Below are 114610 nucleotides of genomic sequence, written 5' to 3'. Positions count from 1 at the left end.
TCTTTTTGGTCGTTTCATGTCTCTCTCTGTTGCGTCCTGCAGATGAACTCTTAGATTCTGCTCTCGGTTCAGTATTTAGTTCACGCTGGAGATGAAGAGAGGCTGACTCGTGTCTAAAGCTCCAAATAAACTTGTCTGTAACAGCCTCAGTATGACGTGCAGCTGTAATATGAAGGGAAAAAATAACCAAAAAGAAATATGGGATTGGATTTGATTGGCAGATACTCAATACTTAAAGACTCTGATCAGGATCAGCAGCAAAAACATGTTGTTGTGACATCATGATCGTCCCGTCGGAGACCCCGTCAGAGATCTGCTTTCAGCGTGTTTGAGAGCACAAAGCTAAAGCTAAGCGCGATGCAGCAGGCAGAGGCTGAACGAATGGAGCCGGTCTGTTGAAGAGGAGGATCAGCTCTGTCCCATACGAGCTGATTTTTAAAGGCTATGAACCCTCAATGGATCACGAGCTATATGTTGTGCGTCTTTGAGGTTGTGTGCTGATGATAAATTACTCTAATTGAGCATTTAGATATGAAGCCTGCAGCAAACTGGCTCCAGACAAATAAGATAAGATGCCGCCCTCGCCATGACCGGCCGTGGACCTATGTGCTGCCTGTGTTTGTGCGTTCTGGATGCTCTCGCCTCAGGGCCGACCCGTTCTGCTGTGTTTGTTTGAGCAGAGCTGCAGTAATCTCTTAAATCCCAGGTCTGTTTACAGTGAACATGATGAATCATACGAAATAGTTTGCACCGCACTCAGATACGATACGCTAAGTAGAAAAGTACAAAGTATGACAGGATTTAATGAAACAGCCAACAGAAAAAGTTCCCTGTGCTACTTTTATCCGGCTTTGCTTTCAGTGTGCAGAATTTTCCTGAAACCTCACTTAAACTGTTTGACATCTTGGGAAAATCTGAAGTAAATCTGAAGCTACAGCCAGGAAACCGTTAGCTTAGCTTAGCATAAAGACTGGAAAGAGCGGGAAATGGCTCAGCTAGCTGTCCAAAGGTAAAAATATCTGTCTGTCTCGCTTATTAACTGTTCATTCATTCACGTTGTCTGCGAGTTATGTGCATGTTTGTTTTAGGGGGAAAATGCGCCGACTCTATTTTTATCGGATGACACATAAAACTGCACAGAGCAGGTCAAGCCAGACAGGAAGTGGACACAGGAACCATGTAGAGAATCCAATAAATTTTCAAAATAAAGCCCCCTGTGCAGACTCCTGATCGTACATCAACAATAAACACACTTAAAACAGACGACTAAAGCTACTTAGCCATGGTGGAACATTCTGACGTCAGCATGCTAACATGCTCATGCTAATATACTGATCCTAACCCTAATCCTAATTAGCACTAAATAGTATTAGTTTTTGACCATAAACCAGAGTTGTGACCTGATGATGGTGCTAGAGGAAGAGCCAAGGGGTCGCTGAAGTTGTAGTTATAATATCATCAGTGTTACTCGACAGACAAACACAGTCTCTTTCGAATGGAACGACCCACTAGGTTTAAGTTATGCCGCCATTTTGAATTATTTTAACTGTATTATCTTTATTCCACCAGTGTGGCATGACGCAGCGAACAGCAGATGGACACACTTAGAGACGAGATGTGGACACAGCGCAGCATTTAGCGGCTAAAGAGCTGCTTCAGGAGCTGGTGGAGACCAAAAAAGAATATTGAATATTAATGAGCTGTCAGTGACACGTTAGCCAAAACAGGTTTCCATGCGTGTCACATACTGCACTTTTGTTCTTTCTTTGGTTCTGCTTTGTACTTTCTGTGCGGTCATTATCTCCCTGAGCAGAGCCGTAATTTACAGCTAAAGTGGCTGAGGACACACACACACACACACACACACACACACACACACACACACACACACACACACACACACACACACACACACACACACTGTTCCTGGCTTCTGTCCCAAAGGCTCTGATAGTGATTCAGTGTTTAGTGTCTGCTTTGGACGAGCTGCAGGATTTCTGTGATGCATCAGCACAAATGCTCATAACGCCTTCACCTGCACTGCCAGATTACCTGATCTGACATGATCTGTGTTTGATCCCCGTTTTATTGCGGAGAGCGGCGGCCTCGGGGAGACTTTGTAAGCGGTCTGTGCTGGACTCATGGAGACAGAACAGCCTGAGATCCTCAGTCTGCCGCAGCAGCTGCTTAACCGAGCGCCGGTAAAGGAACAGTTCGACCTTTTAGACTTTGTTTGTTTTCAGGCAGAGTTAATGAGAGGACTGAATCATCTCTCATGCCTGCAGGTAAAGCTTAAGATACCACAAGCAGCTGGTTAGCTTAGCTTAGCACAAAGACTGGAAACAGGGGGAAACAGCTAGCCTCTTCAGATGTCTTCAGTCCAAACAGTCCAAAGCCAAAAGACATTCATATGAAACAGAGAGAGGAGAGATTTATCACATTTTAGGAGCCGTAACCAGATTATTTGCCAGTTTTCTTGAGTAAAAATCTGTATCGTTGCCTTCATCGCGTCTGTAACATCATCTCCTCTCTCTCATGATGCCACGCAGACACAATGAGCTTATAAATCTTACTCTTCGTCTGCTGCTCCTCCTCTCCGTCTCTTTCCCTCCATCAATCACCTTCATGTTACACAATCCGCTTCATCATGGCTCCATTTTAATGGGCTCAAACCTACAGAACACGATCATCCATTAAGATAATGATCTGTTTACGTGCCTCCATTATTGCCTGACGTGTGTACAACTGCATCGCTAATGAGTCGCATCATTTGTTGGGTTGAATTCAGATTTGAAGGCTGCGAACAGACTGTCAACCATTCGCATGCTAACGAAGCAGCATTGAATCGTCTGCTAACGAGTACGGCCCGAGGAGTTTAAGTGGTAGATTTCAAAAAGTTTTCTGGCCACAGCCTTCATGTTAGTGCAGTCAGAGCTCAGAGCCGTGTTTGCAGTAACAGAGGTCAGCTGTGGTGAATCAAACCTTTGCACAGTAAAAAACACATAGAAGTGAATTAACACAATGATGAGAAAACCAGATTCACAAAAACATAAATATGGTTACATGGTGCTTAGAAAATAAATGCATGAATGGACTGATACCGCGCTCATATCAGGATTTTTTCTGCAATTTGGTTTTCACACATTAAACAAACGAGATGAGACAAACTAATGAGCTTTAGAGATGCAGCGAGGACAGCTTCAGGCTAGCTGTTTCCCCCCGTTTCCAGTCTTTGTGCTAAGCTAAGCTAACTGTCTGCTGGTTATAACTCTTATAACTCAGATGAACTTCTTCACAGGAAGCACTCACACATATACATCCACATCAACTCCACCTGCAGACGCTTATAAGATTGCTACACATTCCTCGAGCTGACCTCGCCATCAGATGCCTCCATAAAGGGGAAGAGAGGGAGGAAGAGGACGACCCACAGAGAGAAAGATAACTCACACTTCTAAACAGAAAAATAAAACTGCTGGAGTTCATTCCTCTCCTTCAAATTACTACTGGTGCCTCTCAGAGCTGCACATCCTCATAAACACATTCCACACACATTAACAACACACACACACACACACACACACGCACACGCACACACACACTCTGTTCTTCCACTGGTGTCTGGTACAGATTAGGAGAATATAACAAAGAGAAAGGAGAGATTTTCTGTTTTCTATTTCTTATTTCCTGGTAGAAAAAGACGAGGAACCAGAGGCGACAGAGGAGTCGAACCATTCTGTGTTGATTCACCAGAATCAGCTGAGTCGAGTCATTTAGTGGTTCAACGTCTGCTGGCTGGGATGAATGTGAGGGGTCACAAAATGATTTCAGTGACAGGAATGCAGGGAAAAAAGGAGGACGTTCAAACATTGTTAATTCAATATAATACACAACACATATCTCATATGTTCCAGTAAGAGAGAGGAAAATATCTGCTGACAGAGATGAGACGCAGGACTCTAAACGCCTCACAGAAATAAAAATAAAATGATAAATTACATTTCAGTTTCAAGGTCACTGCTCTATCCATAGGAGAAAAAAAAACTGATTGATTGATTGATTGATTGAGCCCAGATCAGTCAGACTGCTCATGGAGAAACAGCATCAGGTGGAAGTCCTCGTGTTTGTCCACTAGGTGGAGACAAACAGCCATGGACGGAGACTCACTTCACCTTCTTTATCAAAGATGTGACCCACAGAAAAAAAGTTCTGATTCTTTTCTATTGATTTTATTGATTTTTATCTGATCTTTTACTTCTTTGGCCCTCAAACTGTTGCTCTAAATGAAAGTTTAGAGGAGACATGTCTCTTTGTGGACCTGCTAACAGCTCACAGACATCAGAAACCTGACGTGGAGCCACTGGTCAATTATGAACTCTGGTTTAATCCTCAGCAACATGTTGTATTTTATAAACTTTTAATGTTTCTCATGTAAAAGTATCTTAAAGTAACAAGTCTGATGACTAGCTGTAAAATAAGTGCAGTAAAAAGTACAACATTTCCCTGTGAGGTGTAGTGGAGCAGAATTATGAAGTAGCATAAAGTACAAGTACTTCAAAGCTGTCCTAAAGTACAGAACAGTACATAAATGTTCTGAGTTATTTTCCATCACTGCAGTTAATGGATGGAAGAAGCCGTCCAATCAGCAAACAGCAAACATTCTTAAGTTATTTGTTTGTTTGTTCTGCAGAATGAATGGAAATAAGTCAGAATTTAATAGAACCTCTTGTAAGAAAAGAGCGTCCTTATTTTAATTAAAACGCTAAAAAAAATCAGGGTTTCTGTGGCAAAGCAAAGTAAAACCTTGTGTCAGTTATAAAAAGTGGGACAGTTAGTGGATTAATCAGTTAGCTGATTGAAAGAGGCATGAAATGTGCTTGTTTCTTTCTTACATGATGCTGGTCTGATCATTTCTGCTGTTCTCAGCTGATAACTGGATGAAACAGGCTGTTTGAAGACAGGAAAATGTAAATCATATTTGGAGAACAAACTTTTCTCCATCACAGTTTAAGGTCCTCGCATCAAGTAACACAACACACATGAAATATTAGATCATGAAAACACGTGTTCAGTAATGTTTGGATGAATGTAGGTGATAGTAATATAAAGCTAACATGGCTAAATCCAGCTAACAACAGTGAAGATGCATGAAAACATGCAGTAAAAACATCTGTACGTGATGAATGGTTGAATATATCCAGCTGAATTGAATCAGATGGTGGTGATGAAGACTCCGTGGCTCTTCATCATCACCTTCCTCAGCTGGAGACCACGAACAGGCTGTTTCGGTGGTCAGACCTCCTCTGATCCTCTTGAATGGACTTCAGCTCCTCGCTCGTGCATTCATTAATTTCCAGGCTGCTCTGTGGCTCACTGGTCCCCTCGGCTGTCAGTCACGCGCGTGGTCCCGCCTCCAGCGCGGACACACCCATTTCCTCACCGGCGCTTCATTACCGTTACCGGCTAATGGCACGATGTCCACGCGCGCGTGCCGGACGGTCCGCGTGTGCGCGCGTGCGTGAGTGAGTGCTGCCGCGTGTGTGAAAGGTTACGGCGGGGTGACGATAACATCACACAGCGAGCCTCAGCGCGGTGTGCGCGCGTGCGTGCATGTGCGTGTGTGTGGTCCATCGCATTTGTACCTAGTGGGCGTGTGCCCGCTCCTCCCTCCCTGCAGACCGGTGCCAGGGTGCGTGCGTGTGCGTGCGCGCGGGTGCGATCGCGTGTTCGCACGAGCGACACGGGAGGAGGGGAGGTGTGATTTTGTAGATTTTATTTGATTCCTTCATGAACAGGATGGTTTGTGCGGGTCCTCGCGGCGGTCACGAGTGGGTAATTTCTCTCTGAGCGTGCGTGATTTTTCACGCGCGTGCCTCCCCCCGCCTCTTCCTCCTCCTCCTCCTCCTCCTCCTGCTCCTCAGCGTGGAGGTGCGGGGCCACTACTGGCTGTGTTGTTGCGGCACTGGATGGATGTAAGTAGCATGTTCGTGGGTGAAGCCTCGGGCGGCGCACACGGAGGGAAATAAGGCGGATTTTTGTGTTTTTTTCTGCTCACCTGCTCATCGGTCACCTTTCCTGTGACGACATGTCAAACTCAAACAAAAGCAAGAAGGACAAAGAGATCCTCGCGGAGTACGAGAGCCAGGTGAAAGGTAAGATGGTCATTTTTAACGGGAACACCTCCTGCGCCTCTGCACCCAGTGCTCGCAGTCACACCCACCTTTCCTCACCTATGCACGCACACACACACTCACGCACGCACACACACACCTGTCTGCCAGCATGTGCAGCCCTCGTGCCCGTGCTGGATTCAGGCTGTGCAGGGTGTGTATGGGAGCTGACACCTCACCATGAGACGTCAGGATTTCTGGGTTCATCCTGAGTGCTGCATGGCGCCTGAGGGGGGAGGAGGGGGAGGAGGATGGCTTGTGTGTGTGTGTGTGTGTGTGTGTGTGTGGGGGGGGGGGATCTGTTCTGCAGAGCACCTTGATCTCTCTGCTGTGTGTGTGTGTGTGTGTGTGTGTGTGTGTGTGTGTGTGTGTGTGTGTGTGTGTGTGTGTGTGTGTGTGTGTGTGAGCAGGTGGGTTTTACGCTCAGTCCTGAGGTGAGTGTGTCCTCGTCTGGGGGTCTTTCTATTGGTATTCCTCTGAGGCTGTGACTGCAGCAGTGTGTGTGCGTGTGTGCGTGTGTGTGTGCGCGCGTGTGTGTGTGCGTGTGTGTGTGTGTGGTCTCCATAGATCACCTGATGGCATGATGCTGAACTGAACACGTTTAAGGTGATGATGATGATGATGACAAACTCACTCCTGAAATAGTGGTTGCCATGACCGTGGGACAACCCCCTCCCCTCCTCCTCCTCCTCCTCCTCCTCCTCTTCTTCCTCCTCCTTCTGGCGCCATGGTTACCATCATCCCCGCTACGCCGGGGCGGTTACGGACGCGTCAAATGACCTTTTAGTGAAACTACAACAGGCTGCCTCATTTTGTGCAGCGGAGGGGCGATGGGATGCTCGTGAAGCCGCCTTGTTGTGCACCTCCTCACCTGCAGGACACCTGCTGAGGAGCCACGGTTCAAAATGTCCAACCTTTATTCGTTTTGCCTATTTGGACGCCTGCAAATACCGCTAGAGACGGCCAGGGCACCACCTTCCTCGTCCCACCTCTCTGACGAGATCTATTCATCCTCTTCCTCCCTCTGCCACGCAGCTCTTCCCTCGCCACATGGCTCTTCACACTTCCACATTCACTTGTCACCTACGCCCACGCCATCACCATCAGCGGCGCCATCGCTTTCAGCGTCTGAACGAGCCGCTTCCGCCACCTGAATCCGCGGCGCCTCCTCTGAGTCTGAGGAGGAGGAGATGTGTGTTTACTCCACGGCAGATTACCTTTTGTGTTGAGTTCAAATCGTCTAAATTCAGGCGGCTTCATTCAGAAATAATTTCCTCTCCTTCCTCCTCCTCCTCCCTTTCCTCCCTTCCTTCCTCCTCCTCTCTCCTCGTGTGACATACCTTCCTCTCAGCCCTGCACACAATGAATCGACGGAGTTTGAGTGATTAGTTTTAATGGAGAGGAGTGGAGAGCGTTACAGCCCCCGTGTGAGGAGTGTGTGCTTGTTTACACGCACTCATCCCTGTTTGTGTGTGTGTGTGTGTGTGTGTGTGTGTGTGTGTGTGGCCCTTGCTCTGGCGCCCTGCCAAAACACACTCGGGGATGCCCTGCATTGAAATGACCGCTCAGATAAAGCCCCCGCTCCCCCGCCGACGGGCCCTCGCTGCGCCTCCTGCCGCGAGCCCGGCATATAGATCTGCGTTGTAACTATGTGCTTTCCAAGTCTGCCTCCCTGCTCCGGCTCCTGATTGGCCGATGCAGGAGGTGGTGTGTAATGTATACACAGGAGGTGGCGGCCGCTCTCTCACGAGGGGGTGGGGTCTGCTCGCCGAGGTGAGGTGAGCCTCGCGGAAAGGTAGTGGACAGATTATGCACAGTGCTGACGGCACACATTTGTGTTGGGTGGTGTTCGATCCAGCGAGCGCGCTCCTCGCCTCTGTGTGACACCTCCTCTCTGAATGAGATGACGGTCGCCTTAATGAGAAAATGCAAATGGGAAAAGGGAGAAGAAAGGAGCTCTGCAGGGGAGAGAGGAGAGCCAGACGCGAGGCAGAGATGAAGCGTTTCCTGCTGCATGCGGCGGCCATCGCTCCTCTTCCTGCCTGCGTGTGCACGCAGGTGATCAGTGACCTCACATCTGCATACCTGCAAACAGGAAGGACGGGATGGAGAGGAGCAGGTGGAGATAGTGAGGCGACTGGAGGGCTCAATCAAAGGCCTCCATCAGCGCGTTTCCCTCTGCGCCCTCTTCCTGTGACATCACACACATGTACAGTGTATGCACACAGACACAAGTGAAGATGTTTGAATGGATGAGATGTGCGTAATGAATCATCTCAGAGGACTGTGAATGAATTAGTCACGGCTGGAAGTGAAGACTCCCTCGACCGGGATGGAGGGGAGTCAGCCATCCGAGAGCAGCCGATGCAGCTCGCCGTTACTTTCAGGATCAGCTGATTCGACAGCTGCTTGATCCGTAGAAAATGTCAGAGAACGGTGAAACGGTTCCCGCGGGCTGAGCTGACGTCCTCTGATTGCTTCTGTTTGCTTTCACCCCAAAAGTGTTCAGTTTACCATCATAAAGACGAAGGAAAGCGACACATCTTCACATCTGAGAAGCTGGAACCAGAGAATGATAAATGATTCAGTAATAAAATATTGAACTAAGACTTTTGTCTCCAGCTGATTTTCCTGTTTTTCCATCGTCTCGTGCTGACATTGTTCTCTTTGGTGCTCGGTGGCGTCGAACAGCGTCGGCTCGTCAGGTCAGTTCGACGAACCTGCTCCAGAAGTTTAAGCCTCCTTGGTGTTTCCTGTCCGGTGTGATGGACAGTTGAAGCCCTCAAAGGTGTGGATGGAGGCGGAGCTGCAGGTTGAATCATGGGTCGACCTGAAAGATGCAGAGCTGCGATTGGACAGTCTGGTTCTTTGATAAAAGCTCGAGGGTCTGAGCCTCGTGCTCATAAACACTTGTGAGGGAGAAGTTATTAGTTCACGTTCAGTTCATGTTGGGGTGAATTCAGCGTCGTTTTTTACTCAAATTCAGCGATTCTCACTTGAATTCACACATGAATTTGTGTCGTTTTTGCTCTGTTTTCTCCTCGATCTGTCAGGCTGGATGTCGTTGAATCACCTGGTGCTCACGGTCGGGTCTTCTTTCACTCTGCTTTAAAATCCTGAATCGACCACAAGTTGAATGATTTATCAAACATGATTTATCAGATGATTTCACTGACGGACAGATCAGTGGTTTTCATGCGATCGGTTTCAGAGACAGAGCAGTTCGCGTCGCCTCCCTGCTGGAGCTCAGACCCTCTGAAGAGGAAAGTCTGGCCCCGGCGTCTCCAGGTGCTCATCACATCGAGCTTTCTGGCACCGCGTTCGTTTGTTTCTGCTTTAAATGCTTCGTTGTTTTTATTGCGGCACATTAAATGCTTTTTGGGATCTGATCCAGCTCTCTAAGCAGCCTCAGACCTGAGCTGTGTGCACATAATCTCTCTAATGTGGAGTAACGGAGGCGATTGAAATGAACCTCGCTGCTCGGGGCTTCGTGGCGACGATGTAACTGATCCAAATTAAAGTTGAAGGTGTTCAGAGCTGAAAATCTAAATGATTTCACGTGATTGAAACCAGCACAATGAGCTGTGTTTGGATGAGAATGTGTCTCTGCGAGCGTCCTCCTCCTCTTTACGCCCTCATGCTTTCACCTTTGATGACCATCCCGCCGGCTGAGCGACAGAACGAGCTCTCAGATAGAATCAGTGCAGAGATTTCAGCAGACAAACGCTTCACGCTCGCCGTATTGTCTGCACGCTCTTCTCCATGTCGGTGCTTTTCCTCATTGTGCTGTGCTGACTGGAGCTCCTCTGATCAAAGAGGCTGAGTCTTGTCTTCGGGGGTGTTACGAGGACACGCGAGGAGGTTTCTAAGAAGAAGCATTTCAGACATCAAACGCTAAAAGTGCGGCGGATGTCCTCCTTTCACGTTCAATCGACTGTGATCCAAGCCGAGGACTTCCATTGATACAGTCTCGCCTCCTTTCTGCTACAGCAAACCTAATCTATGTCCTCCTCATTGGACAGACGGACACAAACTCCTGTGGAACACTTATTGTCCTCATCTGACAGTAAACAGACAGTTCATCTGATTGTTCTCCTGATTACTTCATCCATTGTTTGGTGTCTAAATCAGCAGAAAACAGTGAAAAATGCAAATAATGATATCCTAAAATGAAAGATGACATTATGTCCAACTTACCGTCCAGAAGACAGATACTCAGGTACAAATAAAGAATTCAGAAACAGAAAGCAGCTTTTAGCTCAATGCTAACACCTGCATACACACACAGTGCCACGCTAACATGCTAATAAGTTTAACATTTTAGCATGCTAACATTAGCTAATTACCTCCTGGCGGGTCCATCTGACAGTTCAGTCTCTGGAGCAGCTCTGATGGACCGAATGCAAAGAGTCTCACATCGTTTTGGAGGCAGGAGAGTTTGGATTCACATCCTGTGAGTGGGACCAGCAAGAAAAGCAGAAGGAGTCTGTTCCTCTGAGCTTCACTGGCTCGTTTGCTTTATTCCACAATACGTCACAAATACGTCTCCTTTGAGAACGTTTGGTCTCTACGTTGACTTTTGCACAGGAAATGCAAAGCGTTGGGGGGGGGGGGATCCAACAGTCAGTGAAACATCATTGAAACCCTGTCAGACAGTCAGATAATGAAGTTCTTCCAGCTCAGCGCAAAACCTCATAAAGAACAGCATAATTAGCACCCTAGCTGTTTCCCCCATTTCAAGTGATTATGCTAAGCTAAGCTAGCTGCCGGCTGTGCTAACGAACATGAGAGTGGCATCGATCTTCTCGACTGCCTCGACAAAAAAAACATCCAAATGTTCCTTTAACTGTAACGGAGCATGAAGCATCAGCTGTGTTGCCGTTTTTACGTGCAGCCCAACGAGACTTAACACCAATTTAGAGGAGTGATTAAGCCGCCGACTGCTGGGATGCTTCAAGCCATACTTGACATGTCCCGTTTGGCCAACTGGCCAATCACAGAGCAGTATTTTGCCCGCTTGGGGTAAAATGTGTTGGAGCCATCGGGGACTCGGAGCAGCAAAGCAGACATTCGTTTATATGAAAGTGTTGCAGCTTTACAGGCGCTCAGAGCATGAGCGCGTCGAGAAACGGCAGCCATTTTAAATTAGTAAGCTAACGGCAATCCAGGATCAATGTCCACACGAACGCGGACAGTAAGAGACGCCTCATGGACCTGTGGGGACAGAGGCCACGGCAGCGTGTCTGCAGAGGCCTCTGAAGCATGTCCGGCAAAATGTGTGTGTGTGTGTGTGTGTGTGTGTGTGTGTGTGTGTGTGTGTGTGTGTGTGTGTGTGTGTGTGTCGATGCGGCAGATACGAGCTCTCGTCTTCACCTTCCTCATCACATGGTTCACACACAGTGTGTGGTTGCCAAGACAACAGGTAGTGGAGTGGATAGGGTCCCCCAGGGATTGGTTTGTGTCTGTCTGCGTGTGTGTGTGTGTGTGTGTGTGTGTGTGTGTGAGAGAGAGAGAGAGGCGGGGTTATCATTGTGTATTCTGTACCCGCTCTCTTCCTCCTGCTGCAGATAGATCGAGCTCTGAAACAGCACGACCGCTGGAGCGTGCAGCCAGGCATCACCATGCCGACTGATGGTGTGTGTGTGTGTGTGTGCGTGTGTGTGTGTGTGTGCGTGTGTGTGTGTGTGCATGTGTGTGTGCGTGCATGTAGAAAGTGTTTGTGTGTGCAGGTTTTTCACTGCGGTCAGAGGATGTCGTCCAAGGTGACTGAGAAAAATGGACAGTCTTCATCAGTAATTATAAGAGATTAAAGAGCGAGCGGAGGAGGAAGAAGAGGGAGGAGGAAGAGGAGGGCGGTGATCAATTATCAGCTGATTTAATTGATTAGTCAACCCACAGAAAATTAAGCAATTTAAATTAAGCAGCTCGTCAATTTATTGTCAGTTATCGAGCAAACACGCTGAACTCTGACTGTTTCCAGCCGCTCAGATGCGATGAGATGTGATGTCTTTGGTTTCTGTGAGACACGACGAGCAGCTTGAAGACGTTCAGATGGACATTTTTCACTGCTCGTCTCATACATTCATAGACCTTTAGCCTTGCTGGACACGTGTCTCCACGGGAAGCCATGCTGGTCCAGACTGAAATATCTGATTACCATCACAGTCTGCACAGATGTTCATGGTCCCCGGAGGATGAAACCGTCTTTGGTGATCCTCTGGCTCGCCCTCTAGCGCCACCGTGAGGCTGACATTTATGGTTTTTGAGTCGAGTGTCGGGTGGATTGTCTTGGCCATCATGAGGCCACATTGTCCAAACTAACCACATTCCCACCAGCCTAAATGGACTTTGTGTTTCTGTGCTAATCATGCTAGCAAATGCTAGCATGCTAAACTGAGATAGTGAGCATGGAAAACAAGCGTGTTAGCATGCTGCTGTTGAATCTGAAGCACAGATGTGCAAAGACGAGTGCGAGGCGGCGGCTCTCGGGGCTCAGACTGCGTGGGCGCTGCCGTGCACACCTGCTATTTTCATCCATGTTTGTGCAGCAGCACAAAGTGCAAACAGGACGGATGAGGCGGAATACGGATCAGAGGGTCGCTGATTGATAAACACGCTCGACACGATGTGAACGCACAGCATCACAAACCTGCAGCTGGAGGCGCACGGTGGCTTTTTATTCAGTTATCAGTCTATAAAATGTGACGTCAGCGTTTAAAGCACCAGAGGAGAAACTAACAGCAGATACAGTTAAAGATAAATTCACCGCTGGTCCTCACTGTGCTGCGTCATGTGACTCAACCTTCCACCTTAGAGTGTTGTTTTCAGCGCAGGATGAATGAACTGAGCGCAGCACAGACAGATGATCTGCCATCTTTGTGGAGGTAAAACCAGAGATTAATGGACGCCACAGTTCTGTCTGCAGACGTCCTCCAGTTATTCTGCTGCCACCAATAAACAAATTACCAAAGTGTCTAATTTACACTGACATCCATCTGTGTGTGTGTGCGTGCGTGCGTGCGTGCGTGCGTGCGTGCGTGCGTGCGTGCGTGTGTGTAGATGTCAGGGCCCAGTTGGTGGAGCAGCAGCGGTGTCTGGAGCAGCAGACAGAGATGCGAGTCCAGCTGCTTCAGGACCTGCAGGACTTCTTCAGGAAGAAGGCCGAGATCGAGACGGAATATTCCAGAAACCTGGAGAAGCTGGCGGAGAGGTTCATGGCCAAGACACGCAGCACGAAAGACCATCAGCAATACAAGTAGGCCTGTGTGTGTGTGTGCGTGTGTGTGAGCAGTGTATCAATGAAAAGTCATTTTCTACCATCAAATCAAAGCATGTTTTGAGTAAACAGTGCAAAGTTTGAGGTGGCGAACGCCTGAAAACACACCGACGTGCCGCGCTGTTGTTAGCCAGCTAACGACCGAACCTTAGCTCTGTGCGGCTAACAGTTGAAGATCGATCAAAGTGTGAATATCATGATGTTATTGGTTTGAATTGGTTGTTTCGAGCTCACGTCAGCACATGCTTTGTTCTACAGGATGAAAACAGGACTGAATTTTGATCTAAGAAAGTTTAAATGAGCGTAAATCACCAATGTTTGATGCTAACTGTTAGCGGACATGTTCAACATCTTTATTAAAGTCAGCAGTGTGTGAAGTCATTAAAACCAGCTCCACCTTTAGCAGCTGCAGCATGAACACATGAATGCATCAGCGATGATCTGATTATGTTTTATTCTGAAATCAGCCTGATGAGTACTTTTACTTTGGATACTTTCAGCACGTTTTGATGCAAATACTTTGATACTTTTGAATGCAGGATGTATTTTTTCACTCAGTACTGCTACTTTTACTGCAGTAGATTTGAGTATCTCTTCCACCTCTGCAGTACATCCCAGAGGAGTTGTTGAACGCTCCAAAAACACCTGTTTGGATCGTCCCTCAGGTGAACAGGCTGACTGGTCTCTTTAACGTGTCTCTCGTCTCTCCTCAGGAAGGACCAGAACCTGCTCTCTCCAGTCAACTGCTGGTACCTGCTCTTGAACCAGGTCGGTTGAACGTGTTTGCGTTTGTGCTCGAGACTCTTTCATTGTGGGAAACGTGACATCATCGTATCCCCCCCCCCTTCTCCAGGTGAGGAGGGAGAGCAAGGACCACGCCACGCTCAGCGACCTCTACCTGAACAACGTCATCTCCCGCCTCACGCACATCAGCGAGGACTCCGCCCGCCTGCTGAAGAGGGTGAGCTGACCCCCTTCACTTCCTGTTTGCGCCACACATTCTTCTTCTTCTCCGACGCTGACTCAGGTGACATCACAGAGTTTTCCCGCCTAAACTCTCCAGACCTCCGTATGTTTCATGTGTTTTATCGGCGCTGAAACTTCCTCCTGTAAATCCTCCGTCGGCGCCGCCTTCTTTAAATCTGTCGCCGTCGGCAGTCACAGATTGTGAAGTGAAGCCTGAACGTCGAGAACGAGGAGAGACGAGAGAAATCCAATAAATCCTGCAGGTTTCTGCATGTGTGTCCAAAAAGAAGGCCATTAATTATGGAATCGCAGAGCTGCTGCAGGAACTCATGTCAGATCACATCAGAGCGTGTTTCAGTGAGGTTCGTATTCAGGAAGTAGAAGTACTGCATGATAAAAGTACTTCAGTACAAGTGAGAGTCTGAAAGTGCTGCGCTCAGCCAAATGTACTGAGAGAATCAGTTATGTCTTCTTCAATGGTGTTTTATGATGTGACTGAGTTCTAAACATCTCCAATCTTTAATTTCCCATTAAACTTTATTGAACGGCTACAAAACAAAACAGCAGTTAAAAAGATCAAAACATTGTTTTCAGGTCAGATCAGCGTTCAGATCCTTTTCAAACGGACGTCCACGATCTCATAAAGACGTTTTTCTGTCGTCCTGAAAGCTTCATTTTACCAAAACCTGTTTTGATTTTTAGTCAGCCTGCTGATGAAAAGCCGCTGCAGCTCACAGCCTGAAAAACTGAGACTTATTTTTAGAAAATAAAAAGCAGATTCTTTGGCATTAGACGATAAAACACAGACTTCTTCTTCATATGAATGAAAAGTTGAGCTCACGATCAGTGAAACTCAAACTGCTCAGTTCAAACGTTCTGCTGCGGCTGATGTTAGCAGACGTTGTGTAGATGTTGTGTAGATGTTGTGTTGCAGCACAGACGGATGAAGGACTCAGTAGATTTCTCTCTCTGTGCAGAGCGGCTGCTGTCGGTGTTACACGGCATCAGTGTTAATGTGTTAGTGGTACTGTAAAGATGTTGGAGCTTATTTGAACTGTTTGCTTTGTAATCTTAATAATTATGACTCTTAATGCAGTGAAGAAGAAGTAGAAGGTAGCAGGAAGTGCTCTAAAGTACCGCCATGTTGTCCTTGAGCGGCGCTGAGTTTTCCTCTCCTCAGACCTCGAGGCTCCTTCATTTTTTACGCCTTCTTTAAGTACAGCAGCTGATTCTAATGAAAAGTAAAGTCGGCGCTCCCCGGAGGTCTTCAGGCCGCCTCGGAGTTTAGCAAATTAAACACACGTGCAAGCGCACGCACGCGCCTCGCCGCCTCCGTCTTTAGCTCGCCGTGTTCATTATTAATCTCTGTGCCGGCTCGTCTTTTATTCATGCTAACTAAAGTGCAGCGCTGCCGGCAGCCATGAGCAGGAAGACCTCCATCACATCCAGTCCAGAGCTCTGAGGAGGGACACCGGAGGGAGACGGACGGCCAGTGGCCATGACAACGCTGACAGCCCCGTGGCCATGGCGACAGGCTCAGCTGATCCTTTCTCAGCGGGCGCCATGGGAACCGGATTCATCCATCCTGGGATCCCACAGTCATTTAGCATAATGTAATATTAATGTGGCGCCCGCTGCCACACAGCTCCTTCAGACTGAGGGCTGTTTAATGCATGAGGCAGGAATCCAGAGCGAGTGTGTGTGTGTGTGTGTGTGTGTGTGTGTGTGTGTGTGTGTGTGTGTGTGTGTGTGTGTGTGTGTGTGTGTGTGTGTGTGTGTGTAAGAGAGCAGAGCTCGGCTCGTGTGTTTGTGTGGTCATTTATTCATCCGCTCATAGTCGGACAGGTCCTTCACTTAAAGAAGTTATCAAAGTTTTTGAAAGCTGTTGCTCAGAAGTCGAGTGAAAAGCCTAAAAAACGACCTGAAGTACGTTGTTGATTTAAATATACGAAGCCGCTGCTTCCTCGACCTCCTGCTGATGCTGTCCTTCTTCTTCTCCTCTTTCAGAGTAAGGAGATCATGTTTCAGCTTCAGGAGGACCTCATGAAGCTGCTGAACGAGCTTTACACCGTAAGTCCTTCATCGGGGGAGACGGCGGTTTTGTCTTTGACATCCATGAGTCTTTAAAAAGTCTTTAAAGGACAGTTTGATCCAGCTGAGGTTTCATTTCATTACGTCTCATCGGTCGACGCGTTCAGCTGCGACTTTGACCAATTTATGTGCAAGAGAGCAGAAAATGCTGAATGAGGGCTGAGTTACAACAGGAAGTGAAGGCAATGCTTGCCTCTGCACTGACCCTGACGTCCCATGTCCTCTCGTCCTCTCGTCCTCTCGTCCTCTGGCTTTATCCTGAGGTCCGACGCTTCCCTGCATCAGTTCTGATTTCTTTATATTTGTTTTCTAAAAGTCTTGAAATCTGCAGACAGAACTTCAGCTGAAAGGTCATTAAAGCTCCGTCTGTTCGTACAGAACGGATTAGAAACTGGGCCAAAGAGGCGTCTTTGACAGGAAGTCCTCGCTGCCTCACATTTTCACTCTGCTGCCATGAATTCGGCTTTTTGTCTCTTTATTTTCAGGTCTGCAAAAAGCCGCAGAGCAGAAAATCTGCTGATTTCTGTCAGCGCGCTCGTCTTAAAAGCCTCCTGTCCAAACTCTGACATCACGTCAGAGTGGACCCGACAGCCTTGAGCAGTAAAAACGGTCGGTGGCCAAAGTCTGATGTTGTGTTATTATGGGCTGCTGTTGCCTAGGTGATGAAGACGTACCACATGTACCACGTGGAGACGATCAGCGCGGAGGCCAAGCTGCGGGAGGCGGAGCGCCAGGAGGGACGCGTGAAGGGCGTGTCGGGGACGGGCGGAGGGGGGGAGCCCGTGTTCGGCCTGCGGATAGAGGAGCGCCACCAGAGACGCAACGCCGCCCGCAAGATGGAGAAGATGAGAGAGAAGGTACGTGAAAAGAGCGCCAGCATCAGGTGTGGCTGAACGGAAGCAACACGATGGATAATTTAACGTGTTTCTAGCTGAAGACGAGTCCTCGCCTCTTCCTCGCTTTAACATTACTCATGAGACGAGTTTAAAGTGGAAACGTGGACTCTGGCAGCGCCGCTCTATCCGATGTTTCATCTTCTCATGTGTTTCTTTCTCCGTCAGAGGAAGGCGAAGTACTCAGAGAACAAACTGAAGACTCTTAAAGCCAGGAACGAGTATCTGTTGACTCTGGAGGCCACCAACGCCTCCGTGTTCAAATACTACATCCACGACCTGCCCGACATCATCGACGTGAGTACACGCCTGTCCGTCCCCGCAGTGACACCCGCATGTATTTCGTAGTAAACAGTGACAAACATGGATCCCAGTGCCTGTAGTGACAACCATTAAGATTAGAATACATGTTTATACGACAGACAGCAGCCAGAGGGCGAAACACAGAAACCCTGTGAGCGCCGGCCATGTTTTCTACAGTCTGAGCAGCTTATGGTCCCAGGTTTGCTCACAAATTTGACGACAAACTTTTGATTTTCATTCATGCCTCTGACTGACTTCCTGTCTGTTACATGAGCAGGAGAGGCTCATGGGTATTGTAGTATCTTGAGCCCATAAACAGACAAACTGTTGAAGTAATTAAACCTCTTTAGATAAAGCGTCAGTCTCCTTCCTCTGTGTCTCAGTGCTGTGACCTAGGGTACCACTCCAGTCTGAGCCGGGCTCTGAGGACCTACCTATCGGCCGAACTGAGCCTTGAAGCCTCCAGGAGGGCGGGTCTGGAGGTGCTGGAGGGGGCCGTGGAGGGCCTGGACCCCGCCCGCGACAGGCAGCGTCTGCTGGGCCTCTACCCCACCGCCTTCTGCCCCCCACAGCGCTTCGGCTTCCAGGCCCACATGGGCGACACAGTCAGTATATCGACCAGGTGTGTTTGACGGAAGCTCTCTCTGGAGAGTCATTTCCTCATTGGCCTGTTCTTGTTCCACTTCCTGTCAGGTGACCCAGATTGGCTCCCAGCCGCAGGTGCAGGGCGAGCTCAGCCTCCGCCTCACGCAGCTCCAGACTCGCCTGGCGTCTCTGAAGATCGAGAACGAAGAGGTCAGACACGCAAATACCCACAACAACCGAAGTGACGCTCAGAATCTCCAAACATACTGCAGACATCGAGCCCGAGCTCACAGCCCATTGGCTGGACCGCTCACATGATCAGCGGCTGTCCAATCAGTTAGCACGAAGCTCCGTATGCAAAGAGTTTAGGTGGTTTTTAACCAAAAAAGCATGTTAGCATGCTAATATTAGCATTTAGCTCGTGTTTTATCTGATCTTACTTGTTTCTGCCTTGTTTATTATTTTTGTACCTTTGTTTTAATTGATTGTTCTGGTGAAGCACGTAGTAACATTAAGAGTTATGCAGCTCAACTTTTGTTAGATTGTTCTGCAGCGTTTAGCGTGTTAATGTGCCATTAGAGGAGGGCGATACGGCCCAAAGATAATATCACAGTATTTCAGGGTATTTCTGCAGCAGTGATGACAGACATGACAGATATCCGATGATGCTATGCTAAGCTAATGTTGCTGTCGAGCTCTCCTCTCGTGCTGTCGCTCCTGCAGTGAGTCGCACCAGCTACGCAAACGTAGCCTAGTAGCCTAAACATCACTGACCACGACACTTCGTCCTGTCGTACACGTGTGTTTGCTGTTGTTTGGTGATTGACGTTAGCGTTAGCAGAGTCCCCACATTCATTTGGATTCATCCCCTGAAGACTGACGTTCCTGGCAGTTTGTCCGATGGTTGTTGAGACATTTCACTGTGGCCAAAAAGCTCACTGATGACAAATGAAAATGTTTTTCTGACAGCTCTGAACTCTGCACAAACTTATGGTAATTTATACTGCTGTAATGGGCGATGATGGAGCAGATGTAGCCTCTAAAAATAAATTTGTGCCGCCCGAAAGCGCCGTGGTGCTGCAGTCCTGGCGTCCTCGCTGGTGCTGTGAGCAGACGGGAGTGTTGTGTGCACAGAGGGCAGCTGTTAACTCGCCCTGAAGGGCATAAAAATGCTGAAGGAGTGTGGATTAATGAGCTGCGTCTGCACGTCTCAGCAGCTGACACACACACACACACACACACACACACACACGAACACACCCTGATTATCATGTGCAAATACAAACGCTTTCACAGCCATTATCTTTGCTGTAAATACAAACACGCTTTGCATACGTCGCGTACACAAACTGAGCGGTTGAGCGCCTCTTTGGAAAATGAGACCTGAAGTCACTCATTCTTAGCTTGTGGTCCGTGAAGTCTTGAGCAGGGATGACATTTATCAAGACGTTCAGTCGGAGCTGGAGGACGAGTCTGGAGGTCAGTGTGGTTTCACATGCAGCTCTGGGCCTTTTTATCAGGTGTCTCAGAGCAGGAAACAGTCCTGGAGTTAACGTTTGTCAGGCTGATGTTCACAGTCTGTGCTGGAGTCGTTTGGGAGTGACCCTGTGCAGGATACACGTGCACTTCCTGCAGAGATCAACAGCAGCTGATTTCTTATTATTCTGATTTCTGGTTGTCTCTGAGCAGCATCTCACTCCCCCCTCCAGGTGAAGAAGACCTGGGGTGCGACTCTGACCACCCTGCAGGACATGACGGTGCTGGACGACTACGACGTCTCCCAGAGCTTCACCCACAGCCCGTCCTCCGAGTCGGTCAAGTCCAGCGTGTCGGACGGCTACTTGAACAAACCGAGTCTGGCCAAGAGACGAGCCAATCAGCAGGAGACGGAGCTCTTCTACTTCAATGTGAGCCAACGGCGCGGCGTAACGTTCAGAAACACATAGCAGCAGGTTCAAGCCTGTTTCACCTGTTTCACTACTGGGTGTGGTCTGCTGCACCTGTAACCACACCCACTAGTGATGTCACAGGGTCCTGGAGTACACCTTCAGCCAGGTGAGCAGGTAAACCAGTGGAGGTCAGCAGCAGCAAGATTGACAGGCGGCTGGTGGCGGTTTAGCTGGGTGGAGCAAAAACACAATTGAAGCACAGCCCAGAGCCAAACCAACAGGTGGCGCTGTGACCCTAAAGCCGTCTCGGCCAATCAGAAGCCTTGACCAGAAGGCTATCTGCAACTAGAGGTCCGACCAGGTGTCGACAAGCCTGCCAATGTTAGTGTCGAGGTCTTTGCATGCTGACTTTGTATTCAGTTTGTCGCTGATGCGCCGCCTCAGGTGCGCCGCCTCAGGTGCGCCGCCTCAGGTGTCCCGCCTCAGGTGCGCCCCCTCAGGTGCGCCCCCTCAGGTGCGCCCCCTCAGATGCGCCGCCTCAGGTGTGCCGCCTCAGGTGCGCCCTCTGTTGGAGAAACACTGAACTGAACTTGTGTGTTTTCGACCCTCAGAAATTCCGCGAGTACCTGGAGGGCAGTAACCTCATTTCCAAACTGCAGGCCAAACATGACATCCTGAAGAAAGCCTTAGCAGAGGGTAAGAGCACACGAACTGTCTCTGGCTGTCTTCTGTCTTCTATTTTAGAGGACAGCCGTGATCATTACTCCCTGTCTCTTTCCTTACAGGATATAAAGCTGAACTGCTGACTACCAGGTATAATCTCAGCGCACATTTTCTCTTCATGTTAATAATAAATGTTACTTCCCTTCGCTTCGGTTTGAGCTCCGTGAAGCCGAGACTCTCTTCTTACTTTCTCCTCTCTCTGCTCATTACAGTCGTGGGCGGAAGAACTCCCACAGCAAGCACCAGGTAGAGTTCCACTTCTTTCAGGCTGTTTCTCACTTTCATCATTCAGAGTTCCTGAAATTCAGATGAGAGGAAGCAGGAGCTGATAGAAATCAATCTGAGCCGCCTTCAGGTCTCAGCTGCCCTCAGAGCAGCCACTTTAACATGCAACTGTGAGCGACTTCGCACGCAGTGAGCCCCGAGTTTCGCCTGTCAGGCTGCATGCAGGCAACCTGCAACCTAAGAGGAGTCCTGCAGACTGAACTCAGGGCTGCAAAAACATTTTATCTGTAGTTTTTCAGTCATTATTATTCTAAAAGATGCTAAAAATGATCTAATGTGACTCATCGTGAAGATGTGCTTACAGTAATTAATTTTACCATTAATTTTTGTATGAAAATTAGATGTCATAATTAAAGATTAAGGACAATATGGAAAATGCAGGAAGCAGCATCCAGTTTATTTACTTTTTTGACTTGTTGAGCTGAGAAAAGCCTCCAATAAACGTGCTGTTTGAGTAATGTCTGATAATAACAACAGTGGCCGGCTGTTTCGGGAGTTATTGAGGCTTTTCTGAAAATGAAACTGAGATGGTGAGCAGTTATTTTATTCAAAGTATGGAGGGATGGACGAACATGTTGTTGGTTCTTGTCTTTTCCTGGAATTTGTTAATGTAAAGAAAAACCACAGAAAAATCAGACTGTGACTGAACTGATGAGAGAAGAATGAGAACCAGTCTGGAGGTCTGACTCTGACCGTGCACCTGATGACTGTGTTTACAGGATTCAACCAAAGCCATACCTTTGCTTGTGGAGAGCTGCATCCGCTTCATCAACCTGCACGGTGAGTTTCAGCTCAGGCTCGATGGGCTCGGCCGGCGAGGAACATGCGCTGCGCTGGTTTCACCAGATAAACCCAGGAGGTCTGCAGGTCTAACCCCTCTGCTCCAACAGGTCTGCAGCATCAAGGCATATTCCGGGTGTCAGGGTCGCAGGTGGAGGTCAACGACATCAAGAACTCCTTCGAGAGAGGTGAGGTCATCGCCGACGGACACGTGACGGACGGCTGCAGGGACGTGTTTGACCCCCTCTGTCCGTCTTGCAGGTAATGACCCGCTGATTGACGAGGAGAGCAACCATGACATCAACTCTGTGGCCGGAGTGTTGAAGCTCTACTTCAGGGGTTTGGAGAACCCGCTGTTTCCAAAGGAGAGGTTCAATGACCTCATTTCCTGCGTCCGTGAGTACCGCCGTCCGTTCGGTCTGCTTTACAGGCTGCTGCTGGACTTTCTCTGGCTTCTCTCTGCTGCTTTCAGCGTTTTAAACTCCCATCAGGTCTTCAAGGCTGCGAGTGCGAGACGTGAGGCGAAGTTTCTGCATGACCTCTGACGTCCATCACAAGACAAGTCCAGAAAAAAGAACTTGCCTGATTATTTTCACATTTTCAAGTTTTCTCCAGGATCAAAGTGATCCAGTAACAGCTGTGTGTGAATCCACGAGGACACCAGCTGCTAACGGCTAATCCGGCAAACTTTTAATGACACCAGTGAACCTGGAATTGATCAATTGTATGTCCAACACATTAACTACAGACAGTGTCCACCAGAGATTTGTCTTTACATTTTTGTCACAATTCTTTAAAAAACAAGCACATAACATAAAAAATATTGCTTTTAGTCTCAGGCTAAGCGCACAGCGCTGGTTTGGCTCTGAGGTGCAACGAGGCCTCGCCTGCACGCTCGTCTTAGCTGGAGAACAGTTTCAGAAAGAAAAGATGGAGTTGTCTGAGTGAATGTGGAGAAGTTGTTGAAGCTCACCTCCTCTGTTGCCGGCGAGCTCTCGTGCTGTTTCCTTCTCCCTGAAGTGGAGATGCAGACTGAATCTCCGCCCACGCGCTCGCCTCCCCTCTCGCTCTCTTTGTCTTTCTTTCTCTCTCGTGTCTCTTTGTCTCTCTGAAACTCGTCCCCTCCACAGCAGAAACGCTGCGTCTCTGTCTGCGCTCTTTCTGGAGGTGTCACGCCTCGTCGTCTCTGTCTGCGCTCTCTGATGCTTATTTCTCACCGCAGGAATCGAGAACATGTACGAGAGGGCGCAGTGCATCCGTAAGATCCTGCTGGGAGTCCCGAGGGCGACGCTGGTGGTGATGCGTTACCTGTTCGCCTTCCTCAACCAGTGAGTGTCCGCTCGCCCTCAGCGCTCGTGACAGTCCCACTGTTCCCTCATCCTACCTGATTTCACAGCCGAGGATAAACCTCTCTTATAGTGAAGAGGTTAGGAGTGTGCACTTAAAGCATGTAGAGATGATAAAACAGAGCTCGTTTCATCTCTGCAGCCTCTCAAATAAATATAGACTGAGAGCAGCAGGATGGAGAGGTGTGATGTGCAGGTGTGATCCGCCGGCTGAGCGCATCGCCGCGTTTCTCATCGAGTGCTCTCAGCTTCGCTTTCACTAAAGTGGGAGCTTCGCTGTCGAGGAGAGAAAATGTTTCTGTTTCTGTCAGGATTTGACTTCCAGGTCCTGAAGCTGGTGGCACCAAGAGACAATGATGGAAAACTGAGTGAAGGCGTTTTAACGTCAGCCTGTGGAACAAGAAGCTCCTTCAGGCTTAATGAAGCTCTGTCTCATCTTACATGAGGCTGATGTCAGTTTGATTGAGTTCACGTTGTGGGAATGGCGGACCCCGCCACGAACATTCAAACTGCTCTACAGGAGGAAATGACAGAACTACATGTATTGAATGGCTGAAAACATAGTGACCGTAAATCATTTAAAAAACAGGATTTAATGAAGGTGCTGATAGATTATTATTGGATATCTGGGTCCTAAGGGAGCCAATGGAGACCAAAATGTTGTCAAATGTCTCACTGCTTCCCCGTCACGCAGCCTTTCCCAGTACAGCGACGAGAACATGATGGACGCTGGGAACCTGGCCATCGTGTTCGGCCCCACCCTCCTGCCCACGCCGGACGCCTTGGACCAGGTGGCCTGTCAGGCGCACGTCAACGAGGTCATCAAGACGGTCATCCTGAACCACGACAACATCTTCCCCGACACCAAGGAGCTGCCCGGGCCGGTTTACGAGAAGTGTATGACCGGGGACCAGTACTGGTGAGACTCAGCTTCAGCATGTAGAACCTTTCATTCGCTCGTCAGTCGCTAATCGAGTTCATTTCATCATCATGTCCTGATGTTACTGCTCCTCTGCGCCCTGATTCCCACTTTCCATGAGATTAACCTTCTGAACTCTGATATTCCCTCATGAAACACGTTCTCATCTCATCACACGTAAAAGTCCACACATCTGCTTTGAAACAGACGCTGCAGAACTTGCCTGAGAAATTTCATGTTTTTAAGTTTTCTTCAGGATCAGAGTGATCCAGTGAAGCTGTCAGTGCATCCTGAGCGCGCTGCAAACATCAGCTGCTGACGGCCGATTCGGCAAACTTTTAATGGTGGTAAACATGTAAACAAGTCGCATAGCTCACTGAATCCGTACACTTCCTGTTCACATCGCCCAAAGCATCATGGGAGCTGCGGGGTGGGGCCCACGGTGTTTGAAAAGCCCTTCCATGGAGCCTCTCTGTGGTTGTGGCGTTACATCAGTGTGTGGAAACGCTCTGTCCGTCAGACGTCTTCCTCTTTTCCATCCACGCTGACGTTCAGCCATCACGTCGTCACACTCGATGTGCAGCTCGTCTCCATCTGTGCATGCGTCCTTCTCCCTTTGTTCCCGTGTTGAATGGACAGTGTGTGTGTGTGTGTGTGTGTGTGTGTGTGTGTGTGTGTGTGTGTGTGTGTGTGTGTGTGTGTGTGTGTGTGTGTGTGCGCGCACGCGGCGCCTGACGCCTCTCGCCTTCCTCCCGCAGCGAGAGTCCGTTCAGCGAGCCGGGGGCGCTGGAGGAGACCGAGCCCGACGGCGGCACCGAGACTCAGACCAGCGACGAGGGTATGCACGACCCCTGACCTTCACACAGTCGCCCACACTCCCATCCCTGTTTCCTGGTGGAGAGAGGTTGCCACGGCAACAGCAGCCATGGAGACATCTCACCCTCCACCCTCCCTCCTCCACACCCCTCCCGCCCCTCCCTCCTCCCCGCTCTCTCCATCTGAACTGATAGAGACTTAAGCCCTTAACGTTTTGTAATGCTCTCGTCTGATTGGCCGAGCCGGGGGGGAACAAAGCCGCAGAGACGGCAGACTGACAGGTTCAGGTTCACCCCCGCCTCCACGTCCGGCTCTGATCTTCATCTCTACCCCCTCCTCCTCTGTTCTCTGTGTCCCCGGCAGAGGGCGAGGCCGTGGAGGCGGTGGCGAGGTTCGACTACGTGGGCCGGTCGGGCCGCGAGCTGTCCTTCAAGAAGGGGGCGTCGCTGCAGCTCTTCCAGCGCGCGTCACATGACTGGTGGGAGGGGCGGCACAACGGCAACCACGGCCTGGTGCCTCATCAGTATATCGTGGTGAAGGACAGGCGAGTGCACGCGCACGCACGCACACACACACACACACACACACACACACACACACACACACACACACACGCTGTGCTTTAATGTGATTTTAAAGTACGTTCCAGGATTTTCTGCCTTTTTCTTGCTGTCATCAAACTCTTTGAAATCGATTATTTGAAGCGTTTCGGTTCTGCAGAGCTGATTGATCGTATTCTTCTGCCTCAGAGCAAATTCATTTTTACACACACACACACACGCACACACACACTCACACACACACACACATGCTCACACACGCACGCACACACACACTGTGGATGTATTGATTTTATCACATTATTCCAGGCTCGTGTTTGGAATTGTGGAGTGTTTCATCTGAAGGTTATGACGAGGAAAGTGAGCCAAAAACAAGCTGAAACATCGTTAATTTGAACGTTCAGATAATAAAAGTAAATAAAATACGTTTAAATCGAAGTGTTTCGGTGGATTCAGGTCACCTGTTTATTTATTTAGACCCGACCCCACAAACATTAGAACACCAGATGTGGATTCATCCGCCGCTGAAAATAGTCCCCAGCAAAACGGTTCCCTCCTGTTTTAAAATGAAATGATATATTTTGGACGACTTCTTAAAGATTCTCTGTGGACGCCGTCCTCGATCGTCAGTGTTTGGACGGCGGCAGGCAGCAGATTGAAGGCGTAAGTGGCCTCGCTGACTCATCGACGGGCCGCGGTGACGGATTTGAGGGATTAGTTTGTCGCTGGACTTCACGCCGTGTTGATTAACTGACTGATTGGACTCACTGACCGCATGCCATTGATCAGTTAATTGATGATTGGTGCGTTGTGTTAGTTTGTCCTGATGGAGTGTGTGTGTGTGTCTGTGTGTGTGTGTGTGTGTGTGTGTGTGTGTGTGTGTGTGTGTGTGTGTGCTGTCTGTGGTGCGTTCAGGGCCGACGCCATGTCGGACACGCTCAGTCAGAAGGCGGACAGCGACGGAGGGAGCAGCAGCACCGACGACAAGCGGTCCAGGAGCGAGCTGAGCTCCCCCACCGACATCAGACCCCCGGAGACCTACAACAGGTCTGTGAGCAGACGGCGTCTTCGTCAGCTGAGGACGAAGCTGCTTCCCACCTTCCTCTCTCGCCTCTAAAAATACCTGCGCTCTTCATCCTGCTGTCTTCACGCTCTGTCGTGTGACTCCACGTGCTGTCCACAGAGGACACGAGACCAGCAGGGTGGAAGACGCACTCACATCCGTTACTTTAGTAAAAGTACTAATACAACAATGTAATCATACTGCATTGTGTGTACCTGAAGTATTCAGAGGTAAAGGTACACATTATTAGATTGTTCATAGTGACGCATCGACGTCAGAGCATTATTTTCCTGTTAGAGATACTTTCAAATACTTCATGCACAGTGATTAGTCCTGTGGTTCTCAACCTGGGGGTCGCGCCCCTCCAAAGGGTCACCAGATCAGTCTGAGGGGCCGAGATGATTGATGGGAGAAAAAAACTGCTTCATGAATCTGTGACTGTGTTTTGTTATGAGATGTTTGAGTTCAGAGGTGAAATGTAGTAAAAGTGCACTTCCTGTCGACAGCCACAGGAGGAAGCGGACCGACGGTTTGTTCCGCCGCCCCCTCGGCCGCTCCAACGACAGCCACTGCCACGGGAACGGGGGGGTGATGGAGCGGAGCTCTCCACCTGTAACGGGTCACTTCAGTCCCCGGGAGCTGCTGCTGGGACGGGGGCAGGGCCTGACCCCGCCCCTTGACAGCCCGGAGCGCCGCCGCCGCTCCGCCGCCGTGACCATGACGGTGAGCCGTCACGACTCGCTGCGGAGGCCGGAGGACACGCCCATCCGTCGCTCAAGCAGCGGGCAGCACGGCTTCAGCGAATCGCATCGCTCCAGAGCGCTGGACCCCGACACACTGGCACAGGTACACACACACACATGCACACACACTCAGCGCTCTCATAGCGTCGCTTTCAGAGAAGAAGCTGTAAAAAGCCTCTGAACGCCGCCTGCTGAGCAGTCAGAGACGAGCTGCTGGACACAGAGCAGAGGAGGAGGTGGAGGAGAACGCTGGACTGAGATTGTCTTTGCTCCTGCAGGACATCGAGGAGACAGTGACCGTGGCTCTGGGGGAGTTGAGGCAGCTGGAGCGGCAGGGCTGCCGGCCGGCTCCCGACGTGGTGCTGGACACTCTGGAGCAGGTGAAGAACGGCCCCATCACCACCTGCTCCTCCGAGTCCCCCAGCCCCCACAGCACCCCCAGCACACCGGGAACCCCCGGCACCCCCGGGACCCCTGGAACCCCAGGCACGCCCGGCACCCCGAGCCCCCTCAGTCCTCTGAGCCCCATCAGCCCGCTCCCCGGACCCCCGCCCGGACCCCCCAGACCGGCCAACCCTTCCCCCGACACCCTGGGCTCCTTCAAGCCCGTGGCAGCTGCCCGCATCGGGGCTCCGCTGCGGCCCCCCGCCCTGAGGCCCAAACCTATGGTCCCGCCCAAGAGCAGCACCCCGCCTCTGCCCCCGCCGCTCGACAAATCCTGCACCATGTGAGCCAAACCAGGCCGATAAGAGGCCAAATCAGGCCGACCCGGGCCAAAAATGGGCCAGAAGAGGAGATCAGGGTACTGCTTAATGTTTATAATCAACATGAGGGTAGAAACGGTAGGAAAGAGAAAAGGATTTAATGTAGTAATAAACTATCATATATGACATGACCTATGATATGATATGCCATGATATTTATGTGTTGTCAGGTTGGTGTGTACTCTCTTGGTGTGTAGGAGTTTCCTTTCTCCATGTATCGAAGCATTTATCAAAGGTTAGCTAAAAGAAGTGCGAGGAGACACGGGAGCGAGCGCAGGCAGAGCTTCCTGTCCCGACGTGGGGGGTGTAGTCCAGCTCCAGTGACGTGTAGTTTCCGTGACGTGAATGTTGGCTGTACTGTCATGAAGGTAGGCCTGCGCGAGCCCGAGGGCCTGCCGCCCACCGGGCCGCAGGCTGTTTGAACACTATCCCGATCGGCTGCTGCATCTGTGAGGACGGACCGGACGTGTTGGAGGGACGAGGACGCGGCAGAGTGAAGGCGCCGAAGGTTCGATGACGTCTGCGTGACTTATAATTTATTTTTTTAGTTTCCACTCGGTTCAGCTGCTAAGCTCACTTGCACCTCAAACCACGAAACGCCTCTTGAGGTCGTCGGTGACACCAAACTCACGTTATTTAACCAACGTCCAGCTATTTAATGAATGTTCGCAGTATCCAACGACTGTTCAGCCATCTATTGAATGTTCAGCGAGCGGCCTCGGACGCTCGCTAAACTTTTTAACAGCCTTCTTGTGTTTTCGGAGGGGGGACCCACGCCCAGCCCGGAGCTTCAAACAGGGTGCGATGGTTGAGTGGTGGAGGGAGCTTGGACAGAACTTTTTCTGGGACGGGGGTGGGTGTATGCTTTTGTTCTTGTTTGTGTGTGTGTGTGTGTGTGAGGGGAGTGCGTGTCCTGCTTGCCTGCCCTTGTTCTGCTCCCTTGTAAGTGCAGAAGCACTAGAATAGTGATAGATGATAGATAATTCATGCCTGCCCTGAGTGCCAGAACACGCAAGTGCAAGTTGGGGGAAACGAGTGCAAAAAGCATGCCACTTTCTGTGTGTGTGTGTGTGTGTGCGTGTGTGTGTCAGAATAATGGTTTACCTGCTTGTGAAGTCACTGAAGTCACTAGTTAACCTTAAATTCACAATAAGCTAACAGGGTGGGGCTCTGTGTGAAAACGCCCAAAAAAAAAAAACCAACACTTGAACAGCACACTGAATGTGGCCTCAAGCCGGGCTGGTAACTGATGTGTGTGTGGCGACTGACATGAGACACGACGTGCTGAGACGGGCTGCGGATGCACGTGTGTGTGTGTGTGTGTGTGTGTGTGTGTGTGTATGTGAAAGTGCCTTTTTTTTAATCCTTGTCTTTTTTGGGGAGTTGTGAATCCACTCACGCATGTCCTGAACGAAGAGCAGCAGCACTCTGAATGAAATAATAATAAAGTGTTTAGTAGATTACTGAATTATGAATTCTAGCATTAACCCATTGTGACATTGCACTTTGATGTATAGGATCGTGTACTTGGCATGTAGCATCATAACATGTTGGTGCATTTTAACTCAACGGGAGGTTCCTTTGAATGTGTTTCATAATTAAGGAAATGGTTTTTGTCTGTTAGTGTTGCCGTATTTGAAAACTGAGCTTCCTAAAGATGAGCTCATATAGCCAAATGGATTGTATCAACGTGTTGTATTTATATTATAAATAAATCGGAACAAATTAGCACTCAAGTCATTAACCGATTGACCCTTTCTTTACATGAAATGTGGCTAAATGTTTTGGTTGAACACTCAATAAACCTCCAGGTGTGTTCTGTACGTCCGTAAGCTGTATGTTTCATTGTTGTTCAAACCCGTATGTCCGACAGGAAGTGAACGCCTCACCATTCAAATGAACTCACCTCTTCTATTGAGCTGTGACGTTTAGCAGCTAAGGAAGGTCCGCTCTGCAGGACCCTGAACGCATCATGACGTTTAGGGCTCCAACAATCAGACCAGTGTCTTTGAGTATTTACTTGATAAAAGATTTTAATGATTCAGCTGATGATCAAATTTAAACTTTGTGGGTTTTTGAGGTTGAAACTAAAATCAGAATTTGAGGTTTTACGACGTTTGCTGATCAGGAAATGAGGTCGGCTGTGTAATCATCTCAGAGCTTTATTCAAATTGCATCAAGAACAGTAAATACAAGCTAATAAAAATAAACATTAAAACAGTAATTAATGCAAATTAAAAATCTTAAATAAAGGCTTTAGGAGTCAGCAGCTTCGTGTTCGTTGAGCCTCAGAAGCAGAGAAACATTAATTTACAGAGGAGTTGAACTGGTGCGTCTCTTTGGTCTGGAACTTTTTTGGCAAAATAAGATTCAGAGCAACAGGAGGAACAGCTGTTGGACCACAGGAAACAGTTTCCACGAGAAGACGAAGCACTTCAGTCATCCGAGAGATGATCTGAGGTCAGCTCAGCCCTTGGATCCGGGTTTGAGGGTGCTGAAGGGTTTGGAGTTCCGCAGCGAGCCCGAGATCTCCTGCAGGAAGGCGGCGATGTGCAGATCTTTCTCGGACTTCCTGCCGTCAAAGATCACCACCAGAGTGAAGTGCGGCTCGGGTCGCGTCAGGTAGTACGTGCTCTGGACCTTGTCGTCGTAGAAATGCACCACCTTGTCCAGAGTGTTGAGCTCGGCGGCGCGGTCTCCCATCATCATGATGACGTTGGGCCAGTGCGTGAGCGGCCGCTCTCCGGACGGCAGGGACACCACGGCGGGGAACTGCTCCACGCCCTTCGGCGCCTCTCGGTACGAGTGTGGGTGGTGGTAGCCGTGGCCCTGGAAGCTTTCTGAGCCGCGGTTGTCGAACACCAGAGACACGTTGCTGGCGTCGTGTTTGCGGATGAAGGAGCTGATCTTGCCGTGGTAGTCCGGCGCGGTGCGGGCGGTCAGGGCTCTCATGTCGGCCGGCGCCGTCTGCCGGCTCAGCGCTTCGTGGAAGTAGAAGCTGAACTTGGCGAGGAGCGCCGCCTGGAAGCGCTGCAGCCACACGTATAGGTGCGGAGGCTGCACGGCCCTCTGGGACTGACCTCCGAACAGGTGCTTGCGGGTCTCTTTCTGCCGCTGGAAAAGCTGACCCCAGGCGGTGAGCTTGGAGTTGGCGCTGTGCAGGCTGAGCAGAGCCGGCAGGAAGCTCCACTCTGACACCTGGGCCTGGCAGCGCAGCAACTGGGTCACCACGTCCACCTCCATCTGGAAGCCCTCCTCCACACGGCACAGGATGGGGTGGTGGAACCTGAGGGGGCGAGGAAGAGGAGGTTAGTAGTAGTAGTAGGAACAAAAGCAAACACATGCAAAGACAGCGGCTGACCTAATTTGTGGTGACCTGAAAGTAGCTGTCCTGCTGAGAATACATTCGCAATTAAATCTGAGTGTGGCAGTCACACGCACCGCAGACATGCACGCACGCACGCACGCACGCACGCACGCACGCACGCACGCACGCACGCACACACACACACACACACACACACACACACACACACACACACAGTGTCTGGGGTCCATATATTCCTCCAGGTCTGCAGATGAACATCACCTTCACCCTTCACTGCTCGCTCACATCACTGCCGTGTGGCGTGTCGTCCTGCGACCTGCAGCAGCTCCGCGGCTCAGCCTGCACTCTGTTCACTCTGTTCACTCTGTTCCTGCTGCAGTCGCAGGACACATTTTCGCTGACACGTCTCGGGGGAAAAGGTGGAATCCTGCGCTTGCTGGATTAAGCAGAAAGTTTTCCTCCTCCAACCCCAATCTGTCATTCCCTCCTTTGCATGTTTCTGTCTTTTACCTCACAAATTCAGTGGTGGACGAGAGGTTCAAGCCTTAATTTGGCTAAATACTTGTTTTCTTAGAAGAACAGGATTAAAGAATGTCACTTTAGGAAATACTACACAGTGAAAACACTTGTCACACACTTGGTGCTGTATTTGTGCAGGATGGCCTCCAGCGTGGTGACCAGCTCCTCAGAGTTGATGCTCTTCTGGCTGCCCAGCGAGTGCATTTTCTCGTACAGGTCGGCCATCTCCATGCGGGCCTGGGTGAAGTGGCACAGCTGCTCTGACAGGTGCGACAGCAGGTCCTCCAGGTAGGAAGCGGAGCCCGGCTGGCTGTGACGCCCCATCGTCACCACCTTCCTGAGCTCGTTGTACAGGGAGGTGTAGATGGTTCGGATGGAGTCTTTGCGGCTGAAGAAGGATTGGCCGCCTGAGGAGGGAGAGGAGAGGAGGAACTGCTGCTTAGAAACAGAGAGTTGAAAATGGTGCTTTTAGCGTCCATGTGCAACAGCGCCCTCTGGTGCAGGAAATCTGTAGCTGTGCCTCAATCTCTCTTAATATCAGCTAAGATAATGGGAAATATAAAAATTTAACGCAACTATTTCCACATCAGGTGGTGAGTGGTAAGGCGGGAACACAGTGTGACCTCTTGAAGAAGCCACCCTGAGGAAGATATCTCGATGATAATAATACTTCACTCTTTTGGTATAAATACTTGTTAAAGCATCACAAAGCAGTCAGTCCCAGGTTTAGAGCCTTCGTAATGGGTGGCTTATTAAGAAGCTTATTATTTAAGATGAAGGAATCGGACAATCACGCTATTATTGATTATTGCTTTTCTCCTCATATATTAAGGCATGACAATAACGTTAAGATACAGACGAGGACTCCAGCTGAGAAGAGGTTTAAGCTGTTTCAGGTGTTTCTCACCTTTTGTAAGAAACAGATTAAATTTACCCATTTTCTGTCCGAGGAACGTCATGTTGTGATACGCCTTCTCCGCCGCGGCCAGGTGAGCCAGAGCGGCCAGCAGGGCGGCCCAGATGGCCCCGGCGCTCTTGCTGTTGTCCTTCTCCTTCTCCACGTAGTCCTTAGCCCGGTCAAAAGAAAACATGCCGAGCTGCGTGAAGAAGCTCTCCAGGATGGCCCGCTCCCGGGGAACGGGCCGCAGCTCTTCCACCTCCGTCATGGCTCAGAGACTCTCCCCCAAACGGACCGGCTGCCTACCGGAGCGAGCTAGCGGTGAGCTAACCGTGTTAGCACAGTGACAGGCTAACGTCTGAGCAAGAAACGACCATTTTTCTAACCAAAATACGCACAGTCTGCCGACTTTAACACAGCCTGGCCATTGTTCCACACTGTAGCCCTTCGTAGATATGTAAACAAATGTCTTCACCCTGTACTTAAAACCACAATTTAAAAAAAAGTGCCCGTACCAAGCTAACGACCTAACCGCACGACGCCATATTGGCTACATCGGATGTAAATACTACGGAAAGGCAAGAGTACCAAAATAAACGTTCGGCAGAGTTTACAGCAGATTATATATATTATAATACGTGTGATACACATGTGCAATTCTAATCTAATCTAATCTGAACACACATCTACATGTAAATTTCCGTTTGGGATGAATAAAGTGTCTATCTATCTATCTATCTATCTATCTATCTATCTATCTATCTATCTATCTATCTATCTATCTATCTATCTATCTATCTATCTATCTATCCACACATTCCTTTACTCATTCACAAATCCACTGAGACACAGCTTCACAAGCCTCCACACACATTTGTAAATAATATTTCCGCAATAATACTGCATGTATTTTTTAAAGCAGTACAGCTCAGCTGTAATCACAGCTCTGACGGCGCCATTCATGTATGTGTATGTGCTTCTCAGACATTCATGGTTTTCTGGCATCTTTAGAACCACTGAGATTATTTCTGCTTCACTGAGGCTTCTGTGGAGTTAGAGGCCCCAGGCCAGAGCAGTTAGTCAGGGTCTAGCTGGATTCCTCCTCGTCCCTCCCTCAGTGTGTCCTGTTTGTCTCTCTCTGTTTGTGTGTATGTGAGTGTCTCTCAGGGTGTGGCAGCCTTCTCTCCTCCGCCCACCTACTCACCTGCACACCTGGCGAGTTTTTCTAAGAATATATATAAAATATAAAATCTTTCAGCATGGACCATAAAACCTTAAAATTAGCATTGCTTGATGGACTGCGGTCAGTTTGTCTGGTTTATGGTCAAACTCTTCAGCAAACGTTAATGTGCCCACAAGTTAAGATGATGAATATCGAGATTATTATATCTGATAGATGTCAGCAAGTTAGCGTCGTCATTGCGAGCGTGTTAGCATGCTGACGTTAAAATGATCTCAAAGCTCGGTCTCACTGTGCCGCTGAAACGAATGGAGACAAGGCCTGTTTGTCTTTGGGATTTCCTATAATTATTAATTATTAAAAGTGTTGGTTATTAATCTCAGGGTGACACGGTTTCCACATGTCCTGACTTTTCTTTCCAGGCTGCCAGCAGGCTTCTGGTGGAGTGTCTAAGATGTTGAGATATTGCAAAGATTTTCATGAACTCTGAGACATTTCAAGTCAAGTTAGATACCAACAACTACATTTCCCATGAGTCTTTGACACATGCATGCCCCCTCTCCCTCTCTCCCTCTCCCTCTCTCTCTCTCTCTCTCTCTCTCTCTCTCTCTCTCTCTCTCTCTCTCTTCTCTCCAGGGGTGGATCTCAGCTGCCTTTAAAAGTGTTCACTGTTTCAAAATGAGGACAAATCATATTTACTCTCCTCCTCCACTCCTCCCTGCTCGGTAGGTGACATTATCTTCTGTGTGTGTGTGTGTGTGTGTGTGTGTGTGTGTGTGTGTGTGTGTGTGTGTGTGTGTGTGTGTGTGTATTTCAGTCATTTCAGTAAACTGCAGTAAATGTTCATTTCATATTGGATAGAAACAGTTTGAGGTTTGTGTCTTCTTTAGGTGTCACACAGTGTTAAATGACGCCTCACTGAAGTATTTACATTGGATCTGTGTGGAGTTTGTGGACAGATTAAAAAAGGTAAACACCTGCTGGAAGAGAAGACGTAAACACTGAAGAGACTGAATTAGGGTTACAAAGTCCTGCATGATGTTGAAAATTATCATCAGATGAGAAAAAATGTATTAAGATTTTTTTCTCAGGTGGGCAGTAAAGAGAGCATTACAGTAATCAGTTTGGCTTGAAATAAAAGCATGAATCAGTCTTTCAGCATCTTTTTTAAATTATAAATGGTCACACTTTAGCTGTTTCTAATGTGGAAAAATGAAGATTTGTAACCTCAGATTTAATTCAGGGAGTTCATTTCTAAACAGCATCTCTTTTTGTTTTAGTTTGAAGAGTTTGGTTTCAGTTTAACCACATTTGACTGAAGAAGTTATTGCTCGTCCACTGATTGATTTCCAAAACACAGCTGGTATTTGGGTCTATAGCAGCAGCATCATTTGGTTCAGCACAGCGGTGTGTCATCTGTGTAACTATGTAAACATACATTTTGCTCTGTAATGATGGGACCAAGCGACGGCATATTATAGTGAGAACAGTAAAGGAGGCTAGCTTGTCAAACTGAAAACAGATGTTATGTTTCTTTGAAAACCGTAGCAAACAACCAGTCCGCTATGCCTTTAAGTCCTTCTTATGTCCCCAAGGTAAACAAAAAAAAGAAAGAAAAGAAAATCCAGTCAAAGTCAAATTACTCATCTCATTTTATCTCATCACTCTGACTTGGAGCCGTTGAGCTGTGATGAAGTAACACAGCTGAGCTTTGAGGGACGGACAATAACACGACAATGCTCACTTTGCTTCATTCATGTCAATTCACCCCCTTTAACCTGAAATATTCTTGCAATTAAGATTCGAGATTCAAGATTCTTTATTGTCATGTACTTGTAACAATGTAACATCGTCACCAGTAATTAAATTTTTTTGTGCTTGGTGCCAACTCAACTTCATGGTGCAATAATCGCTAAATTAGCCTGAATATCAGTTTAAATAAGCCCTTATCTTTTTAAAAAGAATCCAAGAAAATCTGTAAAAACAAGTCTTCAGTCTTCAGCCGTGCTGGCCGTCCTGTACTCAGGCACTTAGTGGTTTAAGCTAAATGCTAACATTGTCATGCTAACATGCTCACAGTAGTAATGCTAACATATGATGACGAGCAGGTATGTTGACCACATTCACCAACTTAGCTGAAAGTGTTAGCATGCTAATGTTTGCTAATAAGCTCTAAACAGCACATCTGAGGCTGATGGGATGTCGTTAGTTTTGCAGGTATTTGGTCATTAACACATTATGCCTGTATTAGATTTAGTTGCAATCCATCCAACAGGTGGCAGATTGTTTTAATAAAAATAAAAAATCTCTCTAAGATTTATCCTCTGGGTATCATCAGTGTGTGCACAAAATGTTATGGCAGTCCATCTGAGAGTTACCGAGATATTTCAGTGTGGACAAAGTGGTGGACAGACAGACAGACCTTTAATCCACCTTATTATTATATGATTAAAAAACAAACACAAACATCAACCTCATGCTGGCACTGAAGGAAAAGTCATGGCCACCAAATTAAGGAGGATTCATCCTCTGAGTACCATGAACGCAGCGTAACCCACCTCTTCACCGTCCATCTGTATTTTCAGTGTTTTGCACGTTGATGATTATTTAGCAAGTGACTAACTGATCCATAGGATGTTACATCAAAGATGACCTGATAATGAAAGAAAGCTTGTGTTCATGTGGACGCTGTATGAACAGTTTGAGACAGAGACCTGTTTGTGCTCTCAGTCTTCTTTCAGGGAGGAAGATGTTTCCATGTGATCACAGTTTACAGTCAGCACCTTGTCCACAGCTTTATAATACATGACATTTACAGGAATTATATGGGGGATGATGACCCTGGTGGTATGATACAAATCTTTCCAAGAAATTATCTGAACTAATCATGTAGCAATGAAGGCACTTGAGTTTAGTGTCTGTGGTGTAATGTAAGCATAACACTGATTAACTGGGTCAGCTGTCCGTGAATTCTGCGAAACTGGATCCATGTTTGATTCGACACTGACTGATTCACACCTTTGACTCTTCACCATAGCAACGCCAGTCGAGGCTCGTGGGTATTTCAGTATCTTAGACTAGTCCATATCACCAAGTCAGAATTACGATCAGAAAGGAAAGGAAGAAGTTTTTCATAATTTATCGCTACATTAAAAAGCGATTATTGTCCCAAAACATGTGCGGAGTGTTGCCTGTTATTTCCAACACCGCTGAGATTTTAAACAGGTTACCGTCCCTTTAAGAATTGTCAACGGTTTGTTTGCGGAAGTCGGTCCGTCAACTAAACCTTCCCCTCCGGTGCTTGAGAGTCAAACACGGTGCCTCAGCTGAGCAGTCAAGTTGTTGTATTCGTATGCTACCTACTCAAACATAGTTTTTCAGTTGATGTAGTTGTTTCGTATAAAGAAAACATTTTGGTCCACGTCTGAAGAGAGAAATAAACTTTCGTCTCAGCCGTAAAAGCTGTTCAATTTAGCGAACTTAGCTTTCAACGAAGGCAGACGGTCGTAACTCACGATGGCTCCGGAAATAACAGGTGAGTTCACGTCCACTCAGCTGTGTGTAATTAAAGAAGGGCTTACATTTTAGCACTGTTGAGATGTTAAATATAGCTCAACGTGTTATTTTTAATACCTTAAGACGGAACATATTAGCACATTTGCTAACGTTAGCCACCGTTGTTGCTAGCTAACGTATGTGGAACCTTTCCATTGTCTCCTCGCCAACGTTGCTGTTGTCGTGTGTAGTTGTTAGTATGAACGATTTTACAGCATAAATGATGACGTTTGTCAGTTTCTTAAGGGGAAACTCATCTCTCATTTCACGCCGAATGCTTTAAAGAGCTGTAACGCAGGCTTAGAGGTGAGCGGACAGCACAACACGCAGGTGCAGCGGTCCTTTCCTTTTCACGTGTGGAAGAATGAACGATGATGAAGGCACTCAGCTGTGCCAGAGGAGCAGAGTGATAGCACATACACAGTTAGAGTATTGCTCCTACTGCAATAGTCTAATATTCCCCATGTTCATTGTAAGTGTAAGTGACTGGAGGCAAAACAAGGACAGTCCTTGTTTTGTGCCAAAATGCGCTCACAAGTTCATCTGAAACGAATGTTTGGCATCTGCCTCAGCTCAACAAATCAAACGGGTACCCTTCAGAGTTAGTGCCCTCAGTGTAGAATCACCTCTTTGTGCTTCCATAGACACAGTTTCCCTGTTGAGCTGCAGCAAAGGGATAAACAGAAGCAAAACCAGTGGATTCTGTACTGAACGGCTGAAAGCTCCACTGTGTTCACCAGCTGCTCTCCTGCTGGGTCTGTGTCACGTTCGAGGCCGAGCAGGTGGTGTACTGCACGATTTTAGGGATTTGTCTCTGAAAACAGCTGCTGCGGCCAAAAACGGCTGTGTGAGAGCGCTGAGGGTGAACCAACACAATGAAGCTGGGAGCTGGGCAGCTAAACGATGATCTGAGACGCACTGTAAAGCCTCAGAAACCTGAGGGGACCTGCCAGCGTAGGTGACAGAGTGACTCGGCAGGTTCACACCTGGCGCTGTCACCACGTTGAATAAAAGGTAATCAGTCGCTGACCCTGTCTCCTGTCTTTCAGCTCAGTGTTTCTGTCAGCATGGAGTCTGAAAACGAGGTGCAGATGAAGGAGTATGTGAAGATGATGACTGACATGATCGTGCTGTGCGCCACCCTGGCGCTCTCCCTCTTCTTCTGGGTGGTCTCTCTCACCATCAGCACCTACTACGGTGAGTTCCTTTCAGTCTGAGGAACGCTGACGCTGTCGTTTTTAGGTGTGGATTTCAGATGCATGAAAGTACTTTTTAGTTATGGCCCAAAATCTCGTCTGTGTGGTCACATTTACCTTTGACCCTCGGACCTTGAGCCCAAGTGAACGTTTGTGCCACATATGAAGACTCAAGGCTTTTGGTGATGATGTGTTGATGAGAATCGGATGGATGGACAGACGGACGGTGAACCTGAAAACGATGCGGTCGGCCACAGATGTCATGTTGCAGAGGCATGAGAATATCCTGAGGGAGGAAAACTGAGTCAAGCCAAATCATGTGCTCTGTGCTGAATAGTCCCCAAATTCCTCAGCCTTCACACTCAGTGTGTTTGTATTTTTGCTAGAAATGAGCATTATATGTGCACTTCCTGTGCAAGTGTGAAAGTAAATCTTTCATTCACACAGCAGGCCGTCACACAGTTTGACCCATAAATAAGATTCACAGCTGGCGTTTGGTCAGGAAACAGCTGGAGAGGCTAAAGGTTTAAATGTTTCCTCTTCTCAGTGGAAAACTGAAGGTTTGCTGCTGCTGTCAAAAGATCCCGTCATTCACAAAATGTGGAAACCACCAGAAGCTTCTCCGGTAGAGTGATGTTGGTGATTATAACGCTGCGTGTGTGCGTGTGTTTACAGGGACACTGCAGCCCGTGTCGCCGTGGCGGTGGCTGTTCTCCATCTTGATTCCTCTGGTGATGACGGCCAGAGCGCTGAAGAGACGCAGCCTGGACCGCTCCGGAGCACTGGGAGGTGAGCGCATGTCCATGAATCAACCCTTTTAAAGCAGCGCTGGCGAGTAATTTTACTCGATAATGGATTGAGTGCGTTATGAAAGGAGGCCATTGAAGCGACGAGCCCACAGAGAATTAGCGCTCCGCTCGGCTCTGTGGGATGTTTCTGTTGAGACATGTGACACTTAATTGTTCATTGTGGGCATTTAACGAAATTATGTTTGGTGCTTGTCAGAGAGCAGCAGATGGAAAAACAGCAGAGTAACATGCTGAGACGTGTCTGAATGGCAGGTAGACAGCGACGTCTTCAGGGTGGAGGGGATCAGGGCTTCCTCGGCCCGTTAGATCGAGCTTCAGACGACCTACAGTTCTTTAACGATAAGACTTTATTGATCCCACAGCGGGAAAATTTAGTCATTTTTGGGTGACATCCTGCCCGGAGAGCAGTCAGCAGGGACAGAATAAATCCTTGTGGCCGAACCCACCAAAAGGAATCGATTGGACGTGTGTGAAAGTAAACATCTTAAAAGAGGCATTGATGGCGTCATTGGGCGGCCGTTTCAGGAAGTGACTGTGGGCGTTTTAATGCGTGAAGCGGCTGATTTGTGTTTCTGTCAGTTTTTGGCATTTTTAAAGGTTAACAGGAAGTCACGTGATCTCCGTTTCCTCTCAGCTCTCCTCGTCGGCTTCGTGTTGACGATGGCCAACTACAGCTTCTTCTCCTCCCTGCTGGCCTTCTTCATCACCTCCTCCAGGCTGACCCGCTGGGGAGGAGCGCAGAAGAAGAAGATAGACGCCGAGTACAAAGAAGGTGAGAGGCGGGAAGGAGCGGCGTCTGTTCGGATGAATCCGAGTTCAAAATGTCGTGTTTTACGTGTGTGTGTGTGTGTGTGTGTGTGTGTGTGTGTGTGTGTGTGTGTGTGTGTGTGTGTGTGTGTGTGTGTGTGTGTGTGTGTGTGTGTGTGTGTGTGTGTGTGTGTGTGTGTGTGTGTGTGTGTGTGTGTGTGTGTCAGGGGGGCAGAGGAACTGGGTCCAGGTCTTCTGTAATGGAGGAGTCCCCACAGAGCTGGCTCTGCTCTACATGATTGAGGTGAACACACACACACACACACACTCTGATCCAAAAGTTTCTGTGACACTGCTGCTGCTGGTTTCTGATTGGCTGTTGTGTCTCAGGTGGGTCCAGGTGAGATTCCCATTGATTTCAGTAAGCAGTACTCGGCCTCCTGGATGTGCCTCGCTCTGCTGGGAGCGCTGGCCTGCAGCACCGGGGACACCTGGGCGTCAGAGGTGGGGCCTGTCCTCAGCCAATCACAGCCAAGACTCATCACCACCTGGAAGGAAGTCCCAGCAGGTGATAGGCCACAGGGAGCTGGGGGGTGGGGAGTTGCATTGTGGGTAACAGAGGCGGTATTTCTGGCTCTGCTGTGTCAGAGGAGTCTTTTCATCGCTTAAAGTCACGTTTGGGAAACTGGATCCAGTGAATGTTTGCAGCTCCAGATCTGATCTCAGATCAGCTGAACTGACAGAAACGACACAAACACTCAGTTCATCAAAGTTTATCCCTGAAAAAGAGATGAGAAGGCCCTGTTTTAACCCCACAGCGGGTCATAAGTTTGGAGTTTCTGCAGATGTTGTCGATCAGACCTTTGATTGTTGTCTGTGACCCAGTCGATGACCTGAGGTGCTCGTTCGAGGGTAAACAGAAACTTTCTTTCATGACATGAAAGTGTGAATACTGTATATATGTACGGACGAGTGTTCGGATGAATGGATGTGGTCGAAGGACGAGCTCCTCCTCTGATTCTTCCTTCTGTTCTCGTTCCGCTGCAGGAACGAACGGGGGAGTCACTCCCGTCGGATTGGTCGCCAGCTTCCTGGGCGGCTTCGTGGTGGGCGTGGCTTACTTTGTGATGCAGCTCCTGTTGGTCAGCGACCTGCACGCGGCCGACCCTCAGTGGCCCATCATGGTGTACGGCGGAGTGGCCGGCCTGCTGGGATCCATGCTGGACTCCTTCCTGGGAGCTCACATGCAGTATTCAGGTAGGAGCAGCAGTGTGAGGGAGGATCTGGCTATGTGCTGGAAGACTGCTGTATCAGCTGATCTCTATACATCCATTGATAAATGGAAATACTTCTCAGAGGAGACATGTTGAACATGCATAACGAGCTGCCTGTGCCTCGTTAATTAATGACGATACATGACGAACGAACGAACGAGCTGCATGACGTGACAGCAGAGAGCTGAAACCATTGATCCATCGACAGGAAATCGACTTCTTTGATCATTTTTTAAACAGCTTCTCGTTAGTTTTCTCTCTGTTTTATTTTAGAATGCAGCTGAATGTGATGACGCGTGTTTCAGTGTTTTCTGATGTTACAGATCATACGATTCATTGATTAATTAGTGATGGTCAAAGTGATTGAACGGTCGCGTTAGCCGTTAGCTCCAGCGTGCTGACTGAGTGCAGTTTGGACCTCTGGAGACGCGCCGCTCACCTGTCCGTCTGTCCTCAGGCTTTGACTCCAGCATCGGGAAGGTGGTGAGCTACGAGTCCGCCACCACCCAGCGGATCTGCGGGAAACCCATCTTAGACAACAACGCCGTCAACCTGTTCTCCTCCGTCCTCGTGGCGCTCATCCTGCCCGGGCTGGCGTGGGGGATGTGGCCGCGATAGACCGCCGACAGGTGAACGGCGTGGAGCGACGGACTGATCCGAGGAGACATCTGAGTACTAAACATTAAAAGAACACACACTCACACACACACTCTGCGTGTATTGTTATTCTTCATCTACTCCACGACGCCTGACTGAACGTAGACGAGGTCGCAGCTGAGGGACAGACGGACGGACGGACGGACGGACGGACAGTCAGTAACTCTAAATATATAAACAGGTGTTTTTATTGGCGATCTGAGTGAGCGTAGAAACCCTAAACCTGAAGGCGTCGGCAGGCGAACACAAGGCTGAAGGATCCAGGATGGATGGCCTGTGGACGCAGGACACGTCCCAGCGTGGCTGCTGGACAACACGTCCCGCAACCACGCTGGACACTCAATGAATAATCTGAACTTTGCATCAACGGATCAGAACCATGAGCCCGAAACAACAATCTGCGTTTGACCCCTGAAGAACTCCGAAACAAGTCAGAAGAGACACAAAAAGACGATAATAATGACGAGAAGACATCGTTTGGTGTCTCACTCTGTGGGGATACTCTGGATTCAGGATATTCTGCTGATGTTCACAGTGAACAAGCGTCAGTCAAAGAGCTTTAACAGTTTTGTCACTGAATGAATAACATGCAGTTTATCACTGCAGAGGATCAGAACCCATTCAAGAAAAAAGTGGAATTTTCCAATTAAATCTAAAAAAAAACACAATTTAGAAACTGTTCAGTGACTTTGTTCCACGTTTTTCATTCGAACAGTTTGTGCTCTGAATGTCGTGTTTCTGACAGCGTTAAACTCATTTCATGTGCAAATAAACTGCTCGTACTTTTAAATCAAAGGTGTGTTTCTTTTGTTAAAGTGTGTGACTCAGCAGATTCGGCCGGCCTCCATCTACAGCCACGTCTCACCTGCCTGTCGCACACTTGACCTTTGACCCGGTGTGTGAGGTGGGAAACAGAGTCCACAGAGAGCGACGGCTTTCCAGAGGTATTACTGTTTTTATTTCAGAGTGTCTGAGAGAAAAGGCACTAAACCAAACCGGGAGAGTGACATTGACTTTGAATGGGAGAGAGAGAGAAGCAGAGGAGTCAGGTTTAAATTAACATATATAAAGTTTACACAACACACACACGCGCGCGCACACACACACACACACACAGCTTCCTATCTACACACTTCCTGATTGATTGATTAGAGCAGGCTGAAAGCTTTCGCTCCGTTAAAGGACGATTCCCTGCAATTTGTCTGTCAAAACATCTGAAGACGCCAGGACGTCACGTCTTACCCAAAATGCAAATGTGTTCATTTATCCTTTAACCAAATTCTCCTGAAGCTCCACCAGCGTCTGACACCACCCGACAACAAAACAACCATCAAACTCTTAAAGAAAATACAAATAAAGTTCCTGCATTCAGCTTAAAATGTTGAAAAGACATTTCAAGCCCCATTCAGACGAGATTAACACGACAGGCGGAGGCGAGGGACCAAACTGTGCTTTAACTCATTGTTCAAAGCGCTGAGAAATGAGGAGACGGTCTGTGGGGGACGTGGACATTCAACAGGACAAAGACGCTGCGTGGAGACTGGACATGAAAGTCAGTGTGACCTCTGCGTCCTGAGGACATCCGGTCTGAAATCTGCTTAGAAATCTTAAAAAGAAGCCCATTCAGAACTTGCCTGAGAATTTTGTTTTTAGGTTTTCTTCAGTGTCAAAGTCTCCAGAGACGCTCGTCTGTACGTCAGTGGTGACGCCGCTAACAGCAGCTGCTAACAGCTAATTCTGCACACGTTTAATGGCAATTAGCCGACACTAATGTTAGCATGTTCACATCTATCACATCAGCAAATATTTTGACTCAATTTCACGTATAAAAAGGAAGAAGAACGAGCAGCTCTTCAATAAACACGCGGAGGGGATTTAAATTAAGGCGGAGCAGCGAGTTCACGGGTAAACAGCTGTGATGACGACGTGGGTGGAGTCACAGTCAGGTGATGTTAGTCACCCCACCTGAGTGAACCCAGTCTGAACGAGGCTTTGAAGTTTGTTTGATTATCTTTGCATCCAGCTGTACTTCCTCAAACACCTTCGACCGCCTTCATCCTTTTCTACAACATAACCTACGATTGAACACAAGCTTGTACGCGTTTCATCCTGTAAACAATAACTGATTGTTTGCTCTTCGTTTTAACTCCTTTGAGCCACTAAGAGAAAATATCTGCGATTATTATATAAAGAAAATACAGAATGAAAATGTTTCAGCTTGAAGAGAAAACCTCTTGTGTCCATCTGAGTTAATATTACACCTTTATTCCCTAATTTACTGATTGATTTTATCCAAAATTTGATGAAATGTGACATTTTCTTGTCAAAAAACGTAACTTTTCTTGGGGTTAGTGTTCACAGTTTGGATGTTATTGGGATCTTTTTTATCTCCAAATACTTTAAGGAGTAAATCTCAGATATTTTTCCTCCTTCGCTGCGGCTCCATTGATCTCAGCCTTGTTAAACTTTCTGACGGGGGGAGAAAAAAGCAAAGTCAGAGCTCCTCAGGTGGTTTAAATGCCAACGTGTTTCAGTTTTCACCTCTCAGTCGTCTCTTTCATCGGAGTGTTTCATGATTCAGTAACCGAAATCTGAAAACTGATGACTGAAAACATTTATTCTCTGTCACACGGAAACACACTCACACAGAGGCGGGGGAGGGGCCAAGAGGAGGAGGCCGGGACCGGGGGAGGCCGGGGCTTCGGGGCCGGGTCTGCCGTGGTCGGAGGGCGGCGCCGTCCGTCAGTCACAGCTGGTCTTTGTAGTAGCCGAGCTTAGCGAAGGACATTTCTCTGCGCAGCTGCATCACCTCCCAGAACATCTGCTCGGCTGAGGACGGCACAGCGACACGGACACGGTCACAACGAGTCGCCGAGCACACGCACTCAGCTACTGCACTCACGTACTTGTACTTCATGTGAGTGTTTCTAATGTGCGAGAGGCCGTTTGCGTGTAGCGTCTAGAATCATCTGGGTCACTGTTAATGAGAGGGTGTGTGTGTGTGCGTGTGTGTGTCTCACCATCCTGCTGTTTGACCAGCCCTTGGTGGATGTAGCGAATGTAGGTGAAGAAGTTACACACTGCTGTGATCTGAGAACAAACACAAACAAACAAACAAACAGACAGTCATTTCTATGAAATGTCACAGCAAAAGATGTACATGTGTGTGTTCATGTGTGTGTTCATGTGTGTGTTCATGTGTGTGTTCATGTGTGTGTTCATGTGTGTGTTCATGTGTGTGAGCATGTGTGTGAGCATGTGTGTGTTCATGTGTGTGTTCATGTGTGTGAGCATGTGTGTGAGCATGTGTGTGTTCATGTGTGTGAGCATGTGTGTGTTCATGTGTGTGTTCGTGTGTGTGTGTGTTAATGTGTGTGAGCATGTGTGTGAGTATGTGTGTGTGTGTGTGTGTGCATGTGTGTTCATGTGTGTCTTCGTGTGTGTGTTTATGTGTGTGTTCATGTTGTTAGATTGGAGCTGTGTAAACAATCTTTCTACACAAACAGGACCTGAAATAAAACAGGAACCAGGATGTTATAAATAATATTATTTTACATTTACAGAGTGTGTGTGTGTGTGTGTGTGTGTGTGTGTGTGTGTGTGTGTGTGTGTGTGTGTGCGCGCACACTCACTCTGTATCTACAGTAGGGAGATACGTAGTAATAGTTGGACGAATCTCCAAACTTGATTCTGTGCTTACAGGTTTTGGTCTGACCGCTCAGGGCACATTTTCTGCAAAGACACAGAAAACAAATTCAGCTGGAAACTGAAACGAATGTCCAGGAGCAACACTGAGGACAGAGGGAGGACAGGGAGGACAGAGGGAGGACAGGGAGGACAGGGAGGACAGAGGGAGGACAGAAGGAGGACAGGAAGAGAGAGGGAGGACAGAGGGAGGTCAGGGTAGGACAGAGGGAGGTCAGGGGAGGACAGACGGAGGAGAGAGGGAGGTCAGGGGGAGGACAGAGGGAGGACAGGGAGAGGACAGGAAGAGAGAGGGAGGACAGGGGGAGGACAGAGGAGGAGAGAGGGAGGACAAGGGGAGGACAGACGGAGGAGAGAGGGAGGTCAGGGGGAGGACAGAGGGAGGACAGGGAGGACAGAGGGAGGACTGTTACACATTTATCAAGGTTCGTCTCATCAGGATCGCTTTGATAAACCTGGACGAAGGAAGGACTGAAGGGGGGTTAATATGAGTTAGTCGGGGGGGGTTTGGAGGAGCAACTGAAGAGAGATTAAAAAAGCTGATGGGAGAAAGAGGAGAGAGAGAGCAAGGGGGGAGAGAGGGTGAAGAAGGAGGGTGAGAGAGAGCAAGAGGGGGGAGAGAGAGAGAGAGAGAGAGAGAGAGAGAGAGAGAGAGAGAGAGAGAGAGAGAGAGAGAGAGAGAGAGAGAGAGAGGGAGTGTCAGACTTACGTGACGAGCTCGGCCATTCGCCCACTACAGAAGAGATTGAAGGAAGATGGAGAGATGACGATGAAAGAGTGAAAGCTTGATGAGGAGGAGGAAGAGTGTGTGTGTGTGTGTGTGTGTGTGTGTGTGTGTGTGTGTGTGTGTGTGTGTGTGTGTGTGTGTGTGTGTGTGTGGTCTCACTTTGGTCCTCCGCACTCCACTGCTGAGGCTTTGACCACAGGCAGCGGCTGGAAGCCGACCGGCTCCACACTGAGCGTGTTCTGCTCCACGGCTTCCAAGATGGCCGAACCCAGCTGAGGGACGAGAGGACGATGAAGGACGTTAAATGAGCGGCGTCCTGTTTAACACTGAAAACACAGTCAGACGTGTCATGATGCGCGTCCCTCCGTACCTCGCTCTTGCTGAAGGTGAGACAGGGGTAGATGTCCTCGCGGTAAACCCTCTCCAGGAAGGAGCAGCCCCGGTCCAGCGTCGGCTCCTCCTTCCACGCCTTGAAGTCGCTGAACAGCTGACTGTCCACCTGCACAGGTGCACGGGTTCACATCACAGAGACATTAGAGGCTTTGTTTTAAACACCTTCCACCTGTGGACATCAGCTCCGCGGCGTCCTACCTCTCTGCACTCCCGCACGATGGGCTGCGTGGCCGACGGGTCGGGCTGCGAGCCCAGGACGGCCGAGGAGGTGCTCTTGTTCCTGCTGTGGCCCTTTCTGAAGGGGGTCTTCACCCCCCCTCCCACCGCTCCTGCAGGGGGGAGTTCGCCCAGGGGGGAAGTGGGGGAGGAGAGCACGAGCGTCTTCAGGGCCTGGACCTCAGCCTGGAGGACGTCGATCTGAGGAGGAGGAGGAGGAGGAAGAGCTGTTTCAGCTGATCTGACAGGTGGAAGCATGCTAACGACATCAGACTGAAGGACACGGTGTGTGTTTCACGTCAGCGCTCAGATCTGACGTGAGATCAGATCTGACGCTCAGTGTTCAGCTGTCACCTTGCCCAGAGCTTCCTTCAGTTGTTTTTCAGCAGTCGCCTGTTTGACGTTGGCCTCTCTGACCATTTTGTGGGCCTCCTGGAAAACACACACACACACACACACACACACACACACACACACACACACACACACACAGAGTTATACATTTCAGTGTGTGTTCAAAGGACAGGAACATACAGTGAAGCTCAGCCTGTTAAAACTGTTTGGCTGCTTATGAAACACACACACAGAAAGAGTCCCAGCACCGTCCACGAGAAAAAGAGTGAGACGAGGACAAGGAGGAGGACTGTGGAGAGGAAAGGAAGGACACACGGCGAAGGCCAGCCGGACAGATTGGCTGCAGCTGAATCTCTGACTGAACTGTCTGTGGTCGAGTTGCATTGTGGGTAACGTAGGAGCCAGATTTTGTGCTACAGGAGTGAAATGATGAAACTGTGGAGCGCTATTAAAACATACTGATGTCAACAGGAAACATCTGTGGATTTCACAATAAAACAGGAAGTAGTTCACTAAAACTTCACTAAAACATAGCTTCACACTTTGTCCCGCCTCTGTCTCAAGTCCGTGTCAATCATTCATTTTTCGGTCCGATGTCTGTCTGGCCGCTGCCTCGCGAGGAAGGGAAACAGGACACAGGAAACAGGAAGCAGAGGAGACGGACAGACGGAGAGGAGGCGGACCGACCTGGAAGAGACTGGCGGTGAGCTCCTCCAGCTCCTGGCCGAGCTGATCTCTGACTTTAGACAACCTCTCACACTCCTCATCCTTCAACAGCAGCTCCTTCCCCACACACACACACACACACAAACAGAAAAACAACCGCCAAATGAACACGTGAAAAGAAAATCAAAGCGTGGCGACGACAAACAAACAGATGAAGAAATAAAAATCAGTGAAATATGTTTGAGGAGTAAATCATCGTTTCACCTTAAATCATAAATGAAAAAAAAAAACATTTAAATAAAGTTTTTTACATGATGTCAATCAATGGAATGACACACACACACACACACACACACACACACACACACACACACACACACACACACACACACACACAAACAAACACACAAACAGCACACACTCACATTCAACTTTAAATTCCTTCAGCTTAAGATCAGAGGCCATGTTTGCGTGTGTGCGCTTGTATCTGTGTGTGTGTGTGCGTGTGTGTGTGAGTGTGTGTGCGTGTGTGTGTGCGTGTGTGTGTGTGCGTCCTACCCTCTGGGCCTTGGCCAGCTCCTCCTTCAGCCTCTCGTATCCTTTCTCTCGGACCTCCATCACCGACGGGCTGCGCAGCCGTGACAGGCTGTCACTCAAAGCGCTGCACTCCTCCCCGTCCTCTCCAGACAGGAAGTTGCCATCAGCAGACTCCGCCTCCTGGCCTGGCACACTGCAGCGTAACCATGGAAACAACAGCGGTCAGGTGTGGCTCACGGCCGATTGTCGGTCAGTCGGTAAAGATCCTTTTTGCTCGAGCAGACTTGCAGGTTTCATCAATATTCTGCCTCTGATGCCAATAACTAATCAATGATCAATGATCAGAGCAGCTTCCAGTTGATTTGTGGTTAATTATTTAACTTCAGACGTTCAGGTTCAGCTTTGCTCACCTTCCATTGTGGCTGTGTCGTGGTGTGGAGTAAACCGGCTGCGTGGGGAGCTGGTCGGCCCGCAGGGAGGCGGGGAGGCCAGGAGGGGGCGCTCCCAGCGAGTGGGTGCGGTACAGCGAGGTGGGCGGGGTGCTGTGTCGGGCGGGGGGGCGCTGCTCCGCTTGGTTCTGCAGGACGACAAAAATGAAAGCGGCGAGCGTTAGCAGGGCGGCGGGTCGAACGTGACACCGTGTTTCCTGACTCATCAGCTCGATCATAAAACACACCCAGCGATGAGCTCTACCTGCTGAGGAGGTGACAGGTTGAAAGCAGACCTACCTGAAGGTCAGGTGTGGTGGGCGAGGCCAGGTTCACCTCATGGAACCCCTCCAGAGTTTCAGCATTGGTCTGACCGCCGCTGCAGGCCATGGCAGCTGCTCTCAGACATCATACAGTCTGCAGACAGACAGACGGACAGACGCACAGCTGTTAGCATGGCTGCAACCTGTTTATCATTGAACATGTTGGCAGCGGTGAGTCACACGAGGCTCAAAGCTGCTTCCTGTCTTCCTTCAGTCCAGACTACAGATGGAGCATCAGTGACTAACAGCAGGGGGCCGAAGAAAAGCCTTCACAGGTTTGTTTACTGCTGCTGCTCGTCGGTCGCTTCAGATATTTTGTGCAGATTTCTTTACAGCTCGCCATTCTTTCTAAAGTATCGAGGACGCAGTGTGAGGGTGTGTGTGCTGTGGTGGTACCATGGTGCGGCGGAGGCTGGAGGGGCTGCAGGATCGATGGAGGCTCGCAGTCAGACGTGAGACAAACAGGTCGACAGGTGAACGAGTGACTCAGCAAACAGGCCGACAGGTAAAGGCTGTCCTCAACCTGAGAGAGGGACAGACAGAGAGAGGACGCCTGTCTCTTTAGTTTCTGCTGCAGCCAAAGTGGACTCCACACACAGGTTTATGACACCGTTTACGGTGGACTGGACTCTGGCTTCACTTTCTGGGTCAAACTCCAGCAGACAGACAGACGGAAACAGGAAGTTCACGGCTGACAGACAACAAAGCTTCAAGTCTATTTTCATACCACAGATCCTCCATCATCACCATCATCATCATCATCATCATCACCATCATCATCATCATCATCATCGTGTTCTTGAAATAATCTGTCCTCTCTTTGTTCGTCCTGCCTCAGCACAGTGTTTTAACAGCACACCTGTCCCACCTGCTCAGCCTGGTGTGTGTGTGTGTGTGTGTGTGTGTGTGTGTGTGTGTGTGTGTGTGTGTGTGTGTGTGTGTGTCCCGCTGAGTACACACACAAAAGCTGGAATCAGCGACCTGAAGACAAATAAAGACGTTGTGAGTCAGAAACACTGACGTCATTCTGTTTCTTTAGAGTAGCTGAACAAAGTCACTCTGTTTTCATATCAGTGTCATCATGTCAAAGTCCCTCGTCTGCAGCTCAACAGCAACCTCTCAGTTCTGACTGCTTCTGAAATTTAATTTCAGTTTGCACATTTAGTAAAATGAGTGAAGAAGTTTGAGGTCTGATGCTCGAGAAATGAAGACATAATGCCAGCGAGACGCAGCGTTGGACATCGCTGATATTTCTTTTAACAAAAGCTAAAATTATGAAATCAAACCAGAAATTTGTGAGGTGTTTTTTAAGATTTACGCCTTCAGTCTTTTCATTTGTTGACAATAACAAACACATATTCAATGTTTCTCAACACATGCAGCTTGAACCTGGAAAGTCTGTAAGTGTAAAAATTCTGATTTAAACCAGAAACTTTCTGATCAAAGAACAAGATCACAAACGAGTTGGATGGAAGCAGAATAATGAGGATCATTGTGCTGCCTCCAAACCAGTAACAATAAAACAATAAATAACAATTAATCTTTAACTACAACTCAACTTCACACACTTCACAATGCAGCTTTACTGTTCACACCTGTCTGTCAAACTCAGGTGAAACCCCACCTGCCTCAAACCAACCAATGCCTGCCCGCGACCCTCTGCCTGTCTCCATGGAGACCAGATCTTGGGAGCCCGTGGTAACCCGACACTGACGGATGCTGGGTGTGGATCCAGTTTCTCCATCCGCCTGGTCGAGGCTCGTCCCGGGTTTACAACACGCAGACTGAGGTGAAGCGAAGCCGACACACAGGAGCACTGAACGCCGGGGGGACGTTTGGGGGGGGGGGGGGGGGGGGGGGGGGGACTCCTTCCATTCGAGTCGTCTGAGAGGAGACTGGACTGGACCTCCTCTGGAGAAAACCTACCCGTGATGGGACGCTTCGGCCAATCACAGGTCACTTGTGAGAAAAGGACATTCCTACTGACGCTTGTACAAACGCAGACGCCGAAAGCCTCGTCTCTCTCGGACAGACGTCTCTCACACCTTGTCTTCCAGGGACAATCCTGCGCTGCAGCTTCAGACGCAGCAGCAGACGTTCACAAACCGTGATGCAGCTCACATGAACCATCAGCTGTTTCCACTTTTCTGATGTAAACACTTTCCTAGTGACGGGTCAGCTGACGTCCATCCACCGATCCCATTGGCCCATCACACACTGCACATCCTGACATCTGTGACTGAACAGATCTGATTTACAAGTGATGGAAAATGATCCTTCTGGGCTCCCTGAGGGTTCAGACATCCCGGTTCAGCTCCAGGCGACGCGCTCCATCCCTCTGTCTCGCCTCATTTCCTGTCATCTCTCTACAGCCTGCTCTCAAATAAATACACAAAACACCCCAAACAAATGCAGAGAAAATACTAGAATCATTTAGAAAGAACTAAAATACTAGATTAACCAGTCGATCTTCAGAAGACAACTGCTGGAGTGATTTATTAAGCACAAATGCAAACCATCTCCAGCTGCAGCTTCTCTCACGTCACGATTTGTTGTTTTTCTCTGTTTTAAGTGTTTAGGAATTCAGTATATTTTGGTTTTGGACTGTTGTTCAGACAAAAACCTGAAACCTTCAGTGTCTGAAAGAGGCAACTTTGAGTTCCGGACAGTTAAAAAACAAACAAACAAACAAACATTTTATTGACTAAATAAATAATGACCCAAAACAAAAGCACCATTCATTGACAGTGAAAATCATTACTTACAAATTTCTACAGTTCAAATTGTTCCGGTCAAGCTGTAATGAAGAACTAACTCCCTGTCAGTGTCTTTCACCACATCAGATATAATTTTATTCACATTCTTGCACTAAAACCGTGTCGTGATTTAACGATATTTGAAATCATCTGCATCCATTAAGAGGTCAACATGACAGTCCTTTCTGCAGGATTTACAAAAACACCGCATGACTGTTTATTTTGGAGAAATCTGACTCTGAGGTTTGCACATGAACTGCAGCGTTTGCGATAACACTAACTCGGTTTACGCCGACAACAGCCTCTCTGTCCATTCACATGATTTCCAGCTGTGACGCCGGCTGCAAACAGCCTGGTGAAGCTGATTATAATGTTATCTATGAGCTAAAAGGCTCACTCACAACTGGAGCTGAGTTAATGTCCTCGTCTGACTTAAACATCACGGGCAGACTGCGTTTTAAAGCACGAACACACCTGTTTCAGAGCGCCGTGACAGCTAGCACTGGGTTAGCCGCGGCTAGCGTGTGTGAAGCGTTAGCAAACGGGCTAACATGCTAACAGCTACCTACCAGACGGCTAACGTTAGAAAGCTAACGGCTGTTATCTGACACCGCTCCCATGAAAGATGCATGAAAGCCGCGGTGTGTCAGCTAAGGTTTCGTTGCTATGTCGAGCTAACGTTAATGAGGCGTTTGCATTAGATTAGCTAACGTTAAATAACACCAGGTGCATTCAGATACGTTATTATGGCGTTTCTGTTAGCTGTGACACGTAATGTTGTGTTACAGAGACAGGAATAAATCAACCGTTAATGACAAAACAGTTACAAAAACAACGCACCGGTGTCTCTCCTCCAAAACGTTAATATAACCCCGTTATTCCCGTGGTGGAGGATTACTGATGAGGGGGAAACCCTGTTTCCATTATCGGCCACCGTACACAGCCCAGCCGCTGCTAGGTAATCTCAGTAATTTGACGAGCAACAGGGGTCTCTGTCGTTAATAAATCTGACTCAAATAGCAGAAACTGTGGTTCAATGCTGACAGTCAGAGTGTGCGGTCGCTAAGTTGTGGGAAAAGGGAGAAACTGTGCGACAGACGGTTCCGTGTCCGATAATGGGCGCACAAATGTAATGGTGCATTTGCATGTAGCTACGCTAGCAAGTTCCCCGAACTTACCTAATAATGATAATAACAACCGCAACATGAACAGCATGTTAGCTGTGGACTCACCGGACCTCTGTGGACGGCAGCCGGGCCGGTCGCTCTTCCTCCCGCTAACGTGCAGAACCAACCCGTCAAACAAACAAACGAACGAACGAACACCGGAGCGGCTGTTGACGCAGAGCAGGTTACTCCAACTGACGGGAGGTGCGTTCAGGAACCTCTGGGAAATCAGACAATTATCATCACACTCTTTTTTAAACTAGGCAAATTAGATGTTTGCATGTATAACACCAGAGGAGGAGGAAGTATTCAGATCCTCTACTTTAGTAAGAGTACTAATACCATACTGTTATATGCTTGAGTAAAGGTGTATGGGTACAGTCAGTGAAATGTACTTAAAGAATTAAAAATAAAAGTATGAGACTATTTTGTTCACTGCTTTGTTGAAGAATGAGATTTTAGCCTCATTTTCAGACACTTCAGAGGGACACTGTTTATCTCCCCTGAGAAGATCCTGAATCCACAGACTGATTTGCTCACCACAGGTATGTGAGGGACTGAGCTACCGGGCCGCAGCCAGCAGGGGGCGCACAAAACAAACACATCAACAGCGTCACACGTTCACACGTATTAAAGTTCACTGTTTATAGCTGCAATTTATAGTAAGTAGGTCAGTTATTTTCCAGGTTTCACCTAAATCAGTGGTTTAATCTACATTTTATTCATTTATGTTATTTGATTTTATATAATCTGCAGATTATTTTCTCCATCAAACGCTGCAAAAATCTTTTAATTTGTGAAGTAGCTAATCCCTAAAGCTGTCAGATGAATGTAGTGACGTAGAAGTGCAAAATGGAATATAACTGAGTGAAAGTAGAAAGTAGCATGAAAATAAAAGACTCAGGTTAAGTACAAGTACCTCAAATTTGTACTTCACTACAGTACTTGAGTTACATTCCAATACTGTCCAATTTATTTGCTGGTTTACTTTCCCTGAAGAAACGACAGTTAATATCTATCTTTGAATTTGTTACGTAAAGAAAAGCTGTCAGTCGTGTTGCGGTTAATCACGTTAAAACAGAGTAAAGGTTAAATGTCCCACTGCTCGTGAACCCATCCCAATGAAACACTTGGGTGTGAGTGAGATAACTTTCCGCTGTGTCACTATGATCACCTGTTCACACACCTGAATGACAACACACACACACACACACACACACACACACACACACACACACACACACACACACACACACACACACACACACACACACACACACACACACACACACACCCTCCTGAAGGATGTGGGCGGGCTTTCTCCTCGCTGGCTTTAATTGGTGCGTAATGTGCCGCTGCGGTGTCATTACGCACGCGGAGCTCTCCAGCAGAGGAGGTACGCGCGACGCATCCGGACACTCAGAGAAGACTCGTGTCCCCGCTCAGGTGGAGGCTGATGCTGCCTGTCTGAGGACGAAACCAAAGGCCCTCTGATGAGTTAACATGACTGATCTGTGGGGTTATTCGGTGAGTCACGTTTCATTTGACTCGTTTTCCTCCTTTTTCTTCAACTCACTCGTGTATTTCTGTGACATTCCAGCAGATACTTTTACTAACACTTTTCTACATGTTCTCCTGCATTAATTATCACTGCTCTGCTCCAGTGATGTCAGAAAAATATAATATAATACAGTCAAAATAAAGCTAAATATATGGATGAGCTGTTAGTGTGTGACAGAATGAAGACTTTCCATCATCTGTTTTCTCTTCATATACAGAACATATAGTTTGCCATACACAGTAGAAATATGTGGTGTATCCTTTAGTACAATGGAAACGTGTGATAATATATCAAACATATGAAAAATAGATTTATTTAGCATTTCTTAGCATGGTTGCTTTCCACTCTTTTTGGTGTGTGACCAAATAACAGAAAGAGAAATGTCAGAGAAAAACTTCTGCAGACTTCTGGTTTCATTTTGACACAACAGAAACGTTATTAAGGGCCATAATCACCACGTATCAGTGATCAAAGTCACGTGATGGAGGATATGATGGTCCGATAACACTAAAACTGAGTCTTCAGCGGAAAGATGACTCTGAAAAATGATCCTGCTTTCAGGGTTTAACTCATGATTCAACATAAAGAGACAGACTGGGTTAAAAGGAGCTGTCTTAGGTTTGATGGTGACATCATGTGTTACCAGGTAAATTTAAGGTCATTACTCACCGTCAGTGCTGTATTGACCCTGATGGACCCACACTGGGTCTGGTTTTACTTCATCCTCATCGTACCTGCAGTCGAACCGTTTCTCTCTTCAGCTCCGTTTGGGCTTCAAACTCATCGAGGAAGCTTCATTTTTTCCTCCTGAAGTCTTTTATGACAGAGGAATGTGCTCCGTGGTTTCTGCTGCAGGAGCCTGTTCTGCAGCTACCTGTTCCAGGTCAACCTGTCCGTCAGGTGTGTGTCTCTGCTGTGATGCTGTAAAACCTCAGAGCGAAGTAACTGAGTGTATTTACTCACTCTGAAGTACTTGTACTTGACTTGAGTGCTTCAGCAGCCTGCTCCAACACTGATGGTTTAATCATGTCATGTATACTAATATATCCCTCACAGGGGTCATAATGAGTACTTTTGATACTTTAAGTACACTTTTCATGATAATACTTTTGTACTTCGTGTAATTTAGTTAAAGATCTCAATACTTGCTCTGCTTCAGACACACAGCCCCCCACCCTCAGAGGATGCTCTCTCATGACTTCATCATGCTTTTATTTTGCTCTGACCTTTATTTGACCTCTTCCTGTCTTCTGACGTCTCGTCCGTCCTCTGTGTCTCTCTCGTTGGAAAGAAGACTGGCTGATTCTTCAGAGCGAGGCCGGATGTGATTCTTGTTTTGTCGTAGTGCCGCACAGCAACGCCGGACCCTCCATGAGATGTCCACATGCCAGCTGACCTCTGACCCTCGCACCATGGACCTCCGTCTGCAGGCCAACCCTCAGCTCCACTACGGGGTCAACGGGGGCGCCGGCCGAAGCTCCAGACCAGGCGTAAGCATTTAAAAATCCAGTTAACCAGAGCTTTACTGATCTTCTTGTACTTCTGTGTCATTTTTCAGGGCAACACGTCTCCTTTATGTGTAGATCCTTGCAGTTTGCATCCATTGAGCTCTGCACATCTAAAAAAAACAAAATTAAATAAGAAAAAAAATCATTCAAAATACATTTAAATGTCTAAAAATTCTCATGAAATTTTCATTTAAAAGAGTGAATATTCTTGATAAATGCTTATTTGTTTTCTTGATTTAACTTGATGGAGACTCACTCGATGTCACGCGATGCTGCAGCTTGCAGCCAGTTAGCTTAGCTTAGCATCAAGACTGGAAACAGGGTGTTTCTTAGCTGTGGGCCACGGTGTCACCATGAGTTTGCCAAGACTTTAGGAAGTTTGTGTTCACATCCAAGAAAAATTCTGCCAGATAACAAACAAGATGTATAATTAGTGGTTGGCAGACTTTATTTGTATTGGATGGAGCCAAGCTAGCTGTTTCCAGTCTTTATGCTAAGCTAAGCTAACCAGCTGCTGGCTTCATATTCCTATTCCTTTTAGATGATTAACAGCAAGTATACACATGTAAAAAAGCTGATTTGATGGCCGCTGTGGGCCTGTTCTCAGTGTGATTGTGCTCGATACAGGACACAGTTTGTGTAATTGCACATAATTTGTCGGGGCAGGCGGAGCACGGAGCTGCCTTGTTCTATTGTCCTGTTAAACACACTCCGTCGTATCAGATGAACCGCTGATTATTCTAACTGTACTTGACCCTGATTGAAGCTCTTCGCTGTGTTTACACAAAGCGCCCAGTCATCGCGGACGCTGAGAAATTACACCTGCTCCACAACCTAATCCCTTCACATGCCTTGGGGATGACATTCATTATCAACAACCAACACAGCTGAACCGGTTGAGCCGCAGTTTTCTAGGTCCTGAGCTGCTTCACCACAATAGACTCGATTCAGTCCAGCTGAAACCAGCAGATCAGTGTTTATCTCATATTGGTTTCACTGGGTGTGCTGCAGGTGTCTTTGTGTGTCTCTACGTGTGAAGCAAAACAAAGCTCACAGTTAGCTTGTTGTGGCACCTTTCGTAACACTGATGTCAGCAACAAGCCCTGTTTGCCATGTCGACCCTGAGCTGAAGGTCATCACCTTGAAATAGCTCAAATGAGCAGCTTCCTTCACTTGTGTAATTGTAGTAAAACACGACCTGTGATCAAAACACGCTGTTGTTTAAACTGTAAACTTTAATTTTTTTCACTTGTGCCTCAACATTGTAAATTCATGTAACTCGCCCAGAGTTCAGTCTGCTTATTGGTAAAATATTACTTCTTTAAATGCTCTTTCTCTCTGAGAGTTAGATAAGAAGATTATTCACTCTCATGTCTGTACAGTAAGAGCGAAGCTGCTGCCAGCAGCTGGCTAATTTAGCGTAGCATAAAGACTGGAAACAGAGGGAAACTGTTAGCCTGGCTATGTCCTGAGGTAACAGCGTCCACCTCCCAGCACCTCAAAGCTCATTAATTAACATGGTATGTTTGTTTTATCTGTGCAAAAATGAAGCAGAACTTATCTTTTTTCACTCACAGATTAAGCAAACATGCTCTAACTGGTAAATGAATGAAGGTGCTGGTAGGTCTGTTTTGAACTTGCTGACGGTTTCCCATATGTGTAGCTGTTAGAGCAGAGCTTGCATCTCCAAAATGTCAACTTTTTAGGAACTATGCAAGAAAACAACCTTTTCCAGCGTGACGATGATGCATTATCAACATTATTTGTGGATCTGACGAAATAAACTTAAATCAAGGTCCACAAACTTGATTTTCTGGAGCCACTGAGATGTTTGAAAGCTCCAGAATAAACTGTAAAGCTTCTACAGGTGCTTTTTGAACTTCTCAAACATAAAAATATGGGAATTAAAACTTAACTCTGAAAGTGTTTTAACAGATTTTACTTCATGCAAGTTTTACGTTATACTCTTACTTGTACTGTGGTAGTTTTTCTTTGTGCAGGTCAGTCCCATGTCCACCACTGTTTATTTTTAAATCCATTACACATTGTTACGGGGGATTACCTACTCCCTACAGCCATGTGGTTTGGCTTAAATAGGTGGACTCGATCTTTATCAGGACTGAAAAAGACCTCATAGCTGAGGAGCTAAATCAATAGGCGTTGAGCTGTTACTGGATCGCCCATTGTGCCATTTTTCAGTGGCTGCACTGTGTGGAGCAGGACAGGTAGCCGTGGAGGTGAGGCACTGAAGAGAGGAGCAGTTCAGCTAAATATAGGGTGGGAAAGAAGTCGGGAGGGTTGGGATGCAGGAACAAACAGGCCTGTGTTCACTACTACACATGACTACTGTATGAGAAAGTCTCAGTGGATGGTTCAACATGGATTCAATGATGAAGAGCAAAGCAAAGACCGATGTGGTGCTTCTAGGCTACCTGAGACTGATTTATGGCAGCCGAACACATCAAAAGTGAAAATCTGAACAATAAAGCTTTGATCTAACTTCTGCCAAGTGTAAGATAAACAGCTGAAAAGGTCTTATATTTTTCCATATCTTACTTGTAATACCAGGATTAGCTGGCTCTACACTGCAATACCATTAAGTCTACACAACCGTCAAGTGTGTGACCTTTTGCCTGGGACCTGTTTAACGATATCACGTACACACCAAGTGCATATTTACATACGACACCTTTACAGGCTTCATGTTATGAGTCAGCTTGAAAGGAAAGCTTGGAACATTAAAAAGTCCGCCAGAGACGGCATTTTCCACCAACTCGTGGAGCTAATGTTATCTTAAACAGCGAGATAGCTACGGCTAATCAAATCTGCCGACAAGAATTTTGAGTGCTAACTAAAGTTCATATTGTTTGAAAAAATTACAGTTTTTGAGAACAAACATAATCCAGATTATTTAACTATTTCAGATTTAAGTCAAATTCAGAAATCCTGAATACATACCTCTTCGGCAGCGTCGTCTTTAATCTCCCCTACATCTGTAAATATTTTTGTGAAATACTAATCTAAAAACATGTTGTTTTGTGTACTTGGTATCCATGGTAATTCATAGTAGCATGATTGATTGATGGGCTGTATATTAGACGATTGGACACATCCTGAGAACCACCCTGACAAAGGGATGATGGCTGTGTGGGCATCATCAAATTTAGAAAGAATAATGAAATCTCACCACGTCATCTGGTTTCCCCACTGTCACCTGGCTTTGACAGGAAGATGATGCGCTGCAGTTTCTGAGCCAGGAGGAGCAAGAGTGCCTCCAGTTCTTTGAGGAAACTATCGACTCACTGGAGGACAGTCTGGAGGAGAACAACCGGAGGCCCGGCCAACCGAAGCCCCCCGCGAGCAGCCGCAGTCCTGTTGAAGAGGTTGATGGACCTCTATGTTCGAGTCCCAACCCAGGTGTGATTGTGTCCTCTCTCCTGGCCAGACATTCGAGTCCCAAAGACCAAGATATTATAGACCTGGTCCGCCCGGAACCGGACTTGGTGCAGACCAAAGAGTCAATCTTCAATCCCTCCAGCCCAGGTAGCGTACATTTCTGGGTTCTTGTATGCAGGACCATAGCCAGGATGGAAGTTTATAAATCAAAGATCCCAACAACCCTTCACATATTCTTTACAGTACAGTATTAAATAAGTTTTCCCAACATAAAGGTCTGAATACTGTTTCAAAGCCCTCTTTAATTTTAATAAAATATGCTAAAAGCCCCAAATTCCCCCCAAAATACCACTGAAGATGACTCTATGACTTTAGAGTCCACAACAGTAACTACAGTTGTTTATAAAGCTTGCAGTCTTTCCCAGATTCTCACTTTGCAATTTGTTTTTTGCAGATTTTCAGAGTATGATGCCAACTCCTGAAAGCCACTTCGAGATAAAGCCAAGGCGTGATCCAATGGACAGTTTGCCTTCAGAGTACAACCCTGCCTTACCAAGTGGCAGCTATGGGACAACAGACAGCCACTCCTACCACCCTCCAGGAAGTATCCCCACCCCAGTCCTGATTGCGCAGAAGATAGCTGAGAACCAGGCAAGTGGAACCTCAAACTTCATGTCTTCCTCAGTCCTCCGCCAGTCCAGCCTGGAGTCTGAAAAGCCACCAAGCTACAGCACCGATCTTCCTGTTAAACATGGTCCTCCTACCTCTACTAAGCCTACCCGCTTTCCTGCCAACATCAGTTTGATCCTCGGCAACAAGGAGCACCAGAATCAGTCACTGGCTAATGTGAACATCCAGGAGAGACGGGCGCAGATGCTGGCAAATCTCACAGGGTCACACCCACTGCTGCAGGAAGACCCTCAGCCAGTCATGGAGCAACAGGCTCGAAATGTTCCCAGACGCAGCATTTCCTTCAAGGACCCCACACCAGACAAATCGAGGATGGAGGCCCTGTCTAAGCTGGGCCTGACCAGAAATCGAGCCATGTCTGGAGGTATGTCGCACCTTGACAGTGCCTCTCTGGATCCTTTCACAGGTGCCGAAACAAGTGCCAAACCTCTAGAGGCCACTGTTCCCACAACAACAGAAACCAGCACCAAATTGCCAGAAGCCAATGTTACGACACCACATCAGAGCCAGATTAATGTTGCCAAAAAAACAGAGATCCTGCAGACAAATTCCTTCAAGAGTCGTGAAGATGGAATCCCCCAATCAAGCCCCTCACCTCCAGCAGTCACACAGAGTAGCTACTATCCACCTCCTTTGGAAGCCAAGGCACCCGTCTCACCGCCGTCTGAGGTCACCTCACTGGAATTGAACAGCTATGGAGGGAAATCTATAGTGGTCAACCCATCTGCTTCCTCCAGGAGCGAACCTGCAACCTCTCCAACAACCCTCGAACCCAAAGTCCTTCCACCTGTGCTGGCTAACCCCAGTGAGTTCAACAATTACGGAGGGAAAACCAAAGTCATGATCCCTGCACCTGCAGCCAGGACCAGGAGCGACCTTCCCGACATCCTCAGCTCCCATATAGACAAGAGTCAAACCTTGCCGACCAAATCACAGCTGCCACCTACTGAGCCTAACAGTTATGGAGGAAAGAGCCGAACCATCAATCCCCCCACTGGGTTGAATCACCCTTCAAAGAGCCCGGCAAGGAGCTTGAAAGCTCCAGCCCCGACCCCTGCCACAAGACCACCTCGGCACTCTTACCACGGCGCTGTTAGTGCCCAGAAAGCAGCAGAGCGTGCCTTGTCCCCTGACCACAAGCGCAGATCCGGCTCCATGTTTCGCCCTCAAGGCATCACTGTGCAGTTTTCTGGGCGGGGGGCGACGGATGAATCGCGCAAAGAGGCATTGCGGAAACTGGGGCTGCTGAAAGACTCTTGATAAACTCTTTCTTCTTCGGTCTCCACCTGTCGAGCCTGAATCTCTAGAGTGTACCTGCTGGTGGAGGTGGTATGCTTGAAGTCTCCCCATTTATACCTGTGAGTGTGAGGTGTGACGGTGCAGCTGCTGCACATGCGACACTGTTTCAACGACAACAGTCTGGACAGATAAACTGCAAACAGCTTTCTGTTGCCTCTGATCCAGGACACTTCGTACCTCTGCAGAAGATTTTCTGGACAAAGTGATGCTTTAAAAAGGAGCATCCTCTTCCTGTGGGAATCGAGCTTCTGTCTCACCTTTATTTGCCACAAATGAGGCTGAATGTCAATGGACTTTTTTTTTTTTTTTTCAAATTTGGCTTAATTTCCTAAAAACATCTTAAAAAAAAAGAGTGGAGATTTTATATATTTCATATGTAATCCAACAATGTCTCTCCGTACTTTGACTCCCCTGCCCTGTTTGTGGCACAGCTGGGTACTGTAGTTTTTATCAAACATTCCTCAGATGGAGGACATTTTGCATTTGTTGGGGACTATTTTCAGCGGTGGATTAATACACATTTGATACTCTAGTGTTTTCGGCAGCAGGATGGTCTATGTGGGATTGAGTTAAAATGGATTACAATAGGACTTGGGGGGGGGGGGCAGGATTAAATGCTAAACTGATTTTTATTGGAATTTTATATTTATTGTTTTTATGCGAAAAGTAAGGTGGGCAACTGTCCCTGTACTCCAGACCCTCAGGTACACGACATGGCAGTTACTGTGTGGTAATCTTATTAATTGCCCATTGCACCGGGGGGCCCAGCAGGTTGGTCTGGTCCTGGTAAAAATGTCTGTTTTTAGAGGCAAGAGGACACTTAAATCCACAATTTACAGTAAATGAGGCAGCATGCTGCAGCACGAACAGCTCAGGAAATGACTGCAGGCATGAAAAGGAGAAAAATTAAGACAGAATGGAAATGAGCGGCTAATTATGCACAATTTAGGTATTTAAGAAAGAACAAAAAATGGTTAAATTATGGAGTAATTTAATCCAGATTGAACAAGGAGCCCCCACGTCATCCTCAGAAAAGACCCCCCGCAGCATCTTTCTGTATCCATGTTTAGTTATTTATGGTGTCGCTTTCTTCCTTCTGTCAGCAGAGTGAAATGAATGTTCGTACACAGGCTGTGAAGTCTTTGTCAACCCTGTTACATGTTTTCACGGGGCTGTTTACCGACGCCGGGCATTTTCTACAGCAGTGAGTGAGCGTTTTCTGTCAGCACTTTAGGGAGAGGACGAGTAGAAATTACTTTTCTCTGGAGAAATTTTATCACTTTGCAACGACTAAAACTGTGTTGTAAAGAGGAAAAGGTTCTTTAAGAGTTGGTGGATATCAAGCGACCAGCAGAAGATCTGATGTCCTGGAATAACAATGGTGCTCGAGCTGAAGCGAAGCGAGGCCGGGGTTTCTTGAAAGGAGAGCTGAGCTGAGCTGCAGGATATTTTTACTCGGCGGACAAACCTCCCACACCAAACCACAGACTGCGGAATGGCTTTGTGGGCAGGACCTTTACTTTTTTACTATGCAGAGGGAATACTTTAAAAGTGCTCTTTAGGGATGGGCGAGCACATGGCATTGTACAAAACACAAGCACTAAAACCGCAGAGTCCAGAAATACATCCTGGGTTACTTCTGTGTTTTTATTCCTTTCAGGCTGTCGATAACTTTCTGACATTCGCGAGTGTGTTATTTAACTGTTGTAGCAGCATAAGTGTGTATATGTATGTACTATGTGTGTCTGTGTATGTAAGTTTACTGTGTTTTATCCAGACTCCGGCCTCTGTAGTTCATCTACAGTCACTTTTGAAGTATATTTTGTTTCACTCAGCAGTACTGCAGTACTCGTCCTGTGTGAACATCTTAGTGAATTTTGTTTACAGACTCCGGTTCTCTGTAGTTCAGCTGCAGTCATTTTGAAGTATCTAACGGTGCCTGCATACAGTTTATGACTACATTCTGTATCACAGTGCCTTCTTTATTAGGAAATGTCTGTGCAAAGCGTCCAGATCTGCACAGATCAGGGACAAAACGTGCATCCGTGTGTGGTAAATGGGGATATTAGCGGCCATGTGAGAGCTGCAGCAGCCTGCTGTAGGCTACATGTCCACATGTAGACTGTCTGTGTATACTCTGCTTAACATGTCTTTAATGTTGATTTTTGTCATTCATTAAACAGAATAACACAACTTCTTTCTGCTTGTTTTTCCTCAATTAACTCTGGAATGTAAAGAATGAAAAGGTGCCGTTCAATGATTGGCTACCTGTGTGTAATGTTTCACCTGAGTGGAAACCTTCAGGAGTTTTGCGGCGCCTTAAAGGGCCACTCCACTGATTCAACACAGGAGGATCACTTGACTTGTCTCTGATCTGATCTGATGGAAGATACTTCTCTCATGTCTTGTGTGGTAATTATGAGGTGCAGCCGGTTAGCTTAGCTTAGCATAAAGACTGGAAACAGAGGGAAACAGCTAGCCTGGCTCTGTCACTCTTGGGGGAACAATGAACATTGAAGTTCCTGAAGGGGACATCGATGATGTCTACTCCCTGTCCTCCTAATGTGTTGCTATAACTGACCATGTTTATACCTGGAGACATCTCACAGATGTCTCTTTTGCAGTGGTGGTCTATGGGGAAAACGCTTTTTGGGCTGCAGGGGATTCTTTGTTGCAGTACCATGAGTGGCCACTAGGAAACACTGGAAGTCAGGCTGACTCGGGGGGTGCAGTTTTTCAGATATGGGCATTCACCACAGTCTAATGATGCATTCATGAAATGATGGCAGAATGAGAAAAAGTGGACTTCTTTCATTAAGCTAACATGGTTTAGCTATTTTCTCACAGTTTCTCATCAGTGCACAGCAGCAGATCACCTGTAGTCTGTTTTTCTTCTTGTTTATGGTGTCAAACACCTTTGGTTTGCTCCTTTGAGGATGCAGCCCTGCAGGCAACGACTCCTCGGCTCTCTTTGCTTTTTAGAAAGTTTTGTTTTTCTGACCTTTCCCACATTTCACGGTGGACGACTTGTGTGTCGAACACAGAAGCAAACTGTCTGGACTGCAGACGGTTACATAAGACCTCAACACAGAGGCTTTCTTTTCCTGAAGAGAGCTGCTCGACCACTGCTACGCTCAGCGAGTGTGTGTGTGTGTGTGTGTGTGTGTGTGTGAGGTCATCTATGGGAGTGTCAGAGGACGTCTGACGGTCTGATTCACCTTTGTTTCTTTTCATGAACAGACAACATGTCAACATGTGATCTGAAGAAGGGAGAAATTTGTTAGAACACATTTGATTTGTCCAGTTCAGACTGCCGGAGCCAATAATTCACTTCAAACAACCTTGAATGAGGAGTGTAACTCGTGTCCACTGCATCAGGACGTCCAGTCTGTCCACAAGCTAAACCTGTTTCACTGCACGCATGAGACTACGACTTGTTTTAAAGGGAAACTGGAGCCATTCATGACTGTTTGTTGTTCCTGTGCAGAAATTAGCACGTTCTATAGAGAATAAGTGACGATATTATGGACAAAAATTACCTTTAATTGGGATGAACTTCTTCTATTAACATTAAAACAGAATGTTTATTTGGATTATTGAGTGCAGCTGCTAGAAAAGGCTTCAGAAATCTAACTTTGAGGAAATTTGGCAGAAGTGGAAAATGTGCATTTCCTGGAAATGACCCTCCTGTTTCTCAGCTGTGCAGAAACATGATTTCTCATCCATACTGGCAACAGTATTTTTTATAAACTACATATTGTGCATTTACATAGACTCATGAAATTCAATGTCCTTTCTCTGCTACTCAAGTGCAGTACAACATGACATTGGTAGTATTTTTATGGAATTTAGTATTTCTTGTAATCTGCACATGAAGTACAAACACGTAGTTGTTTTTCTGTTCGGCATCCTGTATATTTTTACTTTGACCTTTGTGCCACTGTTTTTGCTTTTTTAACACTTGTTGGCTGTAACGACTTTATTTCCTGCTGTGGGATCAATAAAGTCTTATCTTATCTTATCTTATCATGCATGTTTCAAACGCCAAGCAGCTCATGTTGTATTTCTGTGTTGTGTGATTACGCTGTAAAAAGACAGATCGCTCTGTGAAGGCGCCTCATTTAAGACGACTGTGAGGGAAAAAATCAAACAGGACACATGCAGGTACAGAGAGCGGTGGGTGGGTGGGTGGGTGGGTGGTCGTCAGGGGCCCCCGGCAGGTTAATTTGGCCACACTCAGCATTGTTTTATGTATGCAGTGTTCAGAGCAGAGAGCAGGCAGGAAATGAGGAAATACTTGTGTTTGCTGCCTTGTAATTAGACCTCGACAAACGGGCACACCCTCCAGAAACACGCACATGCCACAAACGCACGACAAGCTCGTTTAAAGACAAGCAGCAATAATCTTCATACGTTTATTGTCATCGTTTCTATCCGTCATGAGACACAGAGCAGATCTGAATCTAGACAAACTAACTTTAAGCCACCGCTGGACGCTGGACTACGCCAGAGGGACAAAGAGCTAATGCCCATGCAGCAGAACACAGAGCGTTTCTAAGCATGTACAGGCTCGACAGGTAAAATGAATCTAATATAGTCAGTGTCGTCGCTACAGAAGACTCTCAGGCACAGTTATCAAAAAAAAGAGCACGTCACAAATCAAAGCAGGCAGTCAAAACTAACTTTTAGAGTCTCCTGATCCAGAAAAAAACAAACATCTAGCAGGAAAATGAAGAGTATGATGAAGAATATGTACACTCAGGTGTCCATCAGTGATCAGGTCACATGATGCCGTCGCGTCTTCAGATCCTCCACGGGTCTGAATGAAAAGTGTGTGTTGGTGTGAGACGGGCGCTCTGGCGGTGCGTCTTTGTTCAGAGTGGGGTGTCGTCTGCCGTCCTGCTGGCTCGCGTGACGAGAATCAAAATGTCACGTTTTTAAGAAGATGTTCTGTGTGTCGGACACGTCGTGACAGCAGAGGCACGAATCAGCTTCCTGTGTTTCTGCTTGTATTTACAGGTTAGCTCCTGACGCTACGCGGTTCTAACCGTGAGGGAAATGGAGGCAGCGTTTGAGGAACTTCCTGGAAGTCACCAGCAGCCGATCGGCTCGACGCCTGGGCTGCAGCTGACGATCGTTTGCATCATCAGCTCAACTGCAGACGTCTCCCAGTGAAAGGTTCGGTCTGCAAACTCTCTCAAAGACAGAGCAAAACGTGCTCTTCACTGCTTTGCAGAGGCCGAGGTGACCTCCTCACGTTGCTTTTGTTTGACCAAAAACCCAAAGATGTACAACTTACAGTAAAATAAAACAGAGAAAAGCAGCAAACGAATTTTGAACGTTTGGGATTTTTCTTCTGACGTCTATCTTTACAGACCTGTAAAATGAAGTATTACCAAATTATTAAACGCTGGTGAGACGCAGCAGATGACTGAAAAACACAGTTTCTAAGTGCCAGAAACCAGCAGAGCTGCAGTGACACACCACTCTGTGAAGTATCCTCCGCCATCTTCCATCTTCTCGCCACTTTCCCATCTCCTCCGCCACATAATCCGTCTGCATGTACAAAGCATCACGTCGTCGTCTGCATCACCGGGCGAACAGTTCATGAACAAGTGTTACGACCTGCTGCCATCCTGCCCTTCGCCTCCGTCTCAGCGTCGCCTTGACGACAGTGAGCTTCAGGACAAAGTTAGACCGAACGGACGCGTTCCCGGGTTTATTGTCACAGTCTGAAAAGAAAAATATCCACATCTCTTGCTAGTCTCATGTAAATGCTGTCCACTCGCAGGTTTTTAACTCCTAAATATGAGTGACTTTTCCTCAGCGGGAGGTGACGCGTTCGTCCCGCCTTCCTGTCTGTCTCGCCGTCAGTCGGCCGCTCAGGTGTTCAGTCGGCTTTGTAGTTCGTTCTCTGGTCCAGACAGTTTATTTTTGTCATCTCAGGCAACAGACAAAAAAGAAAGAGAGCCGTCTCTCTGACCCCTGACCTCTGCCCCCAACTCCCGGTCTTGCCTCTCCTCCTCGGGCTTCGGGCCCCTCGGCAGGGTTAGAGTGTGTGTTCAGGTCAGGGGTGTGGTCTGTCCCGGCATCAGTGGGCGTCTGGAGGACTCGTCCCCGTTCAGGCCGGTTTTCCCTCCGATCTTTCTCGCTCTCTCACTCGTTCATCCGCTCTCTTGCTCGCTCGCTCGCTCGCTCGTTCGTTCGTTCAGCCTGGGCCCAGACTCCGATCAGCGTCTCCTGGAGGAGAGAGCAGACATTTACTGTAGAGGAGCTGAGCAGCAGCAGCACCATTTGAAGGAGTTTCAACAGACCAAACCCTGCTTTTCACACCACTTACAGCAACATTAAGCAACTTTTTGACCTTAAAACGAGCCCAAGTCACTCTGACGGTGCACTGACTTGCAGAAGGAAAATGGAGCTTCTTCATTCACCTTCAGACGCCTGTCCTGCGCTACATAAGTAAGGCTGCCGGGTACGATCTCCAGCAGGACGGCTCTACGTCTCACACCAGCTATCACTGATTTTGGTGAAACTGGATCAGACTTTGAGGGGAAAGACTTTCTGGTTTTCCTCTGGCTGCTCTCTCTTGAGTCTCTGTCAGTCTCCTGGTGGACAGATAGCTTTACTTGATGCTAAAGCAGCTGCTAACTGCTGCTAACTGTGGCTGCTTAGCTCAGTTAGCTGTGCAGCTAGCTGACTGTGTCCAGACTGGACCTGGAGTGCAGGCGTTTACACCGCTGGCACAGGGGGGCTCTGGACCCCGTGGAGGAGGAGGTTTCCAGACCCGGGGCGGTGGTGACCCAGCAGGAAATGCCGGTGCCAGAAAAGGCATCGAGGTGGCGAGTAAGCAACACAATGGACATCGTGGCAGCGGAGAAGAGACCGAAGAGCGCGTTGACGGAGGAAGCTAAGCAGAGAAAAGAGACTGAAGGAGAGTAAATCTCAAGCTGGCTTTTAGTCGTTGGCTGTGAGGCTGTGAGACAAACGGCGAGCTGTAAGTAAATTTAGCTCACCTTTTAAATTACGTCTTGTATTGTTGCACTTAATTGATGCTTGGCTGTTTGCAAAGCTGTCTAGTTTCTGACCATAAGTGATGCACTCATGACAAAAGCAGCTGTCCTCCAATCCAATTCTATTACGAAAGTACTGATTATGGCCGCTTTAAGGATTCCAGCTTTAATGTTATTACCTGCGTGTCCTGTGCATTTATCCATCCATCAGATCAAGTATGAAAGACTGATGGAGTCTACTGAGAAACTGTCCAACACTGTCACATGCAGAGGTATTAAAAGCAAAGCTACCCCAGCATGAGCGCTTACATCTAATTCATTTTGCTTTACAGAACACACGTCCTCACACTGCCTCCACGACATCTTTAGTTTTACTAAGACTGAAGTGATTAAGACCAAATGTTCGTGTTTGGAAAATGTCAAACACTGTCTCTCAGCTCCAGCTCAATATTAAAAACTTAGAAGCTGCTGAATGAATCTGTGCACCAATAAACATGTTTGTTTCGAAGCAGCGCCTGCACAGACTGATCTCAGACCAGCTTAAATGCCACATATACATAAATCAATCATGTTGTTTAACTTGACAGAAGCAAGAAAGACACGAGCTGCTGCTGATGTCAAAGTATAAACTTCAAATTCACCTTTATTTCCAATTATTCCCGGAGCTTTTACAGGAAAATAAGTTATCTGACTACCTGAAAATCTAAACAAAACCTTTCCTCTGGGATGTCAGCTCATATGAAGCTTCATCTGCGATGTCCTCTAGCCTACTCCGGGACATGTCTTCGGCTGCTCTCCTGCTCGTCTTTCCTGTCTCGCCCTGTTCATGCTGCTTAAAGAGACGTCGACGAGGTGGAGGCGGATAACGAGCCCTGATCCAGCACATTCTGCGGTTTGTCTGAGCGATCGCGGCTCACAGCTCACCTTCCTCCGGTCTTGAAGATGAGGTCGGCGTTGGGAGCGCCTTTCGGGTGCTGGTAGCGAGGCCGGCGCTCGCGGTTGGTGTTGGCCGGGGCCGGGCGCTGGGCGAGGGACTGCATCATCTCTGCAGCACACACAGAGGAAAGCAGCGGTTTATTCAAAACTCTTTCAAACATGTTGCCGCATCAGATTCAGAATAAGCAGATATCTACAATAATCAATGACGGTGATGAGCTGAAACATTAAATATCAGGGTTGTCAAATCAAACTCAGGCGCCAAAATGAACTCATGAAGCTCAAACAGGACGAAAACAAGAGAAACTCGTGCAATGAGCTGTGGAGTGGAAGCAGCTACAGATAAACGTGCTTTCTCATATCGTCATGAACGGCGTCTAGGAGTCTAGAAAGAAGTGAGACAACGCGGCACAACACACCCTGATGCCACGATTAAGCTCAGACCCATTAAGAGACAACATTTGAGTGACAGTCTTATGATGTGACGTGTGAAAAGATATCTGCAGTGGATGTGGTGATATCAGGACACATGTCGATGCTAAAGCTTCACGCTCAGCTCCTCGCATTCAACTCATCGTACCCTGGTAGTCCTCCTGCTCCTGCCTCTCATTAATGTCCAGCGTGAGCTTCTTCATCCTCATGCGCTCCTCCTGCTCGGCCTGCTGCTGGTTGAAGTGGTTCGCCGCCAGGTGGGACGACAGCGGCACGTTCAGGATCTTGTACTGTTGACCGCAAACACACACGTTAGCATGACACACAAGATCAGTCGAATAACAGAAAATGTAAGTAAGTCTTCCAGCAGGAGTTACCTGGCTGCTGAAGATGAAGCTACAGCCAGCAGAAGATAAGATAAGATGATCCCACACGGGAAATTTAGCTTATGTTAGCTTAGCTTAGCATAAAGACTGGAACCAAGGGGAAATGCTAGCCTGGCTATGTCCACAGGTAATATGACCTCTAAAGCTCATCAGGTAACACATTATATCTCGCTCCATACAAAACTGAACTGTAAAAAGGCCTTTTTGGTTTTAGCATTTAGCACCAGTTAGCATGGCTTAACACCATGCTAACTGGTGCGTTGAGGTGTTTGTCAGTCACACTCACTCTGTCCTGTACGAGCGCGTTACTGAGCTGTAGCGAGCTCTGGAGGAGCTCGTAGGGACAGTTTGCTCCCTTTGGACAGAGCCAGGCTAGCTGTTTCCAGTCCTCATGCTGAACTGAACTGAACTAAGCTAAGCTAAGCTAACCTGCTGCTGGCTGGAGCTTCATTTCCACCAGAACGACTAAAGCATTTCATGTGTTTACACACGCACTGTTTACGCAGCCAATGCTAGCTAGCAGTTAGCGTGTTGCTTGTGTGTGCGGTGAGGGGTCCAGATACAACCCACACACAGGAAGTAACCAAACACACACACACAAACATACACACACACACACACACACACACACACACACAGGATGCTTTTCTTCACCGCTGCAGTCACCCGGCGAGGCGGTGTGTGTTTACAGAGAGAGAAATGTCACTTCCCATCCACACGCCTCGCTAACATGCCCACAGAGATGTTCTGTGTCCTCTCCAGACGTTCACATGAAAGGCCAACTTTTCTCTCTGCCTGTGTGAAACGCTCCATTAAAGCCTCCGAGCGACCGGCAGAGAAACTGGACACACCCTACAGTACAAGAACGAGTCTCTGCCCTCAAACCACACATTCCACCACGACAGACACACACACACACACACACACACACACACACACACACACACACACACACACACACACACACACAGCTACAAGTCCAGAGTCAATATTATTGCTGGGCCCAGTCAGACTGGGAATGTCGTCCAGCGGGGAGTTTCTGTACAGTGAAAGTGTGTCGCTGCTCTCCTCACGTCTGTTTGCTCTCAGCTCTTCACTCGTCCACACACTGTTTAGAAAACTGTGACGTTCCTGTGTGTGTTTCTGGACGTCCATCACCTCTGAGCACCCAGACGGTAAAGTTAAAGGGCGATCAACGCTCTCCGCCAGTGGAAGAGGCGGAAAAAAGACAGTTTTCAATGAAACTATTCAATCGCAAAGACTAACAAACACCAAAAAAAGTTCTACGAAGTTCTGCTCTTAATGTATTTACTGTAATTTGTCCTCTTATGTTGCATTATGTTGTATTTCTATTAGGGAAAAAAAGTGAATTGAGCTAATTCATGCATCCAAAACAAAAGAGGAAGTCCCTGGAAAGTCACGCATTAGAAGTGAAGCAAAGATGGAAGCTGCTGCTCTGGACCACAGGAGACGTCTGATGAACAATGACTCGTTAGGATCTGACAGTTTTCTCAGGAATAACATCGTCCGCAGGGGTCGTGGTCTGTGCGCAGACGTGTGTTCGCGTTCCGGTGCTGTCGGCTGCCTTTACCTGCTGCTTGTTGCCTTTGCGTGTCAGCATGACGAACTGCATGGTGTCCGAGATGTCGGGGTCTCCCTCGCCGAGGCACGGCTGCCCGGAGCCGCCCTTCTTCAGCTGACTCTTCAGCTGCAGGGGAATGGCCACGTCCAGCTGGTGCACCTTCACCGTCTCGCCGCTGCGCTGCTGCAGTGACGACACGAAGGAGTCAGGGAGTTGCCGGTTTATTAGGTACACCTGGTTAAAACTAATGCAGGCTAATATTCTGCAAATTCTGCGATGAATCATCCCTTTGAGAAGGTAAAAATGTTCATTGAAGGCTGAAAAATGACAGTTTTCCTTGAAGAACAGACCAATAAAACAATGAACGCAACACTGAAACAGGCCTTACTGATTATTCCTCCTGTTTATACTGGACTAACGAACTGGAAGAAAACCTACAACAGTCCTCAGACTGTGCAAAAATGTGCTCAAACAATTACATGCTAATTATGCTAAAAGCTATTATGTGGCTTCAGCAGTCTGAGTTCGACAAATTGAGTGGATATCTTCCAAAGCTCAAGACTTTTTGATACAAAAACTGATGTTTTGTAACTGTCTGTCCACTGTAGCTCAACAGCTGAAGCATCGTTTCAGCCTCAGATACACTTTTAAATAAAGTTTTGGACTGTGGATTTTGTCGCCGGCAGAGAAAGCAGGAGGAATGATTCAGACCTGCTGACTGCAGTCAGTTTCGTACCTGCAGGTTCTCCAGCATCATCTTGTCCAGAGCCTGGATGAAGTCCTCGTCCTCGGCACAGGCCACGTGCTTCAGTCCACCTCCGCGGATGGTGACCTCCTGGCGACAGAACGGACAAATCTTTAAATCAGCTGAACTTAAAGTTCTGGAGGCAGAGCGGTTAATGACAGCGTGCTCAAAACACTGATCTATAAATGTTCTCCATCATCCTGCGTTCATGACTGTGATTACAGCAGAGTTTACAGACGTTTTTGGACAGAATATCTCTCATTTATCTTCACATGAGCATCTCACATTGTTCTCCTCATCCGTCTCGTTTTCTTTATTGGAGTCGGTCAGATAGTCGGTGTTCTCTTCCTCCTCTTCCTCCCTCTCCTCTTCTTCGTTCTCGGACGCTTCCTGTGAAAACAGCACAGAGTCACAGCTTGTTGACTGACAGGGGAATCAGCCAATGACGGGACAGACACAATCATCAACATCGACTCAAACTGACTCACATCCTCTTCCTGTTCGTTCATTTCGCTCTCGTTGCCCGACTGCTCCTCGGTCTCGGCGCCCCCCTCTTCGTCGTCATCGCCGTCGTCGTCCTCCTCGTCGAGACCCTCCCCTTCGCTCATGGCGCTGGAGCGGCCGTCCTTCTCCATGGCCAGGCCTTCAGGAAAACACACATGTGAACACAAGAGGTGAGGAAGCTCAAACTCTCAAACAACTCTGCGGAGGAAGTGATTCAGAAACAGTCATGAGATCACAAAGAGGCGGTTATGACAGATTTTATCAGGAGGACTTCCACATCAGCAGCTTCACTCGAACAGAAGCTCCAGCTATAAATAGATCTAATATTCAGGAGGGAATTACTGTTTCATTAGCCGCGTTACCGGCTGACCTGGATGAAAAGTACAACCAATTACAGACTAATGACACAGTGACAGCAAAGAAATGAAGTCGGGCGGGCGGCTGAAGCTGCAGATCAGGTTCTGAGTGACTCGGGGACTGAGGAATGCCTGATCCCGCTCACAGTACCAAAGGTGAAACAATGGCACCAGCGTTTAGCTTCCAGCGCCTCCACCGGCCTCATCAATCACTTTATCTGCCTCGAAACCACACGCACATCCACGCACAGCCGCACACACATCCACGCACAGCCTCACACACATCCGCGCACAGCCTCACACACATCCACACACAGCCGCACGCACATCCACGCACAGCCGCACACACATCCACGCACAGCCTCACACACATCCACACACAGCCGCACGCACATCCACGCACAGCCGCACACACATCCACGCACAGCTGCACACACATCCACACACAGCCTCACGAGCCAACGAGCTAAACGTCCGAACTGCTTGTAAAGAAGTTCAAACTAGCAGCAAACAATAAAATGCTGCTCACATGTCAATGCATCAGCGTTAACAATGTAATCATGCATCAGTCACATGGCCTTTTTTCAGCTTATCCTTTGATACTTAAGCCCATTTTCCAGCATTGTATTACATTGTTACAGCAGTAATTTCACCTCATTAACGGATCAGAGTGCTTCTTCCACCACTCAAACAGTCACACCGTGCCACGCTCTCAGAGGGTGGGGCCGCTCTTTACATTTTTCTCTCCACATTCCAAGTCTACACCTTGAAACTGTTAAACAAAGCCGGTGATCCTGCGCTGCAGAGTGAGATGCACCTGCTGCGTTTCCTTCTCCTCTTTTGTTTGCATTCTTGATGAGTCGCATCACGCTCGGAGATCAGCAGCAGAGCTCGGATCTAAGCCTTCATTTCAGGTTAGAACACAGCAAAGCCCTCAGACTGAGGTCCACGTTCTTTTAAGGTTCAGGTACAAAACTCACACGGCCAGAAGTTCAATGTGCTGCACATACAGCAGGTGAGGAAGTAAGGACTGAACAGCAGCCTACTGAACGACCTGTCACTCACTGTCTGCACTGCGGCATGTTATGAAAGAAGGCAGTGACCTGTTTGTGACTCTTTCTGGAAGATTCACATCTCCAGCAGGAACCAATGAGCTGAAGGCTCACAGGTTTCCAGAGCCCGAGGTGACGAGTGCACGGTGCTGGTTTCAGCCCAGCATGCAGAGATATTCAGCTCACAGTGATATGAAACAAAGAGCACGAAGGAAAAGAACAAAAAACTAGAAATACTGTTTCTGCTGAGGACAAATCTCTTTGTGAGCCACCTGAGAGAAACTCCAATCATTCATCATCATTCCTAATTATCATTCCTAACAGCTCGGGCTGACTGCATGTGTTAGGAATGTGCGTGTTTCGGTGAGCTGAACGTGTCTGTGAGTGAAGAGTGATGCAGCGCGGTCGTCCTCCTACACGCCGGGGAATGCTGCTCGGCCGGGGCGACAGAGAGCGGCGCAACCGGCGAGACCGCCTGCCACGCAGACATCCTTCGCACACTCCCGCTAATTACAAGCTGGATATAGATCACAGCGTCTGCATTCACCCTCAGATATGTGCACATTGTATCGCTGGTACCTAGTTTGACGAGCACCTCCCTCTCCAGGTCAGCGACCTGCTTGGTGGCCTCCTCCAGGGAGCAGCAGAGCCTCAGCTTGGGCCTGAGCAGCTCCAGGGTGTCGCTGATCATGTAATCAATGTCGATGGGGAATGGGTGGTCCTTGGTCCACACGTCCGTGCTCTTCTTCCACCAGATGTACCGCTGCAGACAAACACAATGTCATTCGAACTGCAGAGCCTTTATCTGACTGATCTATTATCTTCTGCCAGAGATGCCAGGATAAACTGGCAGAGAGGGTAGAAACATGTCAACAGTCACATAAATGTGCACAAAATACAGAATCTGAGAGGCACTAGGACAGCGATGGTCATAACAAGTGGTTTTGTCAAGTTCAGAAGAGACTCGCTGAAGATTATCAGACTAGATAATCTGGTCTGACTGAAGATGAACACATGCAGCATAAATACAATGCTGCTTTTTTTCCCCACCTATTTTAAAGACTGAATAGCATTAATATTAATCATACATGGTGTAACAACGGCACTGACAGGCTGCTTGTTTCTATAAAGTTTCATCTTACGGCACCTCTACGTACCAGGAAGCAGGAAATGTGCCTCGAAATGAAAATGCTGTTCAGGAAATTCACTCAATGATTTTTTTTTTCCTTGGACAAAGCTGAGCGACTTGCTCGTGACGTTCTCAGAATGGACCCCCACCAGTGTGGAACCACAGCTATATATAGTGCCTTCATAAAATTCCCAAAATGGAGTGAAAAGTGTTGTCTGTGGTTTGCACACTGCTGCGGGTGATGGGGATGATTTAGTATCCAAAACCTCAGTTCACTGCTCACTACAGAGTGCTGACTGAACACTCAGACCTGAAGCTTTAAAAAAAGGACCGAGGGAGATACTGAGAATCCAAAACTAAAGACAGGAGGTGCGTGAGGAGCAGACATGCCTGGAAGTAGATGAGGAAGCAGTCCAGCTTCCTCTTGCTGGAGCCACGCTCGAAGTACTGGCCGCAGGTGTCCAGCAGGGTGCACACCAGGCGGATGCGGAACAGGTGCTCCGGGGGGTCCAGCGAGCTGGGGCTGCCGTCCTGATTGACCCCGAAGTAGATGAAGGAGAAGAGGGTGCGGAAGATGACGGCCGACTCCACCATGCGGTAGTTGTAGAGCTCGCCCAGGAACTTGGCGCTGCTGATCCGCCGCTGGTTGAACTTGGGCTGGTTGACCTGAGAGTGAGGAGGGGTGGACGAAGTACTCAGATCCTGTGCTTGAGTAAAAGTAGCTATAAAGCATGGTAAAAGTACTCACTTGTTCACAAGACAAGTTGAAATCTTAAGTAAAGCTACACTTCACTGAAACACTAAAATTAATTATCCATATTTTTATCATGTGCAGTTTAAAAAAACATTATTTTGCAAAGTGCTGATCACTAAATTTAGAAATATTTAGAAAAATTAGAAAAAGGAGTGAGCAGAAAGTTAAAACCTTTCTGTAAAGCAGCCTGTGACATTTTTCAGCTTCAGCCAAGAATTCAGTTTTGAACTCTGCTGCTAACTTTGAATTTTTCTGTTTCCAGCGTGTAAAAAGATCCAGACAGCAACATGACCCCCGGCTGGACGCACTGACTCTGGGGTCAGTCGGGGGGCAGATCTGAGACACACGTTAAGCATGACTTCTAGCGCGTGCTGCTCAACATTTTTGCACTCTGCTGCTGTTGTCAGAGCCTGAACTGTGGATTAAACCACGTGAAACAGTTTCAAGTGTTGTGCAAAGCCGCATGACTTGAGCTCAGGATGCTGCCGCGCGGCATTCTCGCGTCCTGCAACGTGTCCGTGTTCTTCACACGTCTGACAGTCAGCTGTCACAAGAGTCACGAAACACTCGCAGCTGGTTTACTTTGTATCCTGCATCAGCTCAGATTTCCATGCATGTTTCTGTCCTCACCTCCATGCCCAGCCGGATGTCCTCCAGCACCCCGTCCACCACATGGATGCCCACGTCCTCCTGGTAGATGACCAGGCCGGCCAGCAGGCTGGCCACGCAGTGGATGCTGTTGTACTTGACGTTCCAGATGTTGACCATGCAGCAGATCAGGTAGCTCTTGACCTCGGGGTCCTGCCAGGGCAGCTTGCGGGTCTGCCTCAGCACCTTCTCGGTGGTGACCTTGGACAGGTCTTTGTAGAGCAGCTTGCGGATGTACTCCTGCAGCGGCGGCCGCTTCTTCTTCACCGTCTTCTCCACGGGTGGGGGGTTGCAGTAGTAGTAGGCGTTCTCCACCATCGTCACGTAGCGGGCGTCTAGATGCTGCGCCTGTTTTTTACGCATCATTTGCTCCTGGAAGGCAGACAGAAATGACAAAACATCAGCTGTTTACATTGAGACACGACTGCAGTGTCAGTAGAGCCGACAGAGCTGAGTTTAGCTGAGTATCAGCTGGATGACAAAATCATCAATCAAACCACAAACCGCTCAACGTCATGTGTGTCCTCACTGATATGTTCCAGATCTTTCCGTATTAGCTGTATTTTTATTTACTGCATCATCTTATTGTCTCTCTGCTTTCACCCTGCTGGCCTGCTGCGATGGCGACGTGTACTCACCAGCAGGACGCTGGTACGCAGGTGAGAGTCGGGGGACCTGAAGAGGAAGCGGCCGCAGGTCTCCAGCAGCGTGCACGCCATCTCGATGTGGTGATGGGTGAAATCAGACAGCAGCATCTGTGGGGTCACACACACACACAAACACACACACTTCACCAAACAGCTAATAACATGTGTGATACGGAGAGCGCCGCCCCGCAGGTAGATGAGAGGAATAAAAACACCACAAAGACACATTAACAGGGTTAAAGACTTGATTCTCTTTGGACGGGGTCTTTAAAAGGACATTCACTTTCACAGTATGAGCCACCATAATGCACAGGACAAGTTAAAAAGTTTCTACCAAACAAATAATGCCTCCCTTTTCCAGATATTCCAGCCACTGTTGGCGCTTATCGTTACACCACTGGTGCTTCCTGTTCGAGCGCACGGGCCGCTGCACAAATGAAGGCCTGCTCCGTGCTCGAGATAACGATACTCAAAACATCCGCAGTTACTGTCTTTCTCAAAACAGAGATATGATTGTTGTTGTCTGCTCACGGCAAAAAGCACCTTTACGAGCTGTAACTCACAGCTGACTTCTTGTTTTAACAATTCAATGCTCTTTATTAGATCATAAACCTCACAGGCCTGGAATGAAAACATCAGAATTACAGGTTGCCCTGCCTTGCTGGTGGAGGTGGGGTCTAAACGCAGAGCACAGAACACTGCAGGCATTAGTCAGGGATTAAAAAGCACCTTGGCTTCTCTGCATGTCTTTGTCTTATGTCCTTTATCTGTATTTTTATGTACAGTTAACCTCCTAAAAAGGTGCCAGATGCTCAAAGGTGCAGATGTTCACACACACAGACGTTTCCTGTTAAAACCCTGAAATCTGGCAGCTCAGAGATAACGAAGCCTTTTCCACCCACCTTCAGACAGTGAAGCGTGTCCGTCTTTGAGAACATCTTGAACTTGGCCAGCTCCCCGATGAATCTCACAGTTTTATTCTTTGTCTCGATGTTGATCTGGTCCTTCTTCCGAATCTACAGCACCGACAACAGCGCGGCAAAATGAATATTATGAAATAATATAATTCACAATGCTGTCATAAAACACAAACAGTAGAGTCCTGCTAGTTTGTGTCTGGAGACTTTGTGAACATCACTACTGAAAGACAATACATGAGAAAAAAGTAAAAGACACGGACTCACACCCTCTAACTTGTTTTATACATTTGTTTCAAACCTGAATTGGTTTTCTGTAGTCACAATAAACTCATCATATTGTTCAACAGATGCTGCACAGAAGACCTACATGGAACCTGAAGTCTCCCTTCAGCATGGAGCAGAGGTCTTCAGCCACGTCGGACATGCAGGGATGAAGAGTGGCCACCAGGCGAGAGTAGAAGGGCAGAAGATCCAACCTGCAGGAGGAGAAAGAGTCAGTGCTCCTCTGATCTGCAGACATTAATTAGGATGATAGCACCCCCTGGTGGTGTAGGACAGTAGAGGATAAGGCTGTTGACATTCTGTATTTTTCTGATCTACAAATCTCATCAAAAGATCAAAACCAATGACCACTGTATCAACTAACAAGTGCAGTGCGTATCACAGGCTGACATATCGTCTTCATCTGAGCCACAGAGCTCCATTCTTCTATTAAAAAGACATCAGTGAGCCTCACTGTTGTTCCCGGAGCAGAGCCACGGACAGACTGTACGTTCTGACATCATTGGTTGGTTTGTCGACAGTAATGAAAGTGTAACACTGCCAGCTTTAGTCAACACAGGCGGTGTGCTATAAACACAACACTGACATATCTTGAATTAAAGTTGCTTTGTTAACAAATGAATACAGCTTTACCTCTGCCGGGGGACGGTGAAGAGGGCTCGGACAAGCTTCCTCCTGTTAGATTTGGTGTTCATGTTCATGCAGAAGTCCATGGCAGCCTGCAGGAGTCAACACAGGGCTTATAAATTTAAAGATGCAGAGTCCCTTACCCATCAGCACCCTGATATTCTTCATTTCTAATGATGTGTAACATGTAAAAGCTCATCATCAAGCAGAGGTCAGGCGGAAACACCACGCAGAACGCAGTCAGTCCCCTTTGTGTCTCATCACCTTGTCTATGAGGTCTCTGTTGACACAGTTGGGGAGCTGCTGGATGAAGGCGTCCACAATTAGCTTCAAGTGGGAGCCTGTGTTGGCCTCTTCATCCTCTTGTTCTATAAATACAAAAATAAAGGTTTATAAAAATCCACTTACAATAAAGAACCACACAAAAGCTCGCTGCACTATATTATATCCATTTACAGGACAGAGGAGAGAAAGTCATGTCAAACTCTCAGCTGGTGTTTCTAAGATCAGCTTAGACTGACGGACACACAGGCTGGTGTCATGATGGACAATAAAAAGCTAATAGTCAGATCACACTCTGAGGATCATGAAGACATGTACGATTACCATCACGCTGAAGCACAGAGGTGTGTTCACCTTGCTCATCCAGCAGTTTTTTGGCCAGCTCCTCGTTTTCTGCCTCGTCTGGTCCCTCCAGTTCAAGAGTTTCGTCTGCGATGTCCAGAGCCTCCAGCTCCAGCTCCAGTTCCTCTGTGGTGCTCGCCGCGTCCTTCGCCTCTCTGCCATCTGAACACATCAACATCAGCACAGTCAGAATAAAGCTCGGCGTGAACCTCTTTCTTCATCTGTCCGCGGATGTCTTAAACATACCTCTGGCATCGTCCTTGTCTTTGCCCTGGCCGCTCTTCTCGTTGTCCTTGAAGAGGATGGCAGGGACGAAGGCCTTCAGGTCCACCAAGTTCTCATAGAAGTTACGAGCGTCTTCATCTTCCCAGATCCCCCCCTCCAGGTCGTACTCTCCGGGCTTACCGGGGGTGAAGATATCAATGCCAGGACCGTGCTCTGAGAGAGCAAGGAGGAGACAATGTTACACACAAAACACAAACAAACGTTCACCGGACAGGAGTCGCTGTCTGACATCATTTAAAACAAAAAGAAAGAGGAAAAGATGCGTCACACACCCTCCTGCACAGTCTTGTCCTGAGGCAGCTCTGGCATGTTTTCATCCAGCAGATCAGCTAGAGACTGAGTGTTGGCCAGCAGCTTCTGGTAGGAAGTAGCAAACTCTTCATACTGCTTGTGTCTGTCCTCACTCAGCTCCCCTTTGGAATGTAGGATACGCCTGAAGAGGAGAAAACGTTCAGGTCTCATCACAGCGAACACTTACCTGGGTTCACTGTGGTGGCGTGCTCACCTGTTCTGCCTCTCAGTGTTCTGCAGCTCGCGGTGGTCCTTCTTCAGGTGTTTGGTGAGTGATGTGAAGTACTCCCGTAGCAGGTTCTGGAAGGGCTGCTGTTTCTCTGTGCTGATTATCTCGCTCGGAGGGAAGGTCAGGCCGAATTTCTCCGCGGCCAGTTTCACCTTGCGGGGCACCAGACCGGCAATGTCATCCCCGCAGTGTTTGCAGAAGCTGATTACCACCGACACATGGGTGTGCGTCTCCCGGTCGGTCCCAATGATGTTCTTCAGCTGCTCGTAAATAAGCGAAAGGCCCTCCTTGTCTGTGAAGAGGCCAACGATGGTAAGCTCGGCAATGAAGCGCAGGTCTGTGCGCAGCTTGCTCACGTTGGGCGCCTTGTCCTCCTTCCTGGCTTCAAAGTGCTTCTTCCACGCCTGCAACAGTAACGGAGCGAACTCGGTGTACCGCTGGTGGAAGAGGGAGCACAGGTGGACGGCGCAGCCTACATCAGAGATCTTCAGCTTGGCCTCCACGACAGAGCTCACGGCCTCGCCGATGTACTTGCTCAGGTTCAGTGAGGCAAAGTCATTGGACAGCGAGTCGCGCTGCTGTTCGGTAAGAGTACGCAGCTTCTTGACAAAGGCGGTGTTCTTTTTAAGGCTGGAGTCCAGACGGCTGAAGAAGGCCTCTTCGGGCCGACCCTCTTGGGCGTTCTGGTTCTTGCTGCGGAGTTCCTTCCTGCAGTGATGGCGCTCCCAGGCCTCCTGGTGCAGCTGATGCCCCTCCTCCTTCTCCCTGCAGAAGTGGAGAACGATTTGTGATGAAAACAAGACGACAGTAAGAGGGTACTTAGACTGGATTCGGCTTTCTTGTCATATAATTGGTACACAGCCTGTCTGGATGCAGGAAACATAAAGCTGACATATGGTAACAGTAAATGCACCACTGCCTTTTAAGGCCCTTTCTAACAAGCCAGATGTCCTGATATCAACATGCTGTCAGGCATTAAACAAATTAAGCCAAAGTTGTAACGTGTCTAAGGGCCTTGCTTTGCACAAAACGTACACCAACACATCCTTGACCTTGACCAGGCTTTTCTCTCAGCTTTCACATTTTGTCAAAGTCACTATTCATCTTAGCCAGACATGCCAAATATGCTTATTTTTAGAATAAGGTGGGTTACTCAGAAATACTATCAATTTGCATGTGAGCTGTACTACACATTTTCTAGGAAAGTTTTGTGAGAAATAAAAAGTGTTCTGAAGTTGAATTGAAATGAAAAGGTTTTTTTTTTGCATTCATGCAAAATAATAGCTGTGTATGAATGCAAAGAGGAGTGTGTCAGTGTTCCAGTAATACAAGAAACATGCTGATGGGACACTCTGAAACTTAACTGACTAACAGGAAGGATCTGAAGTTATGAACTTTTTTCTCTCATATCTCAGCAGCTTAATGGACGTCAATCCACAGATTTCATGTCTGAGTTCTGACTGAGAACAAAAAAAAAAATCACTCGGACTTTGAGGCACATTGGTGGTAAAACATGACAATAACAAAGTTCAGCATCACTTACTTCAGGAGAGCTGCCTCCTCTTCACGTTGTCTTTTGGCCTCCTCCTCTTGCAGCTTCTTCTCCTGCTCCTCCTGCTGCCTCTTCTCCTCCTCTTCTTTCTTCTTCTGTTCCTCCTCTGCTTTCTGTTTTTCTTCCTCCTTCTTCCTTCGCTCCTTTTCTTCTTTCTTCTTCTTTTCCTCTTCAAGGCGCTTTCTCTTCTCCTCCTTGCCACTTTCTTTTTTGCTGCTCATCTTGACCTCGTCTTTAGCTTTGTCTCGAGCAGATGCCGGTCTTCTCTCACCGTCTCTGTCCTTCTCTTTTTCCTTGTTACTGAAGGTGCAAACGTCTTTTTCATCCATGTTTACTGAGTGCTTGCGTTCAGCAGGCATACTGAGGACAGACAGCAAGAAAAGGTTGCTTATCAATACTAATGGTATTTCCAGAATCCTTCAAAACTTTTCCAGCAATCTGTATGAATAAATATTATATATTATATATAAATATATCTGTTGCACATCAGAAAATACTTTTACCCTTTTTTCCAACTTTCTCCAGCTTTTCTTAATCCAGGCAACGCTGGTGGCCACACATGTCTCTATGGATCTTCTTGATGAATTTGTAGAAAAAGAACCAAAATTTAGAAATCAGTCTTACTGGTATATACTATTTTTTCCCCCCCCAATATTTTTCTTTGCAATATTAATTGGGAATATATTAAAATTCCTTAGAAAATAACACATATATAGATATATGTTGCTGGTGTTAAAGAAATAAAAAAATAAAAAATGGATGACTGCGAATATTATGATAATGAGGTGCACAAACTGATGATATTTGCAATATGACTTAATGAATTTTTTAATGGTTTATTATTCTCACTTTGAATTTATGTGTGATTTTGTGTGTCCACTATTTCGCTTTTCTGTCAAGTACTTGTCGCTGTCTCTATATGAATAAACTTTATTACTATCATTATCATCATCATCGGAATAATAAAGTGTCATTTCTCAACGGGTCAATAGCGTAGATATTACTTATATATTTCGCGAAGAAAACGGGCAGTAAATTTAACTACAGATAAATTCTCTCACCCAACATTCTCTGGCACACACCCACGCAGCAGCTAGCGTTCATTAGCCACCTAGCCCAACTGCATAGCCTTAGTTAGCATTGTAACGCTAACATTATTTCTATTTTATGGTGTAGATACGACTGAATAATTTGCTTAATCTTAGTCCCAAGAAGTCGGTTGGTTTTATGGCATTGTAAAAATGATGTAACGTTTTCAATGAGCATTCAAATTCATAAGAAAAACAGAGTTATCACTAGCATAGCTAACGCGGTTAGCTAGGCCACTTAACTGGACGCACTGAAACAAATGTAAACAAATGTTTTGGCAGCGTTTAACCGGCAGCTAGTGTGTATAACGTGGTCATAGCGTAAACTTCCAATAATATCTCTCATAAATGTTTATTTAACGATTCTCATTTTCGTGAAAATAGTGTTGGAAAATGAAAAGGTTTACCTGCAAAGTGTAGCAAAACAAACATCGGTCATTAGCGGTGGTTTCCGTGTGAACCGCAAAAGGACCCTCCGTTATTGGTCACACAAAATATGCCTTATTAAAAATATCACAATTAAATTGTACCAAGTTATACTTCTCTGATATGGATCAGCCTATTTGTACCCTCGGGTTTAATACTATTACAATATTATTTAAGCCGTACGTAATTTTATATTTTGGTGCGTTAAAGTTGTTTCATATTGACAGGCAATGCTAACGGCAACTATTAATGTAATGGCTGTCTGCGAGGCTCCGTCGATGAGAGTTGAAGGGTTTTTTTTTTTTAGTCATCCATTTATTTTAGCCACTTGGGGGCAGCCAACAAGATCTAAACAACACAAAATGTCTTTATTGACCTGAGTACAGTGTTCGATGCGATTGACTGTGACATAATGATCAGCTTGCATATTAATTGCTGAATAATAATAATGCAACAGTTTTAATATATAAAATATATGCAAATAATGCTTTTGTACTTTTTCAGCTAAGTAAGTACAGTTAAGTAACATTTTCAATGCAGGACTTGTACTTGTAGTGGAGTATTATTATATTGCAGTATTGCTATTTTTACAGAAGGTGAATATTTCCTCCATCACTCATTATATGTACCAGTAGTAGTGGCAGTATACATGTTGTTAGTGGTTGAGTTTTAGATGGTGGTATTTTAACAAAATTGGGAAACGTACCTTTAAATAACTAAGCTGTGACACTGATCTCGTTCATTAAAGAGCTAAATCAAACCATTCTTAACACATGTCGCGTAAATGAAATTCAAACATATTAAACAGAACGAGTCTTTGTGAAGTCGTTTTAAAACAGCTCTCAGATTTTCCTCCTCTGGAGACTCCAGATATTTCTAAACATAGTCTGTCCAACTCACTTATTCACCTGAAATTCCCTCCCAGCATGGCTACTCTCTGTGTGTGTGTGTGTGTGTGTGTGTGTGTGAGAGAGAGAGAGAGAGAGAGAGAACAAGGGCTGCTGTTGTAGCTTTATTGACACAGTGGACGATACACACACACACACACACACACATTCGGTTGGCGTGAAAGCTTGCCTCAGAGCCGCAGCAGAGCCTCACAGAGGAGCCGTTCACAGAAAACTCCTTTAGGTGTGTTTCTAATAAACGAAGCCATGTTCACGTTCTGTGTGACAGGCAGCTGCAGAAGGTTACTGACGTGTGACTCTTACAGTTTGACTCACAGTGGTCCCTCCAAACTTCTCCCATGAATTCATTTAAATAACTGTTTGAGGCCCAAAGAGGCAAAACTTTCACAAAAATCTGATTAAAGTAGAAAACACTGACTTCAGATTGTATATCAGAGCTTTTTTCCCTTCTTTTCTCTCCCATCGATCATCTGACGACCCCTCAGATTCACCCGGTGACTCTTCAGAGGGGCCCGACCCACAGGTTGGGAACCACTGGACTAATCTAGTAACTGTGTGTATATAAAGTAGTAAAGTGGTTCTTGTAGTTGTGGTACTTTTACTTATGATTTGGAATGCAGGACCTTCACCTGTAATGGACAGTTTTTAAATACTTCTTCCATCACTGCGTGTGTGTATCCATGGAAACTGTCAATCAGCAGAGACACCAGCAGTAACATCACTAAATAATTCTTTATTCAGCAGACTGAGTACAGTTTGTTCAGCACAGTAAAGTGAAGTGAGAGCAGTGAACGCTGCAAAGCGACTGTTTGAATCCCTGCAGTCAGGCTTCACGAGGCGAGGCTGCAGTACATCACAGACATCACGACTGGGGTTTTAACTCAGCAGCAACATGTCTGACTGTAGTTTACATGTTTTAAATATCACAAAAACAACAGATCACACCGACTCCTGGAGGTATGCCCCTGAAACGGCTCCATAGAAAAGAAAAAGAGCAAACACAGAAATCAGTAAATCACAGCAAGGAGGGCGCAAAGATGTCAAAACATCCACAAATAAAAAATAAAACTAACAAATAAAATATAACATATTAAACTAACACTGAGCGGACGAAGAGTAGCCTGAAACTAGAGGCTAAATGTTTTAGACCTTTAAAGTAAAAAACTTATTCAAATCATTGGCAACATGAATGACTGTGAACCAACACTGCTGCTGTTTGTTTGTTTGTTTGTTTATCAGGAAACGTCTCTGTTTAAAGGCTCCGTCAGGTTTTATTGAAGCTCGTCCTGTCTGAGTATAAACTGCTTTACAGTTAAGAGTCGATGGTGCAAACACAGATTTTGAATAAACTGTTTTGTCCTGTTAGCTTATAGATCATTTTTCTATCTTCAGCAACTCTTTATTGAATGAAATGAGAAATGAAAAAGTAGCAAATGTTGGTGAGAAGTAAACGCTGCCAGCATGAGCATGTTAGCATGTTAGCGGTTAGCCTGCTGTGCCTCTCTGCAGTGATAATAATGCCTCACCAGGTTACTCATCATAAGTTATTAGCGTCTGACTGAAAGTGTCATTTGTAATCAGGCTCAAAAGTGTGTTTCACGCTGGCCGACTGGTTGGCGAGCGTTGAAATCTTTATGTGGACCGCTTGAGAACAGCTGGACTATCGTTCTAAGACAGTGTCGAGGTCCCGAAGTGGCCAAAGCGTAATTCAGCGGATGGTCCGTTACTTTCTACGTGTGGATGCTCTGAATGCTGCAGCCAAGCAGTTATTAAAAAATATAAAGCAACTGTCACTTTAAAGCAAACACATTTCATGAAATGACAAATCCCTCGTAGGTAGTACCTGATGGAAGGTGTTTCTGGACTGTTCAGAGTCCACAAACCGCAGCTACACACGACCTGCTCAAACAATCCAATAAGCTTTGTCACTGCAGGCTGACAGACTGTCCTCTATCTTCACCAGAGTGTCCTTCACCTCTGCCCAGCCTGAGTCGACATGACACGGCGGTTTTCTTTTGACTGCTGACCTGGAAACCACAGAGTGTACCAAAGGTCGTCCAGCCCGTCCACACAAACACGCCACAAACAGCCGGGAGTTCAGGGGAGAGACGAAGCTGGACTCCACGTCCTGCTTCTGTCTGTGTAAAGGCAGTTTGAAGAGAGCTGTGCATGTTATTCCACCGGCTTTCAACAAAGCAAAGAAGTTACGGTCTGATTTTTCTGGTTTGTAGTTTCATGAACTGAACATTTGATTTTCATTACAGCAGCCGGTAAAGTCCAGTCAAAGTGCGGTCCAGACCAAAATCCCTCTGCCAGTGCGATGAGCTTCAGATTCTCTTAAATGCATCGACGTCAGCGTGAAGAGCGTGAAGAGCAGAGGGTGTGTCGACGCCTCGTACAGACTGAGTCCTTCAGGGAACCTCGGGGAAAGTCTTTACTCTGCTACAAAAATACTCGTAAAACAAAATCTGTATATAAAAGATTTCTCTGCAGCCAATCACATCTGTCCATGCCGCTGACTGACAGATGAGTCAGCCTATGGTCTTTGAGCCAGGCGGCTCTTCCCCTCCTCCTGTTCCATCAACTTGAAATGAGTGTAAGACAGGATGCCGGCCAGAGTACAGAGGATCCCCAAGGCCTGAGAGACAGACAGGAGGACAGAGGGACAGGCAGAGAGAAGAGCTGTGGGACTGGAGCCAGAAGGTTGCTGGTTTGAGTCGTCAGAGCAGCACAGGAAGACTCACCTGGTTGAATGACAGGGGGTCATGGAAGAGCACGTATCCTCCAATCAGAGTGATGCAGAATTTAAAATGACCAAACATGTTGTATCTGTGGACCAGAGTCAGGAGAAGAGCAACGCATACGAAATCCACAGAAAACAGATAAACCGAAGATCTAGAAGCATTTTCTAAAGACCTGCAGGAACCCTTCATAATAAAAACCTTTTAAGACAGCCTGAGACCTCCTCAAGAACACTAACATGACCTAAAACAGACCAGAAACCCCTCAGAACTCCCAGAAACCTCCACAAGGAGACCGAAGACCTCCTCAAGAGGTTCTGGAAGCCTTTCAGCAAAACCAGACAGCTCTTCACAAAGCCCTAAAACCTCCTCAAAGACCTCCTCAAAGACCCCATTAAAACACCAGAAACTGGCCTCAAACCCCTTAATATCCTCAGAGAGAAGAGCGAAGACCTCCTCAGGTTGTTTTGAGATCCATTAAAAAGATCAAAAAGCTCCTTACAAAACCTTCAAGTCTTTCCAAGAACACCTGAAATCTCCTCAAAAATCCCTCCAAACCAAACAAAGTCTTTAAACCCCAACAAGTCCTAAAGAACCTGGATCCTTGCAGACCTGTAAAACCTCTCCTTGACCCCTTGAACCCTGAAACACCCCTCAGGTCTCCAGAGGTCTGGGACCTCTGGGGGGTCTTCATCTGAGGATACGTGACAGCTGAGGTGTTTCCGATGATCCAGTAGATGGACAGGTTGACCAGGAACGCCACCACACCCGAAAACAGCACTGTCACCTAGGCAACAAGAGGACAACACTGTCACCCCAACATGACAACGTACAAAATGAGGATTTTCACAATAAAAGCCTGCGACTGGTTGCACCAGCTGTTGGGAAGTTCAAAGTGGAAATTTTGGGCCAAATAAATTAAAGTGGGACGCTCGATCGACAGATTACTAAATGCTTTTCTAGCAAAGACTAGTGCTGTCAGGCGATTAAAAAAATTAATCTAATTAATTACAGGATTTGTAATTAATTAATCTAATTAATCGCATTTTAATCTCATATCTGCTAAAGGTCCCCAAATAAAGAATTTGAATTCTAGGACATTACAAAATTGTAGTGCATGACTAATCAATTGAATACACCAAGAAGAGAAGATCTGATATCCACATTTTTATTGGTGAAGTGTGCTTCATAAATGAAATTCAGATGACGCTATCTGAAACGCCTTTTAGGCCCTCGTCTTCCACGATTGAAATCGGCCTGCAATCAGCAGCAACCCACTTTGCGATTGAGTTTGTCAGTTTTTCTGTCGTGGCTTTGCTCATTCGTTTTCCTAACTCAGCAAGTGTGGGTTGGCGGAGTGAGCTCACGGTAGCACTAGCGGCAGTAGCAGCAACTACATGTTTAGCGTTTAAATGATAATTCAGGCTGGAGCTGCTACGGTGAGAGGAAAATTCTTTTTTACACAAGGTACAAATCACTGCGTTCTTGTTAATAGTCCCGTCTTTGTTCTTTTCATAAATAAACTTGCCGTTCAAAGGTCCACGTAGGCTTGCCTCGCTCTCTGGTGTCGCATCCATGTCTGTTGTCACCCTGCTAACCTGCCACTGCAGCCTACGGGTCACTCAAAGGGCCAAATTTAAAATGCTTGCGCACTGACTTGCCACTCATGATTAATTGCGCTAATTTTTATAGCGCGTTAATTTGCAGCGTAATTAATTAATCTAATTAATGCGTTAAACTGACAGCCCTAGCAAAGACATTTCTTATGTTTGATTGGTGCAACCCAATTTAGCATCTCGCTAGTTTGCAAACAGCTAATTTCTTAGTTTACAAAGTGTTGACCGAGTCCAAGAGTTTAATTTATACACAGTCAGAACAATACTTATACAATAATCAGATTTTTGACTGACCAGAGCAGGCAGAGACCAGGGTCCAAATATTCCTCCGTCTCCAGTCAGAGGCTCAAACAGAGGGATGATGCAGAGCAGGAAGGCCGACGACAGAGGAGCCTGATGGGACAGTCACCGTGTCAACATTATCAGAGCCAATGACGCCATTTTTAACATGACAATCAACAAGTCCAGAGTCAGGGCCAACAAGTCTCAAATGAAAGTCTCAAATCGAGTCCCAGGACAAAAGCAAAACGTTTCAAGCGAAAGGGATCCAAGTCAAAAGTCTCAAATCGAGTCCAGACCAGTCTGTTAGTCATAAACAGCTTCACCCACAAGCTGCTGCCAGCATGAACATGCTTAAGGCAGCGTGCGGCGTGCAGCCGTGTGGGAGAGGAAAACAAACTGATAAACTATCAAGAGCCATTTAGTATAACGTCATCGTGTCCTGCTGAAGCCAAGTGCTGCCACAGTGATACTACCAGCTCTGCGCCGGTGCTGAGTCATACCTGATAGTACAGAAGCTGCATGGAGTTCACCTGGAGCTCATGTTGTTTAGCCCCCACCCACTGAGAGAGGGAGACGGGCAGTGAGACACACAGGGAGAGAGAGACATTCACGTTAACTCCTGTCCAATCACAGAAACCACTGTGTCCGTCCATCTGTCCGTCTCAGAGACGCTTCGTGTCATTTACTCACCACTTGGTAAAGCGATGTCACCAGAACTCCCAGCGTGGCAAACACCGTGCCCAGCAGGTTGAACCGCACGTCGTAGTACGAGTTCAGTATCACGCCTAACGTGATGGGCACCTGGAGACAGACAGGTAGAGGACATGACGGCACAACACCAGAACTTCTAGGGACACAAAACAGGATGTTTTCGTGTATTTATTAACAAGCTGCACACAGCGTTGGTAAAGAGGAAGTCAGTGAACACAAGCCAACACTTTGTCATAACGTTCACAGTAATGGTTGACAACTTGCAAGCGTTCACCTCACAGGACAACTCCAGGAAGTCGTGTGTTTACAGTGCTGGCATTTCTTAACAAACTGCACTGAAGACGAATTAAATCCACTGAGGACGACATCAACACGAGCTTTTCTGGTGAAAGACTGAGGGACACGAATCTTTAGACCAAGTTCAAATCACTGCTTTTGGAAAGAAAATGCATTCAGTGAAAGCCTCCTGCTGCTACTCTGTGGTCCAAAGAGTTCTTTAATGTGCTACCACATGAGAGGAAGCATTAAAGGCAATGATCAGACACTTGTGAACATCTGGAAGACACTCGTGAACTTTCTCCTGTAGAGAGTTCACTTAGCGTCAAAGTGGTTCTCTCTCCTGACCTGGAGACGCTCAGGATGGAGGACTGCTGATGGACACAGCGCTGTTAAAGCGGATGGTGGATGGACGTGAACCACAGCATCCTTACGTGAAAGAAACACACGTTTTTCTGTCTTTTCTGGATGGATGTAATGCTGCTTTTTGGTTGTTGTGGTTTTATGTTGCTTTTTTCCCGTGTATGCAGGTTTTTCACTGTTTATTTATGGTGTGCTGTATGTTTTTGTACATGTTTTGTACGTTTTGTACACTTAATAAACCTCTTTAGGCCAAACATGACCCGACACAAGAAACTTTTTCATTGACTGTCGAGTTTCAGTAGCAGAACTCCAGAAAGCTGTGGTCACAGCGACTCCTGTTAAGAGAGGAATACTTAAACCTTCCTTACCAGCGTCAGTTTAATCTTTGTGGAGAAGCTCTTCTTATAGTATGTGGTCTGGATGAGGATGATGACGGGTGTGGTCATGGCTTTCGCCAGCTGGTACGTTCCTATTGAGTTGTTCTGCAGGGAAAGGTTGGTGAAGGCCACGAAGCCGCAGAAGCTCAGAGCCAGCCACGCGATCCTGCGAACCGGGAGGCTTTTGGGGGCAAAAATGTCCCGTTTGTGGCAGATGTAGAGTCCCAGCCAGGTGACCACGAAGTGAACGAGGGTCAGGGTCATGTTGGGGAAGCCGTAGTGTACGTAGATCCACTTGTTGATGAAGACAATGCAGATGGAGGACAGCAGGTTGACCAGCAGGCCGGCGACGATGCGCCTGTTGGCTGATAACCCAAACAGCATCTCAGCCATCGTTCTGAAAGCTTCTTCGCTTAGTTCATCCCAGCCGAGCTTCGTTTAACTGATCACACTGCAAGAAGAGAGCAAGTGAAAGTTAGAGTCTGGAAGTTCAGCCATATTAAAGAGGATGATGCAAGTGCTCCAACATCTTTCATTACGTTACACAAACAGAAGCTGTAAAAGATCAGTCATTGTGCTGTTTAAGACAACCAAAAGGGTCGCAGGACTTAAGTAAAAGAAGCAATACGAAGTAAAAGTCATGCATTCAGAATCTTATTTATGAGCAAGTACAGTTTTTTAAATGTAGTAAAATACCAGAAGTAAAAAGGATTCATTGTACAGGAGCAGAACTACAGCTTTAGTATTACACAATATTGTTCTAATGATATTTACAATGACTTACTCTTCATGTTACAGCTGGTGGAGGTTAGGCTTACTTTAAGTACTTTATGGAAAGCACATTTACTCAAGTACTGCATTGCAAGTGTTCTGTTTTATGGAACCTTATACTTTTACTTCATTGAGAGAAAAGTACATTTTACTCCCAGATTTATGTTTAGCTTCATCTCCACCAGGGCTAACATGAAAAAGCTTAAAGCTAACATAACTTACATATGAATGAATGGGAGTGGAAAATGATAATACAGCCTAGTTTAACACTGAAATGGGCAGTTTTACGTTTGACAGTCTGACCAAAGATTGCTGACGATATTTTTATTGTATTTAAAACTTGAAAAGTTGTCACAATGTCGAGTAAAAAGTGATTTACAGCAGCCTAAAGTGTAGCTGAGACGCTGCGCAGAAAAAGTAGCCTAGCATAAAAATGGTAATAGTCATGTAAAAGACAAATACCTAAACTTTATACTTTAATTTAGTACTTTAGTAAATAAAAATAATTATTCTCCACCACTGCTTTCATCAATCCAGTTAATAACTTTAATAACACGGATAAGAGAAGAGTTTCGCTTTGTAACGGTTGTCGGTAAAATAGGTGTTTTTTAAATGAAGTTCGGCGTGATGCTGTGAACGGACTGGCTTCGACACACAGTCACTGCCCAAAGTCTAACCGATGCCGGTTTACACAAATTACAGATTAAACGATGTGTGCTGCTATTAGTTAAACACGGCTTTCATAGTTTGAAGACAGTCTGAACACACAGATGTAAAATCAGTTCATTTTACTCAGACCGGATTAACTGCTGGAGTCTGTCTGTCTGTCTGTCTGTCTGTCTGTCTGTCCGTTTGTCTCCCATTCTGCCACGCAATAAGAAAAGTTTACCTGGGGTCTCCATCTTCCCATCTGTCTCCCCGCTTCTTCCCTCCGTGTCTTTTACTGCCTGTCTCCCTCCGACAACACAAACACGCCGCGAGTTACCGGGCTGACCGCGCGTCTCTCGCCGGCAGTCGAAGTTCCACTCCCGGCCTTTGCAGTGAGGAATCCCCGCTGCACCACTGGTGGTTTTCCTCCCTGCAATCCTGCTGGATGGATCCGTGATTGCTGGTTAAAAACTGTCCTGTGTGTTCCTGTTTCCTCTGTGTTTAATGCCGTTTAACGTGCGTGTGTTGAGCAACAGCGGCCACCAGCGGACTGGAGGGCACAGAGCAGAGATCATCTAGGGACAGATGACTGACTCCATACTGAAAACTCTGTCAGCTAAACCCAGGAAAACACACGAAAAGGATGTATGAGAAAATAAAGTAATGAGTAGGCAAATGCAAAGTCATGACTTACAGTGATATCTTATCTATATCTGGAAAATGCATAGCCACAAAGCTGAAAACAGGCTGTTTTTCTGAGCTCCTAAACGTTTTAGAGATGCGTGGTTCTCACAGGAAAGCCACGCTGCAAACATATGATGATTTTATAGAATATGATGTATTGCTGTAGATTAAACTAGCCATCAGTATATAAAGTAGTTCATTGAGCTCAACCATAAACATCTACAGCAGTGAAAAGACAATACAGAGGTGATATTAATCCTCAAACAGCAAATAACAGAGATAAACACTGTTAAGAAACATTTTATTTCATTGTGGAGCTGATATCCTCCAGAATGGAATCTATCAACGCTGAACTTTGGGAGGCAGCAATGCACCGCAAGCCATCCAGTCTGCCGGAAATTCTAACGGAGAAGAAGAAGAACCCCGACGAAGAAGAAGCCTGTTAAGCCTCGTGAAGCGGGAATTGACAGCCTGCTACCATGGACTGGTAACAAACGTTTAATATTTTTATAACTTCAAATTTTAAACCTCTATATTTTCAGTTCTATGTGTGAACCGTTAGCTTGTTGTTTAGCCGGATAGCCCGCGCAGGATGCTGTATTGTGCTAGCAGACGATGCTAAACTACTAACGGTGCCGTTCATAATCAGTGCTGATGCTAACCGGCTAGCTTGGTCAGTTAGTGGTCTGTGTACTGTTGACACGATTAACCAGAGCTGCTAATAGCGTTGTTTACAGTCAGTAACTGGAGCTAACGACAGTAGGTGCTAATTACTGAACAACCAGCGGTGAAATTAAGTGCTATCCACGCGCAACAAACCAACGACACCAGCTGTTTAGTGTTGTTAGCTATCGGACAGTAAAGTAGAGCTAAAGTTATGTCTCGACTTCAGCTGTCTGTGTCTCAGTGGAACCTTTGTAGTCAATGTGTAATATTTAATAGTGAATACATAGTTGTCTAGATAGTTGTGTTATTTATTGTGTCAAAGTCAAACAACTTCTTTCTGGGTTCTGGGAAGTTGTGATTGCAATCCACTCTTCAGTGACAGGACACGTAGGGAGCAGCAGTATTTGCTCTGTATGCAAACACTAACACGTCCGCGCTCTGGTCCTTCAGGGGTCAGAGCGAGCTGCTGTCTCCGGTGGTTCGAGACGACGAGGTGACCCTCGCTGCCCGCAGGAGGAGGAAGAAGGTGGCCTGTATCCTCCAGCTCCAACCGCCTGGGTGTTATGTCTGTTTCATATTTTCTACACTATCGATGAATAAGATTAATGATCAGCTCTATTCCCAGTTTAGATAATGAATGCACAAATACAGAAAAGTATTTCTGGGGTGGTGGGAACCCATTTGAGGGTGCTGCCACACCGCTTCACTGTTTGCATCCAATGATAATGTCAGAACTGTCAGTGTTGTTGTTTTCCTGACTGATGGCCTCAGTTCCATCACCCGGCAGCAGCAGCCCCGTCGTTTCCACGGTAACACCAGCCCGCTCCCTGCTGAGGGCCACTCCTGCTTCACTGTACAGACAGGCTGGTAGGACACACACACACACACACACACACACACACACACCAGTCCACATTCAGATACCGATCTTTCACATCAGCTGACATTAAGCCTGATTTCAGTCTAATTATTGATGATCCTCAGATATCACAGAGCTCCATAAATCCGCACTCTCACCTCATGTCTCTCCCTCTCTCTCAGTAACTCCCAGAGTTCCAGATGTTTCCGCTATCCTGGCTCCAGCAGGCCGAACGCCTCGATTCACACGCACACCCAGAAACGCACTCAGCAGTATGGTGAGACATGAACACCTCATGCTAGAACCTTTCTGTGTTCTCTGGAATCACTTGTGCTCCTTGAGAACTGTGTTCATACAAACGTTTCTTGCTTAAGTCTCAGTTTTATACACAACCAGTCTGTCAATGATGACATAAAAATGAGAAGTTAAGTGAAATGTCTAAACTCTAAGATGACTGTGTCTCTGTGTCTAGAATCTGGATGACAGCGATTGGACCAACAGCATGTACACCTCCCCCATCTCGGGAATGGAGAACACCAGCTTCTTTGCAGATGAGATGAACCTCAGCTCAGCACTACTAAAGGAGGACGACCCAGGCGAGGCTGGTGAGTGAAACAAACGCGCCCAAGCCCGCTCTCTTACTCTGCAGTCTTTGTTTATAGTCCTCCTGTTAACGCTGGAGTGTTTGATCCTTGCAGCGGCTGCCAGTCTCTTCCCAGAGTTCCTCGATTCCTTTCTGAAAAACTCGTCCTCTGCTGTGTTTGAGCTGCTTGAGGATTATCAGGCACTCTGCCAGGACAAGGTAGGCTCTGTGTGTGTGTGTGTGTGTGTGTGTGTGTGTGTGTGTGTGTGTGTGTGTGTGTGTGTGTGTGTGTGTGTGTGTGTGTGTGTGTGTGTGTGTGTGTGTGTGTGTGAGAGATTGTTGGGTCAGTGCTTGGTTAGCTTCGCATAAACACTGCTCTGTTTAATCGCTCACCTTCTGTCCATCACCATATTTCAGGTGGACGTGCTGCAGTCCGTGGTCCTCAGAGCGGGTCAGAACAGTAAAACAGCAGGCGTCCGTTGGCTGCTGCAGCAGGAGAACTGTTCCTGGAGACTTATCACCTCACTGTACAGGTACCTGTCTGACTGAAGGGCCACCCATCTGTCTGATTGGCTGTTAACGTGCCTCTGATTGATCACCGGTCTGTGTCTGCAGGGATCGGGTCCAGTTGGCGATGGAAGATGATATGATGACAGACATCGTTGTGAGTAACAGTTTATGAGAGTGCAGGCTGCTAACACACACACGCACGCACGCACACACACGCATATATCATGCTCATATCGTTCAGCTCTTTGGTGTGTGTAAATGTTCTTAAATTGAATATTAGTTAAGCAACATTAAGCGTTATTCTCAAGACAGTCCCATCTGCTTTAATACAGTGTGTGTGTGTGTGTGTGTGTGTGTGTGTGTGTGTGTGTGTGTGTGTGTGTGTGTGTGTGTGTGTGTGTGTGCTAGCATTGAAAAAATTCACACACTCTGAACACACTAACTAGCTCTCAGCCTTGCTCCTGAATACGCCGCTCAGAGGCTTGAACCTGGATGTCGTCGAGATGAAGATGTGTTTGTGTCCACAGGTTCCCAGCGAGAGCGAGAAGGTCGTGGTGGAGCAGCTGTTTCAGCGGGACGCCGTCATTCGTCAGAGTCAGGTAGCAAACACGGATACAGCGGCTGTGCTTCCGGCTTCTTCCCCCAGCTGCAGATCATGGATCATTGAATTTGTTTTGTCAGTCATTTCTCGTTGTCCACTGATTGGTCCCTGTGTTGCAGCTGGTCGTTGATTGGCTGGAGAGCATTGCCAAGGATCAGATCGGAGATTTCTCTGATAACATTGAATACTACGCCAAAAACGTCTGCTGGTCAGTTCCCGTCTGTCTGTTTACAAGCATCGAGCCTGCAGTGGTGTGTGTCAAGATCTGTTTAAGTAAAGTGTGTGTGTGTGTGTGTGTGTCAGGGAGAACACCCTCCATGCGCTGAAGCTGAGGAGGAAGAGCGGCGCTGCCTTCACTGTTCCTCTGGTCACTGAGCTGGTGAGACCTGTTACCAACAACAAACCCATCTTCGTCCCTGCCGTTTCTAGATATGTGTATAATGTGTGTGTGTGTGTGCGTGCGTGTGCGTGTGCGTGTGCGTGTGTGTGCAGGACCCGGACGCTCCTCTCCGGCAGCAGCGCCCCCTGGCTGACCTGGACCGAGAGGATGACGCCCGGCTGCTGAAGAACCTGTTCACACTGATCAGAGCGGGGATGACCGAGGAGGTAAAGAGGGACGCTCTGAGTGTCACATGATGCGCGTCCACGCCGTGTGTGGACTGTGGGGAGTGTCTCACCTGCTTCCTCGTGTGTGTGTTTAGGCTCAGAGGCTGTGTAAGCGCTGTGGTCAGGCCTGGAGAGCAGCAACTCTGGAAGGCTGGAAACTGTACCATGATCCCAACATGACCTCAGGTGACCTGTGTGTGCGTCTCAGGATGATGCTGTTTACTATGGAGGCTTTTGTCTTTCTCTCCTGGCTCTGTCCTGCTGGAATTTCCTGACGCCTTTGCCGAACGATGAGTTGAATTTCTGAGGAGCACAGAGAGTGTAATGTTAAAAAGATCGATCATGTAGCCCTGCCGCTGGCCTCCACGCTGCAGCTCTGCACACTCTATCGTTTGCTCGTGTCTTTCTGTCTCATGCTGATCTGCTTCTCTTCTCTCTGCAGGTAGTGTGGAGCTGCAGCCTGTTGAAGGAAACCCTCAGAGAGGAATCTGGAAAGCCTGCTGCTGGAGAATGGCTGAAGAGGTACAGCCATGTTTTTACCTTCCAGAGGCTCCAGTTTACGGCCTGTAATCACCAGTTAACGTCTTCAGATAATACATCTGCTGTCTGCCAGTGAACTGTTCATTTAGTCACAGGGCTTCAGAAGGAATAAACGCTGTGTAATGTTAACCTGCTGTGTGTGTTTGTCTGTTTTAGGAGCAGTTAAACAGATATGAGCGGGCGATCTACGCCAGCCTGAGCGGAAACCTCAAACCGGTAATTTAATGACTTTGTAACTCTGTGTTTGTGTGTGTGTGTACTCAGCACTCTTTAATTACTATACTTGTTTTTGTGTGTGTGTGTGTGTGTGTGTCAGCTCCTGGCAGTGTGTGAATCATGGGAGGACTGCGTGTGGGCGCACTTCAGAGTGATGGTCGACTCGCTGGTCGAGAAGGATCTGATGTCATCGGGAATGGCCCACCAGGAAGTGGAGACGCTGCCACGGGAATACCTGGAGGCCAAGTACGACACACACACACACACACACACACACACACACACACACACACACACACACACACACACACACACACACACACACACACACACACACACTTATTTCCACCCACCAGCTGTACAGGAGGGTTGCACTGTATAACATTAAACAGTGGTATTAAATTCTACTGTTGTTGAAAGAAATCAGACATTTATCAAGTTTATCAAGTCAACAAAAAAAATCGTATACCGTTGCAACCCTATTGGCCGGTTTTGCCTAAATGGAGTGTTGCTGCACACCTGACATCTCTCTGACCATCATTCTCTGTCTCTGTCTCTGCTCAGTTGGACCATGGAAAAGGTGTTTGAGGAGCTTCAAGCCTCAGACTCAAAGGTGAAGCTCACACACTGACTGAACGTGATTGGTGAATATTGAAGTCACATGACTGAACCTGCCGTAAAACCAGCTTCTTTGTGTGTGTGTGTGTGTGTGTGTGTGTGTGTGTGTGTGTGTGTGTGTGTGTGTGTGTGTGTGTGTGTGTGTGTGTGTGTGTGTGTGTGTGTGTGTGTGTGTGTGTGTGTGTGTGTGTGTGCGCGTGTGTGCGCAGAGAGTGTTGGAGGAGACGAGAGAGCATTACCACGTCATCCAGAAGTTTGTCATCCTGGGAGACCTGGACGGTGAGACCCCCTGACCTCTGACCCCTCAAGAGGAATTAGACTTGTTTGTAGCCTAAACATTAATCTCTCCCTCTGTCTGTCTCTTTCAGGTTTATTGGAGGAGTTTTCTGATTGGCTGACGGCCTCCAAGCCCCTCCCCTCTCACCTGCTTCGCTTCATGACTCACCTGCTGCTGTTTTTCCGCTCTCTGGGTTTAGCGCTGAAGGTAAAGTAGATGAATTAGTCCGATCTTTCCTCAGCAGTTAGCTGATCTGGGATTGTTGGACGGCTCAAATCTCCCCCTCTCTTGAAGGAGGAGGTGTGTGTGGATGTGCTGAAGGCGTACGTCTCCCTTCTGATCCGGGATCAGCACACTGACCTCGTGGCGAGCTATGTTAGCCAGATGCCGACCGAGCTCGCCACCGCTCAGTACGCCGCTTTCCTGGAGACCGTCAACCAGCCGGAGCTGCGCCCCCGCTGCCTGCAGCTCGCCACTGATGCCGGTGAGACAGAAACACTGAAGCGAACCAGCGAACCAGCAACAAACGACATTACTGAGAGATACTGAGTGTTTGTGTCTGTAGGTCTGGATGTTGCTGCGATAACCAAGCTGGTGGTGGAGACAGTCCGAGAGAGAGACGACCCCGAGTTCACGCATCACAACCAGACGCTGGAGACGGGAACTACAAAGGTACACGCTGCTCTTTAAGCTAATGTTACAGTAGAAAAGAACAGGACCTGTAAACAACTGTACATATCAAAGAGAGCAGCAGCCTGGGAATGTTTAGAAGATAGAAAACATTACAAAAGCATGATTGAAACGAAAATTTCTCTGATGAAAATTGTATTAAATTAATTAAAATGACTAAAATTTGACTGAAACTAACAAACATAGATTAAAACTAAACATGGCAACCTGCTCTGATGATTGACCTGTCAGTAGAACTGAGTTACTGTGCTGCTGTGCTCTGATAGGAGGACCTAAAGAAGATTGATGTTATTGATTGGCTGCTGTTCGACCCCGCCCATCGAGCCGAGTCCCTGAAGCAGTCCAACGCCATCATGAGGAAGTTTCTGGGTACTCCTTTTTTGTTTTTTGTGTCATTGATCGATTGATCTATGCTGTCTGCGATATCGTCTGTCTCCCATCACTGACAGCGAGGACCCATGATGCATTTCTTCTGACTGCCTGCCTCTTTCTCTTTCAGCCCTGCAGAAACACGATGCAGCCAAGGCAGTGTTCTCTAAAGTACCAGAGGACTCGATGAGGGAGATTTACTGCCAGTGGGCGGGGGTCGGTCAGACCGCGACGCCTGCTGAGGACGAGAACGCCATCAGAGAACACCTTTGCATCAGAGCGTACCTGGTCTGTCACCTGTCTCTGTATCAGTATTTCCAACACAGACATTTAAGGAACCCTAACCTGATCTGAACGTGGTCTCACAGGAAGCCCATGAAGCCTTCACCGAGTGGTTCAGCCACAGCAGCTCTGCCCCCCAGAAGCCAGCACCTGTCCCAGAGGCCAAATTCACCGAGAGAGTAGCCAATGAGATGAGAGAGAAGGAGTACCAGGTACACACACACACACACACACACACAGCCACAGCTCTTATCTAATGATTTTTCATTGTAGAAAAATACTTGATTTTCATCAGTACACCTGTGTGTGTGTGTGTGTGTGTGTGTGTGTGTGTGTGTGTGTGTGTGTGTGTGTGTGTGTGTGTGTGTGTGTGTGTGTGTGTGTGTCAGGCCTCCCTGGCCGCCTGGTCGAGCCGTCTGGACGCTCTAACTGAAGATGTGAAAGAGAGGATCTACAACGTGCTGCTGTTCGTAGATGGTGGATGGATGGTCGACAACAGACAGGTAACTGTTGACGGCAGGAAGTCCGTGTTTAGGTTGTTTCCACCTCAGGAGCTTCAGCAGGAGACCAAGAATCATAAATGGATTGTTTGGTTGTTTTCAGGATTCGGAGCAGGACTCAGAGCGCAGCCACCAGATGGCGGCGTTGCGCTCTCTGTGTCTGCCTCGCCTCAGCTTCCTGCTGCTGAGCGTGCTGCAGAACTCCTCCAGACACCAGGAGGCGCTGCGACTCGCCGACATCATCTCGACTGACCAGCACCGCCTCTACCAGGTAAGTAACGCTGGGCAGACACTGAGCAGACATACAGATGATTATCTGAAAGCAAGAGCACTGATCATTCAGGTGATTAATCAGACGTCGATAATGAAAATAGACATGAGTTCAGACCTCATTTAAGAGCATGTCCAAGATTTAAGAAATCAGATTTCATGCTCCCTTTGTTTCTCTCTGCATGTTCAGGTTTTCTCTAAAGAGGAGCTGAGGAGGTTTCTTCAGAAGTTGCGGGAGTCGTCGCTCTCCCTGTTGGACCGAGGACTCGACCCACTGGGCTACGAGTTGCAGCCATGAACACGACAAGAAAACACACACGCACACACATACACACACACATACATGCAGGAGTGGTTGAATCAATTTTGTTTTTTGAATTGTCTTTTTTCAAAATAAAAGCCTGTGTTTCCAATAATGGTTTAGTGTGGACTTTATTCAGATCGATTTAAATAAACTCTGATACCGTGGAGCTGCTGATGGTCAACTGCACCTGAGTATGTGTGCACCTGTTTTCCAGATGCACATGACATGAAAATCAATAGCTGAAGCCACTCTCTCAGCAGACATTCTGGGTTGGATCCAGGGTCCTGGGCTGGTATTGATGATGACATGGTGAACAGGACATTTTTAGATAGTTATTCTATTATATTTTTGTTGATTTTGGCAATCATTCAGATATAGGCGTTGAAAATTAAATTTGTGTTTTCCTCCCTGTGAGGACATGAGAAATAAATATGTCGATTTAAACTGATAAAAAAACGTTTAAGGTACATAGATTTTACCACTTGCAGGGCATGCGTTATCATGTGTTTATTTGCAGTTCGCGCGCTCTCTCGGCCGCCGTACATAACTGTACATCTACTATCGTTAGCCTGAACGCCAGCTGCAGTATCAGTGTTCGGCCAGAAGGAGTACCACATGAGCAAGTGTTAGGAGGAACAACTGCCCAGTACGCAGATCCACTATATGTAGCTCAACTCACTGGTAAAGTGGAAAATAAACGCTGTTGATTCATCAAGAGTCACTGATAAGGTACGTTAATTATGGTCACATTTTGTTAATTCAGGGTTTAATGCTGTAACAACACCGCGTTAGCAGGTGGTTAGCAGCTTGCTAGCAGGCCGCGGAGCCTCGTGTTTTCTTGTCTGAGTACGACTGAGGAGAAGCGCATTGGTCGCGGCTCGCCTGCTGGTCTCCCGTTTTATGGATTACGGGAAAACGAGAAAAGATGGAACGCATTTATTAAGGTTTCTACGATGAAATTCACCACTGTTGCAGGTTTTACCAACGGCTTTATATTTGCAGAGTCTTAAACGTAAATTGTGTTAACGTGAGGTAGCTAGTTTTAGCTCGGCTAAAGTTTTTGTAAGTTAGCTAACGTTAACTAATTTGTGTGAAACTGTTTTGAGACAGCTGTTTTTGCATTTAATTTGGGCTGACTCTGGAACTGTAAGTAGCCGTGAATGTTGTGATTAAACTTAGATTGAAGTAGAAACGAGTGCTGTGTTTTTAGCATGTTAGCTAATATGTGAGACTGTTGTCTGTTGGGTAACGTTATTGTCGGTTTGCTAATCGGACGTTACTTCATGCTAATCCGTGGTTGCTGTTTTGTCATATGCGTGAAACGCTAATTTTAGCATTAGCTTTTAATTTGCTAAAAATAGTAAATCCGTCAGCCTTTCAAACTGAAGTTTCTGCTCATTAATCTTCCATCGATGCGGGTCAAGGTGTCGTTAACGTGTCCTGTGATGGTGCTAGAGTTAAATCTGCCTTCGCGAGGTCTGTTGGTGAAGCAGAGAGTCTGTGGGAGGGGAGGAGGAGGAGGAGAGCGGGACAAGTCCGGGCATATTTTCTCTGCATGTGTTTGTTTCAGCAGTTGTTTGTGAGCTGCGCGTGAGCGACTCATTTCTTCTGTACAGTCAGTCAGACCTCTGCCCAGACATATTCACATGTAACGGCCACAGCATGACCAAACAAGGCTGAGCGGCATGGGCTCAGGCTGGGGCGGGGGGGGTGGCTCGGGGTCAGAGGTCAAACTCTCTGGATGAAGATATTCTGCTCTGTCTTTGAGCTCAGCCCTGTCAGCCGACACACACACCACCACAGTGTGTAGTTTAAGGGGGGTCTTAATGTGGGACAGACACTCCAAGCTTAATTAATTTTATGCATCTGATGTTATAAATTTGATTGATTGTTTATGCATTTTTTTTTCTTGTTTCTGAATATATATATGAGACTTTTGACAAGTCTTAAAGTATTTCTCTGATGTTATACATTTCTTCAGTCTGCTTCTTGTAGATTTCCAGTCAGTCTGCTTTTTAAAATGCATTTCCAGGCAGGCTTTTAGAAAAGAAACCTGTTAATTAAACGTGTTTTGGGGTGAACTGGAGAAGCCCCTTGGTTCAGTGACTCATCACTCCTCGGATGTTTTTGGATCAGACTAAATTCAGCTTGATGTGCTGCCAAATAAAGTAAATGGGGAAGTGGTGTGTGGTTGCATTTTTACTCATTTCTTCATTTTCCTTGGTCCCTGAGGACAGTCCTGCTGTGGACGCACACTGAGCCAGTGTTGAATTAGTGATCTAGCCCTGTTTGGCCCTGGTTAACTCTGGTTAGCGTGATACTGTCAGACTGGGTAGTGTGGTTATTTAATTTTGACACGCGTGAGTCATCATGAACTAGTCCTGACATGTCTCCTGGGCTGTGAATGAATCAGCTGTTACTGGCAGTTCACATGAAAGTACACCATATTCCAGCTGACTCAGCCTGGAGTGGCCCTGTTGGGCCCTGATAGGCCCCAGCTAGGCTAGAGCAGAGCATTTAGGATGGTCTAGTCCTGACATGTCTGAGTAGGTCTATAAGAGGCTGCAGCTCCTCTCTGCTCCACTCTGACTGCATTTTATGTTTTTCTTGCACAGGATGGACTGCTGATACTTTTCACTCTGCATAAACCGGTAAGACTTCAGTTAACACCTGATTTATTTATGAAATACTGCAGATGATGAATGACCAGTGAAACTGATGAATAACTGAAAAAAAAACTCCTTTTCATTAACTATTTGTGTTAAGTGACTGAATCATGCCATGATCGTACAGTTCTGTTAAAAGAGTGAGTAAAAAAATGTCAATAAAAACTGAATTTATGGTTTATTTTTTTAGTCTTAAACTTGTTTTTTCAGGGGTCATGCATCACACTTCATTGTATTGGACTTATAATCATTTCATGTGTGATTTTTGTCTGCATTTCACATTTTTTGTGCAATTTATTATTTGGCCAGAAAGTTGTGAAACATGATAATTTAATAATGATAATTACTAACTAACCTGGCTTTAAAGTTTAGATTTTTAGCTCTGTGGAGTCTGAGGGTGTTTTCAGAAACTGATGATTTGTCAGTTGCTTTTTGAAGACACAACTTTTTGTATTTAGCGAGTTCTTCTACAGTAAAATTTGCGTGTATGTATTTCATGACAGTACTTGTTTTTTTAAATAACTGGTAAATCAACTTGTTGTAAAATGTAGTTTAAGAGCTGTGCAGGGATGTGTGAAGAAGCATTACCTTGCCCACTGGAGGAGTACATCACCCTTGTGTTTTAGATAAATTGGGATTGACAGTTTGCAGTAGGACACTTAACATCTTGTTAAGGCGCTGTTCACAGGTCAGCTCAGGTAAATGCCAGAGCACAAACTACAAACCTGCAGGGCCATAAAGCTGAATCATGAGTGTAAAATGTAGAAAATAAAACTGAATATTGGTGAATTTTATTGGTGACAGATGCACTCTGTACAGCTGTGAACGCTCAGACTGGAGGTTATCCAACTCTGTGGTGATTTCTTGCTGTTCCTGAACTGGATTGAATTAACTGGTAACTGTTTACTGGTGAGTGGTCCCGTCCACCGCAGAGGCTTTTTGATTGTGTTAATGTTAATCAGCATCAGTGACACTAGCATTGATTGGGATTACTGAACATCAGGTTGTAGTTGTTTTGGCTTCTTGTTATTTGCAGAGTTGAAAGGTAAAGCTGGTGAGATTTGATGAGGGATTTAAGAGGATTTGGATCTGATGAGTAAATTCCTTTTGAAGGCTCCACCCGTCTGCTCAGCTTGGCAGAGAGGACAGCACGCTGTCAAAGAGGAGAAAAGACTTCTGGCATGTTAAGTTTTCTCTAGTCTGACTCAGTGGAGGTGAGCTGAAAGATGTCAGGTGAAGCTCAGCCGTCCACACACACCGCTGAGTCACAGTGATGCAGCTCTGGGCTTTGAAGGAAACTGAATTATTTAACTTCAGCTTAACAGCAGCCGCATGTGGAAATGACTGGATGATGGCACATTGAATTTTCCTCAGTTTCTCCTTTAGAGTTGCTCTAATCGACGATTTTTATTGTGAAATTATCACCACCTCTGCAGCTTCGCTTTGCTGTCTGGAGTGTGTTAGGCAGCAGCTGTAAACCTGCTGGAGCCCATCTGTCCACCACCAGTGACAGACAGACAGTAAACAGCTGGCTGCTGCACACTGAGGAGCGTTCAGCAGCTAAACAACTGCACATTTTTCTCAGGAGTTGGTGGAGACCAGAACAAAGCTGAAAGGAGGAGGATTATTAGACTTACATTCATTAAGCAGACAGAGTTCAACTCCAGTGATTGCTGCCGTGTCTGTGTGTCTGCTGGATGTGAAAAAAGCCAACAAGAAGTTCACCCCAACAGTTCACTTCTGACTTTGGGATAAAACTGGTGAAAAGTCAAGAAACAACTGAAGGTTTTGCATTTTAAGCTGAATAAAAGTCACAAATGATGAAGAGTTCGCTGCAGCCGTTTTGCAAAGTTTGCTTAAGTTTCTTTAAGTTGTTTCACTGAAGAATCTCAAAATGTCACCATCATTTCGTGAGCGAGTCAGAGGATGTCACAGTTACTGGTTCAGTGGTGAAATCAGTTGAAACAGGTGTGCCTTCACCAACGTTTGCAGCTTATCTCGGCACGTGAGAGAGCACAAACATGAGATTTGCATAACAGTGAATGCAACAGTGTGCGGGCGTGTTTCGTGTGTACTCGTGCAGACGATGTCAGCTGAGTAGGTGGTTCTACTTTCATATATATATTTAGCACTAATAAACAGTTTCTGTGCAGAAACCAGCTTCATCATGTCAGCTGACGGGGAGGTCAACGCCAACGCCGCTGACGACAACAAACTGGTGAGCGCAGCGAGTCGCTGACTTCCTTATTGTCTACTCCGACTTTTACTGTTTGACCTGACGTTTCCTGTTTGTGTGTTCAGGTCAGACCAAAGGTGGAGTTCCAGACTTTGCTGCAGCATGCAGGAGCCACGAAAGACGTCTTCACCATGAAGGAGGTGCGGCCTGTCCGTCTGTCTGTCAGATAAAAACGCTGATCAGCTGATTGGGTGTTGACTGTTCATTTCTCCCATCATGCATCTGTGACGGTCTTCCTGCAGGTGATGTTCTACCTGGGTCAGTACATCATCCAGAAGCAGCTGTATGACCAGAAGCAGCAGCACATCGTCCACTGCTCCCAGGATGCACTGGGGCGGGTGCTGGGAGTCGACAGCTTCTCGGTTAAGGAGCCACGGTGAGATTCACCTTTTGTTTGGTTCTGCTCTGAAATGAGTTTGTCAGTAACGTAAAGCGTCGTGTTCTGCCTTTAAACGTGAAAAATAAAGCTTTGCGTCGCCGCCTTCGCCAGCGAGGTAACGCAAACATGTCTGATGTTTCAGGGTTCTGTTTGCGATGATCACCAAGAACCTGGTGGCCGTGAAAAGTCAAGGTAGGACTGCTCTTCTTTGTCTTCATCACGCTTTCAGACTCAGGTTTAACGGGATCGTTCACGAGTAAGGGGCCCATAATTCATAGCAGCGTGGACGACGAGAGGCGTAAAATAACAATGACAGCAGCCCGTCTGTGTGTGAAACACGGCTTGTACATTCCACACTGCACAGACCGGATCGTTTACTCCAGCAGGTTATAATCCACAGAGTAAGACAGATGACGGCTGGTCTTCATCCACACTCAGAATAAACGGGGCCACCTTCACTGTGGATCCTCTGGATGTTTTACTGTGTTTGTGTTGTCATGACGATTGAATCTGAAGGAAACTTTGCGGGTGGAGACGCGACTCTTCTGTCCCTCTGCCTCTCCTCAGCTCCTCCTCGCCCTCTTCCTCCTCTTTCTTTAGATGATGAACAGTCAAGAAGAATTTCCTCTTTTTAATTTCCTCTTCACCGCCGTGCTCCTCGATGCACCTCCTCCTCACGTGTTTCTCCTCTTCTTAGCTTCCCCTTTCACCTCCTCCTCCTCCTCTTCGTCATCTCTTGCCCGCTGCTCAGATTCAGACCAAACTAACCCATCTTTCTTTCTTAGAGTCGACGTCAGACTTGGGTGAACCACACAGTAACAGTCAGACGGACAGAGGGACAGAGGTGAGAGACAGAGACACACACACTCACACACACACACACACACACACACACACACACACACACACACACTCTGGGGATTTTGATGCTGTGCTGCATTCCTTTCAAAATAAGACATAATTGTAGTGTTTGCGTCTGTTTTGTACACAGAGTGTTCACTTAATAACAGATTTTAGAGTGAAATGTCTGAACAGTCAACAGAGCTGAGAATTGAAGCATGACGCCATGTTAAAGCTGGAAAATCAAGCCGAATTCAGCAAAAGACAATAACACTGAAGAGCACGTAGGACACAGTGTCTCATGATGGACAAACACGATGTGAAGCAAAATTAGCCAGATGTTAAAGGGAGTTTGGTTCCTGGTCGAGAGAGTTTGAACGTTTGTTGAGTTACAAAGTCCTTGTCGATCACAGCGAAATGGGACGTTGAATTTGTGTTTGTGTTTTAGGACGCAGATTCAGAAAGTCGCTCTTCGTCGCCAGACAGGAGGAGAACAAGACGGAGGAGGAGGAGGAGTCGCAGGAACAGCGACCCAGGTGAGTTCTTCCTCTGACATGCCGGCATTTCATTAAAGCTCCTAAACACACCTGTGATGTTGTGATTAAACTCTGCCCACCGGATCTGCCCAGGACCCTCCCACAGAGAAGAGAACGATGAGGAGGAGGAGGAGGAGGAGGAAGAGGAAGGAGAGGGCAGGAAGAGGAGGAGGTCCGACAGCTACTCCCTAACCTTTGATGACAGCCTGTCCTGGTGTGTGATTGGTGGACTGGGAAGTGGGCGGGACAGACACAGCAGCCAATCGTCAGACTCGCACAGCTCGGTGACTCTCTCACACACACACACACACACACACACACACAAGCTTTCATTTTACTGGTGCAGAATTGTTGTACTGGTTTCTAACGTGGACTGTGTGTGCGTTCAGTCGGGGAGGTCAGAGGTCACGGTCGCGGCCTCAGACTCAGACAGCGACAACTTCAGCGTAGAGTTTGAGGTGGAGTCCATCGCGTCTGACGACTATAACGAAGACGATGCTTCTCTGTCTGCAGATGACCAGGTACACACCGACACTGACGCACACTGTGTGTGTGTGTGTGTGTGTGTGTGTGTGTGTGTGTGTGTGTGTGTGTGTGTGTGTGTGTGTGTGTGTGTGTGTGTGTCTAAACTACAGTGAGCAGCTGTTTTAGGAAATCACTGACCTGTTTCAAAATAAAAGCATCGCTGCACAAGCAGCCAGCCCCTCTTCTGACCCATCAACCTGTCTGTCTGTGTCCAGGTGTATGAGGTCACCATCTTTGAGGCAGAGGATGAGGACTCCTTTGATGAAGACACGGAGATCACTGAAGCTGTGAGTCTGAGCACAAACACGCACACACAAACACACACACTTGTTGTGTAGGTCTAACTGTGTGTGTTCCTCTCAGGATTACTGGCGTTGTGTCAAGTGTGACGAGCTGAACCCGCCTCTGCCCAGAAACTGCCTCCGCTGCTGGACGCTGCGCCGCGATTGGCTGCCTGAGGATATAATAAAGTCGGCTTCCTCCAGCCCTAAAGCCCTGCCCCCAAAGCCAACCGACCAATCAGCAGCCAAAGAAGCTCCAGGTGGGTGTCAGTCCCAGGTCAGACGATATTTAACATAATTAACGGGATTAAAAAGCACAGTGTGCTTTGCTAAGCTATTGATCGACTGATTGATTGATAAATAATCGGTTGGTTGTGTCTCCTGAAGGATCTGATGTCGAGGAGAACGAAGGAGTTGATGTTCCGGATGGGAAAAGGGCGAAAACGCCCCTCCTGTCGCAGTGTCTGTCTGACTCCACTCTCTCTGCTCCGGACTCCATCTCCTCACCCTCCAACTCCCAGGATCTGCTCTCATCCTCCCAGCCCTCCTCCTCCTCCTCCTCCCAGCAGAAGCTCTGGACTTCTGACTCCCAGGCCTCCTCCTCCAGCAACTCCCAGGAGCTTCTCCCGCCTTCCCCCACCGATCCGCCTCCTCCTCCCCCCGCGGTCCCCGAGCTGGAGCGCAGCGCGTCCGCAGAGTGGCGGCTGCCGGACTCGTGCCTGGACCCCTGTCTCATCTGTCAGTCCCGGCCGAAGAACGGCTGCATCGTCCACGGACGGACCGGACACCTGATGTCCTGCTACGTCTGCGCCAGGAAGCTGAAGAAGAGGAACAAGCTGTGTCCGGTGTGCAGGCTGCCAATCCAGTCTGTCATCCTCACCTACCTCAGCTGAGACACCCAGTCTGTCCCCAACCTCCATCGGTCCTCACCTACCTCACCTTGATACTCCTTTCATGCAGCGGACACATGTGACGAAGGTCTTCTGATCAAACCCCCGTTGGCGTTAGAAAGCTGTCACAGGTTCGACTCTGGTGAGACCTCAGTTCAGTTTAGCTCCTTAATCTTCACAACAACCAGAGAATACGTCGAATAATTACCAAATGAAAGTTTACTTTAATGTTTTAGTTTCACTTTTCTGCCTCGGTCACGGCACATATCTGCACTTTAACTTCATTTGCTTGTTTTCTTATTGATGGGTTTGTCTATAATTGTCAGAAGGTGCTGCGTATCAGAGCAGAAGGTGAAGAACTCAGATAGCTCGTCTGGTCAGAGTAACAGAATTAATTCCAAAGATTCACAGCGACATGTAACAGAGAAGAAGAACGAAGCTGCAGCTCGTTCAACATTTTGGCTTCAAAAGTTATTGAAGCAGAACAGGATGAAATAGTGGGTATGTTGGGGACTACTTTCAACAGCGCATTAATCCACATTAGTGAGTGTTTGTAGCAGCAGGAGGGTGTGTGTGTGTGTCGGGCTCAGTTAGCATAAAGTACTGCGTGTGTGTTCACGGTAATGAAGGAACACGTCGGCCGGTTCAGCAGAGGCTCGCTGATGTGCTTATAGTAGATTTTGGAGGTGAATGGCACAGAGGAAGAAGCTCAATCAGGCTGTGATTCGCACAGAAAACACGTCAGCAGACACATTCAGCGGTGGTTTTGTGGATTTGTTGAGATTAACAAAATACAGAAGTATTGGATACGTAGAAAACACTTGAGTTCAGTGGTGGTTTTGGTCTTTTCATGGATATGTTGATTAAAAAGTGTAGATTATCTTCAGACTTATCCTTTAAATGATGCTTAAACCTGAAAATCATCAGATTATTTTCATCCCAAACAGTCTCAGTGTCTGTCCTCAGTCTGTCTCACCTGCCTCATCTGAATTTCCTCATACGTCACAAAAGGAACACTTCCTGTTTTCCATTTTACCCGCAGTCACACGACTGACAGACAGTCACCTTCAATTTGGGTAAATAGGCGAATCAGGACGCCCCGAAATGTCAGATTGTTCCTTTAAGTCTCGTTCCATCATCCGGAAAGGTGTATGTGGTCATGCTTTATTTTACGGGTCTGTAATCTCTTAAGATATTTCCTGGAAATAGTTCTGGAATTTGATACTAATTATAGGAAAAATGGGAATTTTCTCGAGGGAAAAGTTCTGTTTGAACGCATGTAAATGTTCACTCTTTTTAGGAAACTTTCAGAAAAGCTGCTGCTAAAAGACTTGTTTACACCAGCAATTAATTAGAACTATTTATTTATAAGCATCCCACCTGAACACTTTGTTTTCCCTATAATGAGTAACAGATCGCTCAGTTCTTTCCATGAAACTTTTGGTAAATAAGAAGAAAATTATTCAAAAATGATGGACCCGTGAAATAAAACTTGACACTTGACAGGTTGTAATTTCCTCATGCTTTTGTTAAAAGTTTTTGGAAATATTCAATTTGTAATTCCTTTGAAGTTCCTTGGAAGAAGAATGTATTAATTTATTAGAAACTTCATTTTCCATATATTTGATTTGTTTGCTTTCCCTGCTGTGCGCTGCAGGTTCAATCAGGTGATCAGTTCTAACATCACTCATTGGATTCTGTCTTTCTCATACATTAATGCCAAATGACATCGTTCTTTCCAGGAAACTTCCCAGGAAATTAGAGGAAATTACAGCCCATGACCTGAAGTGTCACCCAACATCTCAATTATTTATTCTAAGTTTATTTAAGATGCTGAAGTTTATTTAAGCAGACACTTTTCTACGCACTCTTGAATAATAAGATGAATTTATGAGATCTCTAATTTCTGATATTTTCTGTTCAGAGTTTTCTGTGAGCTGAATAAAGTTTAACTTCTGTGAACAGGGGCGTGTCGTGGATTTGGACTAAAGCTTGTGTTCACATTGTTCCAGTGTTTTCTCTGACCAGAGATGTAACACACTGGTTTTATTCGCAGCAGAAGGTGTTTGTGAAATGATGCCTGCAGATGACTGTATGTGAGCCTCAGCAGCTGGAAAACACAGTGAGACCACAGCACAAAGCCTAAACCCAGGTTCATTAAAAAATATTAATAATGCCACAAAAAGTAATATTTACATTTTTTTCTAATGTTTTCAGTTTTTCACAAAGAAAAGGCCGTTTACTATAGCTAGATAAGTATATGTAAGACATTTATATTTATATTCGGGCTGTATATCTTTAGATTTAGTTTATTTACCATATTAGTCATTTCAAACATTGTAATATCCCATCTGTGGTGAACTCAACTATTATTTAGCTCCTGAAGCGTTGTATCCTCGTTTTCAGAATTTCATTGGCTGTACGAAGTGTCAATCATCTGCAAAATATCTTGAAATTGCTTCAATCTGTTGAGGCGATGCTAAAGATTGTAATTGGCCGAGTGGGCTGCCAATCAAACGGCAGTGCTGGAAGTATTTTGAAACTGACGTTCCGCCTACGTGCTGCATGACAAAACATGAAAGATTAGCACGTCTGCCGGCCGATGTGAAACGATGAAACAGCTTCTGGTGGATTAGTAAAGTGTTTTTCACATAATATTTTACTGCGTTGGATTTGCTGGACCTTCGCCAGAGTAGCTACGCTGTTTTTGTTGGGATTGCTGGGATCCGCGGATCAAACATTGGTGGGTGTCCTCAGTTTTGTAATTGTTTGTCTGCTGTCGGCGTTAATTGTACCTGCTCTTGTTACTGTATCTTGAAATCATTTGCATTTTTCGAGTCACATGACACGTAGCTTTCCAATGTCGTGTCGCATGAGTGCAAACTAAAACTATCAGCCGAGTATACAGACGGAAAGCGGGCTTAACGCTCCACCGGCCCAGAAATGAATGAACGCGCACAGGAAATCAAAGCGAGTGACGTGTTGCTGTTTCCGTTCGTGTGTTTTCCCCACGTCTGTATTTTCAGTTATTCAAGAAATAACACAGAAACATGGGGCTGCCATTGTTGATGTACGTGTATTTCATGGCGGCACATATCAGCGTTTTTGAGAAATAGCGTTTGTGAGTAATTTTGACAGACATGTAAATACTTCAATACCCATAATCCTCTGCTGCCGTTGGCGTGAGGCGCGAAACAGCGGTTGTTGTGACAGTATGTACCTGTGGTTTGTGAATTCAAAGTATTTTATCACGGTTTAGAATAAAACGTGACGGCGTAGCTGGGGACTTAGTCCACGGTTGAGTCAGAGTTTATAAGTTTTAGCTGACGGTGTTTTCAGTGTTTGCAGCGCCGCCATATTTACGTTCCATCGTTAGCAAAGCGCCAGAATTTAAAACTCAGGGATTGGATGTTTTTTTTTTTTTTTTTTTTTTTTTTTTTTTTTTTGCCGAAATGTATCTTGGGAGTCATAGTTAAAGGCTGCCTCAGAGTTTTTATGCGAGAATCAAACGCTCCAACCGCGAGTCACATAATATTGTCAACTGGAAAAATGAAACTGACTTCTACAATTCTTCTTGTTTTGCAGCTCCATTAAATAATAAGACGTTTTACTTCATAACCTTTTCAGACATCATATGTGAAATATCAAAAGAGACTAGTAAAGTCTTTCAGATAAATATAATTCTGTTGCATATTCATTGCACGTCACCTTTTTAAATACGGTGTTGCACATGTTTTTATGGTTTCATAGAAATTACTTGCACTACCTCATACTGTTTATACTTCATGCCACTTGCACTACTTACATGTATTTAGATTTTTTGGATATTATGACTATGTGCACTTCTGGTTAGATGCTAAACTGCATTTCGTTGTCTCTGTGTTGCACTCTGACAATGAAAATAATAATAATAATAATAAAAATAAAGCTTAAGTAATACTACATCTAAAAAAAAATCTGGACATTAGATGTTTTGATCAAAGATGGAAGTGAAGCAGAAGAAAACATGAGCTCACAGAACAGTCTGCTGCTGAACATGTAGTTCTCCGGAGGAACACAGGGAGGCAGTGTTGTCATGTATTAACTCTAGAGAGAACAGATGAGTAACTGCCTGACAATCAGCCAAAAACTAACATTCACTTTCCTGATAAAGCACCAAAACAAAAGAGGAAAACTTTCCATTTGTATAAACATCTTTTATTGGATATTTGGACTTCCTAGATCTGGCTTTTCTGCCCATTTCTCCTCAGAAGAGTCACCGATTTGGGCTCTAGTCCAGACCAGTTGGTTCCTGGTTACTGGTAGTGCTGTTCAGGTTTCAAAAGTCTACACTTGGTCCAGTCCATCCAAACCATTTGTTTCCTACAACGATGTTACAAGAATAAACAATGGGAAAGTTGTATTTGATATACAAACCGTTA

The 114610-nt window shown here is 46.9% G+C and overlaps 9 protein-coding genes across 21 annotated transcripts; 5 read left to right on the top strand and 4 right to left on the bottom strand.

Annotated features, from left to right (window-relative positions):
- Positions 1 to 5781: 5781 nt before the first annotated feature.
- On the top strand, positions 5782 to 29993 carry LOC139350368 (SLIT-ROBO Rho GTPase-activating protein 1-like). Its single transcript, XM_070991681.1, has 23 exons — positions 5782 to 6152; positions 13230 to 13425; positions 14160 to 14214; positions 14300 to 14407; positions 16420 to 16482; positions 17163 to 17360; positions 17565 to 17693; positions 18083 to 18304; positions 18393 to 18494; positions 19994 to 20191; positions 20785 to 20869; positions 20959 to 20986; positions 21109 to 21142; positions 21901 to 21961; positions 22072 to 22149; positions 22223 to 22357; positions 23184 to 23289; positions 24002 to 24226; positions 24985 to 25064; positions 25406 to 25586; positions 26518 to 26649; positions 27172 to 27511; positions 27687 to 29993. The coding sequence occupies exons 1-23, from the start codon at positions 6086 to 6088 to the stop codon at positions 28137 to 28139; spliced, it is 3276 nt and encodes a 1091-aa protein (XP_070847782.1). The 5' UTR covers positions 5782 to 6085; the 3' UTR covers positions 28140 to 29993.
- Positions 11714 to 84606, bottom strand: upf2 (UPF2 regulator of nonsense mediated mRNA decay). Of its 6 annotated transcripts, none has more exons than XM_070991675.1 (22): positions 84550 to 84590; positions 83046 to 83414; positions 81488 to 82267; positions 81255 to 81415; positions 80944 to 81135; positions 80710 to 80859; positions 80338 to 80441; positions 80080 to 80165; positions 79532 to 79640; positions 79147 to 79260; positions 78236 to 78352; positions 77580 to 77969; positions 76586 to 76861; positions 75646 to 75829; positions 73643 to 73797; positions 73440 to 73544; positions 73146 to 73244; positions 72419 to 72592; positions 70590 to 70731; positions 69998 to 70118; positions 68243 to 68300; positions 11714 to 11724 (listed from the first exon to the last, which is right to left on the bottom strand). In XM_070991675.1, exons 1-21 carry the CDS (start codon positions 84579 to 84581, stop codon positions 68291 to 68293), a joined length of 3870 nt encoding a protein of 1289 aa, XP_070847776.1. In that variant the 5' UTR covers positions 84582 to 84590; the 3' UTR covers positions 11714 to 11724; positions 68243 to 68290. The 6 variants fall into 6 exon arrangements, with proteins under 6 accessions (XP_070847776.1, XP_070847778.1, XP_070847781.1 ...); XM_070991677.1 differs by having other exon boundaries at positions 11715 to 11724; positions 68243 to 68297; XM_070991680.1 differs by lacking the exon at positions 11714 to 11724 and adding an exon at positions 83558 to 83630 and having other exon boundaries at positions 66462 to 68300; positions 84550 to 84606.
- Positions 30195 to 33185, bottom strand: kics2 (KICSTOR subunit 2). Its single transcript, XM_070992321.1, has 3 exons — positions 32954 to 33185; positions 32138 to 32426; positions 30195 to 31458 (listed from the first exon to the last, which is right to left on the bottom strand). The coding sequence occupies exons 1-3, from the start codon at positions 33183 to 33185 to the stop codon at positions 30639 to 30641; spliced, it is 1341 nt and encodes a 446-aa protein (XP_070848422.1). The 3' UTR covers positions 30195 to 30638.
- Positions 33007 to 43128, top strand: tmem19 (transmembrane protein 19). Of its 3 annotated transcripts, XM_070992323.1 has the most exons (9): positions 33007 to 33238; positions 34734 to 34822; positions 38702 to 38849; positions 39524 to 39637; positions 40292 to 40429; positions 40632 to 40708; positions 40795 to 40972; positions 41452 to 41661; positions 42136 to 43128. In XM_070992323.1, the coding sequence occupies exons 3-9, from the start codon at positions 38720 to 38722 to the stop codon at positions 42294 to 42296; spliced, it is 1008 nt and encodes a 335-aa protein (XP_070848424.1). In that variant the 5' UTR covers positions 33007 to 33238; positions 34734 to 34822; positions 38702 to 38719; the 3' UTR covers positions 42297 to 43128. The 3 variants fall into 3 exon arrangements, with proteins under 3 accessions (XP_070848424.1, XP_070848423.1, XP_070848425.1); XM_070992322.1 differs by lacking the exons at positions 33007 to 33238; positions 34734 to 34822 and adding an exon at positions 37355 to 37632 and having other exon boundaries at positions 42136 to 43126; XM_070992324.1 differs by lacking the exons at positions 33007 to 33238; positions 34734 to 34822 and adding an exon at positions 38551 to 38610 and having other exon boundaries at positions 42136 to 43123.
- On the bottom strand, positions 43274 to 53805 carry rab3ip (RAB3A interacting protein (rabin3)). 4 transcript variants are annotated; one of them, XM_070992544.1, is made up of 13 exons: positions 53673 to 53751; positions 50081 to 50207; positions 49662 to 49778; positions 49344 to 49510; positions 48955 to 49126; positions 48418 to 48513; positions 47731 to 47808; positions 47359 to 47577; positions 47138 to 47266; positions 46927 to 47039; positions 45968 to 46067; positions 45356 to 45425; positions 43274 to 45164 (listed from the first exon to the last, which is right to left on the bottom strand). In XM_070992544.1, exons 3-13 carry the CDS (start codon positions 49749 to 49751, stop codon positions 45082 to 45084), a joined length of 1317 nt encoding a protein of 438 aa, XP_070848645.1. In that variant the 5' UTR covers positions 49752 to 49778; positions 50081 to 50207; positions 53673 to 53751; the 3' UTR covers positions 43274 to 45081. The 4 variants fall into 4 exon arrangements, with proteins under 4 accessions (XP_070848645.1, XP_070848644.1, XP_070848647.1 ...); XM_070992543.1 differs by lacking the exon at positions 53673 to 53751 and adding an exon at positions 46750 to 46773 and having other exon boundaries at positions 50081 to 50193; XM_070992546.1 differs by lacking the exon at positions 48418 to 48513 and having other exon boundaries at positions 53673 to 53805.
- LOC139350711 (specifically androgen-regulated gene protein) lies at positions 56513 to 62103 on the top strand. Its single transcript, XM_070992249.1, has 3 exons — positions 56513 to 56657; positions 59903 to 60218; positions 60526 to 62103. The coding sequence occupies exons 1-3, from the start codon at positions 56544 to 56546 to the stop codon at positions 62019 to 62021; spliced, it is 1926 nt and encodes a 641-aa protein (XP_070848350.1). The 5' UTR covers positions 56513 to 56543; the 3' UTR covers positions 62022 to 62103.
- Positions 84607 to 86191: 1585 nt separating the features above from the next.
- slc35e3 (solute carrier family 35 member E3) lies at positions 86192 to 93737 on the bottom strand. Its single transcript, XM_070992025.1, has 8 exons — positions 93503 to 93737; positions 91834 to 92293; positions 90806 to 90916; positions 90616 to 90675; positions 90128 to 90226; positions 88922 to 89004; positions 88221 to 88305; positions 86192 to 88114 (listed from the first exon to the last, which is right to left on the bottom strand). The coding sequence occupies exons 2-8, from the start codon at positions 92233 to 92235 to the stop codon at positions 88013 to 88015; spliced, it is 942 nt and encodes a 313-aa protein (XP_070848126.1). The 5' UTR covers positions 92236 to 92293; positions 93503 to 93737; the 3' UTR covers positions 86192 to 88012.
- A 614-nt stretch (positions 93738 to 94351) lies between these two features.
- Positions 94352 to 101943, top strand: nup107 (nucleoporin 107). Its single transcript, XM_070992412.1, has 27 exons — positions 94352 to 94432; positions 95062 to 95144; positions 95383 to 95478; positions 95653 to 95747; positions 95943 to 96075; positions 96169 to 96272; positions 96471 to 96586; positions 96669 to 96717; positions 97091 to 97162; positions 97284 to 97372; positions 97468 to 97543; positions 97657 to 97770; positions 97866 to 97956; positions 98213 to 98292; positions 98467 to 98526; positions 98627 to 98772; positions 99091 to 99139; positions 99354 to 99423; positions 99513 to 99628; positions 99716 to 99905; positions 99987 to 100093; positions 100378 to 100480; positions 100611 to 100768; positions 100849 to 100974; positions 101152 to 101265; positions 101366 to 101533; positions 101723 to 101943. Exons 1-27 carry the CDS (start codon positions 94425 to 94427, stop codon positions 101828 to 101830), a joined length of 2721 nt encoding a protein of 906 aa, XP_070848513.1. The 5' UTR covers positions 94352 to 94424; the 3' UTR covers positions 101831 to 101943.
- A 491-nt stretch (positions 101944 to 102434) lies between these two features.
- mdm2 (MDM2 proto-oncogene) lies at positions 102435 to 112151 on the top strand. Of its 3 annotated transcripts, XM_070992421.1 has the most exons (13): positions 102435 to 102565; positions 104452 to 104487; positions 106656 to 106720; positions 106804 to 106878; positions 106981 to 107114; positions 107260 to 107309; positions 107903 to 107961; positions 108406 to 108493; positions 108587 to 108777; positions 108883 to 109014; positions 109234 to 109305; positions 109382 to 109559; positions 109687 to 112151. In XM_070992421.1, the coding sequence occupies exons 3-13, from the start codon at positions 106670 to 106672 to the stop codon at positions 110190 to 110192; spliced, it is 1536 nt and encodes a 511-aa protein (XP_070848522.1). In that variant the 5' UTR covers positions 102435 to 102565; positions 104452 to 104487; positions 106656 to 106669; the 3' UTR covers positions 110193 to 112151. The 3 variants fall into 3 exon arrangements, with proteins under 3 accessions (XP_070848522.1, XP_070848523.1, XP_070848524.1); XM_070992422.1 differs by lacking the exon at positions 104452 to 104487; XM_070992423.1 differs by lacking the exons at positions 102435 to 102565; positions 104452 to 104487 and having other exon boundaries at positions 106559 to 106720.
- Positions 112152 to 114610: the final 2459 nt, after the last annotated feature.

This window comes from Chaetodon trifascialis, chromosome 22, assembly GCF_039877785.1.
Source record: "Chaetodon trifascialis isolate fChaTrf1 chromosome 22, fChaTrf1.hap1, whole genome shotgun sequence".
NCBI classification, from domain to species: Eukaryota; Metazoa; Chordata; class Actinopteri; order Chaetodontiformes; family Chaetodontidae; genus Chaetodon; species Chaetodon trifascialis.
This window is presented reverse-complemented; position numbering and strand designations above follow the sequence as displayed.

What these genes read in the sequence shown, in the direction of transcription:
- LOC139350368 (XM_070991681.1), top strand. Translation starts at nt 6,086, where the DNA reads ATGTCAAACTCAAACAAAAGCAAGAAGGACAAAGAGATCCTCGCGGAG. An exon ending in TATATCGTGGTGAAGGACAG is followed by an intron (nt 25,587 to 26,517) that starts GCGAGTGCACGC and finishes TGGTGCGTTCAG; the next exon opens with GGCCGACGCCATGTCGGACA. An exon ending in ACCCCGACACACTGGCACAG is followed by an intron (nt 27,512 to 27,686) that starts GTACACACACAC and finishes TTGCTCCTGCAG; the next exon opens with GACATCGAGGAGACAGTGAC.
- kics2 (XM_070992321.1), bottom strand. Translation starts at nt 33,185, where the DNA reads ATGACGGAGGTGGAAGAGCTGCGGCCCGTTCCCCGGGAGCGGGCCATC. An exon ending in GTTCCTCGGACAGAAAATGG is followed by an intron (nt 32,427 to 32,953) that starts GTAAATTTAATC and finishes CTCCCTCCTCAG; the next exon opens with GCGGCCAATCCTTCTTCAGC. An exon ending in CTGCACAAATACAGCACCAA is followed by an intron (nt 31,459 to 32,137) that starts GTGTGTGACAAG and finishes TCGCCCCCTCAG; the next exon opens with GTTCCACCACCCCATCCTGT.
- tmem19 (XM_070992323.1), top strand. Translation starts at nt 38,720, where the DNA reads ATGGAGTCTGAAAACGAGGTGCAGATGAAGGAGTATGTGAAGATGATG. An exon ending in AGACGCCGAGTACAAAGAAG is followed by an intron (nt 40,430 to 40,631) that starts GTGAGAGGCGGG and finishes TGTGTGTGTCAG; the next exon opens with GGGGGCAGAGGAACTGGGTC. An exon ending in CTGGAAGGAAGTCCCAGCAG is followed by an intron (nt 40,973 to 41,451) that starts GTGATAGGCCAC and finishes GTTCCGCTGCAG; the next exon opens with GAACGAACGGGGGAGTCACT.
- rab3ip (XM_070992543.1), bottom strand. Translation starts at nt 49,751, where the DNA reads ATGGCCTGCAGCGGCGGTCAGACCAATGCTGAAACTCTGGAGGGGTTC. An exon ending in TCACCGCCAGTCTCTTCCAG is followed by an intron (nt 47,809 to 48,417) that starts GTCGGTCCGCCT and finishes TGTGTTTTCCAG; the next exon opens with GAGGCCCACAAAATGGTCAG. An exon ending in TGAAGGAAGCTCTGGGCAAG is followed by an intron (nt 47,578 to 47,730) that starts GTGACAGCTGAA and finishes CCTCCTCCTCAG; the next exon opens with ATCGACGTCCTCCAGGCTGA.
- LOC139350711 (XM_070992249.1), top strand. Translation starts at nt 56,544, where the DNA reads ATGTCCACATGCCAGCTGACCTCTGACCCTCGCACCATGGACCTCCGT. An exon ending in GCCGAAGCTCCAGACCAGGC is followed by an intron (nt 56,658 to 59,902) that starts GTAAGCATTTAA and finishes TGGCTTTGACAG; the next exon opens with GAAGATGATGCGCTGCAGTT. An exon ending in CTTCAATCCCTCCAGCCCAG is followed by an intron (nt 60,219 to 60,525) that starts GTAGCGTACATT and finishes TGTTTTTTGCAG; the next exon opens with ATTTTCAGAGTATGATGCCA.
- upf2 (XM_070991675.1), bottom strand. Translation starts at nt 84,581, where the DNA reads ATGACCGATGTTTGTTTTGCTACACTTTGCAG. An exon ending in ACAGAGACCTCATAGACAAG is followed by an intron (nt 80,166 to 80,337) that starts GTGATGAGACAC and finishes TGACTCCTGCAG; the next exon opens with GCTGCCATGGACTTCTGCAT. An exon ending in ACACGCTTCACTGTCTGAAG is followed by an intron (nt 78,353 to 79,146) that starts GTGGGTGGAAAA and finishes GTGACCCCACAG; the next exon opens with ATGCTGCTGTCTGATTTCAC.
- slc35e3 (XM_070992025.1), bottom strand. Translation starts at nt 92,235, where the DNA reads ATGGCTGAGATGCTGTTTGGGTTATCAGCCAACAGGCGCATCGTCGCC. An exon ending in TGCAGCTTCTGTACTATCAG is followed by an intron (nt 90,227 to 90,615) that starts GTATGACTCAGC and finishes CTGTCCCATCAG; the next exon opens with GCTCCTCTGTCGTCGGCCTT. An exon ending in CCTGGTCTCTGCCTGCTCTG is followed by an intron (nt 89,005 to 90,127) that starts GTCAGTCAAAAA and finishes CTTGTTGCCTAG; the next exon opens with GTGACAGTGCTGTTTTCGGG.
- nup107 (XM_070992412.1), top strand. An exon ending in TGGAGACGGGAACTACAAAG is followed by an intron (nt 100,094 to 100,377) that starts GTACACGCTGCT and finishes GTGCTCTGATAG; the next exon opens with GAGGACCTAAAGAAGATTGA. An exon ending in ACCAGCACCGCCTCTACCAG is followed by an intron (nt 101,534 to 101,722) that starts GTAAGTAACGCT and finishes CTGCATGTTCAG; the next exon opens with GTTTTCTCTAAAGAGGAGCT.
- mdm2 (XM_070992422.1), top strand. Translation starts at nt 106,670, where the DNA reads ATGTCAGCTGACGGGGAGGTCAACGCCAACGCCGCTGACGACAACAAA. An exon ending in TTCTCGGTTAAGGAGCCACG is followed by an intron (nt 107,115 to 107,259) that starts GTGAGATTCACC and finishes CTGATGTTTCAG; the next exon opens with GGTTCTGTTTGCGATGATCA. An exon ending in ACACGGAGATCACTGAAGCT is followed by an intron (nt 109,306 to 109,381) that starts GTGAGTCTGAGC and finishes TGTTCCTCTCAG; the next exon opens with GATTACTGGCGTTGTGTCAA.